Source organism: Tasmannia lanceolata, unplaced genomic scaffold (assembly GCF_043159265.1).
Source record: "Tasmannia lanceolata isolate RefF3 unplaced genomic scaffold, GAP_Taslan_0.1 ptg000007l, whole genome shotgun sequence".
In the NCBI taxonomy this organism is placed as follows: Eukaryota; Viridiplantae; Streptophyta; class Magnoliopsida; order Canellales; family Winteraceae; genus Tasmannia; species Tasmannia lanceolata.
The window spans coordinates 16,489,409-16,606,324 of NW_027518684.1; the positions used below are offsets into that span (position 1 = coordinate 16,489,409).

General features: G+C 40.2%; 8 protein-coding genes and 1 pseudogene across 27 annotated transcripts; 2 read left to right on the forward strand and 7 right to left on the reverse strand.

Annotated features, from left to right (window-relative positions):
• The first annotated feature begins 21,771 nt into the window (after positions 1-21,771).
• LOC143881073 (putative inactive purple acid phosphatase 16) lies at positions 21,772-25,905 on the forward strand. 4 transcript variants are annotated; one of them, XM_077384070.1, is made up of 5 exons: positions 21,772-22,139; positions 22,504-22,722; positions 23,258-23,528; positions 23,609-23,777; positions 25,556-25,905. In XM_077384070.1, exons 1-5 carry the CDS (start codon positions 21,896-21,898, stop codon positions 25,766-25,768), a joined length of 1,116 nt encoding a protein of 371 aa, XP_077240185.1. In that variant the 5' UTR covers positions 21,772-21,895; the 3' UTR covers positions 25,769-25,905. The 4 variants fall into 4 exon arrangements, with proteins under 4 accessions (XP_077240185.1, XP_077240186.1, XP_077240187.1 ...); XM_077384071.1 differs by having other exon boundaries at positions 23,264-23,528; XM_077384072.1 differs by having other exon boundaries at positions 23,462-23,528.
• Positions 25,906-28,880: 2,975 nt separating this feature from the next.
• LOC143881074 (glucan endo-1,3-beta-glucosidase-like) lies at positions 28,881-31,143 on the reverse strand. Its single transcript, XM_077384073.1, has 2 exons — positions 30,955-31,143; positions 28,881-29,882 (listed from the first exon to the last, which is right to left on the reverse strand). Exons 1-2 carry the CDS (start codon positions 31,043-31,045, stop codon positions 28,939-28,941), a joined length of 1,035 nt encoding a protein of 344 aa, XP_077240188.1. The 5' UTR covers positions 31,046-31,143; the 3' UTR covers positions 28,881-28,938.
• A 4,588-nt stretch (positions 31,144-35,731) lies between these two features.
• Positions 35,732-39,130, reverse strand: LOC143881075 (glucan endo-1,3-beta-glucosidase-like). Its single transcript, XM_077384074.1, has 2 exons — positions 38,871-39,130; positions 35,732-36,890 (listed from the first exon to the last, which is right to left on the reverse strand). The coding sequence occupies exons 1-2, from the start codon at positions 38,962-38,964 to the stop codon at positions 35,944-35,946; spliced, it is 1,041 nt and encodes a 346-aa protein (XP_077240189.1). The 5' UTR covers positions 38,965-39,130; the 3' UTR covers positions 35,732-35,943.
• A 4,564-nt stretch (positions 39,131-43,694) lies between these two features.
• Positions 43,695-46,486, reverse strand: LOC143882108 (glucan endo-1,3-beta-glucosidase-like). Its single transcript, XM_077385516.1, has 2 exons — positions 46,328-46,486; positions 43,695-44,820 (listed from the first exon to the last, which is right to left on the reverse strand). The coding sequence occupies exons 1-2, from the start codon at positions 46,413-46,415 to the stop codon at positions 43,874-43,876; spliced, it is 1,035 nt and encodes a 344-aa protein (XP_077241631.1). The 5' UTR covers positions 46,416-46,486; the 3' UTR covers positions 43,695-43,873.
• Positions 46,487-59,103: 12,617 nt separating this feature from the next.
• Positions 59,104-62,430, reverse strand: LOC143882109 (glucan endo-1,3-beta-glucosidase-like). The gene is made up of 2 exons (XM_077385517.1): positions 62,274-62,430; positions 59,104-60,271 (listed from the first exon to the last, which is right to left on the reverse strand). Exons 1-2 carry the CDS (start codon positions 62,362-62,364, stop codon positions 59,325-59,327), a joined length of 1,038 nt encoding a protein of 345 aa, XP_077241632.1. The 5' UTR covers positions 62,365-62,430; the 3' UTR covers positions 59,104-59,324.
• Positions 62,431-67,634: 5,204 nt separating this feature from the next.
• LOC143880630 (glucan endo-1,3-beta-glucosidase pseudogene) lies at positions 67,635-69,399 on the reverse strand (annotated as a pseudogene).
• A 578-nt stretch (positions 69,400-69,977) lies between these two features.
• Positions 69,978-76,311, reverse strand: LOC143881076 (putative glycerol-3-phosphate dehydrogenase [NAD(+)] 1, cytosolic). Its single transcript, XM_077384075.1, has 5 exons — positions 74,920-76,311; positions 73,515-73,736; positions 71,690-71,937; positions 71,340-71,479; positions 69,978-70,272 (listed from the first exon to the last, which is right to left on the reverse strand). The coding sequence occupies exons 1-5, from the start codon at positions 75,575-75,577 to the stop codon at positions 70,149-70,151; spliced, it is 1,392 nt and encodes a 463-aa protein (XP_077240190.1). The 5' UTR covers positions 75,578-76,311; the 3' UTR covers positions 69,978-70,148.
• A 5,386-nt stretch (positions 76,312-81,697) lies between these two features.
• Positions 81,698-88,834, reverse strand: LOC143882110 (replication protein A 70 kDa DNA-binding subunit B-like). Of its 17 annotated transcripts, none has more exons than XM_077385527.1 (11): positions 87,504-88,834; positions 87,305-87,373; positions 86,826-87,000; positions 86,655-86,721; positions 86,289-86,391; positions 86,101-86,228; positions 85,871-85,949; positions 85,399-85,556; positions 85,215-85,329; positions 83,492-84,689; positions 81,698-82,510 (listed from the first exon to the last, which is right to left on the reverse strand). In XM_077385527.1, exons 7-10 carry the CDS (start codon positions 85,871-85,873, stop codon positions 84,681-84,683), a joined length of 285 nt encoding a protein of 94 aa, XP_077241642.1. In that variant the 5' UTR covers positions 85,874-85,949; positions 86,101-86,228; positions 86,289-86,391; positions 86,655-86,721; positions 86,826-87,000; positions 87,305-87,373; positions 87,504-88,834; the 3' UTR covers positions 81,698-82,510; positions 83,492-84,680. The 17 variants fall into 17 exon arrangements, 15 of the variants coding, with proteins under 15 accessions (XP_077241642.1, XP_077241636.1, XP_077241633.1 ...); XM_077385521.1 differs by having other exon boundaries at positions 86,471-86,721; XM_077385518.1 differs by having other exon boundaries at positions 83,492-83,556; positions 83,782-84,689; positions 86,101-86,391; positions 86,471-86,721.
• A 20,366-nt stretch (positions 88,835-109,200) lies between these two features.
• Positions 109,201-115,132, forward strand: LOC143882113 (calcium-binding protein CBP-like). Its single transcript, XM_077385537.1, has 5 exons — positions 109,201-109,760; positions 114,207-114,253; positions 114,335-114,510; positions 114,741-114,759; positions 114,871-115,132. The coding sequence occupies exons 1-5, from the start codon at positions 109,250-109,252 to the stop codon at positions 114,973-114,975; spliced, it is 858 nt and encodes a 285-aa protein (XP_077241652.1). The 5' UTR covers positions 109,201-109,249; the 3' UTR covers positions 114,976-115,132.
• Positions 115,133-116,916: the final 1,784 nt, after the last annotated feature.

Below are 116,916 nucleotides of genomic sequence, written 5' to 3' on the forward strand. Positions count from 1 at the left end.
GGCACCGTTCACAAACGGGCTCAAGGAGAACATGAGACCATTCACAAATGGACTCAGAAAATGAGGTACCATTCACAAACGGGCTCAAGGAGAATAAAAGACCATTCACAAATGGGCTCAGAAAATGAGGTACCGTTCACCAACGGGCTCAAGGAGAAGACGAGACCATTCACAAATGGATTCGAGAAACGAGGCACCGTTCACAAACGGGCTCAAGGAAAACATGAGACCATTCACAAATAGACTCAGAAAATGAGGTACCGTTCACAAACGGGCTTAAGGAGAAGACGAGACCATTCACAAATGGACTCGAAAATGAGGTACCGTTTACAAACGGGCTTAAGGAGAAGACAAGACCATTCACAAATGGACTCGAGAAACGAGGCACCGTTCACAAACGGGCTCTAGGAGAACATGAGACCATTCACAAATAGACTCAGAAAATGAAGTATCGTTCACAAACGGGCTTAAGGAGAAGACGGGACCATTTACAAATGGACTCGAGAAATGAGGCACCGTTCACAAACGGGCTCAAAGAAACAAGATAGCTTTGATTGATGAACTCAACAACGAAGAATTTAGAGTTTTTTCATGAACTTGAATTTGACATAGGATTGGATTTGATGAATTTTTGATTTTTCAGAAATAAGGCACCGTCCACAAATGGGCTCAAGGAGGACATGAGACCGTAAATGGACTCAGAAAAATGAGACACCGTTCACAAACGGGTTCAAGGAGAAGACGAGACCATTTACAAATGGACTCGAGAAAAGAGGCACCGTTCACAAACAGGCTCAAAGAAACAAGATAGCTTTGATTGATGAATTCAACAACGAAGAATTTAGAGTTTTTTCATGAACTTGAATTTGACATAGGATTGGATTTGATGAATTTTTGATTTTTCAGAAATAAGGCACCGTCCACAAACGGGCTCAAGGAGGACATGAGACCGTAAATGGACTCAGAAAAATGAGACACCGTTCACAAACGGGTTCAAGGAGAAGACGAGACCATTTACAAATGGACTCGAGAAAAGAGGCACCGTTCACAAACAGGCTCAAAGAAACAAGATAGCTTTGATTGATGAATTCAATAACGAAGAATTTAGAGATTTTTCATGAACTTGAATTTGACATAGGATTGGATTTGATGAATTTTTGATTTTTTTGAACTTAATGAAATCGAGGATGTTATAGATCGTGCCTGACAAAGATATCGGAAACTAGGACTTTGACGAATGATGAAACGGCAAACCGAAGAACCATTACTAACAAGAATGGATTAGAAACACTTTTATGAAACTTCAATAAGATTTTTCTCAAAGAGACTGCTGGTCTTGTCTTTGGGGATTTGGATGACTGAAACCTTGAACAAGACACTTGAAATTGGTAATCTAGAACAACGGCTCTCTTGGATATAATCATGGAAAAGTGGGACTTGCCTCTTGATAGGTGTTTAGATAAACATTTCTTGACCAGGAAAGTATTTAACTAACTGGAAGGAAATTCTGAATTTTAACGGTTCATCTTTCTGAGAAATTGGCTCGACCATCATTGCATCTGAGGCTCTTCCAAGCTTAAGATGCCTTCCTGGGGTATGATCTTTTTACGGAAGCTGGGCTTTCTGATGTTTCTACTTCTGAATTCTTCTGGGTTGATCATCTTTGAAATATAGCTGTTTGACTAGATTCTCGAACTTTTTCAGGTACAATCGCAGGGAGCTGACGAGGCCGGGCCTCCTTCACCGAGACAGTTGCATCATTTTGGACACAAGGACGACGATTGACTCTTTTTAAATAGAAAACTTAGATAAAAGGCACTACTCAAAGGATTGAGGAGCTCTAAAGGAGTGAACATAGAATAACAACGATTGATTAACTACACTAACAGACACAGTAATGCTTCTGACAGTAATGCCTCAATGATTTAATTACAACTCCTAGGATTGCTTAGCTCCAATGCCCCCAGTTTTGAGGATGTCACTTGAATTTGTTTGAACTTCAATTGATCTTCAGTCCTGATACCGGCTGTAACCTTCTTATAAATTTGCTTGAACTTCAGTTGATCTTCAGTCTTGATACTGGCTGTAGCCTTCTTATAATGATTATCTTACCGTGACCAAGTCACCTCTTCAGGGTTTTTAACTTGGCGGACCGTGGTAGCCTTAACTTTTGCCTGAACCGTCTTTCTAGGTTTTCGATTCAGCAGGCTATCCCCTTAGCTTTTGCCTAAGCCGCCCTTTCGGGTTTTCAACTTAACAGGGGAATGATCTTAAATTTTGCCTAAACCGCCCTTTCAGGTTTTCAGTCTAGCAGATCTTCAAACTCCATTTTTTTTTATTCATCATCATTTTTTTTTTTTTTTGTTTCGGGACCTAGATCATTAGTTCTGAACACCGGAAGGACTTTATAGGTAGGATAGGGCTTTTCAAAGAATGGCTTAAGGTTCAACAAAGATTTCGACCGAACCTGTGAATAGGTTGCCTACATATCCCAAGGTAGGAATCAGGTTGTGTATAGTTCAGGGCGAATGCCCCTAGTTTGAAGATAAATTGTTCGAAAGTTTATTGATTTTTCTTTTTTTTTCTTCTTTCTGGAATAATTGACTTCTCTTCTTTAGGAACTTGTCTCCTTTTTTTTTTCTGAAAGGATTGAATTTCTTTTTTTTTTTTTTGGATTGATTGAATTGCTTTTCTTTTTTGAATTGACCGAACTCAGTTTAACCGAGCTGCCTACGTACCCCAGTGTAGGGATCAGGTCTCGCGTAGTTCGGGGCGAATGCCCCTAGTTTGATGGGTTTTCAAGAAAATTTCATTTAGGCTCGAAGGGTTTGCAAACCAGTATTCTTTTGACGTTGGGTTCTGATTTTGGAATTTATTCAGCCAAAGGAGGCCTTCCGATGTTCAGATTGGGAATCGATCTAGGTTACTAGAGTCCCTCTGGTACTGATTATTATTTTTATTTTTTCATTTTTTTTTCGGAGTTTGACGGCATTTCCAGGTAAGAGATAATGGATCTTCTTCTTTCAAGATTCTAATACGTGCTTTCGACTTTCATAGAGCGAAACTTGTTCTTTGACATCGTCCATTTATGGATTTGTAACTCTTGATATCTGATGACCACTTTTCAATACTTGCTCTTGAACTTCTTATCTTGAATTTGTTAGCTTCATGTTATGAATTTGAGAACCAAGGTCATTGATTGGAAATATGAAAGTTGTTTCCACTCCATGCCCTTTGCATAGCATATGATATTCACTTCATTCTTTCTTGAACCTTCTATCTGGGTCTTTCTCTTGGCATTAATGGTAACGCTTACCGGACCATCTTTTTATCCTCAAAATGGGTTTACCAATTCTTCACACTCTTCAGAGGGTAATGTATTTTCAATCGGCATTTACTGGATCAAGGTTTCAGTGCCAGTGTTTACCACTTTAATTTCATCTTTGAAAGGCTGAGATTGGCGCTCCTCCTCTTGTTCAAGTAATCGTTGTGACTCAAGTGGAGTTTCGTCAATTTTGTCCTCATTTGAGGAGGGAGTCTTATTTTAAGATCAGAAGCACACTTAAGAAATAGACACAAGTGAACTCTTGGAACTGAAATTTTATTTAAAGAAAAAGATACTACATCTCACAACCTATCCTGAACATGTTCATGATTCACAACTCTAAAAGAAAAGCAAAAGATAACTTGCCTGGACTAGGCATTAACCTTGAACTGTAGAACCGGACTCAACAATTGTACTGACCATGATGGCTGACTCGCATAGGGGAACGCCCCTAGTTCAAGGATTATGATAGTGAACTCTGAAGGACTTAGCAAAATATTCTTGAAAAAGGTTGCCCTTAGAGTAAGAAAAGACCAAGGGTACAAGCAAGATTGGATCATCTGGACCAGGCATGATCAGATCATGAGATTGCATAATCGAAAGATTGTGAGATTCTGCTCCTGCCAGTTAGGGGATGGCATGAAGGTACGATCGAATCGTATGACAGAAGAATGAAAGACGCACGATCAAGAGATTAGATGAGATAGTATAAGATTGCTTTCAACGGATAGATCATGAATGACTAATCCTATGAGATCTTTGGAAATGATGGGATTTATATCCTAACCCCAAAGGAAAAGTTTTTAGTCTTCGCACATTTTAACAGTGTTACCTGAAGGCATCAACCCTAATCCTAATCTAGCGGAGTGGAGAGAGGATCTCGACTCATGACTTTGTTTGTGTACCTAGGACCGATCGTAGCCATTGGAAGATGGACTACGGCCTAATCTAGACACAAATGGGTAAGATATTCTAAACTAGGCTCACACATGTGGTGCACATGTGTTCGTATACTGCATGCATGTGTGGGTTAATCTAGGGGTAAGGCCAAGAGTCCCCTTAGCGCGAATCCATGTTCGATATACTGTACCAGTGTCCGGCGTATCAGTACGTGAACAAGAGATCCGTTTACGCACCATAAAGGTACTAGGCTAAGGGTGGAATGCTTCTCTAGCACAGAGGCACCAGGTGATGAAATCCCAGTCAACCATGCTAGATAACACTCCGGGTTCCTAAAATAGGACGTGTGTGCATGTGAAATGCAAGGGTTTAGATGCAAGTGATGTAAGTGTGTGCAATAAGTTCGCGCAATCTATGATGCCTTCAGGTTTTGTTAAATTAAGTTCGAGTAAAATGTGATGAGAAAATAAAACGAGACAAACTAATCTAACAAGTATAGAGTTTTTATGAGCCAGTTAAATTAAATTCAAATGAATTATCTTTTGAAATTTTAATGAAGTTAGGTGGTCCCCAGCAGAGTCGCCAGACTGTGGGACATGATCCCGCGAGAGGGGTGGGGCGCGAGCCGCCGCGCGCTCTCCTTTGGTCTCTAGTACCCACGCGATTGGCATGTGCTTCTTAGTGTTGATTTAGATTCGTCTTTTATGTGAACTTGGGATCACTAAGGCAATCCGAATTCCACATAAAAGAGACTGACAGAGTCGCCACCTAGATGTGGGATCTAGGACCCGTAATTAACCAGAAATCTAGACTCGCTACCTGGTTACAAGAATGGAAGGTATGGGGATTTATCCACCACATGCACCATTCCTGCCCGATAATCGGTCTTCGATTCCAAAAGCTAACTCTTTTAAATTTATTTTAAATGGCTCATTCAACTCTATGTTAATATGTTATCTACGGGACATGCATCCTATGATTTAATTTCAATGTGAATCCTAAATGTGTATTTTGATTTCTTGATTTGTCTGGATTCAATCTAAGTGCAAGTTCTCCTAGAATTCTAATTTCATGGAAAACCTAAGTGATTTGATTAAGCATTTACAAGAAAATTAATATACAAAACACCACAATTTGTTGTGGTGCCGACTCGCGGGTGGTATGCCATCAGACATCCAAGCTGCCTACGTACCCAAGCCTCACTGGGATCAGAGTCGACGTAGTTCGGTGCACCTAAGCTAAGCTATATATGCCTAACTCAACTAGGACACCGACTTAGACGGATTTGACTGTTTCAACAGTTTTAAGAGGAATTATTTAATTCAAGTTGAGGATTTTATTATCTTAGGATTTCATCTAAGATGCTATATGATTCTTATCTGAATGCAAGTTGTCCCTTAGACTAATGCAGGTTTTGCCTACATCCTAGTTTACTAGGCTTGTCCTAGGGAAAGATCGGGTGACTAGTGTAACTAGACCTATGGTACGGTTGCTATTCATAGCAAGCGTCCGTGATGAGGCTGGACTCCTAACTCTAGGACTCCCTAAAACCTAGGACACGGCACGACACCAGTGTTCCTAAATTGGGCTCTAATGGTTCTTAGATTGGAAACCATAATCCAATGGTTCCGAAAGACACAAGATAAATCGATTTAAGTTCTCGAGGTTAATGAGTTTCAGATTTCGAAGATTTTCAGTTTCTAGACATTTAAGGATTACCAATGGTTCTAGGGTTCACCAATTTCGGCCTTGAATGGCATCCAAAGGAGGGAATCGTGTGCTCTTTCCTTGTGCAATTTAATACTTAGGTTATAGCATCTTATTGCCTGGCAGAATCTCAGGATTTCCGTGGACAATAACCTCGGAGCCAACAACATGTTATAACTTAAATATTCAAATTGTCAAAGATCAAGTTGCAATTGGGATACGATTATGGATGCACTGGCCATTTTTCCAGGAAAATCTAAAGATCCTAAAATTTCTGTTTCAATGGATTAAGGAGTGAACATGTGACAGAATTTTAAAGTTCTTTAGGAACTTTTATATGATTTTCAATTAATTTCGAATTTTCCATGGATTTTATCAATTTTAAGCATATGAGCGGTTTTACAAGTGAAATTGTTGCAAATAAATTCGAAATGATTTGAAATTTCTACAGCAGCAAGATGAAAATGTATGTAGCTTACAGGATGAGTTTTGCATATTTTTACATTAAATTCACATTTAATCTTGATTAAACCATTAAATGTCCAGATTGCACAATTAACACATAAACTAGTAGAAATATAACTCTAAATTCTATGAAATGTCTACAGAAATACTATATGAATCAAAATAGCATGCAGTGAGATTTTCATGAATTTTAGAAATTATTTACTACCAATTTCGGATTTTACAATTTCCAGACCAGATTATAAATTAACACTACATCCCATATTAAAACAGATTCAAATCACACGAAACTTTTACAGTAACAAGTAATATGGAAGATAAGACTACTGTAAAACTTTTATGAATTTTAATGATGATCTGATGTTAGTAAAAATTCTCCTAAAATCTGATAAGTTTCAAAGAAAATATTAAATAATATACCAAATAAACTCCAAAAATCTTTATAAATTCATGGTAAAATGAATCAGTAACATATTATTTTCCCACGAAATTTCATTAATTTTAGAATCTGTTTGGTATATAATTTAATTTTTCTTCGTCAAAAGATGTTTTTTGAAGAGTTTTCCATTTTTAAAACACAATTTGCGGAAAAAATCAGAAAAATTCGGAAAAATACAGAAATATTTTGAGAACAATGCACCTACCTGTGGTGAAGATCTCCGCCCAATCCAAAAAAATATAAAAAATCCTGCCGCCGCCGATCCGCTCCGCCGTCTTTCGCTTTCTCTGGAGTGTTTAGAGGGAGTGATTGAGGGAGTGAAGAGATAATGGAAGAAGAATATTAGGGAGAGGGATGGAAGAATATATTGAGGAAAGGGATTGGAGGGAGTGATTAGAAGAGATAATGGAAGAGAAAGAGATAATGGAAGATAAATTTATCTTTTCTTCTCTCTTATGGATGGGAAGGGAGATATATATAGGGAGAGAAAGAGAGAGAGAGAGATATGTTGGTGGAGAGCTCATCATGTTGTCCCTCTTAGTGGAGAATCCATCATTATTGTTCTTAGTGGAGGGCCCATCATGTTTCTTAGTGGAGAGTCCATCATTATTGCTCTTAGTGGAGGGCCCATCATGTTTCTTAGTGGAGAGTCCATCATTATTGCTCTTAGTGGAGGGCCCATCATGTTTCTTAGTGGAGAGTCCATCATTATTGCTCTTAGTGGAGGGCCCATCATGTTTCTTAGTGGAGAGTCCATCATTATTGCTCTTAGTGGAGGGCCCATCATGTTTCTTAGTGGAGAGCTACCATCATTGCTCTTCGTAAGAGGCCTCACAAGAGGCCCCACTGAGGCCCCACAACGCGGGCCCCACAATGTGGGCCCTCGGTTGATTCGATTTTAAACAAATGTTCAATGCGGGCCCACCAAACGAGTCCAAATTTAATCAAAATGCATCATGCGGCCCCACCAAATGGGTCCAACTTTCTCGATCCAAATTTAATCGAAGCACCCAATGCGGGCCCACCAAACGGGTCCCAATTCTCTCTGGTTTAGATTTTTCTGAATAATCCTTCTCAACATTTAGCGGGAAAATACGAAACACGACGGAAACGACCAAAAATATTTAGAAATGTAACAAACGGATGCGGGAAAGAAAGACATTGGAAAACCGACGGAAAACAAACCCTAATTTCTTTATCGATTAAGGTAGAGCAAAATGGGGTGTCTACACCACACTGCTGCGACATCTCAATAAACCACCTCATATGATTCCGGGGACATCCAGTCCCATCATATTTGTCGTAATCGGGGGTTTTGAATTTAGGGGGCAAGGTGACTCCCGGAGACATTATCAGCTCAGATATATCGAACTGCTTTGGGCCTTGATGCTTCAAGCCTTCCATTTCTTTTGTCAGCTTCTCCAATTGATCAGCTACCTGTTTTTCTTTATTATATCGGGCCACATCTGGAATGCAATATTCTTCAGCATACTGCCCTTCCTCTAGGTCGACGTCTACTGGTGAAATGAAAGGGTGGTTCAAATTTGCAGGGCTCGGATTTGCCGGTATAGCGGGAGGGGGTTGAACCGTAGGTGCTCTAGAAGTAGAGACCTTTTCATTAGACTGGGCTTTCATTTGGGCCATCTCCTCTTTCATAAAGGCCATATCCCGGGTAAGATTCACCATCATCTCTTGAATTTTAGTTAGCGCATCATTGGGTTCAGCCATTTGGACAGACTCTAGGGATTCAGATGATTCAGATAAAGAGGATGCAGATTGTTCAGGTAAGGTTAACGGTTCAAATTGACGAATGAGTCTAGACGTGGTTGACTGTCTAGACCATGCAGGTTGACTGACACCTGAGGGAGCGATGTTTGCTCGATTTTAGAATCCTGTATTGGAAATTAACATACTAAATTAAAACGATAAGCATTGAGATAAAGTATTCTGTACCAAATAAGATAAGAGAAAGACATAAATGCTATTCCATTGATCAATAGTCAAAATGTAGTTACAATCAAAACATTAGTCTTTGTTAACAATTGGATGAAAGTAACCATTTACAATGAAATTTGAAGAAATTAAAATGACAATTTCGTGAAAAGGAATCTTCAAAGCTCTTCGATCCGAGCTCTCTTGTTTGCAGGCTCCTCCAGTATTTCTCCCTTCCGAAGTTTAGATGCGAAAGCAGATCTCCTCTCCGCGATTTTGTCTCTCCAAGCAGCTACTATGGATGCAATGAGATCAGGAGTAAGGTTTTCACAGCTAGGTGGTGTGATAACCTTAGGAGTACAAGAGTGTGCGGTAATCTGACAAGGGAAGCACAAAGGTGCATAGAAAGATGATTTCTCTAAACCCATAAGATAAACAAATGAGTATGGGTAGGTGCTGGTGATAATTTGTGGACATGATTGACTCACCCAATGAAATTGGTTTTCCCTTACATTCTGCAGCCAATGGCGCCATTCATTAAGCTGAGATTGCTTAACCTTTGTCTTCCAAGAATGAAAACTCTTAAGAGTGTACTCAATGCTGTTTTGTGGCTGAAGGATAGTGAGTTTCTCACATAGCCACACATATAACAGCTTAGCACATCCGAAAAAATTATCCTGCACCTTTTTACTAGCAATGAGGTCTAAGCCATAAAAGGTTTCGGCTAGCATTGTAGGGACAGGATTTCTCCCCTCATTTATCTGATCTACTATCGCCAACAAAGTGAAAGGGGCGGCACTAGAGTCTCTGCGAAGGACATGGCGTGCAAAGACAACAAAGACTAACGCATTACGTCGACACTCCTGAAAACGGGAGTCAGTAGGATCGACGTTTTTGGAAAACAACTCAATGAGGGTCTGAAATTGCACATTTCTCTCTGTTAAGCAATGCAGAGTTTTCACAACCTTATTTTCGAATAATCTGCGAAAGAGATCATGAGGAGAGTCTATGCTCGAAGGTCGGATCCAAAGTCCCTCAGGAGGAAGCTCTAGCAAGGCACACCAATCTTCAAATACAGGACAAAGTTCAAAAGATCCAAATCGAAAGACATGGAAGACAGGGTCCCAAAATCTAGCAGCTGCTTGAAGAAACTTCCAATTTATACCACGACTATTCAGATGGGTAAAAGAACTGATGAAACGCTCGGCCACACTCCTTTCTTCACATCTCAACGGAAAAGATTTAACAGTCTCAGCTATCCACTTGTCTAACAAATTATTCGCCATGATCCGACCTAAAATTCAGATAGGACAAAGATCAGGAGAGAATGGGGATAACTTTGCATAGACAAATAACCAAGGTAATCTGAAAATCAATTTCATTAAAAAGATGAACTCTGTGATAATGAATTTTTCATCAAAGATGAGAGGTAGCCAATAGATCAGAAAAATAAACCACGGCCATAAGATGACAGAAGTAGGTCATAAACCGGATCTAAATCTGGTGATGAATACCATTAACTGTACGATCAAGAGGATCAATCATGCTAGACCATGGTCATAAGGACAGCGAACGAGCTATCGGCCAGATCTCAAGACAAAACAGGTAAGGATCTAATCCTACTGAACAATGTATATATGGGAATCAAGACAAAGTAGACTGACTCCAAAGGATAGCAATCATGCTCAACATGTGTTGCGAAAAATTCGGCAGCACAACGGCTATACAAGGAAGTCAAGGTAAGGCAAACTCATGGTTTTCCTAATTCAAAGAGATAGCGATCATGCTCAAAATATTCTGGATAAAATCCGGCAGCATAACGGCTAGACAAAGGATTCCCACAACTCAACTAAAGGTATATGAACAACGGTGGTAGGATAAATTCGGAATATGGTTACCAGAGAAAGGTGACCAAATGAAGGACCGACCAAAGGTGAGAGCATATATGACAACGGGTCAAATCCTATAATCAACAGATCAAAGGACAAAACCAGGTCAAGGATATGGCAAGCAAAAGCCATTGACTAGATCTAAATCCGAATAACGAATGGATATAACCAATTGAAATGAATAAGGAACTCTAACTTAAGAGGAGAACCCTAATATACATAATCAGTATATATAGGCATATATACATACACACAAATCCTAACCAGGGGCACCAGCCCTAATTCTAATCTAGCGGAGTCAAGGAAGTCTCGACTCAAGACAGACTGATGAGTGAACTAGGACCGTGTTGTAGCCATGTAAAATGAGCTACCCTAGTCTACAAATGGGACAAAGCTCCTAACTCTAGGCTCCACATGTGTGAGCAACACATGTTCGACCTTATATGAATGTAATATACTTATATAAACACGGGTACTTCCTAGTTAGGTTTCACTAAGTCAGTAAGTATATACATAATATATCAAACAAAATAGGGCTCCGGACTCAATCTAATGGGTACTATGCGTATGAAACATACTTAATATGTATAACAAAAGTACGCCCAATGTTATACATAGTATGCTTCATTGCTCATCGGCTGCTGTAAACACAAGTACGCCCAGTGTTTACGGCTGCAGCACCGGCGCATAGCTTGGAAATAGATTCAACAGTACCATCAGGGTGTAATGACATCCCAGTCGGGCACGCATTCAATCTATCCCGTGGAGCCAATAATAATGAAAAACAATGAAATAAGTAAAGAATAAACAATATGATAACATATGATGTGCAGTGTGTGAATCCCTTGTTTTAATTACGCACCTATCTGGTGCCCCTGGATTCTAACGATAGAATTCCCATTTAAAATGATTTTAGCTCAAATTTCTCCGAAGTTAGTAAAAATGGCATTTTTATAGAGTTAGGCAATGTTTCAAGAACTCCCCAGCAGAGTCGCCAATCTGTGGACCCCGATCCTGAGGACGGTGCCGAGGGACGCGAGATCCCTCCTGCAATCCTCTAAGATCTCCACAACGTGAAGGAGAGCTCTGCCAAGGAACTCTCGAAACTGATGCCACCCTCATAGCATAGCTCGAGTGGCGATGTAAAAAGAAAGAGATATGTCTTGATCCGGAGCCAGGGCTCGAAACCGAGACATACCTAAAATAAACTCAGAGTCGCCATCCATGGACAAGCCATGGAACCAAAACAAATGCTCTGTTTGCAATGGATAACCAGAGATACAAAAGGTCCGTGCCTGATGACGAATGGAGAAGGTCCGAAGAGCGCCCCCAATTCGCCCGAGTGCGAACACTTGGTCTCTTATGCCATTTATTATTAACCTCGAAGAGTTTTGGGCAAAAATCATGTGAAATGGGAACGATCCTCAGGAATCGTCTATCTAAGCATGCATTTCCTGAGAATAGAAATAATAAGCACACAAAAAATAAATGAAAGAGGTGTCACCTAAGCATAGCTAGGTTATGAGTGACATACCTAATGGGTGTCTAAATTTTGATGTGCAAACACATGCAAGCTATAGCTAAAAGGTATAGGATCAGTACTAGAAAATAAGAAAAACACATCAAAACACACAATAACAATACAACAAATCCTAAGACTCTAAATTATTAGCCCGAGTCCTCGGATGGTCTGGTATTCATCCAAAGAAGCCTACGTATCCCCGCCTCCACGAGAATCAAGGCAACGTAGTTCTTCGTACCTATTCTAAGCTAGGATGCCTAAGACACCTAGACCTCTATCCTAGACTCGATCTAAAAGACCGGACTAATTATTAAAGCTTCTTGAACGATTATTTAAATTCCAGTGAATTGTAGATTTTAGGACACCCTATATGTCCTAGCTAAATGCAGGTTAGCCCTAAGCTAATGCAGGTGGTTCCTACAACCTATGTGTAGCTAGGCTGTGTGTCCTAAGGAAAACCAAGGGATCGCTAACGTATCCAAGACCTAGTCATCAGTCGGCGATGTGAATCGCCAACTGACCGGACGGAGGCGCTCCTATAACTCTAGGACAGACCCCTAACTCTAAAACAAGCACACAGCAAACAAACAATCAAACAACCTATCAAAAGAAAAACCCTAACTCTAAAACTCTCTATCTAGGAGAAACTCCTAACTCTAGAGGAAGATCTTTTGAAAACAAGATTTTAAAGGTTTTTGAAGAAGGTTTAAAACATTTATTTACAAAAAAGTTTGGCTGGACTTGGGATGTAAATCCCAAGCTGCACTACGTACCTCGGAAGAGGATCAAGCCAACGTAGTTCGAAACGAACTCTCAAACTACGCTTCTAAAAGAAACACTCACACTTCAGATTTTTTAAGGTTTTTTATATTTTCAAATGTTTTTGATATTTTTAAAGTTTTCAAATGTTTTTGAGTTTTAAATTTCTAATTTTTTTTGGATTTTAAAGCTTTTCCAATGCTCTAAACCTTAAAACGCTTTCAATCTTAAAGGGAACACGCAAGTAACACCATAAACTAGGGCAAAGCCCTAAATCCAAAGGGGAAACCCCGAATACGCAACTAACGCCTCAAAGAGACGAACCACAATAAGAAACTGGCGTCTCAAAGAGACAAACCACAACAAGAAAGATAGCGACCCAAGAAGAGAGAAAACGATCCAAGATCCCAAGCAAGCAAAGCTCTAATAAGACTGAGTTAGCCTCTAGTCAAAGCGAAGTAATCAACAACTCTAAAGGAGAAACTCCGAACTAACTACACTAAAGAGGGGGAATAAATGAGTCAGAGACTCTCTAATAACACTATCGAGTCAAAGACTCACTCTAAAAGAGGAGGCCACTCTAACATGAGGCTAGGTAAGCCTCCTAAAGGGGAAACTCTCTACATGAGACAAGGCTTGTCTCCGAGACACAAATGACGTAAAAGGAATAAGAGACCCTGCGCATATTTGGCAAAGGTAAAACACCCAGCCGAGCCGGACAGCTACCTAGCCCTAGGGTGCAACAAATGTGCAACCAGATACCCATATAGGATAGGGGTATGAAGCCAAGCCGAGTAGGGTGTTCTCCCAAAACCAAACGACGCACAAAGAGGAGGTTTAGCAAGAGAAAGAGACTGGGCAAGTCTCCTAGACACAGAGGTAGGATAGAGAAAAATGCTAGCAAGACTAGGCAAGTATCCTATATATAAATGAGGGGTATGCTACTTGGATTGAGCACGCCCCCTAAGGGTGGGCTTGGGCTAGCGCCTTCATCGCCCTCGCAATGAGAGGGGATTCTACAAATGAGGCCAGCAGGCCTTCTAGACTAGGATTGTCTTAAGGAAAGATTGGGTGACTAGTGTAACTAGACCTATGGTACGGTTGCTATTCATAGCAAGCGTCCGTGATGAGGCTGGACTCCTAACTCTAGGACTCCCTAAAACCTAGGACACGGCACGACACCAGTATTCCTAAATTGGGCTCTAAAGGTTCCTAAAGGAATTTTGAATCTACAGGCTCTTAGGAAGCTCGAATTCTTTCGGGTTTGTAGAAACTTTTAGAATTTTCTTGGAGCTTTTAATTATCTTGAGGCCTTTAGTGTGTGTGGTGTCTTTTAAGTTGTTTGAATAGAAGTTTTTAGTTTCACTTGTGACTTTTAGTGGTCTTTTGGTTAATGGCTTTTAACAGATTTAAATCGGTAATTTTTAATAGGTGAATTTTGGATTTGTGTCTTTTAGGTTGGGCGTATTTTAGATTAGTGTCTTTTGATTTTTGTTTGCAAAATGATGTTAACACGACCATGTTTTGATAATTGCACAAATTTGATAAAACATTGACCATTAAAATGTCTAACGAAGACAGCCCACTAAAACTATCATAATTCTTTAACCGCTTGGCCAAATTTAATGTACAGATATGCGTTGTAAAGATCTTTTAAAAGGCTACAACTTTGTAGTTTACTATTTTCTGTGAATCTATGGTTTAGAGGTTCGAAATCGGGTCACAAAATGGGCAGCCAGCACTATGGCGGGAAGAATATTGGCACTACCACGTTTTGATAATTGTACAAACTCACCTTGTGGCTTCCTCTTTTTTATTTATTTATTATGCCATGATTGTCATCTTGTCTTGTTATACTGTACCTATGGATTTTTGTCTCATTATGCTATCTTTCTTAATTGTTAATTTTGTTTGAATGCTATATTATTATATATTTTTTTTTTTTACATTTTTGTATGTGCTGTTATTTTATCTTGATTAGTTTTTTATATTACAATTGAGATTCGGATGAGATGGGTTGATGGTATGGGTAATATGATTATGGGAATAAGGTGGGCTTGTGTAAACTTTAGACAAAAGAGGTCTATAGATGCTCTTGGACATTACATGGGATACATGGCTTTATGGAGTGGCTGTGAATATCAAATAAAAAATGGGTTATTTCTATCAATATGGAATTGGCTATTATTATTGGGTTCTTGAGATTGAGTGGGGGCTGTTGTTATCAACTTGGAATTAGAGCTATTGTTATCAACATGGAATGGGGGCTGTAATTATCAATGTGGAGTGGGGGCTGGTTCTATCAACATGGAATAGGGGCTGTAATTATCAATGTGGAGTGGGGGCTGGTTCTATCAATATGGAATAGGGGCTGTAATTATCAATTTGGAGTGGGGGCTAGTTCTATCAATATGGAATGGGCTGTCTGTTTATGATCTTTTAGGTTAAAAAAAAATCATTATTTATTTTATTTTTGATGGCTTTGTCCAAAAGATTCGAAAAATCCCTAGAGCTAATAAATCCAAAAATCCTAATTAAATTGGGGAATCCTAATGGTTTTTCAATTTGGGTATTGATTAAACAATCTTTTAATCAATGATTAACACTAGAATATGCAAGTAAGGGACATAAATTGAATTGAAGCATATGAAAACTTATGACTAAAAAAAAAGCCTAATCATACAACGAAATTTATTAAATTTGTACTTACCTGAAATGGAGATCCCCGCCGCCGAAAGAATCCGAAAACCCCGCCGACGCTTGATCCGCTCCGCTTTCTCTTTCCTTCTTATTTGTTTTTCTCACTCTTTATTGTCCGATATGTTGCTTATCCAGGAATATGGAATAGAATAGAAAATCCAAAAGAGTTTGGTCGATCAAGAACCAAGAAAGTGGATAGAAGAAACGCCCAGCTGAATGAGAGGAGATTTGGAGGACGAGGTAACAGAACCCAAATAGGAATAAAAGGTTCAATTCTATTATTCTTTGAAAAGAAGGGTTATCAAAATCTTAGAGAGAGTGATCACAGGGTCAAAATTCAACAACGAGTAGAGTGAGAATCGATCTTGATCCATGAGCAGCCAAGTGATCCCTCTTTATATGCTTTGGGATGAAACATGAATTAAAAAATGAAAATTCGCCCACTTTGGAGATGAGAATCCAAGAAAACCAATTTCAGCAGTATGCTTTCTACCAAGGAATGAAGAATGGGGACTTAGCTTCTTTCTAAAAAAAATCAGAAATGCAAGAGCAAGAGGACTGCCTGTTGAAAATTTAGATAGATCAAGAGAGAGGATGTTGGTCTAAAAGGGGTTTTAGTTGAGAGGATGGGATGCGACCTTAATGACCGAGAGAGAGAGTTTTCTCTTCGAGGTATCTCAGATCTGTCCCCTAGGGAGATCGAGAAAATCAGAATAAATAAGAGCAAGGAGAGAAAAATCAAAAAGCATCTGGAATAGAAAAAATTACTCACCTCCACCGTCCAAGAATAAGAAAAGAGAAAAAACCAAAAAACTCTCTAATGTGATTCTCTTTCTCCCTATTAAATAATATTTTCCTTGTTTTTTAGAAAGACCCAATTTCCTTCTCATTACCCCCTCAAAAGTAGAATCTCAATAAAATAAGTAACCCTCTCACGCTTGGTTTCCTCCACTACCCAAGGTTTCCTCCACTACCCAAATTAACTATTGCCTTGCTTTAGAAAATTTCCTTTATTCTCAACTGTACTTACCTTTGGCCATTGTAAACAATTATATATTTAGACATTTTCCTTTTTAAAAAAATTGGTTGTGCTCAGCAAAATAATGATTGAGGTGAGGGATACTTGCAATGCAATGGAAACATGCCGACTTGCTTTTATGAATGAGGCCTTCCCTGTCCATTTATCTTTCATATGAAACAATGAGAAGCCAGAGTTTCACGTGTAACTTTTCCCACCAATATCTATACACATGGCTCTTCCAAAAATAAAAGAGAGAGAGGTTGATCTAATGGTTTGCACAATATATTAAAAAAAAAAAAAAAAAAAAAAAAAAAAAAATGCCTACCAACTCAAATTGGAGCCCACCTTGCTCAATAATTCCGACGAGTTAGAAGTTGGACCATAAATTAAATGGCTCGGATCATGCTATAATTTGGGTTGCATAAAAAAAATACAATATGCCCACCTCATTTAGTGATCTAAATCGTATATCATAGTGGGCCATAATGTAAATCGGTCGCACTCATTAAATCTATTCCATAGGATGATCCATGTTGTCCAATTTGACAAGCCGACAAGCCATAAGTTTAAATTTTAATTTTTCACAATAATGAGCCCCCACCGGATTGGTAAAAATACACGATGCCCACCATAGAAATTGATCTTATTCAAAGAGTCCATATAAATAAATAAACAAAACCATATTCTTCATAAAAAAAAAAAATGCAGGGCACACCCGTTTGATCTTATTTTAATAGGACATGCTCGATGCGGGCCCAGCAAATGGGTCTAAATTCTCTTTCGCTCGGATTCTTATGAATAATCTCTCTCAACCTCTCAATACTTAACGGAAAAATGCGAAACATGGCGGAAATGATTGGATGGGGTTTCGCTCAAGCATAGCGAACTTGGGTCCGGTCAAAATGGGGTGTCTACAACGTGAGCCAGTGTGGCTGTTCTTTCTTGCAAAAGTCAGCCTTGAAATTGCCTTAGAGTGTGTGTTTTGATATGATGTATGCACGTAGCCGTGCGTATTCAGAGTGCCACCCTTGATATTTGATCCAACAAACTGAGGCTGCCGTTAGATCAAACACCAACACGGGGCGGCAACTATGCCGTACCCCATTATGTCCAGCTAAGTGAGTGTACCATAGAGAGAGAGAGAGAGAGAGAGAGAGAGAGAGAGAGAGAGCTGCTATTTGTAGGGTGGGCATTAGAAGCCCAATAAGAAACAATACGGAAACCATGGAAAGGTTACCAGCAGCAGCAATAGAGAAGGTAGCCATGGAGATATCTCTTACCTCTCCTCCTCCACAACAGCCTCTTATATATAGATAAATGGAACTCCCCTTATTTCAATTTTAGCAGCATTATGTCATAAATTGTACATTACCGCGTGCATTAACACCCAACAGCCCCACTTTTGTGCCCAGTCAATCACTCCATATATGCATACTCTCCAACTATATATCTCTCTATCTTTGTGGCCTCATATTATTCACTTCTTTTCTTTGTAGCACAAGGGTTACGCAACGTTTTTCTTCAACTTAATTCCATACTTCTACGCGCATTTGTTTTTCTTTGGTCAAGGTCTGACCTCTTTTTCATGTTTACGTGTTTTTTTTTTCCCTTCCAATTATTTTGCAAACTAGAGAGTTTTTTTTTTGAAATAGGTAAGCTGGGGTTAGGCGGATCCCGACCAGATATATTAAGAAAGATCAATAAAGATACTACAAGAAAACAGAAAAGCAAGCCCCTCGCACATCAGAAGAAGGGCAAACAAACTATCAAAAGGGAGCCAAAGGCCACCCAACAAAACGGCAAAGACAAACAAAGGAGAACAACCTAACCACTTCAGCAAAATGAAAACAACAGCCACAACACTGCCAAAATTCGAACAGCTACCACAAAAACAAACAGCACCGGAGCTAACAGCAGACCCAAAAACACCAGCACCAAAAGCAGACCCCAATTCATGATCAGCCTCCCGGAATGAGCCCACGAAATGGGGACCTTATTCCAGTAGAGGGGATCGGGGAGATGGATGGCAGCACACAGGAAGAAGGAGGCTTAAGGATGGAAGCAGCTGACTTTCCCTTTTTATTCTTCTTGCTCTGAACTAAATTCCATGGACCTTCAGACAATGGGGGCGATAAAGAGAGAGAAAGGTCCGGAGGCTTGGTCTGCTTTGTAGATGTCTCGGGGATATCAGAGCCAAAGACTGAGAATTTATTTCTAGATAAGGCACTATTGGTAGAAGGGGTTTCAGGATGATCCAAGCTGATCCTATTATGAGCAATTGGAGAATCAGAACTTAGCTGAACAGCTTTATCACTATCCTTAGTGATTGGCCTCCATTCCTTTCTGGATTGAACAGGAAACGAGATGGGCTGAGAGAGAAGGGGAGGAGGCATTTGGTTCTTAGGGCATCCTTCAGAAGAATGACTAAAATCAAGACAGGTTTTGCAAGGTTTGGGCTTCCATTCATATTCTACAACCTGAGTTTCATCTCCAGTAGGGGTTTGGATGTGGACAACATCAGGAAGGGGGCTTTCGGCAGTTATTTCGACACAAACTCTAGCAAATTGTAATCTTGAGGCCTCAGCAGTGTGAGAATCCATGTATAAAGGTTTGCCAATGATGCTAGATAGCTTTCCAATACCTGTAGGAGTCCAGAATTTCAGGTGCAATGCAGGGAATTTAATCCAAATTGGGATAGTTGAAAGTTTCAGCTTCTCCAAAGAACAGCCTGGAAACCATTTCTGCAGGATGAGAGCACGACCCCCAAAGGTGGTGGGGTATTCCATGACTTTAATGTAGTCCTCTTCCAGGTTGAACTTGAACAAGAAAAAGCTATTAGGGAGAGCAATTAGATCAAAGTCCCCTTTCATCTGCCAGATTCTCAATAAGTGATTTTTAAGAGCAGTGAAGTAGGGCCTCCGACCAAGAAAATAACCCAGAAGACAGTTTTCCCATTTAGACTTTGCTTCAATAAAATCACCCTCCTTGAAAGCTGCCTTTATTATGCCATCTTCAGTAGTTACCGGGTTGAAAAAAGGGACAGAAGTATCAACTGCTTTGGTTCGACTCTTTCCAAACACTTCCTTCCATTTGCCCTCTGAAAATAAGCTAGCAGGAGACGGGGGGATTGAGGAGATGGAAGGAGCTGGTCTGGAAGAAATGAAACAGGGAGCAGAATCCATGGATCCAATAACTCGAGCAGGGAGAGATCCAGAAGGATTATGGGAGCTGCTGGGAGGACAGTTGGCCAGCATCTGACAGGAGCCAATTGGACTAGCAATTTGATTGATAGAGGGGGATGGGAGACGAAAGGTACAAGGGGTAGGACCAGCTGGGAGAGGCCAACAGTCGCTACACTTGAGATCAGGGGGAGCAGTTTCACTCAGAGAGCAGGGGTTGCCAAGAGAGGACTCAGCTTCACAAGGTTGGACTTCCGAAGAGAAGGACGGATCCGATTCAGATAAGAGTAATGCTTCCTTCTGAGATTGCAACTTTGAGCTGAGAAGGGAGTATATATCTTCTTCACCCTCAATATGGATTTGAGGTTTGGCCTTTGGTTTTCTTCTCCCATTCTTTCTCTTTTTGGACGATGAAGAAGCTTTCGAAGTAGGAGAGCTGAGCTCCTTTTCTATAAGCTTGAGATATCTCATCTTCTCTGGAACTGATAGCCGAATGCTATTAAAGCCTTCATCATCACGGAGAGCGCGGAGGTCCAGCAAAGTCTTATTCGGATTAGGAATCAGGTCGATCTTGTGCTTGACCAGATCAGAGAAAGAAAGAGGTTCGATCTCGGAATCGCTTGCAGCAGAATTTTTGATAGCATTGATGCCAGGAGACCAGAAGTTTAGACGCCCAAATGGATGGGGAGGAATATCCTCATCAGAGCCATCATGAGAAGAGTCAAGGCCCTCCATTTGTATCAAAGCAAAAGATCCAAGAATCTCAGCGAAATCAGAGCTAAAGATCCAAGACTCCGAGAAGATCACAGCACAACTTGCGATCAAAGTCGAGGTATATTTTTAATCTCAGCCCCAAATCTGCAGAAAATTTACACCAAATCAGCAACCCAAAACCATCCAAAACCTAATTCCTTCAAAACCATAACCCTAACCCTTTGGAGGACTTTCATCCATCTTGCCTACCCCATAAAATCTGTCCTGATTTTTGCTTCAAGTTTCCATTGCCGAACAGCCCTTGAAAACCAGTTTTTCCTTCTAAATCTGCAGCCCCTACTGCCCTCTACAATCCGACAGATTTTGCTGCTGCAACCCCACCCAGAATCACCTTTAGACCAGCCCTCTGTTTTCTGCCCAGACCCCCTCTTGTTACCCACCAATCACTCCCAAAACGTAACCCTAATCGTTACAAGCCCAACGACCCCTTGCAATTTCGATCGAGCAAACTTTCCATTGTTTCACTCTCACCCACAACCCAGCCTTGCGTATCACCCACCTAACCCACCTTTGTTTTAGCCTCTAAAGCCGTACATCACATCCACCTTTCCAATCTGCAACTTGCAGGTTTCATCTTCCCCAAACTCTACCTGAGATCAGCCTTGTAAAGCCTTCTTTTTTCGAGCTTGGAAACCACGGCAATATAGGAGAAGATGGCTGGATGAAGGCTCGGTGGGAACAAATCAGAGATAGAGAAACCCTAGGCCAGATCTCAACTGAAACACCAGGCCAAACCCAAATCCACAGGAATCAGAACCTTAACCCCACCGAAACCCTAATCCAAACTCAAAGCCAAACCCGAATCCCCACCGAACCAAAGTGAGGAGGATACCTATACGTGTTCTATGGCTGATTTTGAATCCAAGGAAGGTTCAGTAATCATAGCTACCGTTCTTCCAGCCTGGCCTTCGTAATCATGAACTTCTCCATCCGGAAGCATGAATATATCCCCACTTGACGTACTTGGTGCAAACTAGAGAGTTATATTAAATAAATATTAAAATGTATAATAACTTAGCCAGAAACAAGGATGAGTTCTGATAGCCAGAATCAGGTGCAGTACTTGGTGCATACACTGAAATGCAGTGTATAAGTTTAGCTTGAAACGAGAGGGGGTATTCTGGAAATGTTAGGTTAATAAGGGTAGCCTGATCCTCTTCTAAAATTTGTGTTGCTTCCAAGGCCCGACAAGATAAAGAATTATAGATGTCAGTTTGGCGGATGCACGCAACGCAACCCAAAAATAAAAACCCACCAACAAAACCCTGGGTTTGGATTAGACGATGGGATCTCCATTTTCATCTCATTACATTCTCCTTCAGCTGCTTCTCTCTTTCCTCTTCTTTTCCACGTCCACTCTCCAAACGGGGCCAGAGAAAACCCTGGGATTCTCCTCGGATTCTTCCTTCAAGATCACCTTGTTTGCCGATCTACACTACGGAGAGGCTGCGTGGACGGAGTGGGGCCCACAACAAGATGTGAACTCCAACAGGGTCATGTCTAATATTCTTGACACAGAAACACCAGGTGATATTACTCACCCCCCTATTCATCTTCTATTCTCAGTTAGATTTTCAGTTTTTTTTCTGCAGTCATTTTTGGGTTTTGGAAGGTTTTCAATTTGGATCCTATTGTTTGCACTAGTAGGTAGAAGTACAGGTGGGGCCCACCTCTTTGTTGATCCAAACCATTCATTTGTTTTGATAATTGCACTAACTCATCTGGTCTTTTATAGTTACCAAAAAGCTATCAGAAGCCCATTTAAAAAGAAAAGACAGGCTGAGTTCGTGCAATTATTAAAACAGGTCGTGCCAATATTAGTATCCTTCATAAATTGGCACTTTCTGTTGATAATTGTTCTTACACCAATTTCAAATTAAAATTGTTACAGATTTTGTGGTTTATCTGGGAGACGTCCTTACGGCGAACAATCTACCAATTCCAAATGCAAGTTTATATTGGGACGAAGCTATCTCTCCCACAAGGCAAAGAGGAATACCATGGGCAAGCGTATTCGGAAACCATGACGATGCCCATTTCGAGTGGCCGTCGGAATGGTTTTCCGGCACCGGAATTCCCCAACTTTATTGCCCTCCGACTTGTTCATCAGGTATTGCTCCCTGTGTGCAACAACCAATCACACCAAAAGCTTAGGCCCTGTTTGTTTTAGATTATATTATGGCAACCGATTGTGGAGTCCCCAACCAATTATTGGACCGAAAATTGCACTAAATTTGAGTCCAATAATCGGTTGGGGACTCCACAATACCTATTAAAACAAACAGGCTTTGTTCATTTTAGATTATTTCTGATTGTGAGTCCCAAACCAATTGTTGGACTCAAAATTATGTTTATTTTTGAGTTCAACAATCAGTTTGGGGCTCACAATTGGTTGTCATAATCTTAAACGAACAGAGCTTAAAGCTACACGTGGATTTTTAATATCAAGTAGCTGTTGGGTTTTGAACCCGGTACCGACGTGCCCAAGGCAAAAGCTCTGATACCATGTGAAACAACCAATTACTCCAAAAGCTAAAGCTGTTGGAGTTGGTGTTATTTAATAATTTATACTCCAACTCCCCATAATATCGTTCCCCCTCGTTCTGATATTGACACTCCTCTAACTATAGACCTTGATGGGGAAGGAGAAGGCTGTAGTTTCAAGGGGACAACACGTTTGGAATTGATGCAGAAGGAGAGTGAGAACATGTTATCTTATTCTAAAAAGGGGCCTAAGGAACTTTGGCCTAGTGTTTCAAATTACGTACTAAAAGTCTTATCGTCTAAAGATCCGAAAGTAGCCATTGCATTACTGTATTTTCTTGACACTGGTGGTGGGTCCTATCCAGAAGTTGTATCTAATGCACAGGCGAGTTGGTTTCAGAATAAATCTCAAGAGATCAATCCTGATTCAAGGTAGGGATAAAAAATGGCGGTTTGATTCTTCTCTTGGATTGTTTGATGTTAGTTTTCTAAGGTAGGAAATTGGTTTGCAGGGTTCCAGAGATTATTTTGTGGCATATACCGAGTAGAGGTTATAAGAAAGTAGCTCCTATGTTTCGAATAAGAAAGCCTTGTGTTGGTTCTATCAACAAGGAGAGTGTTGCTGCCCAAGAAGCAGAATGGGGAATCATGAACAGTCTTGTAAAACGGCCCTCTGTTAAGGTAATGAAGAACCATTATACACACATACATAAATACATACATTATATCTATGCAGAAATCCATGCTAGAAACCATCAACACGAAGATCCCAATAATCTTTTCGATTATGAGGAAACCATGTGGCTAAATCATTTAATCAACATCGATCTTGTTACTGTCGAAACCTATATTCTCAAGTATATAGAAATGCAATGTCTGAGGTTAACTAACATGACATGCATACATGTTATATTCGGTCATTAACACATAAATGCAATGTTTTAAAACATAGATGTGGGCCAAAACATGGCCAAAGCAAATTCTAGTCAACTCGTCATGACCTGATTGAGTACTCAATTGTTGCGGTCGTAACTTTGGAGAGTTAAGAAGTTTTGATTGACAATGCAGGGCATATGGTGGATTTTTTTTTTGAAAAAAAGCATATGGTGGATTTATAAACAAAATCATGAGTAGGGTAAAAAAGAGTCAACTCAGGGGTGAGTTGATGATGATGTGAAGGAGTTTTGAAATTATTATGCATAAATGTACCCGAGAAAAATGAAGATCCTACAAGCATACGTGGGTGCCTGCAAAACTCGGGGTGCCTAGGTCAATGCAGATGGATGCACATAAATGAAGAAGGGAAAGAGTTTAGGGTACGATAATCCAAAAAGACACGCTGGCGTTCTCTCAGGAGGGTGTGGACTCGTCAACTGCTCGAATGACTTTTCTTGATTTACGAGGAGATTTTTTTTGCTTACTTACAATGGTGGTTGCTTAATTCCCCATCAACTTTCTTGGAGAGACTTTTCTATCTCCTTTAAGGAGAGACTTTTTCATTTTTAACCATGGCCTATGTATTAGGTCCATTTACAATCAATCAAGGTCCAAGATTAACTCCCTAGGAAGACTTTTCATCTCCAAACTTGTAGAGACTTCTCATTCTCACACTGGCTCCATCACCACCAATAAAAAAACACGCACCTAAGACAACTACCCTCTCACTAGTTGGAAATCAGTTTTCTATACAAAATAATAAATATAATAAAATTTATAAATCAATGCATGGGCATATGTGCAATACGTGTCCGGGAATTGCCATGTGATGATCGTCACCATCATAGATCTTCGATTGAGGGCTGATACCACATGAACCAAAAAAAAAAAAAAAAAAACAATGAAAGTTGATTATCAACTAAATTGTCTTGGGGATTGAAGAACCTTATTGGCGAATTGTTTAATCACCATTGATTTCCTTGCTATCAAAAGGAACCAATGGTTCAATGCCATCTATTTATTCCAAAGTCCATCCGATCAAACACAAACTGCTATAAATGATCAAAGCTTTTACTTCCTAGAAGAGAGAAGAAAAGAAGTTAAATCTGGATTTTGCCAACAGCTTTTATAGTGGGAAAGGTTTAATGAGATGCTTTGAATTCTTTTAATAGCATTACATTTGTGCATATCTTAAATTGGAAACGATATTTCCACCCCTTATCCAGCATTTCCATCCCTTCTTTGTCCTTTTCCCTAAAAATAACTATATTTTCGCCTCCTTTTGTTTGTAATTTTCTTCATTTTCAGGGAAAAAAACAAACAAAAGGGTGGATATGCTGATAAAGGTGGAAATATCATTTCTCATCTTAAATTCAAGATTACTACATATATCTACGCATTTGTGTAGGAGTCTACATATCAATGTGCTCTATAGCTTATGTGTAGGAGTCTACATATCAATATGCTCTAAATGGAGGTATTCATCATGGCTAATCATCGACTTCATATTTACGGATCTGCAGGCAGTATTTTCTGGTCATAATCATGGGTTGGACTGGTGTTGCCCCTACAAGAAGCTTTGGCTATGTTTTGCTCGCCATACTGGTTATGGTGGCTATGGAAATTGGCCGAGGGGAGCCAGAATCATTGAGATTACTGAACATCCTTTCTCTCTCAAATCATGGATAAGGATGGAAGATGGTTTCAAACATAGTGAGGTTGTCTTGAGCCCATGAGATTATTGTACCAATTGCTCAAAATCTTCAATTGAAGAAGATAAAAATGTAAGACTGAAAGAAAATGGCATGATATGTACACGTACGGAATTTAATTCTTAATTTCGTTAAAAAGTGTATTGCAGGTTTTCTTCTTACGAAGGAAATTACAGAAATTTTCTTCAAGTGAAAAACAATGTGGCAAGCATTATTACTTAATGAGCAAAATAATATTTTGCTCATATGATGTTTTACTGTCCAAAAGGGTGAGAATACGCAAAAGAATTTTGGAGGTAATGGCTTATCATTATGCTATTCTGAGAAGTAGTTTCTCTAATGGGATCTTTTTTCTTCTTTTTACTAGGGAAACAGAGGCAGATGAAGCAAACTTGCATGTTGATGTAGAATAGCAGAGAAGAATATGTAATGAGTGATCTTGTTTAAGAGGAATCAAATAATAATGAAAAATGTTGAGTAGATTGAGAGAAAATTTTGCAAAAGGTATTAGGGGTAAAATCGGTATACATGGTACCAACCCTCAAATCCATCATTCGTCATTCGACTAGATCCCGTTGACCTCCACAAGCAGCATTCCTTAACGAACCACACCCATGAGATTACACCTTCATACGGTAACGAACCTCAAAAGAAGTCAAACACAATCATGGGAATCTCGCCATTGAGCGACCAATCCGGACTCCCGTTGCACGTTAGACGAAATATTCAAAATTCAAACATCCCGCCCAGGCCACCATCCAAAATCTCTACCCAGAATCATCGGAAATCATATCTCCACGATTTTATTACCCATCCATCATGCTCCACGTGGGCTAAATTAAAGGCCTAATTGATATCTCCAAGATCGTGGATCTCCCTCCCTATAAAAAGGGGTCTACACACTCAAGCGAGGGCATTCAATCACTTCTCCTTCTCCCCCTTTGGTATGGTAACTTGATTTGGCCTTCCTTCATTCATCGTTCATTGTCTGTGATTGCCTATTTCTGACTTGAGTGTCGAAGTGGCCGTCCAAAGCCGCAACTCCGGGCCCACTGACGCTTTTTCTGTGAACACACGATTCCAGGTGCTGCCAAGCTAGTTTGCGCAGTCAGATTTTGGTCGTCATCAGAGGGCATATCAATTTCAGGGAATGTTAGTTATGTTGTATTATACCCTATCGAGTAGGGGTGGACATGGTTCGGTTCGGTTCGGTTTTGGGCTAAACCCAGAACTGAACCATGTATAATCGGTTCCCTGAAATTGGAACAAGAACCGAACCATATATGTGTGGAACCGAACCAAACCGAACCAGAACCATATATAATCGGTTCGGTTCGGTTCTGGGTTTACCCAACCTTCACCAATGGCCCTGTTTATATATGAATTACAAGCACTAACAGTAACAGTAACAGGCACAAATTTGGGCAATGCAAAACTTATATGAAGTATGAAGAAGTACAAACAGGTGGGATAATCATGCACAAATTTTGGCAATGCATGAAGCCATGAACTACAAATTTGGGAAATAATCAAGCCCTAATATCCAAAGCAAAAAGGGCCTAATATCCAAAGCAAAAATCACATTAAACCAATTCGATTCTCGGTTCGGTTCTCGGTTCAGGGATCCCAAACCCAGAACTGAACCGAATTTGCATCGGTTCCCGGATTTCTGAACTAGAACCGAACCATATAGAAATGGAACCGAACCGAACCAAATTTGCCGGTTCGGTTCGGTTCCTTGGTTCGAACCGGAACCATGTCCACCCCTACTATCGAGAGGCAACTATGTAGTATAGTTCCTACAAGTTCATAATGAGGCAAATTTGTAGTCGTCATATGCGACCTATTTCCAATGTCATGCTAACTTGAATGATTTTTACATTTTTGTTTATCAATCTAATTTTCTGTGCTCGAATCTTTTAGTCATTTCTCATAGGGGTATATCTATAAATAAATAAAAGTCCTTAGGAAATAGGCAAAAGTGCCATGCAAGAAATTTTTTTAGTAGAAGTAGAATCCCGTGTGTACAAATAAATGATATATAATAGGTTTAACCTTCTTAAGGCTTATATATGCCTATAGAGTCTTCCTCAACAAGAGAAAAAGACAAATTTAGGCTTATATATACCTATAGAGTCTCCTGATTTGAATAGAAGTTATTCTTGTTGATTTTTTCCCATTGTGTGCTCTTCTTTTTATATTTTCGTTAATTGTGCGTGCTCTTCTTGTTATATTTTCGGTATGGGCCTTTGTCTTTTACAATCCTGGGCATGTAGTCTAAGGTGTCTTGCTACGGATAGAGAGTTTGAATCTCTCTACATAGTATCACAACTAAATTTGGTGCCCACCTCTAACTACTACATGTAACACATCCAATTTATTACTTCAATTGCAAACAATCTGCGCTCTGATACCAAATAATAGGATACCATATATTTTAGTATTAAGAACAACGGAAACGCTAATTAAATTTAGAGAGTAAGGTGCTCTTCCAACACTATTTATTCAATTCTTACTACACCCCTTACAATTAAAACACAGGAGATAATGCTAACTTCCTATCCTTAAATCAACTACTAATCTCTAGATAAAAAATAAGATGAACTGAAATATTGATCTTCTAACTTCCTTATCATGTACATAACCGAAGATATGCTAACAAAAGATCAGGTTAATGACAAAATAGTTGGAGTCCCATTATTGTATTTTGAATTATATTGAGATTACGATGGAAATAACTTTAAATAGTCAACAAATTTGCAAGGGATTAAATAACTCATCAAATCTTTCAAAAAAGATTTTACGAATTCCAAAAGTTTTGAATTTTCATGAATTTACTTCTTGGATGCCAACAAAATCCAAAGCTATTTTCTTCTTCAAGTGCCCACATGAGTGTTCTCGATGCAATTTGTGTGTAAACTTGCAATCTAAAAGCCAGAGCAACTAAAATTCTTGCAATAGCGCCAAAAAGAGTACTAAAATTAATGCATATTCATTCCAATAACATATATTTATTCAACTCGTAATCAAAACTTTTCCAATTAGTACATACGAAAGGGCACTCTAACTGTAAATTGTGCACCTGCTTGTTACTGTTTATGTAATTCAATCGAGTGACCTTAGCCGTTACTAAAAGTCTTATTTAAGATACTAGTTTTATAAAACTAGACCCTCACAAATTCCTCTCTCACTCACTAAGGGAAATTGATTGTGTAAACTGGCTGTTTATTTGGGTAAAAAAGCCCAAAATTCTGTTCTATCCCTGGATCCTTCTGTTTCTCATTAAACATGGCAAACACATAAGTCTCTATAGCCCTTCCAGACCGTCTAGGAGTCCCTTGCGCCACATGTCTAATCAGATTGGCATTGTACGTCTGCGCATTATCGATTGTTTCTACGGTTCCACCGGCTGATGGCCAACCGCTCTCTGAGACAACAATCTCCACATTGGGTGCACCCACCATCTCCAGAGCAGAGTAGAGAGCATCCATGATCGCATCGAAAAGATTCTGATATTGGAATTGGCCATCGATTACCACAATGGATGGTGAAGTGAACAAAGCATACTGAAGAGAGATGGAATTAGTGTTTCCAACATAGCTGAAGTAAGGGTACACATTGGCCAATAATGGAGCCCCATTGCTGACTAGAAATTGAACAATTGGTTGTAAGTAAGTTAGTGCATCACCACTAAAAGAACCTTGGGAGGGAGGATAGGAGTTTCCGAGGACCACGGTTGAGACCGATGTGGACACCTTGATTTGGTCTTGTAGACCGGCTGATACAATTGCACTTTGAATGTTTTGCATGGCGGGAAGTACATACTGGGCAGACCCACCGGGGATTACCTCATTACCAACGGCGATGTATCGGAATCTAACATCGGGCCAATAGTTTATTATGTTATTCTGGACCCATGAATTTGCAGCTGAAGGGTCGTTCAATTCTTGGAGTTTGTCATTGGTAACGTCGAGGAGGACTTCAATGTTGGATCCTCTGAGTGCTTGGAGTGCTCCCGGATTTTCATAGTAGAGTCTCATCCGTCCGATGTTTTGTGATTTATAAAGATCAATGACTTCTTGTGCTGGAGGTAAATCATTTCCGTGGTCTCCATAGCAAACGCCGATGGATTGTCCACCTGCATTTAAAACCATTGATCTTCAAATTGTTATTCTTTTGAGATAGGTAGTAAAATGGAAATCCAGCTTGTAAAAATAAAAAGGATCCTCTATCGTGACACTTGCACAAGAAAACGAAGAAGAGAGCTCTCAAATCCCCACCAAACACTGTAACACTTTCAAATTGACCAAATCATTGGTCATTTTTACTTTCGTCTCTTTTTTCAGAAAGGAGTTCCATTTTTAAAGTGTTTTCCTTCTTTTGAAATAACAATCGATGGACATGTTGATGGTCCCATCATCAATATAGACATTAGATTGCTTATCACTCTAAAATAATTTTGATTGGATATTTGTTAGTCCGACATAGAACTTTGCCTTTGATCAAGTTTTCTCAATAAAAAACTCTGAAGTTTTGATTGATAACGAAAGGAAAATGAGATGGGAACCAAGAACCAGACCAATAGAGAAACCAACAATCTGCATGCACCACTTGGTTAAGAGGAATCACCTTTGTGATTTTCCTTCTTTTTTTCTTCTTTTTAAATCCAGATTCAAACACAAAACATGAAAAATCAAGAGAATTGGCGACCGGTAAGGGTCCCCAACTTAGTTCGTCTTAGTTTTCCTAGTAGAACTTTGATTAGCACATGTGTATGGTGTGCAATTGGGCTTTGTAATCCTAGAGACTTGTACTAAATAAATATTCTTTAAAAAAATGGATTGGAAGAAAATATTATTTAAAAAACCCTGATTACATGTAGATAAGAGCATATACCATATAATATATGTGTGTGAGAGAGAAAGAGAGAGGAGTGCTGATATGGTGTTTGTGTGTAACTTCACATAATCAGGGCTCCTCCAAACGCGACATCAAGTGTGGGTCAGAATGTGAATGACATGTTGACATGAGCAGAACGTGAACGACTCGCAAGTTAAAATGATGAAGTGCATTGGATGAAACAAGAAAGGTGGTGACTATGTCGTGCCCCCATTAGGTGCAGCTAAGCACATATACGATATAATGTGTGTGTGTGTCAGAGAGAGAGAGAGAGAGAGAGAGAGAGAGAGAGAGAGAGAGAGAGAGAGGACCTGCTATTTGTAGGGTGGGCATGAGAAGCCCAATAAGAAACAGTAAGGAAACCATGAAAAGGTTATCACTAGTAATAGAGAAGGTAGTCATGGAGATAACTCATAGCTCTCCTCCTACAAAATACCCGCTTATATATAGAGGATTAGAAGCACTGTCATATGTACATTGCCGTGTGACTAACACCCAACTGCCCCACTTTTGTGCCTCGTCAAATGCATCAATACTTGATTTAATTGAGACTCTCTTTGTCCCTATTGCCTTTGAATTTTTCTTTTCTTTATAACCCAACGATTACGTAACGTTTTTCTTCAACCGTTTCTCTTGTTATCTTTAATTATAACCCAACGAATACGCAACTTTTTTCTTCAAGTTCTCTCCTTTCTTTCCAGGTTTATGTTTTTCCTCTTGTATTTATCCCTTCATTTCTTTTCTAAATGTCCCAACTCATGCCATTTTTTCTTTGGGTTTCATTCTTTCGTTTTCTTCAAATCTTTTACCGGTGAATCCTTTCGTTTTCTTCAAATCTTTTACCTGTGACTCCGGAATTAGATCAAGGTCTGACCTTTTTTCACGTTTATCCTTTTTTTTTCCCTTAAGATGTGTCAAGAGTTATCTTTCCTGACTGGTAAGTTGCAACTATCTCTTTTTTCCTAATTGTGTGGTTTTCATTACTCTGCCCTCCCGAGACCCCCCCCCCCCCCCCCCCCCCCCCAACGGCGGCGGGAGCCTCGTGCACTGGCCCGCCCTTTTTTTTTTTTTATGTGTGTGCGGTTTTCATTTTGGGTTTCATACTTTATTTTCCCTCTTTGATCCATGGGACAGAGTTACTCATGAGTCAATAAAAACTTGATTTGTGTTTTATTAAGGGGAATGATCCCCCCCCCCCCAAATGTTATCCGTTAAGTTTTAAAGGGAGGATTTTACCCGTTTAAGGGGGGGATACCATTTCCCTAATTGAAAATGCTAAAAAGAATTAAAATAATTTTTACTTGCATTTTTAAATAACATTTAGTGAGCTAGTTTTTGCCTCTTTTCGCTGATCAAAATGTCAATCATAAGTCTAGCCAAATGACCTTGATTGGATGATCCTAATCCCTCAATCCATCTAACATCATTAAGGTTCTGTAAAGAAAAGCTAAACCATCTATTTTTGTGTTGGGTATTTTCAAAATATTTTATTCTTTTAAAGAAATACATATATAGGTTTTTTCAAAGAGTGTTTTCTTTTGTTCTTTTTGTGTATATTTCTATTTCAAAAGATACTTGTGTTAGTGTTGTGAAAAAGGTATTTGATTATTCAAAAGACTTATTTTAAATAAAAGGTTAGCTTCATGTCTTTTTATCTTCTGTAAAAGAAGGCTTAGCCATGTTTAAATGTCACACTCCGATCTCACTGTGTAAATATTGTTCAATTCTAGGTCATCTACCCTTGCCGATTTTGTTTTCCAACAACGCTAACCGTGCTTGACCCATTCTGCGGGACCCGCCCCTTGGAGATGCTGAAAATGCGTCTACAGGGAGGAGTCACATATATAGCCCAGGAACTTTCTCTCACATCCAATGTGGGATCTTACAATCCACCCTCTTTAGGGCCCGGCGTCCTTGCTGGCACACCGTACTATGAGAGGTAAGGCTCTGATACTATTCAGTCACATCCCGACCCCACTGTGTAAATGTTGTCCAGTTCCGGATCATCTGTGATCCCCGGTTTTGTTTTCTAACAGTACTAATAGCGCCCGACCCACTATGCGGGGCCCTCCACTTAGAGATGCTTAAAACATGTCTACACAGGAAGAACGAGAGTTCACATATATAGCCGATGAACTATCTCTCCCTTTCTGATGTGGGATCTTACAAGAAATTAGTTTCTTCAAGTGATAAGAGAGGGGTAGTGCCAGTGGGAGGAGACTTGAGAGGGCACAAATGAGTGGTGGGGTGAGAAGGGCTAAAAAACAAGGAAAAGATCAACGGTTTCTATTTATTCACTTTATGCGGCCTATCTGATATGATAATAAATATTTTAACATAATTATTGTAAAAAAGTAATTAAACCAATTAAATAAACATCTGATTTGAAATTTGCAATGCATCAGGTTATAGTCATATTTCTCTCTATATCTGTGTATGTTTGTGTGGGACAATGGATAGTAAAATCCAGGTTTTAGCATATAAAATCCATGTATCCAAATCAGCCCCTAATTGTTATCTATCGTGTCATGCTTCATCCTTATTGTTCAACAGATTTTACGCTAAAGAAAAAAAAACTCTATGGTGTTCTCTAGATAACGGGACAAATATTCAAAGTGGGCCCCACTATTTAGATCTGCCCTAACTCAGATGATAGGCAGGACCATTTGGTAAGTGCAATGTTTGGGTAATAGACCATTTGTGCACTAGAGAGCACTAAAATGAGACAAAAGTGTTCCCCGCCTGTTGGCCTTTGAGCCCCCTTAGATTGTAATACTCTTTCTCATTAATTTTAGCTGGTCGGGGTCTGCCTAACCCCAACTTACTAACCAAAAAAAAAAAAAAAAGAGACAAAAGTGTTCAAATAGTAAATGGAAGAAGCAAAGAGGGCAGAAAAGATAGGTGCACAAACACGCGTGCTTGACCCTTTCGTGATGCTCCCAAGTTTCCACCTTATGAACCAAAGACTTCTTGGCTTGCCACCATGATGGCCATCTATGGAAATTGATAAATCCACCCCATTTATAAGTCTCTCTCTCTCTCTCTCTCTCTCTCTCTCTCTCTCTCTCTCTCTCTCTCTCTCTCTCTCTCTCTCTCTCTCTCTCTCTCCATTTTTCTGTTGGCGTAGCGTGTGGATGAATTAAGGAAGAAGAAGATAGTCTTCTTCTTAAATGGTCCCAAGCCAGAAGGAAAGAGAAACAAGAGACTAAAATTTTAGTGGTATGTTAAAAAATGAAGGAAAACAATGAATATGTGAAACGGGTTCCTAGAATGAGCTGTTTTTTTTCAGTTATATGTAATAGGTTTCTAAAACCCAACCTCATCTCATCTATCTATAATAGCTTCTAAAACCAAAACCAAAGTATGCTTTATGAATTAACAAATAGCACTCATTAAGGAAATATAACTCATGACATGCACTTGAGAGCTTATCCCTCGAAAGTAGTAAATGATTTTTGAAGGACTACTATATTCAACATTTTTGAGAAGGCCAGGTCCCTAGGGAGATCAACATTATAAGCATTGTGGTTAATATTCATGATTATTTGACATGGTCCAATTTCTTACCATGAAACTTATTGTATGTTCCCCGTTTGAAACATTACCGGGTCACCTTTCTTGAAGACTTTCAAATGCTAGATTTTTTTCAGTTCAGCTCCCTTATAAGCATTTGATTCCTCTAATTTCTTCTTCACATCAATACGTATTGTTATAATTTTCTTGGTCAAAGCAGCACTAATTATCTTATAGATAATGGCTCTAGAGATTTTTCAAATAATTTTAAATTTTTTTAATACAAGTTAGACTCTTACGTTTCTAGAATGCATAAGAATATTGAAATCCAATAAGAAACGAGGGAGATTTGAATTTTTGAAGTTAACGAGGCAAAGATAAAAATCTAGAACAGTTGATTCGGCCAACCGAAGCTATGCTTAGTTGACCGAATCCTGAGGACTTTCCAATGGCTATTTCCTCAACAGTCACACCATTAGTCGACCAAAGATCGACCTAGATGACCATTACAAGTGTAAAACGGTAAGTTTTTGGTTCTTTGCTCTATAAATAGGGGTCTAACCCCCATAATTACTAAGACACACTCTTGGACCTTATTTGAAGATATTATTAGTTGAAAACCTATTGGGCCTCTAATTTATCTTTATTTGAGGGATTAGATATAGGATTAAACTTGTAATCTTCTTTCTTTTGTTCATGGGAGATCAAATTGTAAATTAGCCTTTGAAGAAGGCATTTATTCTCTTTGTATTCGGTGGAGGGCACCTTGAAGACCCTTGAAGTGAGTTTGGTGATACGGCTAGGACGAGTGTATAAGTCACGGATTCAACCTCGGAACAGAGCTTGGTTCAAATCTTATAAATGGTTTGGTCTTCACTTGTAAGAAGACCGGGTTAGTGGAGCCATGAAGGGGAGATCTTCATGGAGTGGATGTAGGCCAGGTTAGGGCAGAACTATTATAAAAATACTCACTGACATCCCTACCTCTCTCTCTTATCTATTTCTTGCATCTTGTGTTTTTATATTCTTTAATTCATTTGCAAACTGTTCTTTGGATTAATTTTTAATTAACCTTTAAAAGAGAATGTTTTAATAACCCAATTCACTCCCGCTTGGGTTGCAACCCGGGCCTACAAATCTCCAGAGAGGAAATATGATGATAGAAACATTTATCTTCTAACTCCCTTATCATCTACCTAATAGAAGATATTTAAGCTAACAAAAGATCATGATGATAAGTTACTAGTTGGAGTCTAATCACAAGCTTAAATAAATTTATACTGATGATAATTATACTGAGATTACAATAGAAATAAATTTAAATATTCAATAAATTTTCAAGCTATAGAAAAAAAAACTCATCAAATCTTCCAAAAAATCTTACGAAATCCAAAAATGTTGAATTTTCATGAATTTATTTCTGTGCCAACAAAATCACAAGCATTTTTCGTCTTAAAAGGCCGACGTTCTTGATGCAATTTGTCTGTAAACTTGCAATCTAATATCTAGAACAACTAAAATTCTTGCAATATCACCCAAAAGGAGTATTAAAATTAATACATATCAACTTAGCAATTGTTCATTCATTTCAATAAGATATATTTATTCTACTTGTAATTTGAACTTTTCCAATTAATACATACAAAAGGGCACTCTAACAGTAAATTGTGCACCTTCTTGTTGCTGTTTATTCAAGCGAGTGGCTATGTGATCATAGCCGTAGTAAAAGTCTTATTTAAGAGACAAGTTTTATAAAACTAGACCCTCACAAATTCCTCTCTCACTCACTAAGAGAAATTGATTGTGTAAACTGGCTGTTTATTTGGGTAAAAAAGCCCAAAATTCTGTTCTACCCCTGGATCCTTCTGGTTCTCATTAAACATGGCAAACACATAAGCCTCTATAGCTCTTCCAGACCTCTTTGGAGTCCCTCGCGCCACATGTCCGATCAGATTTGCATTGTACGTCTGAGCATTAGCAACCGTGGCTGCGGTCCCACCGGCTGATGGCCAACCGCTCTCCGAAACAACAATCTCCAAATTGGGCCCGCCCACCTTCTCTAAAGCAGAGTAGAGAGCATCCATGGTCGCGTCAAAAAGGTTCTGATATTGGAATTGGTCGTCTGAAACTACAGTGGACGCCGAAGTGAACAAAGCATACTCAAGGGAGATGGAATTAGGGTCTAGGACGTAGCCGAAGTAAGGGTACACATTGGCCAATAGTGGAGCCCCATTGTTGACTAGAAATTGAACAATTGGTTGTAAGTCAGTTAGTGCATCACCTCTAAAGGAACCTTGGGAGGGAGGGAAGGACGTTTCAAGGACCCCAGTTGCGACCGCGGTGGACACCTTGATTTGGTCTTGGAGACCCGCCGATGCGATTGCAGTTTGAATATTTTGCATGGCGGGAAGTACATACTGGGCGGACCCACCAGGGATTACCTCATTACCAACGGCGATGTATCGGAACCTAACATCGGGCCAATAGTTCCTTATGTTTATCTGGACCCATGAATTTGCAGCAGAAGGGTTGGTTGCGAATTCTTGGAGTCTCTCATTAGGGATGTCGAGGAGGACTTGGATGTTGGATCCTCTGAGTGCTTGGAGAGCTGCCTCATTTTCATAGTAGAGTCTCATCCGTCCGATGTTATGTGATTTATAAAGATCAATGACTTCCTGCGCTGGGGGTAAATCATTTCCGCGGTCTCCATAGCAAACACCGATGGATTGTCCACCTGCACGTAAGACCATTGATCTTCAGATTGTTATTCTTTTGAGATGACTAGTAAAATGGAATTCCGTTTTGAAAAAAATGGGATCCTCTATCTTGACACATGCACAAGAAAACAAGGAATAGAGATCGAGTCCCCACCAAACGTGGAAACACTATGGCAATGACCAAATTGTCTGTCATTTTCACTTTCGTCTTTACATTCGCATCAAAGTTCGATTTTGATAGTGTTTTCCATATTTTGAAAGGGAGATGATATTTTCACCCCGTCTGCAGTACGCATTCGCCCCCCTTATAACGTGAACAGTGGGCAACTTAATGTTTTTTGACGTCAAATCACGTTAAAAGGGGGTGAATGTGTAATGCAGGAGGGTGAAAATATCATCGCCCATTTTGACTTGGTTATCATGTGGAAATTAGATTGGTTATCATTCTAAAATCTTTTCGGGTGGATATTTGTTGGTCCGTTGTAGAGCTTTGCCGATATTTTTCTTTGGAATAACTATTAGAATGGTCCTTGATCAAATTTTCTAGATCGAAATCTAGGTAACTTTCAAGCGAAAACCAAAGAAAAATGAGATGGGGAACCGAGGATAAGACCGAGGGAGAAGCCAACAATCAGCATGCACCACGTGGTTAAGAGAAATCAGCTTCTTGATTTTCTGTTTTTCTTTTCCTTATCAAATCCAAATTCAAACATAAAAATGAAAAACTAGAGAATTGGTGAGCAGGGATCGAAAGGTCCTGGTAGAAGGTGGGCAATTGCGCTTTGTATTGGAAGAAAATATTGTGTTAATTAAATACATATTCTTAAAAAAATTGTATTGGAAGAAAATACTGATTAGAATTTATAAATGTAAGTGAGTGATTGGGATATTCAACAATTGTAAAAGAACTTATATGTAGTTTTGGCATGGTAGGAAATAATCTTTGGGTATAAAAACAAATGGGATTTCGGTTTATAAACTGGGGGTTTTGGCAGTTTTTACTTTTCTTTTTGTCTCTTCATTCATGGGCTCCTGATCGGACAGGTCGAACTACCCTATAAACACAATTTTTTCTATGGCACGGCACGCCGACTTCTTCATAGGCTAACATTGGATCAAATATCAAGGGTGCCACTATTATTATGCCCAACACACATAATTTCACCGATAAGACTAGGGTGATGATTTTTTCACACCTGTAGGATTATGCGCCACTCCTTTTAATGTGATTTGATGTCAAAATTAAAGTCTGCCACAATTCACATGAAGGGGGGGGGGGGGGGGGGGGGGCGCATAATCGTACAGAGGGGGCGAAAAAATCATCTCCCTAAGATTATATAGGGGATTTGCTAGGCAATTTCGTGTCTCACTTTTGTAGGAAAGAACTGCCACCAGGGATGAATGAAATGAATTATACGACAAAATCTGATAAAAAGTGAGCCTACTCTCCTGTAAAAGTGAACCACGGAATGGTTTTCCACGAAATTGCATATCAAATCCCTATACACGCGTGCCGAAATGATATGCATGGCATAACCATGTTTTAATATTTCTACTAACCCATCTTGTCTTTCATCATTTACAGATATGTCAATACTACTGTTCCCAAAAAAGCTCTCACAAGCCAATTAAAAATGAAAAGACGAGCTAGGGTTATGCAATTATTAAAACATGGTGGTGCTGAAATCATTTCAACATGGTGGTGCTGACATCATTTCCCTATGTAAATGACTAAGGGGAAATCTGCAGAAACGTGAGCCAGTGTGGCTGTTCTTTCTTGCAAAAGTCAGCCTCGAAATTGCCTTAGAGTGTGTGTGTTTTGATATGATGTATGCACGTAGCTGTGCGTATTCAGAGTGCCACCCTCGATATTTAATCCAACAAACTGAGGCGAGGCTGTCGTTGGATCAAACACCAACACGGGGCGTACCCCATGATGTCCAGCTAAGTGAGTGTACCATATAATGAGAGAGAGAGAGAGAGAGAGAGAGAGAGACCTGCTATTTGTAGGGTGGGCATTAGAAGCCCAATAAGAAACAATACGGAAACCATGGAAAGGTTACCAGTAGCAGCAATAGAGAAGGTAGCCATGGAGATATCTCTTACCTCTCCTCCTCCACAACAGCCTCTTATATATAGATAAATGGAACTCCCCTTATTTCAATTTTTGCTAGCACTGTGTCATAAATTGTACATTACCGCGTGCATTATTCTCTTCTTTTCTTTGTTCTTCTTTTCTTTGCTAGCACTGTGTCATACTTTCTTCTACGCCCATTTGTTTTTCTTTGGTCAAGGTCTGACCTCTTTTTCATGTTTACGTGTTTTTTTTTCCCCTTTGGACGCGAGAGTAGCTTCTTTTAGATATTTTACTTTAGGGCCACACTCTCCTTAAAAATACTAGGCCATAAAATAAGGAGCTTCGATTCATCCATGAGGTAATACAATAATACACCGAAGATTTTATATGGTGTAGGCCCTTATAGTCCCTTATTTTTCAAAAAGTACTGTACGGACCACACTATAAGATGATCGAAACCGTCCATGTTATGGACCATAACGTAAATAGGTTGTGCCCGAAAAATCATTTCCATACGACGATCCTAGCCCTCAGATCTATACAGATTTCCATAATATGCTGTTCATCTTGGATCGGAGGGCTAGGATCGTTCTATAGAAATGATTTTTTGGACACAGCCTATTTATGCTATGGGCTATCGTATGGACGGTTTGGATCACTCTATAGTGTTGTCCGTACAGTACTTGTTGAAAAATAAGGGACTATAAGGGCTTACACCTTATAAATTCTCCAATTTTCCATAACATCTACCGGGCTAGCTTTTGCCTCTTTTATGCAGTTAGATGAGTTGATCCGAATGTGAACCATATATCCAGTAAAATGACATTGACAAGATCCTGATTGGATGATCCTAGGTCCTCAATCCATCTTGGATTGTTTAGGATTCCGTGAAGAAAAGGTAAACCATTGATTTTTGTAATCCTCTGTCTTATGTGTGGAATTTCAATTCGGAGTGAGATGAAAACCATGTGGGTCATCTCATGATCAATGGTCTCTAATGACTCACTTTATGTGGCCCATCTGATATGACTCACAATGTGATTGGCTTTACAACTGCAACAATTATGAAATCGGATCCCTTTAGCTTATAAACTATCACATAGTTAAAAAAAAAAAAAAAAAAAAAAACAATATTTGGTTAATACAAAATAATATTTTAACATAACTATTGTAAAATATAATAAAAATCAATTAAAAAATATTTTATTTGAAATTTTCAACATATCGGATTATACCAATATTAATATATGGTATATATAAGGGCAACATATTGGAAACCTAAATATTAATCGTTTGTGACAAAGATTTTATACCTCATAAACAACACTCTTCTTTATTTCATATTAGTTTTTCTGGATTTGCTAGCGCCCATCGCATTTCGCGGATGGGCTGTTGCATGTGAGAGCAAATGAATGAAGACAAAATCTGCTGAAAATTAAGTGAGCATGTGTGTTAGCTCTCACATGCAACAGCCCATCCGCAAAATGCCTTCTGCGATGGACACTAGCAAATCCCTAGTTTTTTTTTCTTTTATGGCTGTTTGGATCGCAAGAAAAATATTTCTGATGGATGGAATTTTTTCTTGGGAATATTTTTTTGTTGAATGGTTCTTGGGGAAATTTTTCTTTCAACAATTTATAGAGAAATGATATGATTGTGATTAATTTAGAGATATTAACATAAATTGATGGCCCCTCTTGTAAGATTTTTTATGGACTTGCACAGTACTTATTTTAGCTTTTGTAAAACTAGATTGTAGAGAATGTTCGATTATGGTAAAGAGTAATCCAGCTCGGTTCATATACAGTTAGTGATCAATAAGGTTTTGCGCCGGGAACACCTGAGCCACGTGTGTTCACGTTGGATAGCCACGTGTGTTCACGTTGGAAGGGGTATGGTAATAGGTTAATAATGTGTGGGCCCGTTGTAAGCCTAATACGGTTTTGTGGGCTTATTTGAGAAACAAGAGTCTGTGATGGGTCGGCTCTAGGGTTTCCTTTATGGTATTATAAATACGGGATTGATCCCTGCTCTCACACATAAGGTTGTTATTTCTCCCATTGGAATACACATAAGGAAGTGGAGAGAGTAGAAGACCGCCCATAACATTCTTTGTTTTGCAGACTTTGGAACCACAATAAAATCATGCATTCTCAATCACTGAAGCGTCAATAGAGGTATTTATGCCCAATCGCCTCTCACGTTTACTTTGTACAATTACATACTTATGGTTTGACAACGCTATATTAGTATTACACCTCTGTGTAAAAATTGAATAGGGTTGGTTCAAGTTATCATTATAGTGCGTAAAAAAAGTAGGAAGATTTAGAAATGTTTTTCCTTTCCAAACTATTTGTGAAAATTCCTGCAATCCAAACAGGGTGTTGTTCGAACGATTTTACACAAGGAAAAAAAATTCTAGGATGTTGTCTAGAACGTACAACACACTATGCCACATGTGCAGGGACTAATTGGCAATGAGGGTCCCACTATATAGACATGCCCTAGCGCCGAGAATAGTCAGTATGATTTTATCAGTGCAACGTTTGGGTAATACTGATTGATAATGAGGGTCCCAGTGTATATAGACATGCCCTAGAGCGGAGAATGGTCAAGGCGATTTGGTGAGTGCAATGGACAACCCATGCAAGACGATTGGTGCAGCAGAGAGTAATTCAATGAGGACTAGTTCAAATTGGAAATGGAAGTAGTGATAGTAGAGAAAGCGAGGGATGCACAAAGAAGGCGTGCTTGACCCTCTCGTGTGACCCTTGTAAATTTCCACGCACTATGAGAACCAAAGATCAAGAGGAGAGGATAAATCCCACCCCATTCACATGGGGTACTGTCAAACGCCCAAACCCAAAGAATGGGTTTGGATTGCCATAATCAGGAATCAGAATCTGCATCATATTCCGATTCCATTTACAATTCTTCCTTTAACAGAATGAGAAAAAAAAATTTAATTTAAAAAAATTCTAATAAAAATTCTATTTGACCATGGCAGAATCAAAATACCATCTCTTGGTTTGGGAAACAGATTCTGGCATTTCCCCCCTCTAAGTCTGTCTCACTATCAATTTCACCCCCTTGATTCCATTTGGTTTTTTGAACTAGGAATCAGGCGTATTGGAATCAGATTCCTATACCAGGGCTTGAGTCCGACAATCCAAATGCATCCAAAATGGGTAAGGGTAAATTCCGCATTCCATGTAGGGCTGCAACTCGGGTCGGGCGGGTCGGGTTTTGGAGAACCCAACCCTACCCGAGAAATATCTCGGGTCGGGTCGGGTCGGGTCGGGTTTTTTTTCGGAAAACCCACGATTCCCAAACCCGGCCCTACCCATGATAAATCTCGGGTCGGTTCGGGTCGGGTCGGGTTTTTTCACGTTGACGCAAATTTTTAAGGAAAATTCTTGTTTGGCAAGGCAACTCAACTCATAGAAGCAGAAATTACACTCACATTACACTTGAATCAAACAATGATGTAATTACACTCACATCACACTTGAATAAAACAATGATGTAATCAAACAATGTTGTAATTACAATCAAACAATGCTGAATCAAACACTTGAATCAACTCAACTCATAGAAGCAGAAATTACACTCACATACAATAACAGTGGGTGCGTGGGTTTTCACTTTTAACTTTGGGATAATTACATTTACACCCCCTCTAGTTTCTGACACATCCACTTCCACCCCTATAGTTTAAAACGTGACAAATACACCCCTGTAGTTTCAATTTGTTTAAGGTTTGCCCCCTCAGCTGAAGGTTCGTCCATAGATTGAAGGGTTAGGATGATCCGATGGAGCTGATTTTTTGGGCACACCATATCTATGTTAGGACCCATCAAATGAATGCTTTGGATCATCCAAATAATGTGGGCCCCTACCCGAATCCAAACACTACCAAAAAATCATCCAAATAATGTGGGCCCACATTGTTTGGATGATCCAAAGCGTTCATTTGATGGGTCCTGACATAGTTAGGGTGTGCCAAAAGAATCAGCTCCATCGGATCATCCTAACCCTTCAATCTATGGACGAACCTTCAGCTGAGGGGGCCTACCTTAAACAAATTGAAACTACAAGGGTGTATTTGTCACGTTTTAAACTATAGGGGTGCAAGTGGATGTGTCAGAAACTAGAGGGGGTGTAAATGTAATTATCCCTTTAACTTTTAACTAACAATAGAAAAAAATGTACATACTATAACTTATGTAACTCGGGTCGGGTCGGGTCGGGCCCCTTCAAACCCGGCTCGACCCGAGATTCATGCGGGCTTTTGAATGCTGAACCCGGCTCGACCCGAAACCCATGAAACCTGAACCCGACCCCGGCTATTTTCGGGTCGGGTCGATGCGGGTCGGGTTTTACCCGGCTCGAGTTGCAGTCCTAATTCCATGTCTAGGGATGTTTGGGAATTATAAAAATTTAAGGAGGATGGCTGTGTTTTTTTTTTTTTCCCAGAAAAAAACTAGAGGAGGGAAGATCAACGGTCGGAGAAGGATTCTTGGAGCCAAGAAACTGATGTTGAAGTAGGATCGAAACCTGATAAAGTTTTCTGAAAGTGGTGTTGATTTTATGCAAGATTGATTGTTTGGGATTTGATTAGGGAAGTCGTTGCCTATTTTTTTGTTGTCAGCCACTATTCGGGATGAGATGAAAACCATGATTTTGAAAAGATCAACCGAGTCACTTTAAGTTTTGAATGATAAAAATTTGTACAACAATTGCATTCTTCAAATCAAAATATTTATTCTTTCTAAGAAGTACATACAAAAGGGCACTCAAACAGTAACTTGGGCACCTTCTTGGTCTTCTTTATTCAATTGACTGAACATAGCCGTTACTAAAAGTCTTATTTAAGATAAAAGTCTCATAAAACTTGACCCTCACAAATCATTCTCCCACTCATCAAGGGAAACTGATTGGGTAGACTGGCTGTTTATTTGGGTAAAAAAGCCCAAAATTCTGTTCTACCCCTGGTGGTTGCTTCTGGTTCTCATTAAACATGGCAAACACATAAGTATCTATAGCCCTTCCAGATCGTCTTGGAGTCCCTCGCGCCACGTGTCCGATAAGATTTGCGTTGTAGGTCCGCGCATTATCACTCGTGGCTGCGGTCCCACCGGCCGATGGCCAACCACTCTCCGAAACAACAATCACTACATTGGGCCCACCCACCTTCTCCAGAGCAGCATAGACAGCATCCATGATCGCATCGAAAAGGTTCTGATATTGGAATTGGTCGTCAGTTACTACAGTGGACGGCGAAGTGAACAAAGCATATGGAAGAGAGATGGAATTAAGGTTGTTGACATAGCTGAAGTAAGGGTACACATTGGCCAATAGTGGAGACCCATTGCTGACTAGAAATTGAACAATTGGTCGTAAGTAAGTAAGGGCTTCATTACTAAAGGATCCATGGGAGGGAGGGAATGAGATTCCTAGGACCCCGGTGGAGACTGAAGTGGACACTTTGATTTGGTCTTGTAGACCTGCTGATACAAGTGCACTACGAATGTTTTGCATGGCGGGGAGTACATATTGAGCCAACCCACCGGGGATTACCTCATTACCGATGGCGATGTATCGGAACTTAACATCGGGATAGTTTCTTACGTTTGTCTGGACCCACGAATTTACAGTTGAAGGATTGGCTGCGAATTCTTGGAGTCTCTCATTATGGACACCGAGGATGACTTGGATAGTGGATCCTCTTAGTGCTTGGAGAGCTGCCTGATTTGCATAGTAGAGTCTCATCCCTCCGATGTTTCGTGATTTATAAAGATCAATGACTTCCTGTGCCGAAGGTAAATTGTCGCCGTTGTTTCCATAACAAACGCCGATGGATTGTACACCTGCACTTAAAGCCTTTAAAACCATTGATCTTCAAATTGCTATTCTTTTGAGATGACTAATAAAGTGGAAGTCTTCTTCTGTTTTTTTTTTTTTTATAGTCTTGGTTTCCCTAGTGGAACTCATAACTTAAAAAATACCCCTTTGTAATTGAGAGACTACTATCTTTAGTTGGCATGATGCCTGCATTGCCACACTTGTGGTTCAGTCACTAGATCAACAATTTTTATTAGCACACATGTAAGGTAGGCATAATCCTTGAGACTTGTATTAAATTAATATTCTTAAAAAAATTGTATTGCAAGAAAATATTGATTCGATTTTATAAATATAAGGGATATATGATCGGTATATTCAACAATTGAAAGAACTAATGTACTTTTTGGGATGCTAGGCAATAATCCTAGTTATTTTTAAAAACCAATGGGAATTTGTCCATGTCAAAAAAAAAGAGTAAAGGGAATTCGGTGTATAGCTGGGGAAGGAATGCTAGAAGAAGGGCACCCTTGCAAAAACCAGCTTCAAGAGCGCCCCTATTGGCTGATTTCAGAAAAGTGCATTTATGATGGCACAGAGAAAAGTGGAAGGCGCCGGAAAAAGAGAAAATTGCTTCGACTTTGCTGAAATCGCCAAGTGGGGCACCTTTGAAGCTGATTTTTGCAGGGGCACCCTTCATTCTATCATTCCTCAGCTGGGGGTTTTTGGTTTTAACACACTGCCCTTTTAATTTTGACGGTCGGCCACCATATAAATTCTCCAAATATCAAGGGCGGCATTATTACACCCAACCCAACACATGATAACCCTATAATTTCGCAAAAAACCATTTGGCAACTCACTTTTGCAGGAGACACAGCCACCACAAATAAATTAAATGAATACCACATAATCTGCTAAAAAGTGAGCCTTTGTGGCTGTTCTCTCTTGAAAAAGTGAGCCCCTGAATGGGTTTCCCCGAAATTGGTTATCAAATGTGTTTGTGTGTAGAGAGAGAGAGAGAGAGAGAGAGAGGATATGTAGCCGTGCAACTCTTTATATTTGATCAGCAACAACCGAATTTACGGCTTACACCAAAGGTTGATCTAAGCCATCCATTTGGTGAGTGGGAGTGGGGGGTGCAACGTAAAAGATTGTGCACCAAAAATCATTTCCATTGGATGATTTTCCAAAGAGTCATAAAAGGTTGTGCACAAAAAATCATTTCCATTGGATGATCCGAACCCTCTGATCTATAGAGGTTTTAATAATATGCAGTTCATTGTTTGATCGGAGGGCTAGGATCATCCTATGGAAATGATTTTCTGGGAACAACCTAATTGACGGTTTAGATAATCCTGCAGTCTAATACGTACCGTACTTTTTGGAAAAATACCGGACTATACAGGCTTACACCATACAAAATATCTTATAATATACTGCCGTTGATCAAACACCATGGGCGACAACTATGTTGTACCATACAATTTGAGAGAGAGAGAGAGAGAGAGAGAGAGAGAGAGAGAGAGAGACCTGCAATTTGTAGTGTAGGCATTAGAAGCCCAATGAGAAACATTATGGAAACCATGAGGTTGCCACTAGTTATAGACAAGGTAGCCATGGAGATATCTAATACCTCTCCTCCTACACATTGCCTCTTATTTATAGGTAAATGAAACCACTGCTATTTTTGCGTTAGCAGCCCTACGTCATATGTACATTACCGTGTGAAATTAACAATCGGCAACCCCACCTTTGTGCCAAGTCAATCTCTCCATAAATGCTTGGTCTCCAACTAAGTACTTGAGCTGTTTGAACCTCTCATCTCTCTATCCCTATAGCCTTGGATTTTTCTCTTGATCTTTTCTTTCTAACCCAAGGATAACGTTACGTCTTTCTTCAAGTTCCCTCCTTTCTTGTAGGGCTGCAACTCGGGTCGGGCGGGTCGGGTTTTGGAGAACCCAACCCTACCCGAGAAATATCTCGGGTCGGGTCGGGTTTTTTTTCAGAAAACCCACGATTCCCAAATCCGGCCCTACCCATGATAAATCTCGGGTCGGTTCGGGTCGGGTCGAGTTTTTTCACGTTGACGCAATTTTTTAAGGAAAATTCTTGTTTGGCAAGGCAACTCAACTCATAGAAGCAGAAATTACACTCACATTACACTTGAATCAAACAGTGATGTAATTACACTCACATTACACTTGAATCAAACAATGTTGTAATCAAACAATGTTGTAATTACAATCAAACAATGCTAAATGAAACACTTGAATCAACTCAACTCATAGAAGCAGAAATTACACTCACATACAGTAATAGTGGGTGCGTGGGTTTTCACTTTTAACTTTTAACTAACAATAGAAAAAAATGTTCATACTATAACTTATGTAACTCGGGTCGGGTCGGGTCGGGCCCCTTCAAACCCGGCTCGACCCAAGATTCATGCGGGCTTTTGAATGCTAAACCCGGCTCGACCTGGAACCCATGAAACCTGAACCCAACCCAGGGTATTTTCGGGTCGGGTCGATGCGGGTCGGGTAAAACCCGGCTCGAGTTGCAGCCCTACTTTCTTGTATGCTTCTCTTGTTTTTATTCAAGAGTTAGTTCCAGGTCTATGTTTCTCCTCTTGTATTTATCTCTTCTTTTCTTTGTAAAGATCCCAACTCATGCCATCTTTTCTTTGGGCTAGAATTAGGTCAAGTCTGTACATTTTCACCATTACCTTCTTTCTTTTAGATGTGTCAAGACTCAAAGAGTCGTCTTTCCTTACTAGTGTTTATTTCATTTTTCCTAAGGCCCTGCTTAGATTGCAAGAAAAACAGTTCTGATTCATTTTTTTTTTCTTTCTGCAATTTAGAGAGAAATAATATGATTATAGTTAATTTAGAAGGACTTCATCATAAATTAAAGGTCTCTCTACATAAAAATTGAATAGGGTTGGTTCAAGTTATCTATTTTATTGTGTAAAACTATTATTAAATTTTAGAAATATTTTATCTTTCCAAACTTTTCTGGAAGATTTTTTAAATGTTTTTTTGAAGAACAACCTATTTACATTGCCAGTCATCACGTGAATGGTTTGGATCATCCTATGATATGGGCCCCACGGGATTAAGAGGGGAGAGAGAGAGAGAGAGTTGCACACGCGTAGCCTCTTGCCCTTCTTCTATTCTCCACATAGAGAAAGAAAGCAAAAGACAAAGGGAGAGAGAGGCACGCATAGAGCCAAGAAACATAAGCATAGTAGTGAGCCAAGAAACACGTAAAGTGAGCAGGAGGGAATTTTGGAAATGGACCAATTACCAATGGGGGACAAAAATTAGGTGGAATTAGGCGGAATTATCAACAGGACCCATGCTGTTCAGAAATTATCAACGAGGGACAAAAGAGGTCTTGTCATTAAAAGCTGGACGAAAATGCCCTTTTCTTAAGCAACACGTTTTGCTTTTCCACTTTTCCCTCTTCTCTCTTCTTTCCCTCTTTTTCTTACTTTTTCTTTTTCAACTTTGTTTTTTTTTTATCTTACCAGTCATCTTCTTCATCATTTAGCTACCATTGGAGGCGGGAAAGCTCGAAAACTTGAAACGTGAGCTCATTCCCATCTATCTCTCTATATCTAGGTTTTGTTTTTCGTTTGTTTTAGGGTTTTGCATTTCTCCTTCTCCCTTTCAATGGAGGATGAGGAAGATGAATCGTAGGGTAGAAAGAAAAAAATGGTGAAAATGAAACAGTGAAAAAAAAACAGCAAGTAAAAACGTGTTCATAAGGACTTGATAAGCCCATTCGGAATTTGGTAACCCCATTTTGATACAGGATAATCCCAACCCCAAAGACTTAAAAACCCCCTTCCAAAACTCTAGTACCCTCGACCAATTCTAAGGGACTTGATAAGCCCATTCGTAAATTGGTAACCCCATTTGATACTAGATAACCCCAATCCGAAAGACTTGAAAACCCCTTTCCAAAACTCTAGTACCCTCGGCCAATTTTCAGGGACTTGATAAGCCCATTCGAAAATTGGTAACCCCATTTTGATACTTGATAACCCCATTCCCAAATACTTGAAAACCCCATTCGAAAACTCCAGTACCCTTGGCCAATTTTCAAAGACTTGATAAGCCCATTCGGAAATTGGTAACCCCATTTTTTATCATAGATAACCCCAATCCAAAGACTTGAAAACCCCCTTCCAAACATGTAGTACCCTTGGCCAATTTTTAGGGACTTTATCACCCCATTCGAAAATTGGTAACCCCCTTCCAAAACTCCAGTACCCTAGGCCAATTTTCAAGCACTTGATAAGTCCATTCGAAAATTGGCAACCCTACTTTTGAGAGTTACTAACCCCCTTCCAGAGAGTTGATAGACCCCTTCTGCTACAAAACCCTCTGCCTATAAACTCTTCTAATGGCATTACAATTATGCTCATGACAGAAATAACAAAAGAAATGGATGTTGTTTTCATTAAATGTGCTTCATGTATTACATCCCAATTTGTATATTACAAAAAAAAAAAAAAATTTAAGTAAATCAAAAAATATGTAGCCATCCATTCATGTATTACATTAACTTTTTCTTATACAACCAGTTGTCTTCCAAAAAAGTGAGTGAAGCCATCCATGCATTATCTCCAGAACACACCCTAAAATACAAACCGCTTAAATCCTAAACAAGATAAATCAGAAACAGAGGAATGAAAAATAGTGCAAAACCCTAAAAATAGAAAAGGAAAACAAAACCTAGATACAAAGAGATAGATGGTAAGAACTCAACATTCAAGTTTTCAAGATTTGCCAACAACAATGGTGGCTGAACAAGGAGGAAGATGACTAGTAGGGTAAAAAATCAAAAAGGTGATAATGGAAAAGTAAAAGAAGAGGAAAGAAGGAAAAAGCAATGTCAAAAAGTGTTGTAAATGCCAAAGGGCATTTTCGTCCAGCTTTTACTGACAAGACCTCTTTTGTCCCTCGTTGATAATTTTTGAAAAGCACGGGTCTGTTGATAATTTCACCTAATGTTTGTACCCCATTGGTAATTGTTCCTTTGGAAATTAAAGAGGCATATATTATTTCGATCCGGTCAAACCACCTTTTTGATCTGGTCAAAACCACATTTTTTTACTTCCCACTTAGATAAAAAATCAAAGGGGCGGGATTTTGACAGGGTGCCCTTTTAATTTTGACGGTCGGCCACCATATAAATTCTCCAAATATCAAGGGCGGCATTATTACACCCAACCCAACACATGATCACTTTATAATTGCACCAATAAGATTATATATAGGGGATTTACCTAGTTATTTCACAAAAAACCATCTGGCAACTCACTTTTACAGGAGACACAGCCACCACAAATGAATACGAAATAATCTACTACAAAGTGAGCCTTTGTGCCTGTTCTCTTGAAAAAGTGAGCCGTGAAATGGGTTTCCCCAAAATTGGTTATCAAATGTGTGTGTAGAGAGAGAGAGATGATCTGTAGCCGTGCAACTCTTTATATTTGATCAGCAACAACCGAATTTACGGCTTACACCAAAGGTTGATCTAAGCCATCCATTTGGTTGGTGGGCCTGGGGGTGCAACGTAAAAGATTGTGCACCAAAAATCATTTCCATAGGATGATTTTCCCAAGAGTCATAAAAGGTTGTGCACCAAAAATCATTTCCATTGGATGATCTGAACCCTCCGATCTATAGAGGTTTTAATAATATGCAGTTCATTGTTTGATCGGAGGGCTAGGGTCATCCTATGGAAATGATTTTCTGGGAACAACCTAATTGGCGGTTTGGATCATCCTGCGGTGTAATACATACCGTAATTTTTTGAAAAATACAGGACTATACAGGCACCATACAAAATATCTTACAATAGACTGCCGTTGATCAAACACCATGGGCGACAACTATGTTGTGCCACATTAGGTGCAGCTAAGCGCATGTACCACACAATTTGAGAGAGAGAGAGAGAGAGAGAGAGAGAGAGAGAGAGAGAGAGAGAGAGAGAGACCTGCAATTTGTAGTGTAGGCATTAGAAGCCCAATGAGAAACATTATGGAAACCATGAGGTTGCCACTAGTTATAGACAAGGTAGCCATGGAGATATCTAATACCTCTCCTCCTACACATTGCCTCTTATTTATAGGTAAATGAAACCACTGCTATAGAAGGAAGCCTTAATAGTTATTTAACAAAAAAAAAAAGAACAGCATAACGAAGCCTCTAAAATGATAATACAAAACTAAGAAAATGAGTGGGATTGGATATATCGTTTTTCTTGCAATCCAAACAGGGGTCGAAAAGTTTGAAAAGGGAAAAAAAGTTATTAAACAATTTCTCGTAGAGCTATTTCGTGGCTGGCTTTTGCATGTGAGAACAGCCACCTCAGATGAAGCAAAAGATCAACATGTGTGGCTGTCCTCACATGCAAAAGCTAGCTGTGAAATTGCCAGACAAATCCCTTTTTACGTAGGAAAAAAATAACTTAACCACCCCAATTTACATAGTAGTTGGAGGGGCATTCAACCGAGGAACATTTCATTCCAAATTAATCATAATCTTATCATTTTCCTTTGAATTTTGGAAAGAAAAAAATTTTCCAACAAATTTTTTTTCATAAAAGATGTTTTTCTTGCAATCCAAAGGAAAACTAATTTCCTTGAACCATTTTTTCTTTAGCATTTTAGAGCATATCATTACCCATTTTCTTTAGGAGGAAATTTTATATAAAATGAATATTTTATACCATCTCATAGGATGATCAAAACCGTCCATCTGATGGGCACCAATGGGCACCAATTGAGGTGGAAGAATAATTTTGTTAAGATTATCCCAACCTTGTGATCTATAGAGGCACTGCATATGTGGAAATCTATATAGGTTGGAGGTCTACCATCATCGTATGGAAATGTTTTTTTGAAGAACAATCTATTTACATTGTCAGTCATCACATGAACAGTTTGGATCATCCTATAGAGAAAGAACGGAAAAGACAAAGGGAGAGAGAGGCACGCACAGAGCCAAGAAACATAAGCATAGTAGTGGGCCCCACGGGATGAAATCCAAGCAGGGCTAAATGAAAAATTTCTTGAACACCTTCAAATGCTTGAAGTTTTCAGCATAACTTCCTTATAAGCATTTGATTTCCTCTAATTTCTTCTTGACCTCAACATGTCTTGTCACAATTTGTCAGAAAAATTTGTAAGAGGCAACAGATCTTGGCGATTAAACATTGAGAAAATCACAGAAACAATATGGATTGAATTTAAATGAGAAAAATCATACCGGAAGCCATGAATTGGGTTTTTCTTTCTCTCTGAGTTTCTCTTCGCTACACAACCATCGGTGATGGGGACCGGTTTCTTTCTCTTCAAGCGTGGATTCTCAAAGATTCAAAACGAATTTGTTGTGTGCAAATAGGACCCAAGAGTTCCCTTTTATAAGCGTTTGTGGGAAGAGATGCGACTCCTCATCACGCCCATCCCTCTCCCCAAACGTCTCTTTACGTTCATACCTTTTCACATAAAGTCTTTTCATTAATGACTTTTCACAAAACCAATTAACTAACCAAATGATCTTGACCATCGATCTTGCAAAAGCCACATCCACCGTTAGGATTATTTCCTAACATTCTCCCACTTGGCTAGCAAGATCTTTGAGCCAAACATAAGGATCATAACTTTAAATTAGTTAGATAATAAACCCAACATTCCGTTTAGCAAAACTACCAACAATAAACCATGTAACCATTGGGTCACCAACTCTACCCAATAGCCTACCCCATGATTATATTATTAGTAATTCTTACTAACATGAATGTAAAAGTATACATGCATAAGATGTAAACATGGTCCAAAACAGTCATACAGACACATTCTACCTCTTATTAACAATCCATTTACAAAATGTGCACGAAATGGAGCGGTAGAAAATAATCATAATATATATCAGAATCATAAAATATAATGTGATCACAACAGTGTATCTCAATACCAAATGCAGACTCCCACTATCATAGGCTATCAAAAGTGTCAACCAATCCCATGCGCGCTACATGCTCTCTGAAGAGCTTTGGTGACAAGCATTTAGTGAAGGGATCCGCCAACATAAGTGCGGTGCTTATGTATTCCACAGATACATGCTGATTCTGAACTCTTTCCCTCAGAACAAGATACTTTAAATCTATATGCTTTGAGCCGTCTCCAGACTTGTTGTTCTTGGAAAAGAAAACCACAGCGGAATTATCACAGAGAAGTTTCAGCGGCCTCTCAATAGAATCAATCAAATTAAGCCCTGAAAGAAAATTTCGCAGCCATAAGGCATGAGCCGAAGCCTCCGAACATGAAATAAACTCTGCCTCCATAGTGGATGAAGACGTCATTCTCTGCTTGACGCTTCTCCAAGAAATAGGTCCTCCTGAAAGCATAAAAATATAACCAGAAGTGGACCGATGGGTGTCCCGACAACCAGCGAAGTCGGAATCAGAATAGCCAATCACCTCAAGGCTATCCGATCTCCTAAATGTGAGCATGTAATCTGAAGTCCCTCGCAGGTAACACATAACCTTTTTGGCTGCCTTCCAGTGATCCAGACCTGGCTCACTTTGGTATCTACCAAGCATGCCAACTGCAAATGAAATATCTGGACGGGTAGAGACCTGAGCATACATGAGACTACCAACAGCAGAAGCATAAGGAATATGTCTCATCTCATCCCGTTCCAGTGCGTTCCTGGGACATTGTAACTGACTGAATACATCACCCTTAACTATAAGGGCAAGACTAGGGGAGCACCTCTCCATGCTGAATCTCTTAAGGACTTTTTCTATATAAGTCTTCTGAGACAATCCCAGCAATCCTCGAGTCCTATCTCGATGAATCTCTATTCCTATAACATAGGAAGCTTCACCAAGATCTTTCATATCAAAATTCCTGGAGAGGAATTGTTTTGTTTCTTTCAGCAGGCCTAGGTTACTACTGACAAGTAGTATATCATCAACATATAACACTAGGATGATGAATCGACTCCCACTAACCTTAAGATATATGCATTGATCTACAGCATTTTCCTTGAACCCAAAACTAGACACTACCTCATGAAATTTCAGATACCACTGCCTAGAAGCCTGCTTAAGTCCGTAAATGGACTTTTTAAGCCTACAGCTTAAGTGCTCTTCGCTCTCAGCCTTAAAACCTTCAGGCTGAATCATATAGACATCTTCATGAAGATCACCATTTAAAAAAGCAGTCTTCACATCCATCTGGTGTAACTCTAAGTTATAATGAGTCACCAAAGCCATGACTATCCTCAAAGAGTCTTTCCTTGATACTGGAGAGAAAGTCTCTTTGAAGTCTATTCCCTCTTTTTGAGTGAACCCTTTAGCGACTAGTCTGGCCTTATATCTTTCAATACCGCCCTTAGAGTCTCTTTTGGTCTTGAAGACCCATTTACAGCCTACAGGCTTGACCCCTTTAGGTAACTCGGTGAGTTCCCAGACACGGTTCTTTTCCATCGAGAGCAACTCATCCTTCATGGCTTCAAGCCACTAGCTGATCGGTCGCTATGGCCTGACCAAATGAAAGTGGATCATTATCCATTTCACCGTCGTAGTCACACTCGTTTAGATAGACAACATAGTCATCAGAGATGGCTGACCTCCTCTCTCTCTGTGACCTACGCACAGATTGCTCAGCGACAATCGTTGCTGGAGCATCAGGAATGTGGGGTGAAACCTCGAATGTGCCATCTGGTGAATCAATATCCTCAGGTGGAGGAATCGACACTACTCTTTCTTGGATTACCGGTATTGGAACAAATATCCGGTTCTCCTCAAAAGTAAGTGACCTAGGCACAAAACTCCCACTGAGATCACCATCCTCTAAGAATACAGCGTATCTTGTCTCTACAATCCGGGTGCTATGAGTAGAACTATAGAACCTATAACCCTTAGACCGTTCAGGGTAACCTATGAAGTAACAAGAGATGGTCCTAGCATCTAACTTTCTCAGCTGGGGGTTATAAACTTTGGCTTCAGCCATACAGCCCCAAACATGCAAATATCCTAGCTTAGGCTTTTTACCGGCCCATAACTCATAAGGGGTCTTAGCCACAGCTTTACTCGGTACACGGTTTAGCATATGAACGGCTGTTTTCAATGCTTCTCCCCACAAGGACTCAGGCAATGGTGAATTTCAAATCATGCTCCTCACCATATCCATAATAGTACGGTTTCGTCTCTCAGCAACACCATTTTGCTCAGGTGTACCTGGCATCGTGTACTGAGCGACAATACCGTTCTCCTGTAGGTAAAGTGCGAACGCACCTGGACTGCGGCCCGTATCGGAATATCTGCCATAGTATTCCCCACCTCTATCGGACCTCACAACCTTAATCTTCCGGTCAAGTTGTAACTCAATCTCAGCCTTATAGATCTTAAAAGTATCCAGTGCTTCCGACTTTTCTTTGATGAGATAGACGTAGCTAAAACGTGAAAAGTCATCGATAAAGGTAATGAAATATCTCTCGCCACTTAGGGCAGGAGTAGGAAATGGCCCACATATATCAGTGTGAATAACTTCTAACAGGCCGGTACTCCCAGTGGCGCCCTTCTTACTAGTTTTGGTTTGTTTACCCTTAAGACACTGCCTACAAATCTCGAAATCAGAAAAGTCAAGAGGAGGAAGAACTCCATCCTTCACCAGTCTTTCCATACGACTAATAGAAATGTGGCCTAAACGCTTATGCCACAAACTGGAAGAGTTTTCATCAACTCGACCCCGTTTATTGCCACGGTAACTGATTTCCTCATTCACATGCATGGATAACAGAGAATGTGCAAACGAGCTATCTAAATAAATCATATATAGATTGCCCACAAGAGGACCAGAACCAACAACATTGGAATCATGGAGTAATGTAAAACCTTTATTCCCAAACTTAAATTCAAATCCAAAGGAAACAAGTTTGGATACAGATATAAGGTTTCTGCTCATGGCAGGTACATAAAATGTGTCTTCCAAATACATAATGAAGCCACTATCTAATACAAGACGAAAAGTGCCAATAGCCTTGACGTCTGCTTCTACTCCATTTCCCATCTTAATGGTTCGCTCCCCTTTCTTGAGTCTCCGTCTCTCTTGAAATCCCTGCAAGGAATTCGAAATGTGAATAGTGGAACCTGTATCTATCCACCAGGTATTTCTAGGAGCATCTACAAGGAAAGATTCATGACAAACAAAAACTGAATTATTACCTTTCTTATGCAGCCACTCTTCATACTTGGAGCACTCTTTCTTTATGTGACCAAGTTTCTTATAGAAATGGCACCTAATGCGACTTTTCATCCCACCGGTCAAGCCCTGAGCCAAACCACTTGCTACCTTCTTCTTGCCTTTCCCAAAGCCCTTTCCTTTGGTTTTCTTCTTGAAGTGACCCTTTGATGTTCCCTCTGTGGTGTAATGAGCACTTTCAGGTTGTTCGGTCTTCAACCTCTCTTCTTCTTGAACACACATGGCTATGAGTTCACTCATTTCCCACTTCTCTTTCTGCGTATTGTAATTAATTTTAAATGGAGTAAACTGCGCAGGAAGAGATGTCATCATGAAATGAACAAGGAAACCCTCAGAGATCTCCATGTTCATTTTCTTTAGCTGGGAGGCCATGTCATTCATTCGCATAATGTGCTCTCTCACACCACTACTACCATTGTACTTCATAGTGATCATCTTCATCATCAGTGTACTGGCAAGAGCCTTAGACGATCCCTTAAACTGATCCTCTACTGCCTGTAGGTACTCGCTAGCAGTAAATTCCTCATTTTCCTCTGAGTCGGGGATGCCTCCTCGGATAGAGGTAGAGATCGTGTTTTTCATAATCATAAGGCTCATGTGATTTGACCGTTCCCATTTTTCATAGGTAGCCAAATCCGCAGCAGTACTTTCATTAGAAGGCACTTCAGGTTTGTTATTCCTAAGTGCATAATCTAGGTCCAAACAAACTAAGACTATGTGAATATGATCCTTCCATTTTCCGAAATTAGTCCCACTCAAAACCTCGATCCCGGACAAATAACTAGAGATAGAACTAGGGTTCAATGCTGTAGACGAAAAAGACAGACAGTTACAATTTTGCTCACTATCTAAGACACCATTTAAATCCACAAAAGGAGTTTATTCAGTAAAATCCACGATTTAATGTAATCCAACTTTAAAATAAATGACTAAAGTAAACAGAAACACAAAATACATAAGTGTGTTCTTGATGGAGCACCCGGTGTGTCACCGTGGGATGTCCGTTGGGCCATGCCACGATACACAAGTGGCTCCATTTTTAAGTCAATTTATCTTTAGGGAAGTTAGTTGGATTGCCTAGAATCACAGAAACACATAAATGTGATTCTAGGGAGACACCAGCGTATCATCATGGGTCGTCCATTGGGCCGTGCCACGACACACATTTGGCTCTCATCCATGAGACTAACTAGGGCCAAATAACTCTATACTTAAGGTACACATCACCGTTGGGCAGAAGCGCAACCCCAAACCAAGTTATCCAGGCCTAGTCCTCTCACACCGCATATTTGTGCAAAGCAACAGTCATCCATTGGGCTGAGTGTTGCTCTTGGACAAATGGACGGAATTTAAAGTGGTTTTGTAGTTCATAATGTGTCACTATATGCGACACTGTTCTTTATTTAAACCACTAATCCTAAGTGATTCCGCTTCCCAATCGGAATCACAATTCTTTGTTCATTCATAACTAAAATAATGAACAAAGTGTACAAACATGTGTACATAAAACCCGTTTTCAAGTTCCATGAAAAACAGACATCAAATTTGGGTTCAGAGGGGTGGAAATCCTCTAAATCTGGATTTACCCGGCCCAAAACCCAAAAATAATTTGACTCAAAATCAAACAAATAAAACCAAATTTTGTTGAATTTACACTGTAACCATATAATACAGTGCTCATATGAAAAAACAGACTCCAAAAATGGGTTCAGGAGGGTTCCAAACCCCTAGAACCAATATTAGCCGGACCCAAAACCTCAAAAAATGCCAGAAATGGCCCAAAAAAGGTCCCTGGGCCGATTTGGGTTGGGTCTGCTGGGCCCAGACAGGTTTTATGGGCCTTATCTGTTAACTGGGCCTTTCAAAAATCGCGGATCCTTGATGGATCCTTAACGGGCCTGCGCGGCCCATCACTATTCATCATCTTCTACAACAGCAGTTACAAATTTCAGAAAATCCCAAAAAAACAACAAATTTCAATTTCAATTTCTGGGTTCGTTTGACATCGGATTTAGGCACCGTTTGTTGCATTGGACTCGTCTCTCGACGAACTTCACATCCATACTGGAAAATCACCAGTCGGAGCAACCGTTTTCCGGCGGCACGCCGTTTTTCGGCGATGTCAAAAATTCCCAAAAATAAATAAAAATTTTTAATCAGATTTTCTCGCCGTTTTCTCGCTAGAACCGTGGCTCTGATACCACATGTAAGAGGCAACAGATCTTGGCGATTAAACATTGAGAAAATCACAGAAACAATATGGATTGAATTTAAATGAGAAAAATCATACCGGAAGCCATGAATTGGGTTTTTCTTTCTCTCTGAGTTTCTCTTCGCTACACAACCGTCGGTGATGGGGACCGGTTTCTTTCTCTTCAAGCGTGGATTCTCAAAGATTCAAAACGAATTTGTTGTGTGCAAATAGGACCCAAGAGTTCCCTTTTATAAGCGTTTGTGGGAAGAGATGCGACTCCTCATCACGCCCATCCCTCTCCTCAAACGTATCTTTACGTTCATACATTTTCACATAAAGTCTTTTCATTAATGACTTTTCACAAAACCAATTAACTAACCAAATGATCTTGACCATCGATCTTGCAAAAGCCACATCCACCGTTAGGATTATTTCCTAACAAAATTATCTTCAGCAGCACTAACTCCGTCTAACTTTGTGAATAATACTAAATCTAATATAAGTTTCAATACTCACCCATACACAATTTCAAATGGTGACTCTCCTACTGCTCTATTGACTCTCTTATCAATGGGAAATTCAGCTTCGGAAAATAAAACATGGGAACGCCAATTCAGTAGACTTTAAATATTATGTTAACAATTTGTATATCAATTTCATTCTTCAAAACAAAATATGGTAAAAAAAGTTTTGAATGAAAACAATTTCTTTCTTCAAATCAAAATTTGGTAGAAAAAGTTTGTTTCTTCTTAAGGGCCCTATGGGTGTTCTTACTGCAATGTAATTAAAATCTAGAGCAACTAAAATTCTTGCAATAGCGCCAGAATGGAGTATTAAAATTAATTCATGTCAATTTACTAAGTTTTCATTCATTCCAATAACATATGTTTATTCTTTCTAACAAGTACAAACAAAAGGGCACTAGAACAGTAATTTGTGCACCTTCTTGGTCGTCTTTATTCAAATGAGTGGCCATAGCCATTACTAAAAGTCTTATTTAAGAAAAAAGTTTCATAAAACTTGACCCTCACAAATCACTATCCCACTCATCAAGGGAAACTGATTGGGTAAACTGGCTGTTTATTTGGGTAAAAGAGCCCAAAATTCTGTTCTGTCCCGGCTGCTTTCTGGTTCTCATTAAACATGGCAAACACATAAGTCTCTATAGCCGTTCCAGATCGTCTTGGAGTCCCTCGCGCCACATGTCCGATCAGATTTGCATTGTAGGTCCGTGCATTATCGATCGTGGCTGCGGTCCCACCGGCCGATGGCCAACCACTCTCAGAAACAACAATCACCACATTGGGCCCACCCACCTTCTCCAGAGCAGCATAGAGAGCATCCATGATCGCATCGAAAAGGTTCTGATATTGGAATTGGCCGTCCGTTGCTACAGTGGACGGCGAAGTGAACAAAGCATATGGAAGAGAGATGGAATTAGGGTCTCCGACGTAGCTGAAGTAAGGGTACACATTGGCCAATAGTGGAGCCCCATTGCTGACTAGAAATTGAACAATTGGTTGTAAGTAAGTTAGTGCATCATTACTAAAGGATCCTTGGGAGGGAGGGAATGAGTTTCCTAGGACCCCGGTGGAGACTGCAGTGGACACTTTGATTTGGTCTTGTAGACCTGCTGATACAAGTGCGCTATGAATGTTCTGCATGGCGGGGAGTACATACTGAGCGGACCCACCGGGGATTACCTCATTACCGACTGCGATGTATCCGAACTTAACATCGGGCCAGTAGTTTCTTACGTTTGTCTGCACCCACGAATTTGCAGCCGAAGGATCGGTCGCGAACTGTTGGAGATTGGTGTTGGAAACGCCTAGGATGACTTGGATATTGGATCCTCTTAGTGCTTGGAGAGCTGCTTGATTTTCAATGTAGAGTCTCATCCGTCCAATGTTTTGTGATTTATAAAGATCAATGACTTCCTGTGCTGGAGGTAAATTGTCGCCATCGGTTCCATAGCAAACGCCGATGGATTGTCCACCTGCATTTAAAACCATTGATGATCTTCAAAATTTATTCTTTTGAAATGGGTGCTAGTAAAACAGAAATCCGTTTTGTTTAAAAAAAGAAAAAAAAAAACAAGGAAGACAGCTCGAATTCCCACAAAACGCCCAAACATTGTGAAAATGATCTAATCGTTGGTCATTTTCACTTCCATTTTGAAAGTGTTTACCTTCTTTTGAAATAACGATTGATGGACAAATTAATGGTCCCATCATCAATGTAGACATTATATTGTTTATCATTTTACAATCGTCTTGATTGGATATTTGTTCGTCCAATGTAGAGCTTTGCTTATATTTTTCTTTACAATAACTATTAGAACACCCTTGATCAAATTTTCTCAATCGAAACTCAGTAAATTTTAAATGATAACCGAAGGAAAATGACAAGCAAAGCGAGAATCAGACCAAGGGAGAAACCAACAATCATCATGCACCACGTTGTTAAGAGAAATTAATCAGCTTCTTGGTTTTCTATTTCTTTTTTCTTTTTAAATCCAAATTCAAACATAAAAATGAAAAGGGAAATGTTATCAGCACTACTGTATTTTGATGATAGCACTCTTCACTTTATTAAAAGTACGGTATGGCGAGCACCATAGGATGATCCAAACCGTCCATTAGATGACCCACACCCTAAATGAGTTGTGCCCCAAAAATTATTTCCATAGGTTTATCCTAATCCTCCGATCTATAGAGTGTTAGGATCGACCCTCTAACATTCAGACCAGAGGATTAGGATCAATCTATGGAAATGATTTTTGGGGCACAGCCTATTTAGGCTGTGACCCATCTAATGGACGGTTTGGATCATCCTATGATGCGGGCCATACCGTACTTTTAATAAAATGAGGAGTGCGATCATCACAATAAAGTAGTGCCGATGACATTTCCCAAATGAAAATCGAAAGAATTGGCACACCGACTTTTTCTGAGGCTATAGTTGGATCAAATATCAACTATCAAGGACAGCACTATTAGGCTCAACTCAATTCATGGACACCGTATGATTTCATCAATAAGATTAGGGGGGATGATTTTTTCGGCCCTTGTAGGATAATACACCCCGCTCTTTACATGATTTGACGTCAAAAAGCGTTAAAGTCTGCCCACAGTTCACATTAAAAGTGCGGTGTACTATCCTAAGGGGGTGAAAAAATCATCTACATGAGATTATATGTACGGGATTAGCCAAGCAATTTCGTGAAAAGCCATATTTGGCAGTTCACTTTTGCAGGAGAGACACAGCCAACACAAATGAATTAAATGAATACGACAAGATCTGCACATCAGCCTTTGTGGCTGTTCTCTCCTACAAACGTGAGCCCCGGTTTTGCTTTCCGCAAAATTGCTTATGTAGCTGTTTGTAATCAGGGTCCCTTTATATTCGATCAACAACAACCGACTTTACGGCTTAGACCATAGGATGATCCAAGACATCCCTTTGATGGGCAGCAATGTAAATAGGTTATGCCCCAAATATCACTTTGATACGTTGATCCCAACCCTCCGATCTATAGAGGTTACAATAATATGCAGTTCATCTATTGATCGAAGGGCTGGGATCATCCCATGAAATGATTGTTTGGGCACAACTTATTTTCGTTGTGGACCATCAAATGGATGGTTTGGATCATCCTATGGTGTACTTCATAAATTACCATTTTGAAAAATACTGGACTATATGGGCTTACACCATATAAATCTCTATCAGAGGCATTCATTGATAAAACACCATGGGCCACAACTATGGTGTACCACATTACGTCCAGCTAAGGCTCTGTTCGTTTGGGATTATGACAACCGATGGTGAGCCAACATCCCGATTATTGGACTCAAATTACATTCATTTTGAGTCCAATAATCAGTTTGAGGGCTCACCCTCGGTTATCATAATCCCAAACAAACAGGGTCTAAGCGTGTATACGTTACAATTTGAGAGAGAGAGAGAGAGAGAGAGAGAGAGAGGGAGGAGGGGACCTGCAATTTGTAGGGTGGGCATTAGAAGCCCAATAAGAAACATTATGGAAACCATGGAAAGGTTGCCACTAGTTATAGACAAGGTAGCCATGGAGATATCTAATACCTCACCTCCTACACAACTGCCTCTTATATATAGGTAAATGAAAGCATGAAACCACTGCTATTTTTGCATTAGCAGCCCTACGTCATATGTACATTACCTGTGACATTAACAATCAGCAACCCCACCTTTGTGCCAAGTCAATCTCTCCATCAATGCTTGGTCTCCAACTAAGTACTTGAGTTGTTTGAAACTCTTATCTCTCTATCCCTATAGCCTTGGATTTTTCTCTAGATCTTTTCTCTCTAACCAAAGAATACGTAACGTCTTTCTTCAAGTTCCCTCTCTTGTTTTTATTCAAGAGTTAGTTCCAGGTCTATGTTTCTCCTCTTGTATTTATCTCTTCTTTTCTTTGTTAAGATCTCAACTCATTCCATTTTTTCTTTGGGCAAGAATTAGGTCAAGTCTGTCATTTTTCACCCAATTTTAAGGTCATCCTTGTTGTTCGCCCAATTTTACACGGAAGAAAAAAAAAACTCTATGGTCTTATCTAGAACTTACAAATACACATGGAACATGTGCAAGACACTAATGTGGGCAATAGAATATTAGAATTGATGGAGATTTCAAATAGGAAATGAAATGAGTGAGAATGAGAGGAAGGGACTTTTACACCAACAAGGCGTGCTTGACCCTCTTGTGAGTTGTGACGCTCCTAACTATCCACGCTGTGAACCAAAGACTTCTGGGAGATATTAATAAAATCCACCCAATTTCACCTGGCTACTGATGTTGGCACTACCATGTTTTCATAATTGCACTAACTCATTCTGTCTTTTTTATTTAAACAGTTGTCAAAGTTTATTCAAATTCCCCAGAACGTCACAAAAGCCAAATAAAAGGCAAGCTGAGTTTGTGCAACTATTACCTTCGCAATTAGTAATAAGTAAATCTCTCTCTCTCTCTCTCTCTCTCTCTCTCTCTCTCTCTCTCTCAAACTTGTTGTATTTTCCCGCTTGAAAATGTTGATTCCAATTTGGATTGCAAGAATTTTGTGGACAAAATAGGAAAGGAAAAATATTTCCTAAATTTTCTATTATTTTTACACACTAGAAAGATAACTTGCCACAATCCTATTCAATTTTTAGTTAGAGAGACCTTCAATTCATGATAATATCCCTCTAAATTAACCATAATTATATCAATTCCCTCTAAATAGTGGAAGACAAAAATTTCCCAAGAAAACTTTTTTCCATCAGAAATGTTTTTCTTACAATCCAAGCAGGGCCTAAATGAAACATTACCCAGTCAACTTCCTTGAACACCTTCAAATGCTTGAATTTTTCAGCATAACTTCCTTAGAAGCATTTGATTTCCTCTAATTTATTCTTGACATCAACATATCTTGTCACAATTTGTCAGAAAAATTATCTTCAGCAGCACTAATTCCGTCTAACTTTGTCAATAATACTAAATCTAATATGAGTTTCAATACTCACCCATACACAATTCCAAATGGTGACTCTCCTTTTGCTCTATTGACTCTCTTATCAATGGAAAATTCAGCTTGGGAAAATAAAAAATCTCGCTGTTTTCCAAGGTTCATTTCGTCATCTATATAACATTCTCAACGATATCAGTATGTGTTGGATTAGGAATTTGGGATAAGATCCTTCCATGTTTATCTTTATCTTTCCATGCTTATCCCTTAGGTGCTCTAAAGTCTAAATAAACAAAACTCACATTGGGGAAATAGTCCCTTACGTTTGTCTAGACCCATGAATTTGCAGCCGGAGCACCGGTCACTAATGTAATACCCAGCCCCACTTTAGGTCGGTCATGCATGCGCATCTTAGACGATCGAGGGGTGGATGTTCTAGTAGTAATCGGAGTGTGACCGAATCGTTAGATCAATGGTTAAAATCTTAAGATTTATGATTAGATCACTCAGGCCATCGAATTCGGCTTGCTCGGATTAATGATAGACACCTTCAGATATGTTATTGAATCATTAAGATCCATATGTTTCAGACTAGATGATTGAGATTGGTGATTGGACAGCTATAAACCCACGAATCAACAATCTTTATCGATGATCAGGTCAGTTCTATAGTAAAGAAGTACTACCCCAACCTCGATGGTCCTAAGAACAATAGGAGATCATGACGCCAGCAGGATCGATGATCCTCATCGATTCTATTACTATTAGAGTATGCTAGGTTCAAGCTTCTATCAAAATAGTCCATGAAGAAAAAAATAACTCCCAATCATTTCAATCTTCAAAGTTAGATTTATATTTTGACATAATCACTGCAAGTTAATAATCATCGCCCAACATAGCATTTAATATTTATGAAGCTCATCTATAATCTTCTATTTCCCCTTTTGTACAAATGGAAAGCATAAATAGGAAAAAGTATTAAAGCTTGTTACCTTAATAGTATCAAATAATGGTATTGAGGAAAGTGTTCCTGAGCTATAGCTTATCGGAGCTTATCTGAGCTATAGTTCAAAAACGCATGTGGCCCCATATATTTTGGGGGATCCAAAGCCATATAAGATCATCCTACCCCTGCTATTTGTGGAGGGAAAAATGGGCAGAAACATGGACACACATTGTCTGTCCATTCCCCCCCCCGATTGGGTTAGGATGATCGTATAGGACTGATTTTTGGTACGCACCATATCCGTGGAAGGGCCTTCCAAATGAATGCTTTGGATCCCCGCAAAAATGTGAGGTCACATGTGTTTTTGAGCTATAGCTCATAGATAAGCTTATCTGAGCTATAGCTCAGGAACACTTTCCTCTGTTTATTGGTCTTATAACTGCAGTACTTTATAAAATGCAATAGACAATGACAAATTAGGCAGATGAAAACTGTCTAGAAACTCTCCCATCTTGGTAAAGAAAAGAACTAGAAACTACAGAAAAACTTCAATGTGGCTAACGCTTCAAAGTTGCAGCTACCAATGAGGACTTCAAAGCCAAACACACCAAACTTATATACAGAATATGGGAAATGATATATTCGCCCCCTTTTCTTCCCCGGGCAACACCATTGTAGTGTAAAAAGTGTAGTCATAAATACACTAGAGAGGGTGGCCCAAGGAAGAAAAGGGGGTTAATAATATCATTTCCCACAGAATATGTGTAGTTCTAAATCCATAATGACAAGCTTCAATAGTTTGCATGTGTTCCCAAATAGACAGAGCTATAGACAGTTTATTATTCTAAATAAGTCCTAGAGTTGTTTATAAGTTTTGAGGCATTCAAAACATGTGGTTAACTGTTTTTTGCAAGTCCTTCCCATTAAATGAATCGAACAAAAAGCAATTTTTTTAAGGGATTTTTGCTTATTAGTCCCTACATGGCAAAATAATTGCTTATTAGTCCCTAAGAAAAGCATATTTGCTTAATTGTTCTACTTTTAGAAAATATTTGCTAAAAGGTCCCTAAAACTCATGAACTTCAATTTTCTTCGTTAAAATTTTTAAAATGGCAAATTTACACCGCAACCCATCTAACCATTTTTAGGGTTTTTGGATTTTCTTCCAATTTTTTAGGAAAAAAACTAGGAAATAAGCAACAATACTATCTCTTCCAATATTCTTGTCAAAAAACCTTCAACAAAAAAATCGTTTTAGGAATTAAAAAAAATAAATATCCCTCTAAAATAAATTAAATAGGCTCGGTTTGAGTTATCTTTTCTTCATAGATAAATAAAGTAAGAAATTTTAGGAATATTTTTCGTTTCTAATTTTTCTAAGAAATTCCTATCTTGGTTGGATCGCAAGAAAATATCTCTCATGGAAAATTATTTCTATGAAATTTTTTTCATTGAGGAATTATGTCTGATTAATTTAGAGGGATAACATCATAAACCGAAGGTCCCTAACCGAAAAATTGAATAGGGTTGGTTTACCTTATCTTTTTTTTTATGTGTAAGTAATAAGAAATTTTAGATTTTTTTTCCTATCTTAACTTTTCCAATAAAATTCCTACAATCCAACGGGGCCGGATGTTGCATTCCCCGTCCCGCCCCATGGGGAAAATCTACTCCCCATCCTCGCCCCGCACACTACGGTGAAACATGTTTGATGGATTTTTTAATTGAAAAATTCTACTAAAAATGCATTTGAAAAAGATATTAGGAAAAATTTAAGAATTCCAAAGGAAATTTGTTTGATGGCAAGTGCAGCTACCCAAATTAAAAGCGACAAATCTAAATTCATTAGCAGAAAATTCAATTTTGTATTGGGATAGCGGGGCGGGGCGGGACCGGAGCAATCCCCATCCTCGCCCCGTCCCCTCTTCGGGGAATTTTTTCAATCCCCGTCCCCGCTTGAATCGAGGAATCCTCGCCCAGTTGGGGGGGGGGGGGGGAGGGCGGATCCCCTCTTTCGCGGGTTTAATTGCCAGCCCTACTAAGTAGAAGGCATTTTGTAAGAGAAGACTAATCCATCTTGCTAGGGAAATCTCAAACAATTGGAGGTCTCGGTGTTCTTGATCACTGCCATCGGTTGCAATACAATAGGGTTTTAGTTTTGTTTTGGGAATAAGAACTAGGGTTTGGCTTCTACTCTTAGGAGAAGAAGAAGGGAGAATGTCAAAGGGAAAGTAAATATTGGAAGAGATAATATTGTTGCTTATTTCCTAGTTTTTCCCTAAAAAATTGGAAGGGTAATCCAAAAACGCTAAAACTGATTAAATGGGTTGGGGTGTAAATTTGCCATTTTAAAATTTTTAATGGAGAAAATTGAAGTTCGTGAATTTTAGGGACCTTTTGGCAAATACTTTCTAAAAGTATGACTGTTAAGCAAATATGCTTTTCTTAGGGACTAATAAGCAATTATTTTGCCATGTAGGGACTAATCAGCAAAAAATCATTTTTTTTTAACTAGAAAGCAATTTACATGACAAGCATTCTTTCATTTTCTCATAAAATTGTTATGTATTTATACTTTTTAGGCTACTGATATCCGCACTACCATGTTTTAATAATTGCACTAACTCACCTTGTCATCTAGAATTTAACCGGCTGTCAACGGTTATCGCAATCCCGAAAATCAATTTAAAAAGAAAAAGACAAGGTGAGTTAGTGTAATTATCAAAACATGGTAATGCGGACGCTAGTCTTTTTAAAAAAAAAAAACCTTAATGGTAAATAAAATCCAACAAAACCATAAACACTAATCTGTTCACCTTCATGTTACACTTTCTTAAAGCTGAGTGAAAAAGTAGTCGGGGCCAAAAGGCTTATTTGGGATAAAAATTACATAAAACTATTTAAGGACCCTAGACATTCCTGTCCCAGTCTCTAAGAGAAGTTGATTGGGTACACTGTCTGTTTATTTGGATAGAAAAGCCCAAAATTATTTTCAGTCCCTTGTGGTTGCTTCAACTTCTCATTGAACATGGCAAACACATAAGTCTCTATGGCCTTTCCAGATCTCTGTGGTGTCCCCTTCTGTACGTGTCGAATCAGATTCGAATTGTACATCTGAGCATTCTCGATAGTTGCCGTGGTCCCACCTGCCGATGGCCAACCATCTCCGAAACAACAATCTCGACATTGGTCCCACCCACCTGTTCTAGTGCGGAGTAGATACTACCCACAATTGCATCAAAACATGTTCTGATATTGGAATTGGCCAATCATTTACTGCACTTGAAAACGAAGTGAACAAGGCATACGAAAGAGAGATGTATTGAGGGGTTCCAATGTAGCTAAAGTAAGAGTACACATTGGCCAAGAGTGGCGCCCCATTGAAGGCTAGAAACTGAACAATTGGTTCTGAGTATGGGAGAGGTTGATTGGAAAAAGACCCTTGGGAGGGAGCGTAGGGGACTCCAAGGACTCCCATCGATACCGCGGTGGACACCTTGATTTGGTCTTGTAGACCCGCCAATACAATTGCTCTTTCAACGTTTAGCATTGCCCCAAGTACATGCTGAGCGAACTGACCGGGATTACCTCATTACCAACAGCGATGTATCGGAACCTCACATTGGGCCAGTACTTTGTTACATTATCTTGAACCCACGAATTTGCCGCTGAAAAATTGGTCGCGAACTCTTGGAGTCTTTCATTCGAGACATCGAGAAGGACTCCGATGTTGGATCCTCTAAGCGCTTGTAGAGCGTCCGGCTTTTCCCAGTAGAGTCTCATCAGTCCGATATTTCGTGATCTATAAAGACCTACAACTTCCGTTGCGGGAGGTAAATTGTCACCGACGTCTCCATAGCAAACGCCAATTGAATTTCCGGCTGCTGGATTTTCCCAACAGTCTCATCAGTCCGATATTTATTTCGCGTTCTATATAAAGATCTATCCAAATAATGGCTAAGCGCTACCATGTGAAAAATGTTTACTTTTATGACTAAATTATTAGTTAAAAATGTTGCCTAACCTTAAAATATAAGGCGTTTTCTTTGTGCACTAAATTTTCTTTAACTTTGTAAGGTTTTTTATAGTAAAGAAAGCTTTAGATTTATAGAGATTTAAATAGATTTATAGGGTTTTAAATAATCTAAGGGCCAGCCCAGATGTCGCATATCAGACCAGCAACCTCGTGAATGTGTTGTCTCCATTCACGAGGTGGTATGCGACAGACCAGCTGCAAAATGCCTTTTGCGATGGACCTTAGCAAATCCTTAGCAGCAAATTATTCCATCCATGTTTCAATTTGACAACAGGGCAACAACCCTTATGAGCTGTAAAAAAATGTTAGAAGAATTGAAGTAAATAGAGGGTAAGGATCTAGATTCCCTAAGTCCCTTCTAGAGGATATCTTCGATAGATGACATAAGATCAAATATAAAGAAAAATATAAATCTGCTTGTTCCTCTGTCTCTGCTTTAGGATTAGGGTAAAAAATAGTCACTTTCTTCATCCTTACAAAATTCCCACACTCAATAAAGCAATTGGTAAAAAAGTAAGAGATATCAGTTATTAAAATGCATGAGAGAGAGAGAGAGAGACATTAACACTAGATCAACACCAGAAGCTACTATCTCATATCACCCCAATTACCTCCAATTATGCAGTTCATCTTATTGTTAAGAGTCCATCCTCTCTTCATGTTTCTCCGTCCACTTGGATTAATGATAGTGGTGCTATTGACCTCATGGTTCTGATTTTTCCGTGTTATCAAATGTTTGTCCCTTTTCATCTAAACCTGCCACTTTACCAAATGGACAGCATACCGATATTTCTCATATTGGTTCTTTGCGTCTGTCCCCTTCTTTACCATTAACCAATGTCTAATGTATCCCCACATTCAAACAAAATCTTTTATATGTTAGCCAACTCACCAAAATTCTTCATTGCTCCATTACACTAAGTTGGATTTATGATTTGTTTGGTTTTTTGAAATGTAATCTGGGCTCCAAGATATTGAAGCCCTGACCCTTGGCATCTCTTCTCCCCATTCCAGCCACAACCTGCTCTTCCCCTCCACTTCAGCTGCCAGAAACCTTTGATATGTTTTTGTTTAGTTCTCGTGAAATGGCACTGATTTTTTTTGGCACAGTAAATAAAAACTAGGAAACAGAGCATGATCGTACATGACTTCTTGTAATTCAGCGATATGGCGCATACAAACAGATCTACTCAGCCTTCTGAATTCTTCGAGTAATTATCGTTTGATTGATTCAAAGATTGATTCAAAAACCCCATAATAATTGAAGTTAATTTCTTAAAATAATAAGCCTTGCAGAACAACTGAATCCTTTTACAACCCCACTCAAGCAGATTAAAAATTGAATGAATTAACACATTACAATGGAATTTATTACCCAAACTAATGTGGCTTACTGGAGAAGGTGATAGTCAAGGTTGTCTTAGAAGTGATGGTCTATAGAAAGCACAACTGTGAGCCATTTCAATGCGATCGCGAGGATCATTCATGGTTTCGTCTCTTAAAGCTTGAAGAAGTGCCACCGATGAAAGCTCCCTATAAATCCAAATCAAATCCATCAGATTTTATTTTTTTTCTTTGAATGATAGTATTTATCAATAAAGGAGAAACTAAAGGCGAGACCGGACTGGTGTCATGGGAAAATAACAAAGAGAAACAACCAAACAAAAAGATCAAGTAACTATATCTATAGCGTAACACTCAGAAAAATATGGATTTTGTGGCTACCAGATCAAATGCATCAGGTTAAACCGTAGAAATCCAGCAAAACTCATTTGATGTTTGTGGTAGTTTTGAGCAATTAGTGCCTTTCATAATTCAATAAACACTGCCAGTTAGCTCAATCCCAAAGAAAAATGAACATATCACCCCTGCATTGGCCATCACTGTGTCATGTTTTTTAATTCTAGGTTAGTTAAAGCTTGGCAAATTGTGTTGAAACTTGAAACAAGGCAAATGATTTTTCTCACAGAAACATTTGTGTCAAATGAGTAGAATTGTCAGATGAATCTGATTTATCTTCATGTGTATTTGCAAGATAATCAATCATGCTTACACCAGGTGGCATAATAAGAGTTGAAACCATAGTTACAAAGTTCAAATTCGGAAATAACAGTTGAGCCATAATGTTCATAAACTTTGGAAAATGTTGGGGAATAGTCTGAAAAAATTTCAGAAAATTGCATGTGTATAGTACATAGTATGAGAAAAATTCAGAAAATTGTGTGTATTATTGACAACACAAATGTATAACCTATTTTCTAAATTAGAAATAACGATAAGCATATGGAAGGATGGTAAAGAACATGTTTTCTAGACTAAGATGTGAGTTTAATTTTCACTACAATGTCATTCTCAATAATTTTGAATTTCTCACAAGACGTACACATAATAAACAAAGAAGTGATGAATTATCGATCGAATTCGAGTTTAATTTGGAAGATTTTGGTTTAATTTGGAAAATTAGCATTTATTTCAAAAAAAGAACCTTTGAATTATTCTGGGCTTTTAAAGTTTATAACAGAGCAGTAGCAATTCAAGATGTTTTCAACAAATTGTCAATTATCCAGTGACAGCAAAAGTATGAGGGAATAAGCATTGACCTTGTCAACAGAATTTTATAAAGCGTCTTCAAAATGGGGCAAAGCTCGACTGGGGCGATGGCCTTCTTGCCTCCGGGATCTAAAATGCTTAAGCAACTCTGACTGAGCAACTCATAGAAAGCTCCCACAGCAGAGACACCCTGAGGAGAAAAAGAGACACAGTATTGTTAACTGGAAAGGCAGAAAGAGTTGACAGCAAAAGAATATGAGAACGACACGTAGCCAATCATTTACTATTGCATCTACCTACTCAGAAACTTCTCTTTCCTCGACTTTCTAAGTTATCTTATTAGGAGAAATATGCTTGTATGTGCATGGGAAATAAATTCCCATACGAAGCAGAGACGCACCTGAATCATTCCCTTTCCTTTGATGCTATCACCCATATCTGGACTCAGTTCCCCCTTGGCCAACATTTGGCCATACCATGCATTACGGCCTTTTAATAAGGTTACATATGTGTCTGCCAGCAAAGGGCCAGCAAGCTTTTCTGGTTCTTCTGCCAATAGGTGAGTAATAAATATCATTTCGGATGTACAGTGTGCAAAATATACTGCTTTGCTAGTGGCACTCTCGTTGGTTAGAGCTGCTACCATTCCTGCAGAAACATGAATTGAAAAGTGAGTGCCGTTTGGAGTCATGAATTACTTATTTCAATAGAAATAAAGAATACTCAGATTACATTTAAGTCCAATAGATAGGAATAGCTACTAATATAGTTGACATAAGGTTGAGATATTTACAAACTGAAAGAATATAAGTATATGTTTCTGATCCAAGATGAGTTCTCTAAGTAAAAAGCAAGCATCGAAAACATGAAAACAGAGAAGATCGTTAAGAAACTAAGAAGGGACTCGATTAGATCATTACTGAAATAAGAAGGATCTAGATTGAAATGGAAAGGAAGGCCACTAAGAGAATTCAAAAAAGCCAGGAAGCTACAGCCCCGTTATTGGCTTCTAAGTGGGGATACATGCAAGAGCACAAAGGAAGCTTCCATATCTATAACTTTGAAGGTTTTGTCTATCTCTGCATCTACTTGCCCAAGGAAGCCACATTTTTTAGCCATATGATATTAAGCAATTCTCCTATGTAAAACTCAACTGAAAGTTTACTGCTGTACAAATGATCTTGTTAGACCTTTTGTCAAGATTACACGATCTAGGTTGATTATGCAATCTCTTATGAGTAGAAATTCACTTGACAGTAGTTGGGTTTCCCTAGCCTTAAAGAGTAATCACAAAGTGTTAGCTAACCCATAGACATCACAAGCAGAATGAAAATTTATATTGATAAAATAGATAAGAAGGTAAGCACATAGAAGAATACTTTGAGAGAGGGCATTAAAATTGTTAATATAAAAGAAGAAATGATATATCTTGAAGCTAATCTACAAATAAAGAAGAAAGTAGAGGAGGAAGAAGAAAGAAGAGAAAGCAGTTATAGGGTTTAGAACTCAAAGCCCACAACAAGGCGGTTCATCCCATTATCAAAACATGGGCACGCAGATATCAGTCAAGCTACTGATACTGGCACTACCGTGTTTTTTACACTTGCACTAAATCACCTTGTCTTTTCTTTTTTGGGTGTGCAGGACCCACTTCCCACATGTCTACGCAGGACCTACAGATGGGACACACATGTCGAGGCCCAACTTTTGAATGGTTTAGATCACCCAATAACGTGGGCACCTCCTAGTTTTTTTCCTACACACATGTATACAAGTTCACCATATAAAATTCCATGCACTTGGGCGTGTATACTGCATCTATGAGGACTTCTTATAAGGCAGACTACAATCTGGGACTGATGACCCTGAATATTCGCTTCAAGGTTTAGGTGTCATTTTCCAACTGTCTAAGACACTTTCTTACCATAATGTGTACAAGAATGATGATCTTCCCTATATAGGTTCACAAATAAAGTCTAAACCATATATAAAATTCAACAAGATAGATTGTGAGGTGTACTACTATAGTACCAAACATGATCTTGATTCTCAAGTTCTAATTCATTACTCAACTCAACTCAACTCAACTCAACAAAGCCTTTGTCCCAAACTAGTTGGGGTCGGCTAAATGAATCCTTTAGAAAAAATTCATGAAGAATGTGAAAATTATAATTCATTACTAATTTTTAAATATTATTAAAAGCTTTGACAAAAAGAAATCATACCAGCACCGATAGCGTAAACATTCTTCAAGCCACCCATAACTTCATGTGTGACAAGGTCGCTATTATCCCACACAATGAAATGAGGTTGTCTCAAAAACTTTGCAAGAGGTTTCCTCCACTTTTCAGCTCCACATATTCGAGCATTAGCATACTCTTTGTCGTAAATCTCTGAAGCAATATTTGGCCCTCCGAGATAAAGAATGTTTTCCAAAGGAACTCCAGCTGGAAATCACATACTTAGCTTAGGGAAACAAAAAAAAAACCTTAACAAAGATTAAGAAAAAAGCGAAAAGATGCCTAAGTTCCAGGAAAGCCCAAGAAGGATGATAGCAAGAAAAAAAAATATAAAAATAAGTAGATATACTGAGGACAGCTATAGAAAAGCCATTGCTTTCTGCGAACAAAGTATAGAAATTCTCATAATATTGAAATCTGTGGAAAAGGTATGTTCTGACAATAGAACCCAAGTACTGAATACTACAATATCAAGTTATAGCATTGTAGTGAAGGGTGATGTAAGTACTATGAAGGTGAAATAAATAAATCCCATATCAAATGGGATGTAAACTCGGTATCATACGTCTCTACATCACTATTAACAGAAAAAAAAAATATCATCAATCTATTTAGCAGAGCCCAAAGAACAATGAGAGGAAAGCATAGATTAACATACAGAAATGGATCTGCAAATGGTCAAGGATAATTATAGTCATCTTAATGAATAATTTAACAAGATCCAAGGCTATGAAGTACAGAATGTCTGGTGGAACATAAAAGTTTTTTTTATGTTCCAGCAAAGAAGACCTAGATAAATGGCTGGGTTGAAGTAAGGGTACAACTGTACAAGACTAATTCTTTTATTTTTTATTTTTATTTTTTTAAGCTGGATTATCACAAATCCAGATCCCATGGGACTAATTCTCAATCTGATATTTGTGCAGGAAATCTTTCATAATAATTAGAAAAATGCATGTTCCATTCGAGGTTCTCATGAGATCATCATCTCTTCTAGATTCTACGACATTTAACAGTTCACCATGCCAAGACATGGCAGCATATCCCTTGCCCTTTTAGATTTAAAGAGCAGATAGATCATAAAAAACATGGCCCTATCAGATAGATTGCGTATCCACTTGATATTTGGTAGGGTAAGTATAGACGACCCACTAAAACAATCAATGCACAGTTTGTTCAACTGTTTATTTCTCAACCAGATCAAGAAATCAACAACATAAGCTTTCTACTTACTTCTAAACACATGTAAGATAAATGAAAGGAAATCAAGACAAGGAATTTCATTGCAAGTGATAAAGCCAACAACACTCATTTATATAAGTTGCATAAGAAAACAGGCATAGAACATAAAAATCAAATGAACCCAAAAATAACAGTCTAGAAACCTTACTCGAACGATTGATCATTTGTGTGGGAGTTATTATATGGGGAACAGGCTCCAGTGCAGCTTCAATACCCTTCGCCAAAGATATAATAATAGGAACAGTGATCCTCTCCTTCCAATACCTACTAATCTCTTCAAAGACCTCATGGGTTTCAGTTGATGGCAGACCATTCACAACAACATCAGCGTCCCAAACAGCCTCTTGCAAATTGGTCACAACTTTCATTGGACAAAGAGGCGTATCAATCATATTTAAACAAAACCCATCTTTCAAAATCTCGTCTGCATACAATGTCCGGTCGCCTAATCTTGCCTCTACATATTTCAAGTACGCGCAACGCCTAATCAAGCGCCTCAATATGTCCTCCCTAGAATTGATCACTTCGAATAGATGCTTGGCGGTGGCTCTATCGACTGACCTGCCAGCCCTTCTCCATATCCTAATCTGAACTTTTTCGCGAAGATGCCCATAGCTATCTTGTAACATTGCCACAAAAACACTACCCCAAGCGCCTGCTCCAACGCCGACAATCTTGAGTGGTTCCCCTTCAGCTTTTCTTAGAAGGTTTCGCAATTCATTGAGCTTTTCCTCTGTAACATTTGATTTATGAACAGACCCATTTGAATGAACATAATTAGGTACCCCTTCTGTACTGCTAACCATTTTTCTTCCTAAGCAAAATCAATTTCTCCCAATACTTGAATACCTCTAAAAGATCAACCAACCAAATCCTAAAGAATAAAAAAACAGCAACACTCTATAGAGAACCTCTCTCTCCCAATACTCAAATACCTAACCAAATCCAAACGAAAAAAAACACTACTGTATAGAGGACCTCTTCTCAAACAGATTTCTTCTTTTATATAAACAATCCTAAATGGGTTTATCTCAAATCTCTCCTTTCCTTTAATTCCTACCAAAACATACGCCAAATCCTCAAAAAATTCAAACATTACTTCGAAATTTCCGCTGGGGGGTTGGCCATCTACCCCATCTAAGTTTGAAAAAAATAATAAAAAGAAATTCACCTTGAAATCGATATGGGACTTTGTTTGTATCTTTATTTTCCTCTGCACCAACCGACCAGGGTTTTAATTCCCTCCATTGTAGTTACAAACTTACAACTTACAACTTACAACTTACAAGAATAGTGGATAGATGGGTATTTCGAGATTTTAGAAAATCAACGCAGGGTATGAAGAAGATTAGAAAAAAAAAGTGAAAATAAAAAAGCCAGAGATAGATAGAGAGGCATGAGAAGTGCATGTAATGAAATGACAGGTTTCATATGAAAACAAGAAAAGAGGGAATTAATTTTCACATTGTTGGGACTTGGGAGGGGTGCTCTCATTAAGTTCTGATGTTGCCACCGTTCCAACGGTCTTTAATGCTGCCTCCTTCCCCTTCAAATCTTCAATTTGATTTGTTTCGTACTCTTGAAATGGGTATGGGCATGTTTGGATATTCTCTTTTCTCCGAAAAACTTTTCCTGGAAATGAGTTTTATTTTGTTTGGTTAACTCATTTACTAGGAATTTTTTATTCATGGTTTAAAATTTTGGAAAAAAAAAATCCTAACAAAATATTGAAGGATGTGAACCAAACAGTAGAAATATTCTCAAGAAAATAAAATCTATAAAAAACTTTTCAAGAAAAAAATTCCCGAAAAAAAAAAAATCTCCACATCCAAATAATACACTAACTAAAGTGAGGAATGATCATGTCATAGTCTATACACATTATTCAATGTACATTCCATAGTCTTTTTAGATCCACCACTATGTTGTGTTGAAAGTAGAATATGATCCATGGGCCTCTATTTTACCTTAGGCTTTGTTTGGTTGCAGGTATTTACCTTGTATAATAGTGGTGAAAGTAGTCAATAGGACAAGCATTGAATTTACTTGGATCTTATCTTGTAGAATAGTGATAAGTAGCATTTGATTGTGGACCTCGTAAAGTAGTGGTAGGGAGTGTCATTGCCAATATAGAGAGACAAAGAAGAGAGAGAGAGAAGGAATTGAGAGAGAGAGCAAAATTCTACCTTTTTGTGGTTTTTGGCTTGAATTCTGCAGGGAGGAGACAAGGGTGACACATCAGCAGACATGCAATAATTAACCGTAAGAACTTCTAGATAATAAATTGTATATTTTCTATAGAGGTAGTCAAAAGATTATACACTGAATAATGCCATAAGACATAACTAGTAGTCTCCAGGGATTTCTAGATAATAAATTGTATATTCTATTGAGGTAGTCAAAAGATTATACACTGAATAATGACGTAATTTGCATCGTCATTTCTCAACTTCCCTCGAGTTATGAGATAGTATACTATCTTCATATTCACCTAAAGAAGACAGTATTAGAATGGTATGGATGGTGGCCGATAGGATAATACACCAATAGTTGTGTGTAGCTTATCATCTCTCACCATTGTGCCTCGGTATCAAAAGATAGCCACAATGGCTGATCTATTACACCAAACAATGGTGTATACGCACGATCTAAAGTCCAAAGTGACCAAACAGGAATGTTATATGATTAGACTAATTTGATTGAAAATCTATGCCGTTCGATTACCACCATATATCAGGGCCCACTAATACAATGCCAGATGCTTCAATTGCCATGAGTGGCCCACAATGCATAGCAAATGAAAGGACTTCTATTTTGTTTCTCATAGAGAAACAATGAAAAGAAAAGCTTCTCATGCTTTTCGCATCTTGAAAGCTTCTTACTGTATCATTTCTCATGCTGTTTATATGTGTTTAGCAGGTATTACCCATATTTTCATTGGGATTTGCTAGCGTCCATAGCAAAAGGCATTTCGCAGATGGTCCGACCAGCCACCTCGTGAGTGAAGTCAAAATTTGCCGAAAAATGAGCCTATGTGGCTGCTCCTACGTGCGACAGACCATCTGCAAAATGCCTTTTGGCATGGACGCAAGCAAATTCCATTTTCATTTGGTATCTTCTGGTGGGGGAGTAAATTCGATGGAGTAATCCATTGTAGGGTAAATCATTTCAGACTAATCTACTTACTCTCTATCGGTTTACCCCTTATCCCTTATTTACCCTCACTAGACCAGACCCTTTGGAAATTTTACCTAGAAATCTCTAATTTGTAAAATATTTGCCAATTAGTCATTGAAATTATGTAACAGCCAAAATGTTTTGTTTTTTGAAAAATATTTTCAAAAGGTCCCTAAATCATACCATATTTTTCGGATAAAAATTTCATGTTTTCCATTGTTTGTTTACGTATGGAAAAATGTAACTTGAACCACCACGGCTCAAGTTTTATTTACGGAGACCTTAATTTCTAATGATATCCCTAAAGTTTATTAATTCACTATAAATTATGGGAAAAAAATCCATAGGAAAAAGTTTTCTCTAAAAATATTTTTTGAGCAATCCAAACAGGACCTTAGATAACAGCTGACACCCATAGAGTTAGTCTGTTTGCAACATGTTGGTTTGTGCAATTTGATTTGTTTTAAGGGTGGAAGCCAAATGCTAGGGTTTCTATATTAGCCTTTTCTTGTCTTATTCTCATCCTATTTAAATATTTTTTTGACATATGAAGGCAAAAACTAAAGCAGCAACATCCTAGGAAGGAAGTGCCGACACATCTTGAAATGGTGACAGAAGGAAGATAAATAGAAGAAAGGAGAGAGAGAAAATTAAAACAAACAAACCCTTCATCTTGAATTGACGAGGCCGAAGAAGTAGATGAGAAGAGGCAATTTTGGTTATGGGATAACTTTGCTTTCGGTGGCATTAAATGAGAAGAGAGGTGGTAGAAAGACGGAAGCTGTTTTCCTTAATAAAGCGTGGGCCTCCAATAGTGACACTTGCCTAAGTAAGAACACAAGAAAACAATAGGCATGGTTTCCAACGAGGTCCATTTGGGGGAACTAAAGAGTAGAAGCAAATGTAAAAGTACCCCGAGAAAGGCAGTATTTAATCTTTTATACTTTTAACACCTTTGGGCAGTGATAATCTCTCTCTCTCTCTCTCTCTCTCTCTCTCTCAATGAAAAGGGTAGGCCCCACCTATACTTATTCTCTCTCTCTCAATGAAAAAGGTAGGCCCCACCTATATTATTCTCTCTCTCAATGAAAAAGGCAGGCCCCACCTATACTTATTCTCACAACCAATACTCACTACTCTCCTCTTTTTTAACATGAATCCTTAGTGGGACCTAACAATGAGTGGTTTAGATCTCTGAAGAAGGTGAGCACCATAAAAAGTGTATTAAAAAAAAAAAAAAAAAGAAAAACCCACATGAGCTCAGTTTTTTCAAGATCCAAACCATTCGGTTGTTGAGACTCAATGTACGTAAGCATTGCACCAAAAATCATCTCCCTAAGATGATCCTAACTCTTCGAACCATAGAGATTTTTATGAGGTGCCGTCGTATTAGATTGGAGGGTTAGGATCATCCAATGGAGATGATTTTTGGGTCACAACGTATTTACGTTGAGGCTCAACGGATGAACAGCTTGGATCTTCCAACAAAGTGGCCTCAGTGAATTTTTTTAAAGAATATGTGCTTTATGATGTAGGTAGTGCCGCATAATAGGTGGGCCCCAATGTGTATTACGTCCGTTCGTAGGTGAGCCTATATTTTCGAAAATACAGTGAAGCCCGCCTAGTTTGAAGATCCAAACTAGTCAGTTGTTGGCCCCGATATTTTTAGATTGTGCACCAAAAATCATCTCCATTGGATGATCCCAACCCTCTAATTCATAGATAGACTATACCTTATAGAAATTCCTATAGATCAAAGAGAGTTAGATAATCCGATGTCGAATCTTGAACCACTTGGTTGCATTGTGATGGCCCATCATATCAATGATCATGATCATCAAGAAAATGTGCCACGTGTACACTGATTCATGGTCATTTTCGTTCATCAAGATGATATCATCTTGCTATTGTTATCATAGTTTACACGTACACACATTGTTCAAGCTGTTGAGAAAATCCGCCAAAATCCGCCAGGCAATCCAATCCGATCGTGCACAAATTTAACCGAAAAGAAACATAACAAACAAGCCACAAGATGAACACCGATATTTTACGTGGTTCGGCCAAGCCTACTCCACTGGCGAGAAACACGATCTTCCACTATGAGAAAAAACAATATACGAGGATTACAATGGATTAATCGCAAACCCACAAACCCGCAACCCTTTCCTTGCTTCTCAAACCCAAGACCGTACACAAGAGATAACGCTAGAGATAAACCCGAAAAAGAACCCAAGAAAAAAACCCCGAGATGAAAAACCTCTTCTCCCTTTCTCTCTTTTTCTTCTCTCTCCTTTGGTAGCCGACACACCAAAGACGTCTTGCTTCACCGCAACCCAAGAGAATAACACTTCTCTTTTTATAGTTTAGTTTTCCCCAAAAGCTAAAAATAGACATCTCTATTTTTGCCTTTGCCTTCCCACCCAAGCAACCACCCAAGCAACCACCGTGGGTGGGAAATAAGGCAACTTTCCCAACAATCTCCACCTTGGCTTATTTCCCAGCCACCTGAAGATTTTCCGTTAATGTCGCCACTGGTCCGCTATCGCAGCAAACCACCATTGGCCTTCCGAAGTACCAGCTACACACCCTCGAATCACCTTGGTTCTGACTCCTCCCGATTCGATCAACACGGCCAATGCACATGTGTAGCTGCCAACCCGTTGACTCAACTAGTCAACCTTGGAGAGGGATCTCGATCCATCCTCCCCAACACAGGTACCGTCATCCTCTCACGCTTGCCATCATTTCCCTTCAACTCCTTAGCCAAGCCCTGTCGAACTAGGATCTCCTTCACCCTCATCTGCCATAGAGTGAAATTGCCCTTTCCGTCAAATCTGTCGATGTTGAACTGAGTAGAACTTGATTTTACCGTCATCTCATATTACTCCGCTTTTCACGGTGCAGCGCTCCACCTCGAACGAGAATCTTTCTTGGACAATCTTTCTACTCCCAAAAATTGCTCTAATTGCGATCCAACCACAACACCCACGACCACTCCACCCAGCCTCGACGATCGCTCTACCTGAGCTCTGATACCACTTGTTGAGAAAATCTGTCGGGCAATCCAATCCGATCGTGCACAAATTTAATGGAAAAGAAAAATAACAAACAAGCACAAGATGAACACCGATATTTTACGTGATTCGGCCAAGCCTACTCCACGGGCGAGAAACACGATCTTCCACTATGAGAAAAAACAATGTACAAGGATTACAATGGATTAATCGCAAACCCACAAACCCGCAACCCTTTCCTTGCTTCTCAAACCCAAGACCGTACACAAGAGATAACGCTAGAGATAAACCCGAAAAAAAACCCAAGAAAAAAAACCCGAGATGAAAAACCTCTTCTCCCTTACTCTCTTTTTCTTCTTTCTCCTTTGGCAGCCGACACACCAAAGACGTCTTGCTTCGCCGCAACCCAAGAGAATAACACTTCTCTTTTTATAGTTTAGTTTTCCCCAAAAGCTAAAAATAGACATCTCTATTTTTGCCTTTGCCTTCCCACCCAAGCAACCACCGTGGGTGTGAAATAAGACAACTTTCCCAACACAGGCAAAAATAGGTGCTTTTATGACTAAATTTTTGTGAGATAAAAATAGTGCGAATGTTTTTTAAAAAGAGTTATTTATTAACTACCAAGAAATTTACATCTATGAGGCATTAAAGTAACTAGTAAAAGATGCACGTGGTGCACCGCACGTGCCACTAAGGTATTTTACAAATTGTTTATTAAAATTTGTTTATTTCAATATAAATTTCAATACATTTTGCTCGTAAGATAATTTATAACTCAATTTCTTTCTAGTAGGCTAGCTTTCATTAATCAACATAGAACTCCATACAGTGAACTTTTTGGAGAGGCATAATATCGTTCCATACAAATATTTTTCGTACAATAAGCAACAATACCATATGATTCTCCACAAATGTTTCCTATAATAATCAACAATACCGTATGATTCTGCACAAATGAGAGCGCGCTATTTGCAACTCATCAATAAGAAAAGGATGAGGTGAATGAAGTGGTTGGTGGTCCAATATTTTGTTATAATCTATCATCCACTCTCGTTGCCAAGATCATATGCCATAGACAAAATAACAGCAAAATCAACTTGAAAGAACGAATATGTGCAGATCCAATCAGATTATCGAAGAGTTTGCTAGGAGAACATTTTTGGGTTGTAAAAATCCAATTAAAGAGAAGGAAAAGCATGTACGTATAGACAGAATGATTGGTAGGGGGTAGAGTTTCAATTTTTGGTGATTGCAACTTATTAGGATGTGTTTAATAACCGATTTGCAGTCAGCACTCAAAACCAATTTGCATGCAGTAAAAAGACACAGTAACATTAAGCTTGTCCGGAATGTTTTCAGAAAATGAGAACTTACCCAACCCAATTAGTTCTGATACTTTGATTTCATGTTTCTCATAAGTATGAAATGAAAATATAACGTACCAGGGAACATAACGAGGATAAAATGGAGACATCGCTTCCTCGAAGAGCTGCAATAAATACATCCTCTCAAACTTTGTAGCTCTTTTGTTGGATCCACAACCTGCTGCACATAGAGGACCGGATGAAAGCAAATAAATAGTCTCAATGATGCTAATATTCAAGAAGTTCAAAAGTTATTTTTCATCATATGGAACCTCATATAGTGTTCAAAAAGCCAAGCAGACAGAACAAAGAGAAAGGTATGGCAAGATGAAGGAACAAAAGGCTTTAAGATTGAGTTTAATTTTTGCAACCTAGGCCTGGCAATTAGTAGGAGTTTAATATAGTTATTACAACATAGCATTCACAAAAAAAAAAAAAAAAAAAAAAGCATAACAATTTCCACAAAAAGCATAATTTTCGACCTCTATAAACTCAGTGATTCCCATACAATCTTTTGTGCACCTGATCTTGTAATTATTTTCAACCTGAAAATTCCTTTGCAATCCTCTAAGGCACAGTTACCTCCACCAATACTAAGAAAATTTCTGTTTCTATAATGTTTTGGCCACAATTCAGCATTTTCAAAATGACACTCAATTAGATACTATTAACACATCAATAAGAAGCAAATAAAAAAAATAAGTACATCTTGTAGTCGTTAAGTATATATTCATGTAGTCGTTAAGCATATCTTCATGTATATATTCCTTGGAACTTTTTTTAGAAGATTCCAGCTAGAATATTAGAATTGTCTGGCTGTAAAACATAAGTATAATAGTGGAATTAGTCTGGTTATGGTTCAAACCCCAAAGGATGGGTAAAACATAATTGGTTCCTAAGAAAATAACCATCCCGAATTTAAGGCCAGGATATGGGCTACAAATTCTTATAAACTCGAGAAATATTTTAGGCAGTAATTCATTTTCAAATTTCCTACAAGCAAACCTTTGGATTCAGTTTTCAGAATAGGGCACAAAATTGGGCTGCATCACATGATGATTTATTTGGTGGAAATGAAAGTAAATTATGTGCAAGTCTGCATACCATTTAACAGTAAAGAATTTACTCTATCAAATGCACATGCATAGCTTACCCTTACCCTTGAAAGCAAGCCAAAGGCATCATGGTAACCCCTTATACCATCTGATAGTTCCAATATTTTACCTGCATCAAGAAACATTGTAAAAAAAATGTAGCATAAGAAAGTTTACAGGTCTTCTCCTGACAAGTGCTCGTCGTAGCAGTTAGACTAATTACAATAAATCTAAGATATCGCAGTCTTTTCTCATTTTTATGCCAAACATTCCATTTTCCCCCAAAAAAAAAGATTTGAAAGTACAACCCACAAAAGAAGAAATGAAAGTACAAAATTTCCAATTCAGTCATTACCAAGGTTTGATATGAAGTGAAAATATTTTCACATAGCTGGCTATGGCAAAGAAATGGAGACCTGTGTGCTCATATTCATCTTGTTTATCCCATGCATCTAAAATATGTGCAAATGCGATGCCATGTTTGCCCATGTTGGAAGGCAGTTTGTGTCATGTGTGAAGGTAGACATCCTGTAATTGCATAGATGAGTAACAGAGAATTGATCATTAAATATGATAACAAATGCTTAAATATGACAAACATAAAGCCCTTACCTAGGAACATTTGTTCTTTTTTAGATTATAACCATGTCAACGCTTCCAAGGAACTCACTAAAGCTTGAGGATTCTTGAAGGGATGAAAGACTTGTAGGTGAAACCCCGAATCCTCTTTCCGCTTCCAATATTGCTTCATTCAACTAAGGTCCTTGAACATTCAAATAAATATGTAGATCTAAAACTCCTAAAAGAGATGATCGTTTAGTCAGTCTGCTCAAGTAAACCTTGTTGGATTTACATTGAAAGGGAGTGTGGCAAGAAACACCAACATTGGATCAACAGCTGATCATCATTGTGCATTATTTATTGAAGAAATAATTATGATGTAGGTAAAGCATCATAGCCCCACTGCTTTACCAATTAGTAACTGAGGGAAGAAATTTTAATCTTAATCAATTATTGCTTCACTGCAAATGAAAGATAAGAAGATACCTGTGTTTACAAGGAGGCAAGTAACGTTATATTTAATAATAAACGTCCATTGATATTAGCACTACTATGTACATAAAACTCCTATATTACATTCAAAATAATCATTGTTACATATAAACTGAGTTTAAGGTAAGGAAGATGCAAATTAAACCCAAAAGATCCCAAAAAGATCAGCAAGTCCTTTGTTCGTCTTCCCTTAACTCCATTTTAGATACCCTGAAACAAATCATTTAAAAATATTAAATAAATGAGTAAAAATTGAATACAGTTAATATGAATTAAAAACAGAAGTTTTACCTTCTGTCCAAAAAACAGTAAGTTCTTCAGTCACCTATAACTTCATTTGATTTTTGATATTTTGAAATAGATCACTTGAAAATAATAAATGAATAATAAGAATATTTAAAGGCAAATAAGAATATAAATTAAAAATAGGAGTTTAAAGATGGAAAAGAAAAAAATACAATTTGCCTATCCAGCAAAATTGTGGCTATTTCTGTTGGCGTCTTTTCCCAATCTTCTCCATCTAATTTTTCTATTTGAATGCATGTGTATTGTTGTGAAGATTCACCCTTAACTTGTCTTTCAGAAATCTTTATGGTGAATGTATACGCAGTCTACATGCATTCTTTTATACGATTAATGAACTTGGCACTGTTTAGTTCCTCCATTTTTAAGAAGATAGAATATGTGGAAATAATAAATTCAAATTTTTTTGACGAGTTACGTTTGGTTTCAAACCTTGAGTTTTTTCATTTCAGTTGCTTCACAAGCAAATAACTTTTCAACTTCCTTATCGAACAGTGTGATCCAAAATGAGCCAGTTTTATGTCCAACCTTGATCTTGAATAAATATCTGTTGAATAAAAACATGTAAGTTATAATAATTATAATTTTTTTTCATAATAGTGTAAACTAAGCTTACCGATCAACAACCTCAAACTTGTTGGAATGACAGCTCTCAAATTTTTCCGCATTAATAGATTTTTCAACTTTTTTCTTACAAAGTGTGCACGATAGATACCACGGATCTTGTTTGTTATTGATTTCTACAATCCATGCTTGTACTTTGCACAATTGAACCTACAATAAAGAGATATTAATTATAATGGAGACCTTATACTTTTTTTTTTTTTAAATAGAGTAATATTGACATTGTAAATTTTATTATATTACTTGTCTGTGAGGTAGCTGTTTATCATTGATAATTGCATTAATGTTGCTAGTTTCAGTGGAAGAAATTATAGAAGGGATGGAACTTTCTTCTTTTTTTTTGTGCTCCTCAACTATCATTTGATTAATGTTGGCCCTATGAAGGAATATAAAGTTAGTTATAGCATATAAAATTATCTTAAATATTAAATAAACAATATTTGAAAATAAATGAGCAATAATACCATTCTCTTAAGACTTTAGCTTCCTCTATGTCTGGATTTATCTTTATCATTGTATTTCCAGTTGTGCAAAATGACATGCCTATATTCAAAATAAATAAAGAGTATTATATTTCAAAACAGAATGAAATATATAAGTTAATTAAACATATATAACCATGTGACTACAAACGTCAATACACTTTGAATATATGAAATACATGTATAGAAATATTTATATATATGAAATGTACCTTGAAAATCTTGAACTTTGATATATGTTAAAACTATTACTGGATTTTCACCCACTTTTGCTGCTATAATTTCCCCTTCTTCATTTGTTAGTCGCTCCCACAATGTTAATTGCATAGGCGTCGTGCATCTGCAATAAATAGATAAATCAACATATTTGATAATCTTAATATAAATATGACATACATACTCTAAGTCAACGATTTGAAGCTGTCATCGAGTTATTGTTGTTTGATCGTTTCTTCGAATACTATTTAAAGGTGGGCCAGCACCAACCACAAGTACAACAATATCTGTAAAAATAAAATATTAAGGTAGATATCAAATCTATTCTTTAATAATAATTTGTTAAATATTTATGCATCTGCTTACCTATATAATCATGTGATTCAATATATGGACGAGTCATCTTCAAAGGAACAAAGTTATACTTTATTGTCCCACCAATTTGTTGTTCATTTATAGCTTCTCGAACAATAGTACTTTTTGTTGAAACTGATTTCCTTGCAAGAACGATAGTATTTGACGAAACCATTTGAAATATAATACGTTTTACCTTGAAGTAGCTTGTCATCAAATAACTCTATCGATTCATTGAACAGAGTAGCTGATATTGTTGTACCCTAAAAATACAAATAATGAAATGTAAGTATACATATATTATATATTTACTAATAATGATTTCATAAAAGAATGTAGATTAATATGGCTTTATTATAATACATACATCTTCATCTACCAAAGTTACATTATAAAAAATGGTGTCCCCTTTTTGCAAGACGGAACATTTGATTGTCCATTTGTTGTCTCCAGGATTTAAACTTGCAATAGATTGAAGATCGGGAAGAGATAAATCTTTTCCTTAAGTTGTGCCTTTTTCTTTGTCCATATTGAGCATTTATCTGCATCATTTTAGTAGTTTGTTCAACATATATAAATTCGCAATATACATAAAATCCGTCAAATATATGCAATGAATAGAAAGTCATATCATAATACCTGGTATATCTATGACAAAGAAAGGTAATTCAAACAGTTCATCAAAAATTTTCCAATCCAAACAGGGCCTTGGGACCATTAATTCTTCCAGAACATTTGAAGATAAAAATGTCAAAAATCCTCCACATCTGATTCTAATGAACAAAACAGAGAGGACTGAAACTGAGAGAATCTATGTTAATAATGATACCAGGAAAGAGCTCAAACCTGGAGATTGTGATCTTTATAAAGCACCTTCACTTTAGCAGCATCAGTAGGATCTACCTACATGTGGTCCTGAAACAGACTTCACATATAAGAAAATATTGCACTTAGTTTGCTGAAAATATGAGAGAAGGAAAGAGACTGAAAATATAGCACTTTATTTTAGTTCTTATAAGCACATTCAAGAGCTTGCAATACCGACCAAGAGCATTTGAAGGCTAACAAGCATAAAGCCCCACAATCAATCCCATAGTCTGTGCTTATACAGAGCACTCAGGGAATAAACATAGAATGAAATCTGAAATCTTTCTTTCGCCGAAATGCCATTTAAGTCCTACTTTTTATTTTGTGGAAACTTCCTTATATGTCCTTTTTATAAGGGCTTTTTCTTCACTTTATGGTTGTACTTTGCCCTTAGAGATACGTGTCTCTTCATCTTTATTGTCGCCCCCTCTACCAATGCTGCTGCTTCTCTCCACAAGCCAAAGTAAAGGGAAAAATGAAAGAAAATAGATGTTCTTCCACAGTTGAATGATAGCTTACATATTTCACTTATCACAAGTTTGGTTCAAATCCCTGTTAGATTTTTTGAATAGCAAGGACACCTGACGTCTGAGAGATGATACGTGTACCTGGTGGTGATAAACTTGTCTCTATCTTTTAGCGCCCTGTTAGATTTTTTTTTAATAGAAGGGACACCTGGCTGATGAGACGGTGAGTTTTTGGAGGCTAATGAAGGGGTATTTGAGGTTAGGAAAAGACCAAATCAGAATGGCCATCAGACGTGTGAGATTGATCTTTACAAGATATCTTGGGAATCAAAGGTCCTGGAAGATCTATAAGGCAGGATATAGGGGGAATTAGAGAAAAAGAAGCCCATGAAATTTTTTTCCATTCAGGCTTTAAGAGTAGTAAAGGATTATCGATGGTGTTCTACCTAAAACTATAATATGATTAAAAATATCTTAAAATTCCCAATAGAATCTTATACAAAAACCAACAAAGCATAATGTCTCCTCCTCCACAAGAATTCCAAAAGAGCTCAATTCAACTCCTACATTCAAACACAAGATCGACTGATAAAGCTTATGTCCTAATTAATTATTGATTAACAATAGTAATATTGATTTTTGTTTATAAAATCACAGTAAATATACACATTTTGAAAGCACCCACTCAGTCCACTAGTCCAGCTTCGATGATATCACATCTTCTTGGCCAAACTCTTTTCTTTGCAGTCTTTCTCACTTTTCTCTTCATTCGTAATCTTCTTAATCTGCAAAATAAATCCTTCATGCTCTGGATTGAGACATGGTAAATAAGTCAAATACTAGGTAAAATATGAAGGGAAATGATTTCTGCGCTAAATTGTTTTGATAAACATGCGCTCCAAATTTTGCCGTGTAGTATTTAAAAGGTTGTCAGAGGAATATTACGGTTCTCAAAAAGCTCTTAAGCCCTTTAAATACTACACGACAAACTTGTGGAGCGCGTGTTTATCAAAAAATTGGAGCGCTGAAATCATTTCCCAATATAAAAATTTTCATGGCAAAAAATCTTAATAAAATTAAAATAGCATTTCATTATAAGAAATGAGTTCGAAATTTTGTTACTTCTAATTTAACAATGCAAATTTGATTGTATTTGGTAGGAAAATATGAACCAACCAAATAAACATATATTTTGTTTTCTCGTAATATGGGATTGATAGGGTCCGGACTCAGCACTGAGGGAATCCGGACTCAGCAATCCGGACTCAGCACTGAGGGATCCGAACTCAGCATCCAATTAGCTTCTGGCACGTGGCCCTCACAAGGACCGTTGGAAGGCCAACACCTGTCTCCCCTAGGTGTGGCACCTGGACCAATCAGGGACCTCCACCTGCCCTCCTTAGGCATGAGACCTGGTCCATACAGGGGCCACCACCTGTCTCACCACTACCACCTGTCTTAGACAGGTGGCTCAGAATCACTATAAATAGCCTTCACTTGTTCTAAGGTGAGGGTCCTGAAAATCTGAGAACCAAAACTCAAAAGCTTTTTGCTCTGACATTGCTCTACACTCCTGCTCATACTGACTTGAGTGTCGAAGCACCCGTCCGGAGTATCACTCCGGGTTGGTCCTCTGACCCTTTTTCTTTCTTGTCTGTACTTTGTGCAGCGCAGGACTCAACCAGCTATTCAGCCGTGGCTCGTTAGCCTGGACCACCCAGTCCTACCATAACCTGTTACCGATTTTAGGCCTAACAGATTTGGCGCCATCCGTGGGACCCCGCAACAAAAAGCTGTTCGAAAATCTCACCCAGATAAAAATGGTAGGGCAGACCGGCAAGCGAGCACCTCCGACTTCTCGGGCTACCCGGGCTACGGCCCCCCGTGAAGGACGAAGTGAGCGTCTGGCCTCACAAGTGGAGGTCGGGGCGGCCGTGGAGCGGACTTCGCCCCACTCGGACCGTTCAGACCCCACCCCGACCCCGAGGGAGATGAGGGCCCTTTTTCAGGAAATGACCGCTGTAGTTGCGCAGTTCAGGAATGCGGCTCCCGCACTCCAGCAACACCCCGTCGAGGTTTCTCGACCTGTTCAGAGGGGAGAAAGCTCCCGCAGAGAACGCGCGTCTCCACCCCGCGACCAAACTCGTCACTCCACTCGAAGAAACAACCACTCGCGGGACAGGAGCGTGCGTCCTAAGCCTCGTCGACAGCATCACCGGTCACGATCTCCCTCCGTGCAGAAGCGGGGCAGCAAGAGAGACCCTATGCACGGAGAGGGATCGCGGCACCGGCGAAGGAGTCCCCTCAGCCAGTCCGGATCCGCAAGGAGCCCATCAGCCGTAAGAAGTAGACCTGCCCGTCTGGCCGAACAGAGGGATGATCCGATGTTGCTAAGAATCCAGAAGATCGATAACAGAATCGAGGAGCTGGCTAGAGATCATGGCCGCCCTGCTTCAAGAATCTTTAGTAGCAATCCCCCTTTCACAGATCGGGTACTCGGTGCGGCAGTCCCCTTGGGCTTCAAGATGCCGCAGATCCCGCAGTATGATGGGACCACCGACCCCGTGGATCATCTGTAGACCTTCAGGACCACGATGCTTCTCCACGGGGCGTCGGACGGGTTCCTTTGCAGGGCACTCCCCACCACATTAACCGGAGCCGCAAGAGATTGGTACTCACGGCTCAAGCCCAAGTCCGTTGACAATTTCGACGACTTCGGGGACGACTTGGCCCGGCATTTCATGAGCAGCAGAAGGCCTCGAAAGACGACGGCTTCACTGATGGCCCTGAGGCAGGAAGACGGTGAGGCCTTAAAAGCGTTCGTTGGCCGGTTCAACAGGGAGGCCCTTCAGGTACCCAACCTGGATCCCTCCACGGCGACGAATGCTCTTCTGGCCGGAGCCCGGTCCACCGACTTCCGAAGAGCAGTCGCCCGGCGAAATCCGCAGTCCTTGGCAGATCTGATGACCGGGGCGGAAGAATACATCTCCGTCGAGGAGACTCTCGCTGCCCTGGATTCCGTCAGCAAGAGAAGACCAGAGGAGAAGAACCCCGCCAAGCAGCGTAGGGATGACAGACCTCAGAGGAAGGAGAGCAGTCCGTCCCGGAAGGAAAGGAGCTCCCCCCGGCCTCGAAAGGAGAGTAGCCCCCCGACGAGGGAGCGCTACACGCCCCTCACCGCGTCTAGGGCTCAAATTTTGGCAGCCATCCGGAAAGAAGACTTCATCCGGTGGCCGAAGAAGCAGACGTCGGAGGCAGGCACCCAAGACATGTCCAGGTATTGCCGGTTCCATAAGAGCCACGGCCACGACACCAACGCCTGCATTCATCTCAAGGAGGAAATCGAGCAGCTGATAAGCAGAGGGTACCTCGGGAGGTACTTAAAAAATAACGACAATAGAAGGGAGCGCCAGGACAACCCGAGACCCAGAGACAGAAGTCCTCGAGACGCCCAACCCCTGGGCGACCGCATCCAGGCTCCAGCCCCGGCCGTTCTCCCTCCTCAGGTACCTCAACCTCAACTCCAACCTCATGGTGTCATTGGTACCATTTCAGGAGGGCCGACCGCGGGAGGGACCTCTTCATCGGCCCGCAGAACCTATGCCCGGCAGGTCAACGCCGTCCATGCCTGCAGCAAGAGGGCCGAGCCAGAAAATGAGATATCCTTTTCGGAGGCAGATCTGGACGGTCTGATCCTCCCGCACGATGATGCCCTGGTCGTCACAATGCTAGTGGCGAACTGGGAAATGAAGAAGATCTTGGTCGACAACGGGAGCTCCGCCGACATCCTCTACTACCACGCCTTCGAGCAGATGATGATCGGAGCTGACCGTCTGAAGCCGGCCAACTCAGATCTGTTCGGATTCTCGGGAGAAGTTGTCAAGGTCGAAGGGCAGATTGAGCTTCCAGTTCTGATCGGGGAGCCGCCCTGCCAGTCCTTTGCAATGGTGACCTTCCTGGTGGTTAAGGCCAAGTCGGCCTATAACGCCATTCTAGGACGCCCCGGCCAGAACCTCCTCCGAGCGATTCCCTCCGCTTATCACCAGAAGATGAAGTTCATTACGCCAGGAGGCGTAGGTGAAGTCAGAGGGGATCAGCCCCAATCAAGACAATGCTATGCGGCAGCACTGAGAGGGAAGAATGCGTCTGAGTCTCTTCCAATCGAGCTGTACGATCTGAGAGACGAAGCGCAGATCACAGTCAACCAGCCCGCAGAGGACCTCATCTCCATTCAATTGAACATCGATGATGAACAGAGGGTTGTCCAGATCGGCTCTGCCCTGCCAGAGGCCGCGCAGCAGGATCTCGCTCAATTCCTCAGGGCCAATGCAGATGTCTTTGCCTGGACTCCTTCAGACATGCCCGGCATTGACCCGTCGATTAGCACCCACGAGCTCGGTGTCGATCAGACCTGCAAGCCCGTGAAGCAGAAGCGTAGACACTTTGCACCGGAGAGACGGAGAGCCATCAGAGAAGAGGTGGAGAGGCTTTTGAAGGCCGATTTCATTCGTGAGATCCAGTATCCGGACTGGCTCGCGAATGTGGTAATGGTAAAAAAGTCCAACGGGAAGTGGAGGACCTGTATAGACTTCACAGACCTGAACAAGGCCTGCCCAAAAGACAGCTACCCGCTTCCAAAAATAGACCAGCTCATTGACGCTACAGCAGGTCACGAGCTGCTCAGTTTCATGGATGCTTTCTCGGGATACAATCAAATCAGAATGTACGAGTCTGACATCCCGAAGACATCATTCGTTACCGACCAGGGGACGTATTGCTATCGGGTGATGCCTTTCGGACTGAAGAATGCGGGAGCCACTTACCAGCGTCTCGTCAACAAGCTGTTCAGAAATCAGATTGGCCGGAACATGGAGGTCTACGTTGATGATATGCTAGTGAAGAGCAGAAGTGCTTCCAACCACGTCTCCGACCTCGAAGAGGCCTTCCAAGTCTTGAGGGAACACAACATGAAGCTTAATCCGACCAAATGTACATTTGGCGTCGGAGCGGGCAAGTTCCTGGGCTTCATGGTAAGCCAGAGAGGAATAGAGGCGAACCCGGAGAAGATCAAGGCGGTAATGGAGCTGACTCCTCCGAGCACTATCAGAGAAGTACAGCGGCTGACCGGGCTGGTGGCAGCTCTGGGGCGGTTTATCTCAAAATCCGCCGAGAGATGCCTCCCTTTCTTCAATGCGATCAGAGGTATAAAAACCGCGCCCTGGACTCCGGAGTGTCAAGCAGCGTTCGAGGAGCTGAAGCAGTATTTGTCCTCCCCACCCTTGTTGTCCACGCCGGAGCCAGGAGAAGAGCTGATTCTGTACCTCTCAGCGGGACCCTTGGCGGTTGCAGCAGTACTGATCAAAGAAGAATCTAATCAGCAAAAGCCGATCTACTATGTTAGTAAGGTCCTCCATGATGCCGAGACCAGATATCAGAGAGTAGAGAAGCTCGTGTGCGCCCTCATTACGGCGGCCCGGAAGCTAAGGCCGTACTTCCAGGCGCACACAATCAAAGTCCTAACAGGACAGCCTCTCAGACAGATCCTCCACCGGCCAGACACTTCGGGCCGGCTTGTCAAGTGGGCCGTGGAGCTCAGTGAGTTTGATATCAAGTTCCTACCCAGGCCGGCGATCAAAGCTCAGATCCTCGCTGACTTCATAGCCGAGTGCACAGTTCCGGACCCAGACCCCGGGCTAGTAGCAGTTCCATCTCCAGAAGCAGAGCTGGCCGTGCCAGATCCCCGGGTCGTTTCCAGAGCATCACCGCCCCCCGGGCCTGAGACCGTCATCTCGCACCCAGTTTCTGATGGAGAGCCGCTTTGGGAAGTTTACGTGGACGGGTCATCGAACAAGACAGGGTGTGGTGCAGGGCTAGTTCTCACTGGACCAGAGGACTTCGTCCTGAACTATGCCTTGAGGTTCGGTTTCCGTGCGTCCAATAATGAAGCAGAATATGAAGCGCTCATCGCCGGGATGAATCTTGCTGTGCAGACCCGTGCTCAGAGGCTAAAGGCGTACTGCGATTCGCAGCTCGTCGTCTGTCAGATCCAGGGAGTGTATGAAGCCCGTGAAGAGCGAATGATCAAGTACCTGGGGAGGGTTCGCAGTCTTGCCGTTCATTTCAAGAGCTTTGAGGTCGTCAGAATCCCCCGAGCAGAGAATGTAAAGGCAGATGTGCTATCAAAGCTCGCAGCCTCAGGTTACACCGCCCTCAGGGAAATTCGCATGGAGTTCCTGAAGAGGTCCAGTATCGACGCCCAGTCCGTCGTGGTGATGCAGATTGACGATGAACCGTGCTGGATGGACGAGATAATCAGGTATCTGCGCAGCGGAGAGCTCCCGGGAGAGAGAAAGGAAGCCCGTAAGGTCATGCAGAGGGCAGCGAGGTTTTCACTGGATGGCGAGACTCTATACAAGAGGTCGTATACCCTCCCGTATCTGAAGTGTCTTCGCCCCAGTGATGCCTTGTTAGCCCTGCAGGAAACCCATGAAGGAATCTGTGGAGAGCACCTCGGGGGCAAGGCCCTGGCCATTAAAATCCTCCTGAGAGGTCTGTACTGGCCTACGCTGAGGAAGGACGCGCTGAGCCTTGTGAAAAAGTGTGAGAAGTGCCAGAAGTTCTCTCCAGCCGTCCACCAGCCACCCGTTCCGATGGCCCCGATCATCAGTCCTCTTCCCTTCGCAGTATGGGGGATGGATATTCTGGGCCCCTTTCCGCCGGCCTCAGGAGGCCGTGAGTTCGTCGTTGTTGCCATTGATTATTTCACCAAGTGGGTGGAAGCAGAGCCTCTGGCCAAGATCACAGAGCAGAATGTACAGAACTTCTTCTGGAAATCGGTGGTGTGCAGGTTCGGGATCCCCCGGGTCCTCATAACGGACAATGGCAAGCAGTTCGACTCGAGGAATTTCCGAAAGTTTTGTTCTGACCTGCACATAGAGCAAAGATTCACATCTGTGGCACATCCTCAGACGAATGGGCAAACAGAGGTGACGAACAGGACCCTCTTGCAGGGGATAAAGAAGAGACTGGATGGCAAGGCCGGGCGTTGGGCAGACGAACTGTATCATGTGCTCTGGGCGTATCGGACTACTCCGCGTACGGCCACAGGCGAGTCGCCTTTTAATCTCTCCTTCGGAACAGAAGCAGTGATCCCGGTTGACATCGGCGTCCCCTCCCCAAGGATCGTCCATTTCAGTGAGCAGCTCAACGGGGACGGACTCCGTGCCAACCTTGACTTGCTTGAAGAAGTCCGTGAGGAATCTCAGATCAGGTCGGCGGCCTATAAGCAGAAAGTATCCAGATATCATGACGTCAAGATCCGACCAAGAGAATTCCGCGCTGGCCACCTAGTCCTGAGGAAAGCCTCCGTTTCCCAGCCAAGAAGCGTGGGCAAGCTCTCTCCGACCTGGGAAGGACCATACCGAGTCAAGGAAGTCATCCGCCCAGGAAGCTATCGGTTAGAGTCCCTCGACGAACAGATGCTGCCACATGCTTGGAATTCTAGAAATCTTCGGATCTACTATCAGTAATTTTGTTTGCCTTCATAGGCTTGTAAAGAACTGCTGTAATCATCCACATTCTGCAATGAATAAAATAAGTTTCCCAAATAATTGTCTCTCTTTGAGTAACTCATTTAGCCATCAGTATATAGCAGCAGTGGTGCACTCCGGCTCATCCTAGTGGCTTGGAGATCAGTTCCAGCCAGGACGCCCGCAGTGGAAACCACCTTCAAATATTTCCTAAGTGTTTGAGCACCAAGCTTCCAGCTCGGCTCTCGCAGACTTAGGACGAGCAGCAGTGGTGCACTCCGGCTCATCCTAGTGGCTTGGAGATCAGTTCCAGCCAGGACGCCCGCAGTGGAAACCACCTTCAAATATTTCCTAAGTGTTTGAGCACCAAGCTTCCAGCTCGGCTCTCGCAGACTTAGGACGAGCAGCAGTGGTGCACTCCGGCTCATCCTAGTGGCTTGGAGATCAGTTCCAGCCAGGACGCCCGCAGTGGAAACCACCTTCAAATATTTCCTAAGTGTTTGAGCACCAAGCTTCCAGCTCGGCTCTCGCGGACTTAGGACGAGCAGCAGTGGTGCACTCCGGCTCATCCTAGTGGCTTGGAGATCAGTTCCAGCCAGGACGCCCGCAGTGGAAACCACCTTCAAATATTTCCTAAGTGTTTGAGCACCAAGCTTCCAGCTCGGCTCTCGCGGACTTAGGACGAGCAGCAGTGGTGCACTCCGGCTCATCCTAGTGGCTTGGAGATCAGTTCCAGCCAGGACGCCCGCAGTGGAAACCACCTTCAAATATTTCCTAAGTGTTTGAGCACCAAGCTTCCAGCTCGGCTCTCGCAGACTTAGGACGAGCAGCAGTGGTGCACTCCGGCTCATCCTAGTGGCTTGAAGATCAGTTCCAGCCAGGACGCCCGCAGTGGAAACCACCTTCAAATATTTCCTAAGTGTTTGAGCACCAAGCTTCCAGCTCGGCTCTCGCAGACTTAGGACGAGCAGCAGTGGTGCACTCCGGCTCATCCTAGTGGCTTGGAGATCAGTTCCAGCCAGGACGCCCGCAGTGGAAACCACCTTCAAATATTTCCTAAGTGTTTGAGCACCAAGCTTCCAGCTCGGCTCTCGCAGACTTAGGACGAGCAGCAGTGGTGCACTCCGGCTCGTCCTAGTGGCTTGGAGATCAGTTCCAGCCAAGATGCCCGTGGTGGAAACCAACTTCAAATATTCCCAGCACGGTTCTCGATGAAGCACAGAAATAATACGCGTACAAAAAAATAAGGATGCTGTACAGACAGTTTAACAAAAAATGTATTTGTATTCAGTATTCATATTTGCATTACAAAATTGCTCTCTTCGCCGAGCTGGCTTACAAAGAATAGGCGTTACCAACTGTGCAAACAAAAAGAAAGAAGGCTGCTGCTCAGGCCTCCTCGTCGGCCACCACCTCGGTGACGACCCCTTCGGGAGTGAGGGCTGCGAGCTCGCCACCCTCCGCCGCCGCCGAGGCGACGGCGGCCACAGTCACCCCCGCATCCACCTCAATAGGCCGGGAGGAGTCCGGTTCGTCTTCCTCCTCATCTTCCTCGTCCTCTGGAGGTGCATACGGGACGGTTAGCGCGTCCAAGGAGATGCCGGGGTGAATCCTCTTCACCTGCTCGGAGCAGAGAAGGAAACCCGCCCTGTAGGCCTGGAGGCCTAAGTCGAAGTGCTGGGCATCCTTCCTCTCCTCAGTTTCCTTCACGGCCGCCTCCACGGCCGCCTTTTCCTTCCTTCCGGCCCTCTCAGCCGCACTCAGGAGATCCTGCACGGCCTGGTTTTTTACCCTCTGCAGCTCGTCCTGTAAGCTGTTGAGCTCGGCCTCTTTGATCTGGACGGCTTCATTCAGCTCGCCGTTCTCCTTCTGGAGCTGGGCCTTTTCAGACTCGATCCTTGTGATCGTCTCAGAGAAGAGATATCGCTTCTTGGCCATATCCCTTGAGTACACCTGGAGTTGATAGAGGGCGGAGCTGATTGCCGCTTCGCAGGTCTCCGGCACCTCTTTTTCGACCGCTAGCCGGTCGCGGGCGAGGACACCCTTGTACATCAACTCTGCGGCCACCCGGGTATCCCCCAGGCCGGTGTCCGTTTTCTGCACGGCCCAGTTCGGGCGGAAGACGTTGTCGCCTCCAACCGTTGCCGTAGCCGGCATACCCAGTACTGCCCCGCCGTGCTTTGACCCCGTCGCCGCTCCGGACTTGGAGCTCTGACCCGTGGTGTCTGCCCGGCTAGATAGGGCAAGCTTATGCGTCGCCCGGCTGCTTTTAAGAGGCTTAGCCAGCGCGACCATCGGCGGGGTCGACTCCGGCACCTTCCTCTTCTTGCCCTTTGGTTGGGGCTGCTCCTGCGCTGGAGACGCGCCCGAAGACTGCTTGATTCTGTCCAAAAGGGACATCTGCTTCACCATTTCTGCAAAAGAGAACGGAGCGCAGTCAGCAATATGAAAGTTAAAAAATACTTCAGAAAAATAAATGCTATCCTATAGTGTCTACGTACGTGCCGGCGTCGCACGGCTGACCCCGAGTGCGACCAGCTCGGCCTCCTCTTCGAACTCTGAGCAGTGAACTGGACCTCGCTTGAGCTCTTCTTTGATCAGAGCGAAGGTCATATGGTCATAGTCTTCGAGAGCTGGTTTTTTACTAAGGCGGCGAGTGTCTGGCGTTCTCCATTGTAATGAGAACGGCCACTGCGAGCCCGGCGCGGTGTCCTTTACATAGAAGAACCTGTTCTTCCATGTGTGGATGGAAGAAGGTATCCCAGTGATCATTTTCATTTCGGGCCTCTGGCTAATGTAGATCCAGCCGCCGTCCTTATGCCTCTTCAGGTGCGCACACATCCTGAAGACGGGCACGGTGGGGTTCCTACGGAGCCGGACTTCAAGAAGGTACAAGAAGCCGATCAGTGTCCTCCAAGAGTTCGGGACGACCTGTGTAACTGCCAGCCCGTAGTAATTCAGTGCATCCGCAAAGAAGGGGTGGAAGGGGAGCCTAAGCCCGGCCCGGAAGGCCTCCTCATACACGCAGAGGTCTGCGCTATCGTTGCTGGCCCGATCCCCTTCGACAGCCGCCCTCAGAATGTACCGGCCAGGAATACAGTATTTGTCCCTGACGATCTGAAGCCTGTTCGGCCACAGATGGTTCACCTCGTATAGGGCCCCGATGTTATACTGCGGGTTGGCTTCCATCTGTGCCTCCGCTATCACCTCGACTGGCATGCGCGACGATTGAGGGACTGCCGCTTCGACGTCCTCATCATCGTCGCTGGTTTCTACCCGGTCCGGTCCGTCCCCACAGGCCGGGATTGTGTCTAAGTCCACACTCATTTCCTCACCGCTCTCCTCGTCTATTATGATCACTAGCTCTTCGCCCTCAACACCGGCCTCCACTATAGGTGAGGCCGGAACCGCTCTCTCTGATGCCTCGGACCCCGATGCGGTACTGGTCGAACCGGACTCCCTTGAACTGGAGTCCGTCTCCGAACTAGTGCTAGACATAAAAAGCAAAAAAAAAGAAAGAAAGGCTAAAAGCTAAAAAAGATTACCGAACTGGAGTGTTGGACGAGGACCTCCGGGCTCACTGATCCGAAGCGGGCAGAAAACTTGAGCAGCCGAACAGAAGAGGAGGAGAGTAAAAGATGAAAAGTAAGAAATGAAGAGTAAACTCCTGTATTTATAGAGAAGCTGGGAAGAGCGGGAAAAATCCCGCCCATTTCCGCCAGCCGGAGTGCGCCACGTCGCCTTCCGCATTAAATGCGCCGCTCGCATTAAATGCGCCGCTCGCATTAAATGCGCCGCCTGCATTAAATACAAGGCACAGGTCCCAAAAGCGCTAGACGACAAAAGACCTGTCCGGCTGTCCGGACTGGATATGGCGCGTTCGCTAGACGACAAAAGCGCTAGACGACAAAAGACCTGTCCGGCTGTCCGGACTGGATATGGCGCGTTCGCTAGACGACAAAAGCGCTAGACGACAAAAGACCTGTCCGGCTGTCCGGACTGGATATGGCGCGTTCGCTAGACGACAAAAGCGCTAGACGACAAAAGACCTGTCCGGCTGTCCGGACTGGATATGGCGCGTTCGCTAGACGACAAAAGCGCTAGACGACAAAAGACCTGTCCGGCTGTCCGGACTGGATATGGCGCGTTCGCTAGACGACAAAAGCGCTAGACGACAAAAGACCTGTCCGGTTGTCCGGACAGGATGATTCAAGACGACAAAAGACCTGTCCGGATGTCCGGACAGGATGATTCAAGACGACAAAAGACCTGTCCGGCTGTCCGGACAGGATGATTCGAGAGGACAAAGACCTGTCCGGCTGTCCGGACAGGATGATTCAAAAGACAAGAGACCTGTCCGGTTGTCCGGACAGGATATGGCGCGTTCGCTAGGCGACAAAAGCGCTAGGCGACAAAAGACCTGTCCGGCTGTCCGGACAGGATGATTCCAGAGGATAAAAGACCTGTCCGGCTGTCCGGACAGGATAATTCAAAAGACAAGAGACCTGTCCGGCTGTCCGGACAGAATATGGCGCGTTCGCTAGACGACAAAAGCGCTAGACGACAAAAAGTTTCACCAGCAAAGACCTGCCCGGCTGGCCGTTCACAGCCTTAGCCGAGCAGGACCCCATGACTTCCTGAACCAAGGACGTTCAGGACCCCTGGCCGCCCAGGCCCCTGGTGGACCCCTGGCCGCCCAGGCCCCTGGTCAAAAATTCAGCCATGCTGGATAGTCAAATGCCTTCTGCCCGGCCGTACTCCATCAGGCTAAACGCCAAGGCCAGGCCAGGGCGCCGGGAATCTCCTGTCCAGCCACTATTTCTCTTAGCTGAGTCTGAGCCCGGCCTCAGCTGCCTGGAGGTCTTAAGGCCGGCCCGACGCTGTCTTTACCTTCTCTTTGCTTCTTCTAGCCACTTTCATGGCTTGAAGAACCAGGGGGCAACTGATAGGGTCCGGACTCAGCACTGAGGGAATCCGGACTCAGCAATCCGGACTCAGCACTGAGGGATCCGAACTCAGCATCCAATTAGCTTCTAGCACGTGGCCCTCACAAGGACCGTTGGAAGGCCAACACCTGTCTCCCCTAGGTGTGGCACCTGGACCAATCAGGGACCTCCACCTGCCCTCCTTAGGCATGAGACCTGGTCCATACAGGGGCCACCACCTGTCTCACCACTACCACCTGTCTTAGACAGGTGGCTCAGAATCACTATAAATAGCCTTCACTTGTTCTAAGGTGAGGGTCCTGAAAATCTGAGAACCAAAACTCAAAAGCTTTTTGCTCTGACATTGCTCTACACTCCTGCTCATACTGACTTGAGTGTCGAAGCACCCGTCCGGAGTATCACTCCGGGTTGGTCCTCTGACCCTTTTTCTTTCTTGTCTGTACTTTGTGCAGCGCAGGACTCAACCAGCTATTCAGCCGTGGCTCGTTAGCCTGGACCACCCAGTCCTACCATAACCTGTTACCGATTTTAGGCCTAACAGGGATAATTAATAATACCGGGTAAAAGAAATTAAAACATTCTCAAGTATACTATGAGAATTAAAACGTTCTCTCTTCAATCCAAAACATGCAAAAAACACTATGGTTCACAAAAGAGAGTGATTCAATCTAGGTGGAGATTTCATAAGCTTCAATCTTGGCTTCATCCCATTTAACAATAGAGGGCATGGATTTATTAACTTTGTTTCCTTTTTTTTTTCTTTGCTTAGATAGATGCCTTATATTTCTGTAAGAACAAAACATGAGAAACATGAATTCCAGGAGAACTGGAAATTTTTTTTAAAAAATGTAATCCAAAACCATAAAAACATGTTAATTCTACTATCAGCATATTAACAGATTACTATGAGGTCGGTTTGCTTATAGGGGGAGATAGATATGGTGGTGGTGGAGGAGAAGAAGATAAGCCAAAGGAATGTGATGTGCTTGTCATGAAGGAAGGAAAGGGATGGTATGTCATGAGAGAGAGAGAGAGAGGTGGTGAATTTATCATCCCCAAAAATAACAATATCTACGAATCACTTAGCTTTACTCATCACAATATTACAATTTAGGAATTACAATGGTTCACTTTAATTACCATGCATCTCTCGCTCTTCTATTTCTAAGGGCTTCCACTATTCCATAGAAATCAATAGTTGATCAATTATCAATGGACCAGATTAACTAAGAAAAATACCATAAACATTATTAAATGGAAATCTATTTAGATGTACTAGATTTATGATATCTATTGTTGTGAGGGAGAAGAAACTTCATAAGCATGAAGTATGAGTAGCATCTGATGAGATCATAAGTACAAAACATATGTCTGATCGGATGGATTTGGTACCAACGGCCAGCAGAAAACGTTTAGAGTTCTTCATTATCTTTCCAACGTTATCTTTAATGGTGATTCCAATAAGTGTGGTCAAATTTTTGAATATTTGAAGGTGCTCACAAGCAAGAATTTGTTTTAGAAAAATGTATTTTTCCTGGTATTTGAAAGACAGGTTTAGAAGTTGATTGTTTTGATATTTTGAGTGGTATTTTGGATGGAAAATAAGAGAAGTCCCACATCACCATTCCTAAAACTTATTTTAGTGCCGGTCAATGGGTCCTCACCGTCCTAGACAGGTTCAAAAGTTGAAGTCACCAATCGACAAGGTTTAAAATTTCGGTTTCAGTACCGGTTTCGGACCTTGAAATTTCAAAAACCCGAAATTAATATTTTATTCAATATTAAATTTCGGGCTGAATTTCGGTGAAATATTAAATTAATATTAAAAAAAACAGATTTTTTGGGGAAATTTTCGGAAGTTTTGGCCGAAATAAATGACCGTTTCGGTTTTGGGTGATTTCGGTGTCGGCCTCCACCAAAATCCAAAATTTCGGATTTCGGTCGAAATTTAAAACCATTCCAATCGAGTTTTCATTTGACACAAGACATAATTTTCCAAGAAGAGCTTGTGTTCATGTTCAATATCACCTCTATACTACTCTTGTCATGCCCCCAGACCATGTAGCACAAGCCAGGGACGTGGCAACAAGTGCATGCCCATAGGGGACTCCATCCCATAAGCATGCAAGGTGTTAACTTAACAATACAAGGTATAAAATCGCAATGCATGATAGGCTCACAATCTAAAGTCACCACTTTGAGTATCAAATTCAAAGAAATTCTAGTAATACACTACATAATAAATTTGCATACTTGATCCGAATAATTGATTTAAAACAATTCGATCTACCAAATAAGATTAAAGAACTGGTTCTCTTTTCAAAGCTATTTGAATATAAAATGAGAATTTAATTGCAAAATCATTTTTCATATAAAAAAGATTGAGGATTGATTTCCACATAAATCATTTTCGAATAATACTTGTATGTTGTAAACTCGGCCCGATCGTTGATACGATGTTTTTGAAGGGGTCCAATCACAGATCTGTAGCTTTCGGCCCTTGATCTGAGCAATCCGATTACGCTTGTGGAACACACGACTCTCGATCAACTGAGATGTGTCTACATCAGTGACCAAGGATGGGGTCAAGTGGTCTCTCTTTTGATAACCGGAATGCCATGGGACCCTGCCATGGAGATAAAAGAAGTGTTTTTCAACATGGGCAATTTGGATTCATGATCATCACATTGTACTCATTTAGTATCATCATTGAACAATACTTATTGAGGCTATTCAAAGGAGATCTTATTTTATCCGGGGAATATTACCCCAAGTTCTGGAAACTGCTGATTTCTGGGCCACGCAAGAGGGTGAAGAATAGAAGGTAAAAAGGTAAGGAGAAACAGAGGGAATAAGCCTCTTTTGGGGGTTCGCATTCTCAGCGAATCGAGTGGAAAAGGAAGGGAAAGGGAAGAAAAACAGTATATGATAATCTCATCTTCGACAATAGATTTTAATAGTCCCTTGTGGCAGCAAAATTGGAACTTAACCTTAGTCGTGCTGTCTTGGACCTTCACGTCAATGTACTTAGACATATATCATATATGCAATCCATCCACAAAGGACGAGAGGAACAACTACTATGACCTTTGGGTAGTGTTTCCCATGGTTTTAACTTCTCGCGAATGGAGGGGGGAGAGGAGGGCTTGATGTTTCTCCTTCTCTCTGATCATAAGAGGGGTGAGGAGGAAAAAAAAAGGTCGCATGTTTCAAGAAAGTGGCCACAAGAGGCAAAAATGCCTGCAACAATGAACAATAGCAGCCAATAGTGCACAGCTAGGAAAACATTAGCAGCCACCAGGCCGAGATCCAAAAAAAAATGAAAAAGAAAAGGAAGAAGGGGAAAAGTAGAATTTGTAGAAAAAATATGTGTGTGTGTGATGGGAGATATCCGCCAAGGGGGGGAAATATCACTCCCCAATACATTTTTATAAGCAGACAATAATTGACATATTTTAATAAGAGAGTTGCAATTGGAATGGACCATGTTGCTAGGAAAAAGGGAATCAATTTTCGTTAAAAAAATAAGAATCGGTTATTGGGGCACTAGTACAAGAAGACAAGAAATAGGGGTGTCAATTGATCTATACACTAAGAATCGGTTATTTGGGCATAGCAACTGGATTGGACCATGTTCATTAGATCCATGTATCCTGAGGTCCGAAATTGTTTTGGATTGTGACCTCGATGGAGTGTCCTAGATCCAAATGGAGGATACCCTACCAAATTTCATTCATTTATGTCTATTCATGAGGGATAGTTAGGACGTCTTGAAAAGCCAACTCTCTCCCTCCCTCCCTCCTTTCTTTCTTACCCTAATCCTAAGCCCGTGTACCGAGTTTTCAAGACCTAGACACTCTGATGATGGATGCTCGGATTCTATGTAGACCATGACGAAAACTTAGAAAATAGATTCCATAAATCACTTTGGAAAGGAAAAGATCTAAATGGATCAAGACAAAGGTGGATACGATCCAAAGTGGATCCATTGACACCCGTAACAAGAGAGGACTTGTGGAGTTAATTTTGGAGTCTAATAGAATTACCAAAATACCACTAGCCGAGAAGTAAATTTGAACTTAATGTTTTTATATGGTGTGTGGCCGTGTAGTCCAGTATTTTTCAAAAAGTACTGTATGGCCCACCCCATAGGATGATCCAAACCGTCCATTTGTTGGGTCACAACTTCAATAGGTCGTGCCCAAAAAACCACCTTCATTGGATGATCATAACCCTCATATATATAGGGGAAAGTGATTGTGAGCGGCCCCTCATATAAGCTTATATGAGGTGACCGCTAAAAACATGGTGGGCCCACATTTTTTGGGTGATCCGAACCGGTCATTTGATAGGCCCTGACATAGATAGGGGGTGCCCAAAAAATCAGATCCATAGGATCATCCCACACTTGTGTAGGTAAGTTACCTACACACTACCTTAAAATACAGTGGGGGCCCACATTGTTTGGGTGATCCAAACAATTCATTTGAATGGTCCTCACATAGATAGGGTGTCCACAAAAAATCAGATCCGTAGGATCATCCTAACCATTCAAACTATGGAGGCAAAAAATGTACTAATTTGTGAAGGTTTATACACGTCCATCTTACCTCCACAAATCGTAGGGTTGGGATGATCCTATGGATCTGATTTTTTGTGGACACCCTATCTATGTGAGGACTATTCAAATGAATTGTTTGGATCACCCAAACAATGTGGGCCCCCACTGTATTTTAAGGTAGTGTGTAGGTAACTTACCTACACAAGTGTGTAGGAAATGTTCTCTGAGAGAGAGAGAGAGAGAGAGGTTTCCACAATGTGCAGTTCCTCGTGAGGATAGAAGGGCAAGGATCATCCTATGGAAATGATTTTTAGGGCACAATTTATTTATGTTGTGACCTAACATATGGACAGTTTAGATCATCCTATGGAGTGGTCTCCGTATGGCCTAGTATTTTTCAAAATGAAATGTACGGCCACTCTAAGGGATGGTCCAAACTGTCCATTTTACGGGCCACGACTTAAATAGGTTGTGCCCTAAAATCATTTCCATATGATGATCCTAACCGTTGAAATCCAATCTATAGAGGTTACCATAACGTGCAGTTAGTGCAAGACTTCGACGGCGGGAATGCATTTACTTCATACCAAAATTTCTTTACTCGTCCAATATGACATTGGACCAGATTCCCACCGCCAGAGGGAGATCCACGTTCGAAAAAGACCAATAGGAGCGCCCATGTAGATGGGTTTTTTCAAGGGCTCCCTTCATTTTATCATTCCTTTACTTAATATTTTCTAATATGTTCTGGGAAATGATAAATGCGCCCCTTTTCATCACTTGGGACACTCAGCAGCAGTGTATCAAGGACAGGAGACGGGCTGATGTACTTCCCGTCAGAAGGACTCAACGTATTTGATTGCCACATACACTGCAGTTGGGTGTCCCATGTGATGAAAAGGGGCGCATTTATCATTTCCCTATTTTATAAGAGCGCCAACGGCCAACTGTGTAAGTTATATTTCATTTTCCGAAATGTATAATTAACTATCTATTTCAAAAATATAATTGGTTTTTTTTTTCAAACTCATACGGGTGAAACCAAGTATGTTTTTAACTGGGATAAAATATTGTAATTTTTTAAAAATGGTATTATTAAATGAAAAATCCTTACTATACTAAAAGTGAGAATCCTATATTTTTCTTCACATTCTTTCCTGCTGGGGAAAACCAGACAAGCCTGAAAATGATATTTAAAAAAAAACTGTTTAAAGGGTTGTATTTTCAAACAAATGTCAGTCATTAAAACCAACACCTGGCATCAAAAAAGACTAAGACGGCCAAAACGAGCACCAAGAGAGACTCAACCGATGAAAGATGAAAGGCGGCACATCACTGCCGGACAAACAATCTAATCCAATCTAATATAATCTAATCTAACTACTTATATATATATATATATATATATATATATATATATATATATATATATATATATATATAAGGCAAAATGATGGGTTAAGTTCTTCCACCCTTTGCCGTTATTTCCGCTTGTGTCGGACACTTGCAAAATATTGATGGATTCCAGGCACCTGAAGAAGAACAACAATTATGGAAACCCCTATCGATTGGAGTGCTAGGATCAGCTTATATCGATTGGAGGGCTAGGATCAATCTATGGAAATGGTTTTACGGGCACAACCGATTGATGTTGTGTTCCATCACATGAACGGTTTAGATCAACCTATAACCCTCTATAAATCGGAGGGTTCGGATCAACCTATGAAAATTATTTTTTGGGCACAACCTATGTAGGAAGTGGCCCTTCCAAAAGAAATTTCTTTTGTTTTTGTCTGGGATTTACACGTCAGCATTACTCTTTTACCAATAACCCCTTTGCTGATATCTAACATCTATCTCTATGAGAAATTATTTCAGGGTTAAATCATAATCTACATACGAAAAGTACCGACACAGGGTACGGGCCATACCGTACATTTTAATAGAGTGAGGAGTGCGATCATCAAAATACGGTGAGTAGTGCCATTATAAAATATGGTAGTGAGAACATTAGCACTATATATAATTTCAAACCGTCGTTGTTACTTGGATGTTCCCACGCAGGACGGGTTCAACCCAAATTTGGGTTGGGTCGGGTTAAGCTTTTTCGCAAATCGGGTTGGATTGGGTTGGGAAAAATCAACCCCAATTGGAAAATTGAGTTGGGTAGGGTTGGGCTGTCGGGCAACCCGACCCGACCCGAAACCCAAATTTGGGTTCCATCTGAAGGGAAAAATCAACCCCAATTGTGAGTTAAAAACTGATTATTGGTGACTCGCTATTGGTTCTCAAAATCCAAAACAACCTGTCTTGAGTTGAGGTGGTCAACAATTGGTACCATATCAAATCGGGTCAGCCCGACCCAACCCAACCCGAATTGGGTCGGGTTGACACCCAAGTTACACCCCTAACAATGACGAAAAATCTACTTTTCCTTATTCACTATGTGCGGGTCAAATTACAAAAATGTTGATATTACGAATGCAGGACACCTGTAAAAATATTGACGAATTCTGGGCAACTTAAGAGGAACAACAATCATGGAAACCTCTATAGATTGGAGGGCTAGGATCAGCCTATGGAAATGATTTTACGGGCACAACGTATTGATTTTGTGTTCCATCACATGGACGGTTTAGATTAACCTATGATGTGGTCTGTACAATTTTAAATGGATAATTTAAATGGATAGCACATGCATCGCACGTGCATTTTTACTAGTTCTTATAATGAGGAAGAAGAATGATAAAATGAAAGGCATACTTGCAAAAACCCATCTACATGGGCTCCCCTATTGGTCTTTCTCAACTAATTGCATTCATTGTTACTTTTATTTTATGGTTTGCTAGCGTCCATCGCAAAAGACCCAAACGGCACCAAGGGAGACTCAACCAGCGAAGGGCAGTCCATGAGTGCCGCCGGACAAACAATTCATATATTAAGGAAGAAGAATGATAAGATGAAAGCCATCTTTGCAAAAACCCATCTACATGGGCGCTCCTATTGGTCTTTCTCAACTAAGTGCATTCATTGTTACTTTTATTTTATGGGATTTGCTAGTGTCCATATATTGTCTTTCGCAAACAGCCCTCTGCTAGCCCTCCCTAGACCCGTAATGGTGGGACCCCCCTGCACTCAGCCTGAGCTAGAGCTCAGAAACCATATCTCCCAGAGTTGTTTGATTCATCCAACCCATTCATTCTATAGGTTGTGATTAGGATGATGGTTTATGGCTATGGTTAGGATTGTAGGTTATGGTTAGGTTTATGATTTGTGGAGGTTTAAAACGGATGGTTAGAAGATGTTCTCTATAGATTGAATGGTTAGGATTATAATATGGAGATGGTTTGTTAGTAATATCCTATCTATGTGAGGTCCTATAGAATAAATGGGTTAGATGAGTCAAACAACTATGGGAGATGGTGTATTATGAGCTCGAGCTCAGCCTGAGCTCGAGCATAGAAACCTTGCCCTCTTCACATATTGTGTGTTGTATGTCAAACCAGCCACCTCGTGAATGAAGACAAAAGCTGCTAAAAAGTGAGCCTGTGTGGTTGGTCGGACATTCAACAGACCATCTGCGAAATGCCTTTTGTGATGGATGCTAACAAATCCCTTATTTTATATCATTTTCATATTTTTTTTGTGCCACAATAAATGCACTACATATAAAGAAGAACCAATGGGGACACCCTTGTAGCTGGTTTTTGCAAGGGCGCCCTTGGAAAATAAATCTATGTCTTTATTTAATATCTTATATCACAAGAATTTTCTATTAAGTATTAAAAATATAAGATTATAAAATTACCAAGGTAGGAACATAGTTGGTTCTTGGTTTAAACATAGTTTACATAAATAAAGTTAAACTAAGAGGAGTCTTACTTAAGAAATACGTTAAAATTAAAATGGGTGGTGTACATATCAAAATGAGTTTTACGAAAGTAGCAGTCTCCCGTCCCATTGCTTTGTCATCGTCCACCACCGATTATATATTTTTGGCGGTGGAACCAAGGTTGGAGATTTCCAATTTTTGCGCTCTCCCTCTCATTTTTGCTTAGAAACTTGAAAAAATTGCCAATGGGGGACACCAAAATATAAGAATTGTCAACGGGGGACACAATTTTGAAAAATTGTTAATGATGGTTGATAACCCCCTTTTGAGAGTTTGATAACCCCGTTTTAGAGACTTGATAACCCCATTTCGTCCCTCTTAGCCAATTTTTCAAAAGTGTGTTCCCTGCTGGCAATTCTCGTATTTTGATGTCCTCCATTGGCAAATTTTCCTAGAAACTTTATCCAAATAAAGCCTCTATGTTTTCGTAAATTTCCCTTTCCACATCGGTATATTCGTAAACACACACTCCTATATAATAATATCCGAACAAGAACAAAACCGCCTCTCCCAAAACTAGAAAATAAAAATGGCAGGACACCCACCCAACTCCGGCTACGGAGCACCTCCATCACAATGGTACGGCTCGGCCCCTTATGGTGCACCTCCGGCGGCGCAACCATACAGCGCCGCCTCCTACGGTGGTGCTCCACCATACGGCTCCTCTCCTTACGGTGCACCGTCAGCCCCCTATGCTGCTCCGTCAGCACCCTACGCGCCACCGCCAGGACAAAAACCTCCGAAGGAAAACAAATATCAAGGAGGAGGGTACACGTCAGCACCTCCGGCAGGATTTTCTCCGGCAGCCGGAGGTCCGGCACCATACGGGAGCCCGTTTGCATCGCTGGTGCCGTCGGCTTTCCCGCCGGGGACTGACCCTAGCCTTGTGGCTTGTTTCCAGTTAGCAGATCAAGATGGAAGTGGGTTTATAGATGATAAAGAGTTGCAGAGGGCACTTTCTTCGTACAATCAGAGTTTCAGTATTAGAACAGTTCATCTTCTTATGTATCTCTTCACCAATACTAATTCCCGAAAGATCGGTCAGTTAACCTTCTTCTTTCTCTTAATTGATAGTTTTGGGTTTTTATTGTTCTTTGTAATCGAAACCCCTTTCTGGGTGTCTTTTTTGTTGCTCTGTGATAGGGTTTTAGATGACTGGAATCAGAAATCTGGGGTTTTTGTTTCTGGTTTTTTGGTTTTTATTAGGGTTTTATGTGGTGGGATGAAGGGGTGAAGGGTATTGGGATTACTGGTTTTGTGATCAACACAGGGCTCTGAAACACCGATGCATGTTGGCTGAGAGAAAGGGAGATGATGTTTTCGCCCTCTGTAGGATAATGCGCCCCACTTTTATGGGAATTGTGGGCAGACACTTTAACGCTTTTTGACGTCACATCACGTTGAAAATGGGGCGTATTATCCTACAGGGGGCGGAAAAATCATCGCCCAAATGCTACCTTTTTGTGCGGGGTAATCCGTTAATTATTTCATTCTTGTTTTGATAACGACACCCTTCTTTATTTAAAAACTTTATTGATTGGCTGGCAATATTAAATATTGGAAAAATTGTCAATGGGGGACATAAAAAATACGAGAATTGCCAACAGGGGACACACTTTTGAAAAATTGTTAGAGAGGGACAAAATGGGGGTTATCAAGTCTCTGAAAGGGGGGTTATCAACCCTGTAAATGGGATTATCAGATCTCAAAAGGGGGTTATCAACCCTCTTTAACAATTTTTCAAAAGTGTGTCCCCCATTGGCAATTCTCGTATTTTGATGTCCCCCATTGGCAATTTTTCCTTAAATATTTGTTTGGAAATGACATTCTCACCCTTATCCCAGCATTTATAGGAATTCTAGCCATTGTTCCCTTCTCTTTGACTGTTCTATAGTAGCCCCTCAAGTCTAGCATTGGAACTGAGTCCTATTATTAGAGAAATGATATTTTCACCCCCCACCCTGTGCACATATCCATATCAGATAAACAAAAGAAGTGAAACTTTAGTAATTGGTAGGAAAAGACAAACAAAAAGGATGGAAATTGTCATTTTCCTTTCCTAAATATAAGGGAAAAGAATGTGAGTAGTGTTGATCTAAAAGAAAGATTAAGGCATAGGAGAATAGAAGGTATAATATATTCTGGCTAGTGCGTTGGAATCAAGGTTTTAAATTTTGGTTTCGGGTTGTCACGGAAATGGAAACATTTGGGTTTCAGTAGAAATCATGTAAAATTACAAGACCTTATGAAAAATATGTGCAAATAATAGCATTTTAAGATGAACCTTCAGGAAATGCTAGAATAAGCAAATAAACACTTAAAAATCATCACATAAGCAAGAGAGTCATGCATAATGGTTAAACAACATTAAACACGTCTGATAATTCGTACATACTATATTTTACATTCAATCCATATAAATTTTTATGCATAATGCATACATCACACAGATTCAAAAAAAAATGCATACATCACATTTTACGTTCAATTCATATAAATATTTATACATGATGCATACATCACATTTTACATTTAATTCATGTAAATATAATTATGTACCACATATAATATGGTATATTACTATAGTACACTTATAATTGTGGTTTCGATATTCATTTCGGTTGTTTTATGCATTTTGGTAGGCGTGAAAAAGAAAAAATTTCATTTGTTTCATGTCGATAATAGTGAATATTTAAAATTGTGATTGGAATATAGATTTTGGAAATAGAGGAAAGCAAATTCAAGAGCTGGCCGTGTAGCCTTGGAGGCTGTTAAGACATATGCAGAATGGCAGTCCTGCATCTTTAGTTCTTTATAGAATGATCTGCCTTGGAAGTTCTTAGTGTATGTTAGGCTATTCCCAGTTCAGATTGCATGATAATTAAACAGCAAATTTTGAAAATTGAAGCTATTATTCTAGGAACAAAAGGTACAAATGCTTAAACTTCATTTCAAATTTGAAATCCTTCAGAGTTAATACTTTGGTTTGATGTCGGGAAGGAACCGTGCCAGCACTGAAGCAAAGAAGGGTGCTATTAGAAAAGAGTGCGAATATCAGAGCAATATTTCTCGAATTATGGATTACTTTTATTTCTAAATATAATGTAAAGGGGTGATGTGATCGGGAAGAAAAGGGAAAGGAATGGAGAGTAAAATTTCCCCATTCCGACCTCTGTTTGATCGTTCCAGGTGCAGCGGCGAAAAGGGAAAGAAATCCTTTTTGCGTTCTTCAACTCCTCCTAAAAGAGATGCATGTAATTTCCTCATTGCCATACTTATCCTCTCCAATCCCCACTGCTTCGATCAAAGAGGAGAATGTGAAAATTCATATCATGGATTCCGTAAGAGAGAGCGAGAGATTTTCTACTTTTCAACATCCTTTGCTCGAATAGAGAGGGCTGAAAGCAGGTGAGGTCATGGGAGAACCTAACCCGTTTTTGCAAAGATTAAAAGGGAAAGGATCAACGTTTTTGCAACTTTCAGAAAGCTACCGAAAGGAGAAAAAATGAAGAAATGATGAAGAGGAGTGGAGTATTTCAGTAGGAAGACAATGAGCTTTGAGATTAAACTAGGTACAGTTGGGATGGGAGAAAGAGGATTTTGATCCGTGCACCAACATGGATGGTAAAAAGGTGCACACAACAGGGATAGGAGAAAGGGGCTATGATGAAACAGAACCCTAGTCGTCATGGAAAAAGGGGATGTGCCATCGTTTCCGGCTTAAAAAGGTAGAGAGAGAGATGTGCATGTTAGTGGTGTACGTGGGTTAGTATGTGGTTATTATGTAGTTATGGGTATGTGTTTGAGTTATGGGTGTTAGTTATTGTTTATGCATCATGTAAGTGGATTAATAGGGTAGTGATGTGGCACTCCCCGTGCTTGTATTTAAGAATTTATATCTTAATGAAAAGGAGGAGAATTTGGCAACAAAAAAAAACTTTGTTTTCCGGAGAGTTATGGTTCCTCTCGAATTGAACTGTTAGGAGGTCCAGTTGCCTCGAATCAACCTCTCTCCCCCTCTTTTTCTGTCTTGAATCAACCTCTCCCCCACTTTTTCTATCTCTTTTGTTGTTTATTTGTGTTACGACCAATTTTTTTTGAAATGTGTTAAGACCAATTAGGCACGTGAGAGGGGGGGGGGGGGGGGGGATTCTGACACTTTCCTCTCGTAACGAGAGGAAAATAAATGATGGGAAATGGGGGCGCCAACAAGGCACTGACAAGGTGAATGGTGATTTTCGAAATTTTGCTTTCAATGTTAAGCAAACAACCATTGATGAAAAATTTTCATGATTTTCATTCTACTTTACTACTTTTAAGGGATTGTTTATGGACAGTGGGACGCCACATAAGCATAAGCTTCACTTGGTTGCAAAAAAATGCCGGTGGAGTATGAGTAAAGTGTCGGGGTTCTTGGGCCAGTTGGGCCCTTGTCGGGTGATGTGGCATCCCACACCACCCCTGAGAAAGAACCCAAAAACAAGGTTCTTCCACAGGTAAAGCATCTCTCTCTCTCTCTCTCTCTCTCTCTCTCTCTCTCTCTCTCTCTCTCTCTCTCTCTCTCTCTCTCTCTCTCTCTCTCTCTCTCTCTCTCTCTCACCCCGAGAAATAAGCAGAGAATGTGAGGTGGAAGAAGCTCGCCGGAAATGGTGGTATATCCCTCGCCGGTGGAATAAGCTCGCTGTTGGAATCTGCTTGCCAGTGGAAGAAATAGCTGATGGATGAAGCTTGCTGGTGGAATATCCCTCGCCGGTGGAATAAGCTCGCTGTTGGAATCTGCTTGCCAGTGGAAGAAATAGCTGATGGATGAAGCTTGCTGGTGGAAGAAGCTCGCAGGACTAAACGGGGAAGAAGATGAAAGAAAAGCCACTAATAGCATATTGTAAAACAGAAAATAACAAAAAGGATGTAAATGTAGTTTTTCTTTTATTTTTTAATTCCTATCATCCTCCTTTTACCTGTAAAACAAACGGCAGAAACCCCGGGTAGGTTTCTATTTCCTATCTCCATAAAAATTACCTATCCTGGGATGCGATTTAAACTGCATCCCATGATTTGAACTGCATCTAAACAGACCATAGAGTTCAATTTGATTTGTGATTTTAAAGTATAAAAGATTAAATAACGCCAACTCCGATTGCTTAAGCTTTTGGAGTAATTGGTTGTTCACATAGTATCGGGGCAAATTGCCCGGGGTCAAACCTCCTTGATTTTAAAAATCCACATGCAATGCCCAACCCAAAAAAAGAGGGGCCACATGTACCACGTGTAGGCCAACCCTAAGAAGAAGGGCCACACGTGAGGGGGAGTGTTAAAGTATAAAAGATTAAATAACGCCTTCTGCAACTGCTTAAGCTTTTGGAGTAATTGGTTGTTTTATAAGTGAAGTATCTGGTATGAATAAGATTGAGGGATAAATGCTCAGTCTTTATCTTTTTGTCTTTCTCCATCATGTGAATGATTGTCTTTTTCTTCTTTTACCACAGGACCAAAGGAATTCACCTCTGTGTATTACAGTCTACAGAACTGGCGGGTAATGCTCAAACAACAATTTATAAATGCTTATTGATGAGTTCTTTTACTTATTCTAATATCTCTATATTGGTAATATCAGGCAATTTTCGAAAGGTTTGACAGGGATCGGAGTGGCACGATCGATGCGTCGGAGCTCCGAGATGCTCTTCTTAGCCTCGGATTTTCGATATCCCCAGTCATCTTGGACTTACTCGTATCCAAGTACGATCGTAGCGCAGGGAGGAACAAAGCAATTGAATATGATAACTTCTTTGAGTATGTCTTATTTTTAAATTTTTATATCTTTTCTTATTTTTCAGTTCCTTTCTTTGTCTCTTAATTATTCTTTTCTTCTCCATTTCAATTCCCTGATATGAGCATTTCATGCAGAGGGGTATTTTGTACATAACAAAATTAGTCATTTTAGCCATTGTAGAAATGGATACTTTATTGATTTCCTTTTCTAATTTTTTGTTCTTTTTTTGGTTGGTCTTCAACTTATTCAGGTGTTGCCTTACGGTTAAGGTAAGCCGTAAATTCTTGGAATTTTCTCTTCTTTTTGGTTTTATAAATTTTTTTAAATAATGAAAATATATAGTTTTATTGATGTATTTTGTTTGTATTAATTGGGTGCAGGGGCTTACAGAGAAGTTCAAGGAAAAGGACACCATGTATAGTGGTTCGGCCACCTTCACCTACGAGAGCTTCATGTTGACCGTTTTGCCTTTCCTGATTGCATAGATGTAGTAGTTGAACTGGTTTTAGAGTGTTTTCTCCTCTCTCTTTTTTTTTTTTTTTTTTTGTGTATATTCTTTTTTCGGTTTTACTTTGGATACATTGTGTGTTATGTGGGTGTAACTTTTCATTTTCTTTCTAATGTGTGCATTGGTTATATGAAGAGCTGATTGTTTTCCAAGCATTTTCTTTCTAATGTGTGTATTGGTTATATGAAGGGCTGATTGTTTTCCAAGCATTTTCTTTCTAATGTGTGTATTGGTTATATGAAGAGCTGATTGTTTTCCAAGCCTTTGCACGAAGAAAATAATGAAATTGAAACCAAAAGAGAAAATATTGATATCTTTTGCTTGTTACCCTTCAGCATATAGAAATAAAATCTAATTCTGAGAATGTAATCTTATATTGCCAAAGTGGAAGTAGTGTAAGAAGCAATGTAAGAAGTTGAAGCAGAAAGTAATGGGTTTAAAAAAGTAAAAAAAAAAAAAATTGATGTAAGCTTAAAACACAAAAAAAAAAAAAAAAAAAAAAAGAGTTAAGCTTAAAACATGTGGGAAGTGTCGTTGAAAGCCAACATAAAGCATGTAATAAATGCATCATCGGAAGCTAATAAGAAGTGTGTATAAAAGAGTAGGTTTATTAATTGGTCAAGGAGGAAGGTTTAATGTAGGAAAGGATAACTAGTAAGGAAAACTTCATAATTGATTCGAATTACAGCTTTTACGGATTATTGTTTAACATAGGGAAATGATATCAGCACTACTGTATTTTGATGAGGGCACTCCTCACTTTATTAAAAGTACGGTACGGCCCGCACCATAGGATGATCCAAACCGTCCATTAGATGGGCCACAGCTTAAATAGGTTGTGCCCAAAAAATCATTTCCATAAGTTGATCCTAACCCTCCGATCTATAGGTGGTTAGGATCAACCCTCTAACATTAGAATTGGAGGGTTAGGATCAACATACGGAAATGATTTTTGGGCCACAACCTTTTTAGGCTGTGGCCCATCTAATGGACGGTTTGGATAATCCTATGGTGCGGGCCATACCTTATAATAAAGAGTGGAGTGCCCTCATCAAAATAAAGTAGTGCTGATAACATTTCCCTCAACATATTTTATTTACGTAGATTTCAAGTTGATTTTTTTTTTTTTTTCAAAAGAAAAAATATCCATATAAGTTTCATTTGAAATTTAAGAAGAGCAACTAAGTTTTGAATGAAGTTATTTTTAAATACTCTCCTACAGGGTTATCAAAAGGAGTATTATTTAAGAAGAAGAAAACCCATAAATAAGAAGCTGAGAAGCACATAAAAGACATGGGAAGTGCACCTAAATATAGAAAGTGAGAAGAATTTAGATTAGGAAACGAGCTTTTCATAGCTTTGTACCTCGACCTCGACCTCGACTGTAACACTGATAACAAATTTTCGGCAAATCCCAAAGCAAAAGCAAGACGGAAACACAATTCAAAAAGCATTCCAAAATATTTTACTTAAAACAGGACACATGACCTTGGCTGCTTCTACTCATTGTAAGCCCTACTGCAATTACTATGACTTTTTTCAATAGAAAATATCAAGGTTGCCAGAGCGGGAATCGAAGGCTCCCAGGGAAAAATCCTACTAAAGATCGCCAGAGCGGGAATCGAAAACGGGAATCGAAGCGGAAATCGAAGGCTCCCAGGGAAGAATCCTACTTCCTTGGAAAATATTGTCTAGCTTTTGGCAATGAGAAAGTTGAGGCATTCAAGTTATGTACCCCATACCTTCCTGCGACAAATAGAATGCCAATTCAGAAAATCAAATAATAAGAACCAACAGCTCCACGATTTACTGGTTCTTGCTTCATACTAAATAAAACCTAATCACATAAATGCTAGAGATTTCATAAATCCAAAGCTGTTAATTGAAGAATAAATAAAAGGGAAATGATTTCAAAACA

Bases quoted from the DNA above. Each gene is read 5' to 3' on its own strand.
- LOC143882113 (XM_077385537.1), top strand. From the start codon at position 109,250: ATGGCAGGACACCCACCCAACTCCGGCTACGGAGCACCTCCATCACAA. The intron at 109,761-114,206 runs GTCAGTTAACCT...CTTTTACCACAG, and splicing joins TACTAATTCCCGAAAGATCG to GACCAAAGGAATTCACCTCT. The intron at 114,254-114,334 runs GTAATGCTCAAA...TGGTAATATCAG, and splicing joins ACAGTCTACAGAACTGGCGG to GCAATTTTCGAAAGGTTTGA.
- LOC143881076 (XM_077384075.1), bottom strand. From the start codon at position 75,577: ATGGTTAGCAGTACAGAAGGGGTACCTAATTATGTTCATTCAAATGGG. The intron at 73,737-74,919 runs GTAAGGTTTCTA...TGTGATTTCCAG, and splicing joins ACAAATGATCAATCGTTCGA to CTGGAGTTCCTTTGGAAAAC. The intron at 71,938-73,514 runs GTATGATTTCTT...ATGTTTCTGCAG, and splicing joins TGTTTACGCTATCGGTGCTG to GAATGGTAGCAGCTCTAACC.
- LOC143881074 (XM_077384073.1), bottom strand. From the start codon at position 31,045: ATGACTACCTTCTCTATTACTAGTGATAACCTTTTCATGGTTTCCTTA. The intron at 29,883-30,954 runs GTCCTCTCTCTC...TTTTAAATGCAG, and splicing joins GCCCACCCTACAAATAGCAG to GTGGACAATCCATCGGCGTT.
- LOC143881075 (XM_077384074.1), bottom strand. From the start codon at position 38,964: ATGGCTACCTTCTCTATTGCTGCTACTGGTAACCTTTCCATGGTTTCC. The intron at 36,891-38,870 runs GTCTCTCTCTCT...TCTTACGTGCAG, and splicing joins GCCCACCCTACAAATAGCAG to GTGGACAATCCATCGGTGTT.
- LOC143881073 (XM_077384069.1), top strand. From the start codon at position 21,896: ATGGGATCTCCATTTTCATCTCATTACATTCTCCTTCAGCTGCTTCTC. The intron at 22,723-23,242 runs GTATTGCTCCCT...CTCTAACTATAG, and splicing joins CCCTCCGACTTGTTCATCAG to ACCTTGATGGGGAAGGAGAA. The intron at 23,778-25,555 runs GTAATGAAGAAC...ACGGATCTGCAG, and splicing joins TAAAACGGCCCTCTGTTAAG to GCAGTATTTTCTGGTCATAA.
- LOC143882110 (XM_077385533.1), bottom strand. The intron at 85,330-85,398 runs GTAAGCTTAGTT...TTTATTCAACAG, and splicing joins AAGTTTGAGGTTGTTGATCG to ATATTTATTCAAGATCAAGG.
- LOC143882108 (XM_077385516.1), bottom strand. From the start codon at position 46,415: ATGGCTACCTTGTCTATAACTAGTGGCAACCTCATGGTTTCCATAATG. The intron at 44,821-46,327 runs GTCTCTCTCTCT...CTTTAAGTGCAG, and splicing joins GCCTACACTACAAATTGCAG to GTGTACAATCCATCGGCGTT.
- LOC143882109 (XM_077385517.1), bottom strand. From the start codon at position 62,364: ATGGCTACCTTGTCTATAACTAGTGGCAACCTTTCCATGGTTTCCATA. The intron at 60,272-62,273 runs GTCCCCTCCTCC...TTTTAAATGCAG, and splicing joins GCCCACCCTACAAATTGCAG to GTGGACAATCCATCGGCGTT.